Source organism: Herpailurus yagouaroundi, unplaced genomic scaffold (assembly GCF_014898765.1).
Source record: "Herpailurus yagouaroundi ecotype Mexico unplaced genomic scaffold, PumYag 191, whole genome shotgun sequence".
Lineage (NCBI taxonomy): Eukaryota > Metazoa > Chordata > Mammalia > Carnivora > Felidae > Herpailurus > Herpailurus yagouaroundi.
In genome coordinates, this window is record NW_024412422.1 from 2,762,338 (window position 1) to 2,887,975 (window position 125,638).

A 125,638-nucleotide genomic window follows, 5' to 3' on the forward strand; every position below is an offset into this window, starting at 1 on the left:
GTGGGGGAGGGGCTCCGCAGGTGTTGTGCGGAGCCCCTGTTAAAATATTTTGGAGAGAGAGAAGAGGCTCGGTGGGTAAGGCAGAAAGGTTTCATCCAAGGAGGCAGAAACTGGTGTACGGACCCATGGGCCAAGAACATTTTTAAGAGGTTACAAAAAAAATAACAATACGCAACAGGTGCCAGGTAGCCAGCGAAGCTTAAGATACTCACCCTCCAGCCCTTTATAAAGTTTGCAGACCCTGGGCTTTATTTGACACCTCGGGGCTCCAGAACAAAACTGGCGAATCTGAAGGCCCTCCCTGCCTCTTGGACACCTCAAGCCAAACCCTTGCCTTCTCCCGACCCAGACCTTGCCAGCAACCCCCCCCCCCACCACGCGGCTCTCACGCAGGGTAGGGTCGCTGTGTAGGTGCGAGGGCGCTGCTGGTCGAAGCTTTCCCGGAGTATAGCTGGCTCTCCGCTGGCGGCCAGATTGGTTCAGTGAAACTACAAGCCTCCTGGGCCCAGCCAAGCTCTGAAAGTGGGCGAAGGAGTCCCTCTTACATTTTACGTTGGTCAGACCTGGACCCCCCGAGAGCACTCCGGGAAGGATCTTCAGGATCCTTCAGGAACAAGGGTAATCCACATTCCAACTAGTGGGTAGAGTCTGTGCAAAAATACTCTCTCCAGGAACTTTTCCTCTCTGGCATTCTTTTTTATTTTTATTTTTTATCATTTTTTTTTCTAACATTACGTTACTTTATAGGAATTTATTTTCCCACCTGTCAATCCAAACCACCTTAAAAGGTGATTATCTGCTTCTTCCTGAAAACCCTTTTGGGTAGGGGGGGGGGGCCCCCACTCCCACCACCGCCCTGGCCAAAAGAAACATATTCTCAAAAAACATACCAAGTTCAATACGTTTTGCCAAATTAAATTTCATGTGGTGGCTCAATTTTTGTGTCAAAATAATCCTTTAGATTTGACGCTGACAGGCTTGGGTTGCTCTTTTAAGACCAGGTATGTGTGTGAGAACTGGATATTTTTAATTTTCAAAGTGTAGGAGGAGGATTAGGAATTTGAATGAGTCTTTGGCTTCCGGTTGCCCATTTGTCTTCAGAAGCATGGCTCGCCTTTCAGCGTCTACACAGACCAGGGCCCAGGTCCCCATTATCAGAGCAAAATGAAGCCCTCTTGATTTAATGGCTACCACTCTGGCCTGGAGGAAAGGATCAAAGCTTTTCTCCCAGACCCGGAGGAGCAAGAACACCCCGCCAGGCTTGGGGGCACCCTGGCAAAGACAGGCTCATGCTGGCCCCTGGCAGAGGAAGTTTGTGCCACACGACATGCCGTGTCTTGACCGATGCCCCGTCTCGTCTTCCTTGCTGATGGCGAGAATCCTGAACATGGGTGGCACAAGTTAGAGGCGGGGTCTCTGCTGTGAAAGTCATTGGTTTTGGTGACCACCCTCTTCGGAGAACACCCTTGCTGAAACAGAGAGCAAAAGTTTTCTAAGTCAGCTTGATGATCTCCCTGAGCCTTGAACCGCTTTTCACGTACTGTCTCGGCTCTCTCTCTTTTACTTTAATTCCTGTGGCATGCCAGAAGTTAGACTCAGCTTCCCCAGATGTTCATCTTGCATTGATTCGGGGCGGGGAGGATCTTCTTGTGAAGCTTTAAGTATTCGGGGGAAACTGGTCACGGAGAGAGAAACCACAGGACCCCCTGGTCATGATCTGACAATGCCGATTTCAGTTTCTTGGCCGGGTAGCGACTGCAGGGCCTTGGAGCGATGTCCATCACCGCGTGAACTTGAGAACAAAGTTGCCCACTCTTGGCATTCCCTGCTGCTTTGATCTCACGGTGTGGGGGCCCATGCCGAGCTCTGGGTGCCCAACAGCAGGCTCCTGGGTCGTGGGTAGCGGTACCCTGTCCGTCATGCATGAGATCGCTCACTAGCTGCTCACAGAGGGCTGCACTGTGCCAGCCTCTTCTGTTCCCCACCCCCCACACCTCTCGCCAAAAACCATTCCAGCCCCTTCTAGAGCCTTTTCCCTCCCGGATAAGCCCAGAGGATGCCACAGAATTAACCTCTTCAGGACAGCCCTGGACTTAGGCACCCCTGTCTCTCCACACCGGCCAGATCCCAGAAGGTTCATGACTCGCCCTGCTCCCCTGGGACCATTTCTCCCCAGTGAGAAGAAATGCTACATCGTCAAGGTCATAGAAGTAACCTTACCCAAGGTGTCTGAAGAGAGACGTGCCCTCTGTTGACAGGAAATGCCCGGTGCTGGAATACATTTCACCCAGCGCTCCTCTGGCTTGCCACCTGGCGGGGCTTCCCGCAGACACAGCAAGGACAGGAGCACTAGGCAGGCTAAGGAGTTTGTGACACAGCATGGTGCAGGTTCACCTGCTCTGCTCCCACCCCGCAGGTTCTTGCCGATGCTGCATGCCAAACACAGGTAGTTGATCGACCCCCACGCTCAGCTACTTGGTCTTACTGTGTGCGTTCCGTAACTGAATCCCCGTGTGTAGGAGTTCACGCCGCATCGATAGATCTACAGCTGACTCACATCATCCTGTGGGCCACTTCTGTCCCACCCACATCCACACCGTGTCCCCCGAGTCCACAGCGGACCACCTTGACCCATCTGGAGTGGGGCTGTGCGGCGGTCCCCACAGCAGACCTGGACGTGACCACCTTTTGTCTTGTAGCCGGTGCCCTGGCCTCAGTCAGTCTCTTAAATAGGAGTCTTTATAACCAGCCCTCCAGCCCTCCGCGGTCCTTTGTGTTGGCCATGCCACACAAGAAGGTGGCTGCTTCCTCCCCCCTCTTCCGACACTGTAATTGTTGTTTTACAATTGAGTGCCTTAATAATAGTTTACGAATACTGTGTATTTATGGGAAACTGTTAAGCTCTCACCTGTGATTGGACCTTTGCCTTGTCGGTGGTGGTTGGCGTGCGGGCGGAGCTCGCCCTGCCCCACGCATGCGCTCATCTGCTGCGCGGTCGTGCGTGGGGTGGGGGTGGGGGGACCTGCAGGTGTCCAAGAGCATCAGGGGTTCCTGCAGGGGAGGCAGGCGCTGGCTCACGCCGCGCCCCACAGTTGCAAGGAAAGCACGGAATTTGGTTTGCTAGCCAGCTGGGGGGTGGCATCCCGCCCCATCACATGATTGTACTCTTGTCTCATAGAGATCTCTTACCACCGAGGCCACCCTGTCTCCCCCCCACCCCGTGCCGGTGTCCTGAGCTGTCTGCAACAAAACGCAGGTGCAGGCACCACCCCCTGCAAAATCAGGAACTCTACAAGATAAGTTCTTTGGTTTTTAGAAGCTGCCAGTGGGTTCCAGCGTGTTGCGTTACGGTATCGATGATTTTTTTTTTTTATTATATTGTTTTTCTTCTTGTTTTTTTATATATATATATTTAAAAGGCAGTATCTTTTGTACTGTGAATTTGCAGTAGAAGATGCATAACGCACTTTTTCTTCTGTTGGTGCGTACTGTAATAGTTCGTGTGCTTCTCGTGATGAGAATAAACTTTTTCTTTATACGTGTTTGATGACCTATGAACTTGTGCAAAAGGAAACTGCTTCTTCAATCCTTGCCAAGACAGACATAGCTCCGTCATCCCGACAGCCAGTCTTTACTGAGCACCTACTGTGCGCTAAGCCCTGTACAAAAAACCCAGACACGTTAGACCGAAGAAAGAACCAAGGGCAGAAATGTGAGCTCCTCCAGGAATTGTCTGGTTTTCCTCCTGGTTTTGTCAGTGAGGAAGAACAGGCCCACTTGCGGGTGGTCATGGGACTTGGACGCTGGCTGGTGTCTCTTCTTGCACAAGCAGAAGACAGCTAACTAGCGTGTGCTCCTCAGACCCACCTAAGCTATGCCAGCCACACGTCACAGGGGAGGGGACTTGTGGAGGCTAATTATCGCTAGCGACCGAGGCAGGAATCCCAGGGAACTTCAGTTGCTACACACAACAGAGGCTTATCTCACGCCCAGGTCACAATCCATGGCAGGTCAGGACCTTTGGGTGGCTCTCCAGCCTTGGTGACTCATGAAGCTGAGCTACTTGGCGTTTTAAACCCTGTGCTATCTCGGTGTTCTTTGCTTCTGGCTGTGCAGTCAGGGGAAAGAGCATGGGGACTCTCATTCTTCACGGCCTTTGGACGCAATACGTCACACGTCCAGACCGCCGGGAGGTGTGCGGGCACACGTGCTTGGCGGGCAGCACCGTCTGCCACAGGGACCTTGGCGCGACCACTGAATTCCAGTGCCTGTGGATCCGCGAAATACTTCGTTGAGTTCACCCCGGCTTGCTGGGTCTGTCACCTGGACTCCCAGAAGACAGATGGATAAACCAGAATGCAAGCTGATTACTTTAGAACAAGAATTATTAGCCGTCAAGCAGGTCAGATTACTCTCCCTTGCCAATTAGCACATTGAGTCCTCTAGGCGAATCTACATTTGAAGCCAAACTATGGTCAGGAATTGCTTCTTGAGTATGAAATCAAAGCAGAAGTTTTGGGGAGGTGGTTCTAATGGGCCACACCAGGAAGCTGCGGGGCAGTCCTTTCTGTAAGATGTTTTTGAAATCAAACCACCGAGGGTCATGGTTCAGGACAGTCTTCGTTGGCAAGGCTGGGGACACCTCATAAATTCTCTTCAGGCTCCAAATATGAATCAGAGCCCAGGGATCGGGCCCAGCACTCTGTATGTTCCCAATGGATTCCCTGGGAATTCTAAAGGCCAAGTTCAAACACCATCAAAATAAGAATGTGACACAGTGGAGCAGGCTTCCACTTAGCTGGTTACAATCACATTCCATGCATGCTTTCTAGAGACAACACCCACATCCCTCTAACAGAATGCGGGGGTGTTGCCAAAACCCACCAGATACTCATTTACCCAGGGCCCTAGCAGAATGTTCCTACAATTGGCTGTCCTTACCCCGATTTCACCCTCAAGAGTAACAGTCCTGAGGTGGAGCGAGATCCCAGATCACGCCTCCAGCCGGGCCCCCCCCCCGCCGCCCCCCAGTTTGTACAACCAGCCCCCCCCCGCCGTTAGTTTTGCACACGAGGATGCTCCTGCCTGTTTGTGTTTACGCCCGGAGAAGCCCCTCTTGGCAAGATGCTTGGAGGGGGCTCCAGAAGGCAGAGCTTGGAGAACAGCATTTCAGAAGGCAGTGGGAGGGGAAGCCCTTCCTAAAGACGTCTCCTGCCTAGGAAAGACCAGCCACGCACCCTGCGCCCCAGCGGTAGGGAGCAGATTCTACTGGTCCTTCTGTGTACCCAGCACTTCACGGAAGGAGTCCCACTGAGTCCCATTGAGTCCTTCAGACAGTCGATGTTACCCGCAGTTTACGCGTGAAGAGACAGGCCTGCAGAGTGTAAGTGATTGGCCCGTGGTCACATGTGGAAAGCGGTGAAGCCAGTCAGTACTGCTTCTTCCCCACCTAAAACCTTGCCAAGCAAGCTGAAGCTGCATTCTTGATCTCCCTATAGGTGTCAGCAAGAAAGCACAGGAGTCAGAAATGAAGCCTCCCTCCCGCCCCTGGGAAACCTGACCTACGTCCAGCTCCAAAGGCTATTTGGACAACATAAGGTGTGTGTCTCTTGCCCAAGTCGTATCCACCATTTTTGGTGGGTTGTTTTTTTTTGTTGTTGTTTTTTTGCCTTTAAAGGGAAACTGCTCCTGCATCCTGAAGTATATCTATAAAGGGTCCCATTTCAGCTTGAAAGTCCTCTTGTTGTACACGGTTCCAGCAGATAAAATGTTGGTGTTGGCACAAGCAGCCTCCGGGCACAGAAAAGGATGCAGGGGGCCCTGGTGCTAAGAGACACGTTCTCCTGCAGGTGGTATGCTGGAGGTGGTGAGCTCCCTCTAGTTTTGAAATCGGATATCAATGGGTTAAGAACAATGTTACCTACCTCATGGAGCCGGTGATTTGAGAGTTAGCCGATAATGTACGGAACCCCCTTTTGCCTGGCATGCCGTCCACGCCGAATCGACGGTGGCCGTTATTGTTGGTACTGGGCAGGAGGGACGGAGGGGAGGGAGGCAGGAAGGAAGTAATGTACACCGAGCACCTACTACTGACAAGCGGTGGTCCGCACAGCAGATATGAGCCCGTTTTACAAATGACGGTTGGAAGCTCAGAGGGTTAGGGAGTATGGGTCAGAGCCCCACAGCCAGAAAGGGACAGAGGTCCAGGGTGTCTGACTCCAAATTCATCTACTTTCTACCCCACCACCCTCTCCCCAAAGATAATAGCCCACCGTGTACTTAGTGGAATGCTTAGCATGGCAGGTGCTCAATAAATACCTCATGATTGTGAACGAGTGAGCAAATGAATGAAACACGCTGTGACAGTGAACCCTAGTTTCATTCACCAAGGCCTAGAAAGTTTGGGGACACCCATGCCTGCCTAAACCAAGTTCCTCCGGGGCAAGGGCAGTGTCTGTCACCACCTGGACCCCAGCAAGGGCTTGGCACATTTGACTGAAACTTAGGTCAATACGGGGCATTAGCTATGACTCTAAGAATCCTGAGTTGTTCAGAGTCCAAAAGAATCTGAAAGGTCACCCAAGCCAGGTCCCTTTATCACATCCATCCATTCTTGCATTCTTCCCCCATTCTCAGCTCCCCTGCCATGTGTCATGCCCTGGGGACAAAGAGAAGGCCATCTGTTTCATCCCCGGGGGGTCCTGACAGAAAACCCTCTTGCAAAAGACAAGAAGGAAATATACCACCTGCTAACGGAAATGGGAGTTGGACAGGTAGGATTCAAGGTTTATGTTTTTTCCTCCTTTTACCTATTTTCCAACATCTGTGCAGCAAGCAGGGTTGTGTTACTTTTATTAAAAAAGTGGGGGGGGCGTCTGGCTGGCTCAGTCAGAAAGCATGGGACTCTTGATCTCAGGGTTGCGAATTGGAGCCCCATTTGGGGGTACAGAGATTACTTAAATAAATACAAACTTTTACAAAAATAAATAAATAAAGTTAAAAAGGGAAACATAAAGAGCTAATGAAAGGATGCTTTTGTGTTGAGCTACAATTCGCAGGACAAGCTCCCAGGCTCCTGGTTCCAGGGGACCGGGCTAGGCATTTTGCGGGGGAAGGTCTTTGGGCCCCTCTGATGAGCTAGCACCGCCCGGGAATGGACAGGGAGATCCCGGATGGCAGTGCCTCACTACCCTGGTCTGTGAGCTTCTCCAGGCTGCTCAGACCCACCCTCTGAGTATCTGGCGTGGCAGGGCAGCGTCCAGGGCTGGCTTCATGGTCGGCGGCACAGGACTCTGCACTTAACAAGGGCATCGCGATTGGCCTAAGTCTCCGCTATCGCTCTTCTGAAATCCCCGTAATTCCTCGACAAAGGCCGGGCCTTTCCATGTTGCGTTGGGCCCTGCAAATCATGTAGCCAGCCCCGGCAGGATCCCCCTTCCAACCAAGGGCTTCGGAACAAGGCAGGCCGGGGTCCCGGCACGAGCTCCCTGACTCACCTATGCTGTGACCTGGAGCAAGTGACTTCACCTCCCTGGGACTCACGTTTCTTAAGACGAAGAACAAAAATAACCTCATAGTGATGTGATAAAAGGTGAGCACAAAGTACGTGCCCCCGAATCGTACTGTAATTTGTTACATAAAGTACTTACCACGGGCCCGACACAGAGTAATCCTCCAGCGGGGAGGACGCTGGTCTCCGGCCAGACGCCCACAGATCAGACGCCGCTGATGGACGGCTCTCCTCCCCACCCTGCTTCCTGTGCACGGCTCTGGAGGGCAGAGCGGGTAGGTACTCGGCTGGGATGCGCACACATACGCTCCGCCTCCCCCTGCCCTGACCCCTCGGAGGAACCTGCCTCTGCCTCTCTCCAGATACAAACACCGTCCGTCCCCCCACCCCGACCCGGACCCGCGTGGTTCTTCACAACAAGCCTCCGGGGAAGGGAACGGCGTGGGCGGCCCGTGAGCGTGGGCTGGTCCCTGCCGGGATCCAGAGGTACATCCTGTTCTGGCGTTGCCATGGCACAGCCGAACATCTGCCACAACAAACGGCTGTGGTCGGCGGCTGGCAGTGGGGCCGGGGCCGGGCAAGGGAGGCTGAGGCTGAGAGCGCGTGAGACCGAGAAGGACTCGAGCCGGACAGCGATCTGGGAAACCTCCCCGGCACCCCCGCCACCTCCCCGCGACACGTGCACGCGCAGGCGCGCACACGCATGCGCACACTGTGTCTAGGCGGCTTCCAGGGACTCGGCCCCGTAGGGAAGAAGAATTCCCGATTCCCGATTTTCTTCCTGGAGATCCTGGGAGAAGATCGCTGGCCAGCGCGAAGCCTTAGCAGGGCTTCCCCTCCTCTCCTCACCCCCCCTCCCCCCCCCCCCCCGCCCCCCGACTGCCCCGAATTCTCATCCTGGTCTAGCTCGCTCACAGCCGGGCTCCCAGATCTGCCCTAGGCCCCATCCCGCTCCTAAAATGGAATTTGCTTTCCTGGTTGTTATTGTTGTTTTTCCTGATTAGAAAGTAAAACACAGTCATTGTATCAAAATCACATGATGTCCACAGCGACAATAGCTGCGCTCCTGGTGCATGAGCCAGCGGCTGAGCCACATACCTCTCATTAAAAATACGCATGCATAAAAGGCCCGTGGTACTTGCTATACATGCATTTGTCAAAAAAAGAAAACCAAAAAAACAAAAAAAAACAAAAAAAAAACCTGTTAAAATCTGATCCCGAACGTCCAGCTGGGAATGCAGGTATTAACACATTTTCTACAGGAAGAAAACAGAAGCTCAGGTAGGTGACCTGCCCGAGGTCACTAGTGAGTGTCTGATCTGGAGTTGAATCCAGGTTATACCAACACTAGAGAGCTTTAAGCCCAGAATCTTCCACCACCCCCACCACCCCCGCCCTTTGCTGCTTCTCTTAGTTTCTTGAACACCTCCTCAGGTCCACTCCTTTTTTCAGGCCACACGCCCCCAGTGCTGACCTCATTCCTGCTGGAAGCCCCAGAGGTCCAGCTGAGGTCATGGTTCTGGTCCTAGACTTATGAAGGCCACACCCTGTCTGGGGCCTTTGGGCCCTCCCCTGTTTGCCTGTGTTCCTGCCCTCCAAGAGCTTGAGCACTCTCCCCGGGCCTGCCCAGGGCCCAGACTTCAGCGGTACCACACCTCTTCCCTCTGCCCACTTTCTCCGCCCTGCAGTGGCAGCTAGGTTGAGATCATAACGTTAGTTATAACAGGTGACAAGTCTTGAGCCACACCAGACAAGGTGGTTTTGTCATCACCATTGTTCAGGTGAAGAGACTCAGAAGTTGAATGATTTACCCGGGTAGCCCAGCCAGAAGGGAGACAGACTTCCAGAACCACCTCTTCCAGGAAGCCATCCCTAACAGCAGCCGGCCCTCCACTCCCCACCCCCCACTCCCTACCCCCACCCGCATCTGGAAGAGAGAAGTATTTAGTCGGAGTACCCCACTGGCCTGTGCAAGACTGTAAGCCCCTTAGGTTGGGTGCTGAGTCAGGTTTATTGTGGCTCACGCTGGGTCTGACATAATAGGCACTCAATAACTATTTGTTCGATGAACGGATAAATAAATAAATGACGAATGATGGGGCTCACCTCTTCCCCTCTGGGGCCATTAGAGGTTCGGGGGAGGCCGGTAGATCTCGTTGAATCTTTCCTCTGCTGCTTCCTGGCCGTGTGACGTTGGCCCAATTACCTAACCTCTCTGAGCCTCCGTTTTCCTCTCTGTAAAATAGGGTTACAGTCTGTGGGGAGGAGTGGAGATGACCTACACTGACTGCACAGGGTAGGTGTTCAGTAAACAACACTGCAGAGAGACAATTCAGGTTCAAAGTCAGGCGGTGAGGGTTCCAAATCTGAGCTCCAATACCGACTGGCCGCGTGGCCTCGGACAGCTCACTTTCCTTCTCAGGCCGCGTTTTCCAGATCTGTCACTTGGGGATAATAACAGCACCAATCAGTTGGTGTGGTTGGGATTAAATGAGCATCCACATAGTAAGTCCCCCATAAACATGGGCTTCCGTGATTTGGGGTGAGTTCTCCCACTTTTTCTACTCTACCCCAGGGCCTTGCTCCATACCAGGCACATGGTGGGCGCTGAGATTGCTGAAGGAACTGAATCTCATTTCTGTGGCTGTTTGGCTGTGGGCCCAGAGAGCCGAAGCAGTTCCCAGAACGCCCTCCCCACCCGGAGCCGGCTCTCGGGTGTTTTTCCACTTCACTTCCCGACTAAATGGGGATGGAGCCAAGGCCCTGTCTCAGCCTTTGTGCTGAGCCCAGTGGAGGTGGGATGGCAGCTCCTCCCGGCTAGCCTCTCCCTGCAGAGGCTGGAAAGGAGGTAGGGAAGGTTGGAGTGGCAGTGGAAGCCCCTCCAGAGTTAGGCCTGCACCCCAAGAGGTTGAAGCTAGTCAAACAGGAGAGCAGGGTTCAAGCCGAGCACCACTACTCCTAGCTGTGTACCTGTGGACATGTCACCCCACCTCTCTGAGCCTCACTTCCTGCACATTGGACTGTCAGTAACACTAGTGCCCTCAAAGGATTGTTGGGAAGCAGGTGAAGGGTGAAGCATATAGTAAGTGCTCTATAAATGTACCTGTGGAGCATACAGTAAGTGCTCTATAAAGGCACTCGCAGATGGGGCCACAGTTTTTACAGGATAGCTCCTGTCTCCAAAGACGGGGAAACTGAGGCCCAGAGAGGGCCAGTGACTTGTCCAAGGTCACAGAGCGTGTATCTTGCTGGGTCCAGCTGTAGCCTTAGCCATTCTCCCTGCTCAGCCCCAAAACAATCAGCAGGGCCTGGCTTCTGGGTAGACAAGGCAGGGGTCTCCCTAAGGCTGAGAGAGTGGGTGGGAGGGGTTGGAAGAGAGCAGTAGAAACAGCCCCTTTGCTGAGGTCCTTGTTTTCTCATAGGGAGGTGAAGGGGAAACACGAGGTCAGCAGCCTCTGGGCTTGGGGTGTTATTAGAAGTTCCCAAAGTGCAAGAAGGAAGGGCCCCTGTCACTCATGTCCCCACCCCTGTGGGTCCAGAAGCCTCCCAGGGGTGGCAACAGGGTGTCCGGATGGTTTCTGCAGCCCCAGGAGGCAGGGAGGGGGTCTCTCTAGGCCAGGTTGGGGACTATGGGCAGCGCTGCCTTCTACAGCCCCGCCCACAGGATGCTCCCCTGCCCGCCTGCCCGGTCCCCTCCCAGGGACCCCAGGGACCACTCTCTTCCTCCTTCTACCTGGCCCACGATACACAGTCTGGAGGAGACCACGCGTGGCCCGGCGCCTCCTGAGTCCTCCGGCCTCCAGTGCAAGCATCCCAGCTGCGGGCCCTGCGTGCCTGCGGGCCTCCGGGTGCACCGTGTCTAGTGGGGTGAGGGGCGTGGCTGAAGGCCAAGGCAAAGAGCAGGTGCACTGAATACAATCAGGTCCCACAGGCAGGGTTTGAGACAGGCTTGGCGGTCTACACCAGATCACCCAGCTCACCTCAGCATCCCTGTGGGCCTGGCTGTGTCTTGTTTATCCCCGCTCGAGAGACAAGGAATTGAAATGGTAGTGATTCAGCCTCTCCTAATCTCACAAAGGCTCCATCCGGGCCAGCAGGACCTGGTCTCGCCTGCAGGCATCCAATTCCTCTCGGCTCTGACTCCAAGGCTCCATTCTTCACACTTCTCCTCCTTTGGGGATTAAAGAAAAAAAAAAAAAAAAAAGACAAAACAAACAAACGAACAAAAACCAACCATGAAGTGATTTAAAAAAAAAGAAATCAAAACCCCCACCGTTCTCAAGTGCAAGTAATTTAGGCAGAGAAAAGGAGCACGGGGTGCTGGTCACGTTCCTGTGGTGTTTCCAAATTTACAGCCCAAGTATCTTGCCGTCATCCCGTTCCCAAATGCGGTACCTTGTGAATCTGCGGTAGTGTGATCCTGACAGCCATTTACTATGCTTTTCTCGTGTGCCGTATACCTTGCTAAGCGTTTAAGCGGGATCTCGTGGGGCACCTGGGTGGCTCAGTCGGTTGAGCGTCTGACTTCAGCTCAGGTCATGATCAAGTGGTCCGTGAGTTCGAGCCCCAAATCGGGCTCTGGGCTGATGGCTCAGAGCCTGGAGCCTGCTTCCCATTCTGTGTCTCCCTCTCTCTCTGCCCCTCCCCCGTTCATGCTCTGTCTCTCTCTGTCTCAAAAATAAATAAACGTTAAAAAATTAAAAAAAATAAATAAATGGGATCTCGTTCGACCTCATGGCAACCATGAGAGGTAGGCCCCACAATGCTCTCCTTTTTGCGGTGAGGAAATGGAGGTACAGAGAGGCAGGGGGGCCTGCCCAAGGCCACACAGCATGTCCTCGGCAGAGATGGAAATCAAAAAGGGGTCTGCTCACTGCCAAAGCCTCATCTGCCAAACTGCTTCGATGGCGCTAACATGATAACAGGAAGTCTTGCTCGTTTTCTCCATCTCCTCTGGCTTGACTGAGGCGGAGGAAGGGTTAGCATCCAATTCTCTCACCCCACCAGCGTCTTCTCCCTGAGGGATGTGACTGTCCCAGGCCCTGGGAAAGGACTTGGTTTCAGCTGCAGGGGGCCGCCGCAATCTGGCGACAAGAAAAAACTGTATTTGCATCTTTGAAAAGCTTGAGTCCTGGGAGCCTCAGGGAAAGAGGGACAGATGGGGCCATAGATTTCTTCCAGAAATGGTCTCATTTTCTTTGCAATCCCTGGATGGCTAATGTATTGAGGGTCAAGAAGAATGACTGGTCATTTCTCACTGAGCTGGTGGAGGGCAAGGGGGCAGGGGACAAACGTCTGTTTCTAATTAGCAGGAAATGGTAATATCTCTGCGGCCCTTCCTTATCCTGGGTGCTCCAGAAGATTCTCAGTGTCCCAATCAGTGTAGGTGGATGAAAACCAGTCCCTGACGCCTAGCTGGACCATTTACTACCCAGAATCAAACCCTGTAGGCAGCCGCTAAACCTCCGGTTTGAAACTAGCCTGGTGAAAGCGTATCTCAGCCATGCAGGCACTCAGTCACCAAAATGCTCAGCGTCAATTTTCTGGGAGTGTCGTGGAGAGAGCAGCCCAGCAGGAAGGATTTATACGTGAAGAGCCAGCTCCCTTCCCTCGTCGGTTCCACTTTTGGGCGCCCTGAGCCACAATCTGCTACCTATCCTACGCAATCCGACGCCCACCCACAGAAATCACCAGGGCTCAGAGTCTGATGATGTCTTAATGATGTCTTCCCAGATCTTTCTCTCGGCACATGCACACAGATCATCGTGATTCCATTGTGTGGCTTCTCAAAAGAAGGACGCATAGGTTGTTTCCAATTTCTTCCCGTTGAACAACGTTGCGGTGAACACCTTTATGCCTAATGCGTTTGTAGCACCTGCCATCCTTCCTTAGACCCGATTCTCAGAAACGGTAGCCTATCTCCAACGGGGGCCCCAGCAATCCACGCTTGCTCATAGTCACGTCTTTAGGAAGCTGATTCCATATCGAATCAGGGCTGGCCTGCATAGGCATAAATGACAGTGTGTGACTTTCAAAGCTCAGTCATAAACGGCATTGCAGCCTCTGCCGTGGGCTCTTGAATGTCTCAGTCTGGGGAAGCCGGCTGCCATGTCATGAGGACCCTCAAACAGCCAGGGAAGATGCCCACCTGACGAGAAACTGAGGCCTCCCGCCAACGGCCACACCAGCTTGTTAGCCATGTGGGCGAACCAACTTGGAAGCAGGGGTGGGGTCTCAGTGAAGACTTCCACGGACCGCAGTCCCGACTTTCATCTGCCTGCAGCCTTCTTTTTTTTTTTTTTTTTTTTAAATTTTTTTCTTTTCAACGTTTATTTATTTTTGGGACAGAGAGAGACAGAGCATGAACGGGGGAGGGGCAGAGAGAGAGGGAGACACAGAATCGGAAACAGGCTCCAGGCTCTGAGCCATCAGCCCAGAGCCCGACGCGGGGCTTGAACTCACGGACTGCGAGATCGTGACCTGGCTGAAGTCGGACGCTTAACCGACTGCGCCACCCAGGCGCCCCTGCCTGCAGCCTTCTAAGGAGCCCTCCCCCCGAGCCACACAGTGAGGCGGCTCCCAAATTGTCAACCCGCAAGAGATGATAAATGATTTTGTTGTGTTGAGCTAATACATTTCGGGTGATTTGTGTTACAGCCGCGGATAATTCATAGACTGGGCTGAAGACCAGACCACTTTCAAGACTCCTCATGGAGTCAGGAGTCATTCTTTCTTTCCTTTTCATTCTGCCAGATTGTCAGCTCTTACACTGACTTGCAACTAACTGGTCTGATGATCTCAAGTGGCTTCCTGATAGGAGTTCCTATCAGTTCTGGGGATGCAGAGCTTTGGAAAGCCCCATATGTGAGCAACAAGCCCTCCGCACGCTGTTCCCACATGAAGATTGATTTTTGATTTGTGGCCGTGTGCACTTCAGGGAGAGATGTTCCCGGCTTGTGTCTGTGCCCAGTTAAGCCATCTAATAGCCCAAGCCAGGCAGCAGAGAAAGCCAATCCTGTTATAAGTTAACTGCCCCCTTTCTTTCTCTGGATTCTCAAAAACTTTTTAAGGAGTGTAAGCAAAAACATCTGGCTCACGGAAGACTATGTCATCAGAGGCCATGCAACCAGCATGAGGGTTATGGTGAGGAAGCCAAGCTTCCACTTGCTTGGCTCACGTCCTCCAAAGATCTCCCACTCGCTGCACAGACCCAGGGAAGCTGCATGGGTGGTTGGAGAGACCCTGAGGGTTCCATTCATTTAATCATTAATATGTTCAGTGAATATTTATTTAGCACCCCAGACACTGTTGAGCATATTCTAAGGAGTGGAAATAATGGTCTTTGTGCTTGAGGTCATTCAGAGTGGGTCAGTCGGTTAAGCATCCGACTCTTGGTTTCGGCTCAGGCCATGATCTCACGGTTTGAGTTTGAGCCCCGCATCGAGCTCTGTGCTAACGGCATCAAGGCTGCTTGAGATTCTCTCTTCTCTCTCTGCCCCTCCCCCAGTCCCCTGCTTGTGCTCACGTTCTCTCAAAATAAATAAATAAACGTAAAAAAAAAAAAAAGTAAAGAAAAACAAACCATTGCAATGCAGTGTGATCAATGCAAAGGTCTTTACAGGGGTGTGGATTTCTGAGGAACCGGCCTGCGATCCATTTGTGTAATAGAACCTTAAAGAGAACCCTGAAAGAGCAAGTTCTCCTTGGACTTCGGGGCAGGAACTCTGGCTGCAGAGGCGGGACTCTGTGTGATGGGCAGGTGATCCCGGAAGTTCCAGGAGCAGTGGAGCTGTGATTAAGGGTCTGGTCTGTCGGACCAGAGTCCAGACTTCGGCTCCACCGTTGACATAGCCAAGTGAAATTAATCAATGCAGTCCCCTCTTGGAGCCTCAGTGTCCTCATCTGTAAAATACCGTCAATGATGACAGCTGGTCTGCACTGACTGCCAGCGATGTGTCGGACCTTGTTTTAAGTACTTTACCTTCGTTTTAACTCTCTGAGTCTTCACATCAGCCCCGCGAAGTAGGTGCTATTATCATATCCCCATCTTACAGATGGGCAAGGTGTGGCACAGGGAAGTTAGGTCACTCTCTAGTCAGTGGCTGAGACAGATTTTAATTTTTTTTTTAATGTTTATTTATTTGAGAGAGAGAGAGAGAGAGAGAGAGAGACAGAGCGCAAGCTGGGGAGGGACAGAGAAAGTGGGAGACACAAAATCCGAAGCCGGCTCCAGGCTCTGAGCTGTCAGCACAGAGCCCAACATGGGGCTGGAACCCACGAACCACAAGATCATGACCTGAGCTGAAGTTGGATGCTTAACAGACTGAGAGCCACCAGGCCCCCTGAGATGGGTTTTAAACCCAGGCAGTCAGGGTCCTTGGCCAGTGCTCTGAACTTTTTCACTCTGCGGCTTTATATCCCCATGACATGGTCTGGGGGAAGATAAAATTAGACGTAGACCCAAGGTCTACAATATATATGTGATGTGCTCGGTAAAGGAGGCTGCTGGTATTTTTTGCTATTTTTTGCAAGTCGGTCTTCTCCAAGGAAGGTGTTTTCTCATTCACGCGTGTTTCAGAAGGGTCATACATACCCCCTTCCCTCGCTGGCTGTCAGATATACAGGGTAGGACACAGGGGAGACTGGTGAACATGTGAGGGCCCCCCAGTGAATGTTGAGTTCTCCAAGAGCATGTATCCTCTAATTCGTTGTGTGGGTCTCCCTGTCGTGCTCTGAGCTGGACATATCTCCACAGAGCTGCTCAGAGGACAGTTACAGGTCCACCAGGCTACTGAAGCCAATTCCAGGTCTCCCAGCAGGCCACTGAGCAGAGGCAGTGAATACAGCCCTCACCTCGTCAGCCGTCTGATTAATCAGTGGCCCTGCTTTAGGGAGTTGGAGATGGCAGAAGGGGCCTCACAGAAGGAGAGTGAGCCTTGGCTCCATGGCCTTGGGCAAGCTTCTGTGAACTTCCATTTCCTTGTCTAGAAAATGGGAGGATAAGGGCTTTGTATCAGTTACCTACTGCTGTGTAACAAACCACTCCAAAGTGTTAGCGGCTTGAAGCAACATGCATTATTTCGCTCATGACTGGGGGGCTAACTTGGCTGTGGGTTTGCTCTTACAGCTGTAGCCGGATGGAAGGTTGATCATGGCTGGATGGTCTAGGATGTCCTCACTCGTATGTCTGGAGGTTGGTGGCTGCTGGCCGGGGTGACGGGATGTGTCTGGGTCATGCAACTGTCATCATCCAGCAGGCTAACTTCGTCTTCCTGGGCTTTTCACATGGTGGCTGGGATCCAAGTAGAGCAAGAGAGGGTAAGCTCCACACACAAACAGTTCACAGGTCTTTGCATGTGTCATGTTTGCTCATGTCCCATTGGCCAAAGCCAGTCCCAAGGTCAAGGCCTGAGTCAGCGTGGAGAGCAACTCCACGGGGCCTGGCTAGGGGAAGGAGGAGAGGTTATAATCATTTTTACAATCTCACCTCAGCATCCCTGGCGGGGATATTGGGAAGAACGAATGAGAAATGATACGGTTCTCAGTAGTAATGAACTTAACAGAAATCACTTATTGGCGTCCAGTTAGGGGCTCCAAACAAACGGAGTGAATAATCCTCACTTTCCAGGTGAGGGAACTGTTGTTCGAAGACATGGATAACTTGCCTAGCATCACACAGCTAATTCTTGAAACAGCTGGACTCTGAACCCAGGGCTGTCTGATTCCAAAGCTCACGTTCATAGCCATCCCTCCTGCTGGTTTCCCAGCACACGTATTTCAGTTCGAATATGAATAGGGACTAATAGAGGCCCCTCTCTGGGTTGCAAACCCGGTTTCTCCTGCCCTGCCTTGAAGGTCTGGCCTCATCTGAAAGAAGCCAGCCGACTACTGCTTGTTGTCTGTAGTAGTCTGGGACCGGGGTGCAGTTGAGTGTGGCGCAAAGCAGAAACCGGAGAGCATTTGCTGGAATAAAAGATACTGCCACGTCTTCCCATCCTAAGAACTTGCGAATGCATGCAGACCCAGAGACAGAGAGAAAGAGAGAGAGAGCCACTTTGGTCCCCACGTTGCAAACAATACCTTCCTGCCACCAAGTTTTGGTGTACAAAGCATCTGTGTCTTAGAGGGGTGTTCTCCCGTTGGAACTCTCCTCTGGGAAAAGCCATTTTCTCACCTCTCCAGAAAAGGAGGTGGCACTTCCTTGGGGAGAGAACAGATGATCTTATTATACCCAGCTTTTCTGCTGGGAAAGGCAACGGCTGGTGGGGGCTATGGTCAAAACCTGTAAAGGAAAAAGGGAACATATTCCAAACCACCGGAGAGGAGCTCATGTGCCCACCCACCCCCACCCCCCCGCAAGGGTCCAAGCCTGGTGTGACTTATCCTGGTGTGTTCAGGCATTTCTGACTCTCCAGGAGAGCATCATGTCTCTGAGGTCCCAAGTGTAGCCCCGAAGCTGGAGAGTAGGAACACGTGGGCCCGTTCGACTGGTTTCTTTGCTTTTGCTTACCTCTGAAAGCTTCCGTCATAAACAAACAAGGGTAACTCAGCAATTTGGAAAGACAGGCTGGGGAGGGGAGAATGCAGACTCTGAAGTCAGAGACATGCAAGATGGAGCCATACCATTTCAAGTTGCTTCCCCTCCTGAAGCCTCAGTTTCCTCTTCTGTAAAATGGGCATGGCGATAGGCCCTTTCTCCTAGGATTGCTGTGATGATTGAATGAGATCTTTCCTGTGAAACCCCTGGCCCAGTAAGACTTAGTAAAACTCCGTATGTCTGAGCCCCGGTTTCTCAGCCTTGCTACCGATGACATCTGAGACCTAATACTTCTTTTGTCATCGGTGAGATGGAGGCCGCCTTGTACATTGTTCTTAGCAGCATCCCTGGCCTCTACTCCCTAGATGCCGGTTGCACTGTCCTAGTCATGACAGCCAAAAATGTCTCCAGACATTGTCCAATGTCCCCTTGGCGGCAGAGATGGGAAGTATGATTGCCCTCAGTTGAGAAAACATTGGTCTAAGCCTTTATCGTTGTTATTAATTAACAAATTAACAATAATTTCCTTTTCACGTGAGGCTGAGGCATCTGATTTGTGAGGGGAGCAAAAGCCAAGTTAGACTTTGGAAGCTGTTGCTCACACTGCTGTAGATGGTACAGGCAACTGGAAAGCTTATGGTCTCAACGAGATTTACTTGCCTGGGTGAGCGAGTAGTCTTTGTACCGAGGTTCGTATTTGAATTTTGAAAAACCTTCACAGGTGCCTGGGGGTCTTGACAGGACACCTTGAATTTATAGAACTCCTTCACCCTCTTCAAAGAGGGGACATTTCAAAATTTCCAACCGTTGAATGCCCCTTGCAGAAAAGTGAGAAAACACAGAACAGGAAATAGGAAAAGGAAACTCACTCATAACTCGAATCCTGTCACTCAGAGATAACTTGTATTATTGTGTGCGTGTGTGTTTATAGAAATGGGACATAGAATTGGGCAACCAATCTTCTTCCACTAAATTCTTTTCTATTTCCTGCTTAAAAACCTGTGGCTCCCAGTGGACTGAGAAGAGTCAGGCTTCACAAGGGGGAAAGGCTGAAGCCATAGTCCATAGTTTGTGGCAAACCCGTCCTTTGCAGGTGTTACTTGGGCATGTGGGGGCTGGAGACCACAGACCTCATGCAGGAGGAGAGCAGAGGTTGGATTCTGGGAAGTCACATTTGCCTCTAGGATGAGGCACAGACACTTTTGGCCGCTGTTCATTCTTTCCAGTGCCTGACCTCAGTCTGTCTTTCTGGCCACATCCCTCACCTATAGTGTTCGCTCCAATTACTACACTGGAATGCGTTTGCCCATCCACTCTTCTTGTTTTCATCAAGGGTTGTTTCCATCCCAAACAGCAACAAATGTCCTTACGCACTGCAACTGATCCTCATTATTGTGGACTCTGTACTTGCAAATTCAACTACTTGTTACGATTTATTTGCAGCCCCTGCTTTTGTAGTCATTCGGGGGCATGTGCACACAGCAGAGAAAATGTTACTCATCCCAGCTGAGATGGAAGAAGGCAATGCTCTGCCTTATTTTAGCTCTCCTAATGTAAAAAAAAAAAGTGTCCTTTCACCGTATATTTAGCATTTGTGTGCATTTGGTCATGATTGGCTATTTAAAGTGGCCCCCAACTGTAGTGCTAATGTGTGGTCTGAGATTGGGAAGTGCAAGGAGGCGGCGATGTGCCTTAGGGAGAAAATGCATGCGTTAGATAAGCTTTGTTCAGGCCTGAGTTATAGTGCTATTGGCTGTAAGTTCAATGTTAATGAATCAACTATATAAATATACATTAATTAACAACGTATATATTAAACAAGGTGTCTTATTATCTTTTTAAATTATATATATATATTTGTAATGTTTATTTATTATTTTTGAGACACAGAGAGAGAGAGACAGATCGCAAGTGGGGGAGGGGCAGAGAGAGGGAGAAGCAGGCTCCAGGCTCTGAGCTGTCAGCGTAGAGCCCGCCGAGGGGCTCAAACTCACGGACCACGAGATTGTGACCTGAGCTGAAGTCAGACGCTTAACTGACTGAGCCGCGGAATAAGCCCCATTTTGTTATTATTATTATTTTTTTTTAATTTTTTTTTCAACGTTTTTTATTTATTTTTGGGACAGAGAGAGACAGAGCATGAATGGGGGAGGGGCAGAGAGAGAGGGAGACACAGAATCGGAAACAGGCTCCAGGCTCCGAGCCATCAGCCCAGAGCCCGACGCGGGGCTCGAACTCACGGACCGCGAGATCGTGACCTGGCTGAAGTCGGACGCTTAACCGACTGCGCCACCCAGGCGCCCCTGTTATTATTATTTTTTAAAGTCATCTCTATGCCCAGTGTGGAGCTTGAATTTACAACTCTGAGATCAGGAGTCACATGCTCTACCAACTGAGACAGCCAGGTGTCCCTAAAAAAAGGTGTCTTTAAACAGAAACACACATAAAACAAGGTTATATGGTCACTGGTTGATGAAAGTGTTGTGACCGGAAGCCTGTTGGAACCGAACCCTGTATTTCCCCTAGGTGCAAGGATTTGGTATTCGATGTTTGTGGTGACTTCATTATAGGATAGAACAACAGTGAAAAATGAGAATTAACTGTATCTTTGCATGTAACCATGATTATTGCCTCAGGATAAATTTCTGAGAATGGAATTATGAGCTAACATAGAATAGCCCTTCTTAGTTCTTTTGAGGTTGTATCAGTCACCTCCTATTACGTAACAAACCTCAGTTTCCTCTGTAAAATGGAGATTTACAAAAAAACACATTATTTTTCATCAGCTTAGAGTGAAGATTCCTTGAGTTAGAATCTGGCAAATTGGTAACACTGGGCCTGGTGAGCAGTGAGTACCAGTCCTGTTATAATATTTATTTGTAGTAAGCATCTGTGGCAGGTGCTCTTACAAACAGAATCTCAGGTCAGCATCATTTTTCCCCATTGAAGAGATAAAGGACCCGAGACGTCGAGAAGGTGGCATGGTTCACCCAAAATCACAGAACGAGGACCGGTGGCAGGGCCAATCATGACACCAGGGTTTCTACCATCATCAGCTCAGTCCATCACGGCCATCAGGCATGGACTCAGCCCCCAGCATGTGCTGGGCCCTGAGCCAAGTGCGCGACATGCGTTTTCTCGTGTATGTTCCCACGTCGCGAGGTGGTGTCAGAGGAGGCTGAGTAGGGGGTGGAGTAGGGACTTTCATCCCCACTGGGTAGTCAATGAAGACTTCGCCCATTGGTGTCAGTGGAGACCACAGGAGAAGTCTGGATTTCTACCCCCACTGAGGAAATGATGTGTTCATCTCTCTCCTCTAGGGTGGCATCAGAGGAAGCATAATAGAGAGTCAGGACTTTACCACTGTCTGATACAGTCCTAAATGTATGTAGAGGGAATCTTTAAGACAGTTATATGATAAACAAAGGAGACATAAAGGGAAATGAGTTTGCTAGACTTTACTTGAACTGGTGAAATGACACCAGTAGACTGTGAACATGATATAGGCTTAGCCTATCTATAATGTAATACTTAGAGCCACCACTCAAAAAGCTGTACAAAGAGATACACTCAAAACCACTAGAGATAAATCAAAGTGGAATTCTAAAAAATGTTCAAGGAACCCACGAGAAAGCAGGAAACAGAGAACAAGACAAATGAAAAGTAGAACAAGCATAAATCACAAAACAATAGGTCAGATCAAGCTTTAACAAATCAACAATTACTTTAAATGTAAAGGGTCTAAATACACTAATTAAAAGATAGAGATTGGGAGAGTGGATCAAAACTCACTTCAAATATGTCAATATAAACAGGTTGAAAGTACAACGATGGAAAAAAAAGATATATTATGGAAGCATTAATCAAAAGAATTCAAGAGTGGCCATGTTAATATTAGATAAAGTATATTTCGGAGCAAAGAAAACTACCAGGCAGAGAGGAACATTTATAATGATAAAAAGGCAATCCACCAAGAAGACCTAATAATCCTACATGTGTATACAGCAAACATCAGAGCTGCAGAATATATGAAGCAAAAAACAAAACTGAAAGGAGAAATGGACAAATCCATTCTTGTAGTTTAATATTTCAACACTCCTTTTTCAACAACCGAAAGAACAACTTGACAAAAAAAATTGGTATTTTTTGGTCAATAGCAAGGACGCTATTAACCAACAGGATCTGATTGACATTTGTAGAACACTCTGTTGAACAACAGCATACACATTCTTTTCTTTTCTTTTTTTTTTTTTTTAACGTTTTATTTTTATTTTTGAGACAGAGAGAGGCAGAGCATGAACGGGGGAGGGTCAGAGAGCGAGGGAGACACAGAATCGGAAGCAGGCTCCAGGCTCTGGGCCATCATCAGCCCAGAGCCCGACACGGGGCTCGAACTCACGGACCGTGAGATCGTGACCTGAGCTGAAGTCGGACGCTTAACCGACTGAGCCACCCAGGCGCCCCCACATTCTTTTCAAGTACCCGCTGAACATATACCAACATAGGCTATATCCTGGGCCATTAAAAAGGAACTTCAACAAATTTAAAACAGTTAAAGAAATCGTACAATGTGTTCTCTGACCATGAGGAAATCAAATTAGAAAAGAATAGCAGAGACATAACAGGATAATCTCCAAACACTTTGAAACTAAACAACACACTTATAAATAATTCATGAGTCAAAGAGACAGTCTCCAGGGACATTTAAACATACATTGAACTGAATGAAAACAACAATGCAAATATCAAAATGTGTGTCACACAAGCTAAAGCAGTACTGAGACAGAAATATATAGTATTATATATTATATAGGATTAGCTAAAGTCTCACAGCAGTAATCTAAGCTCCCACATCAAGCACCTAGAACAGGAAGTGCAAAATAAATCCAAAGCAAGAAGAAGGAAGGAAATAATAAAGGGCACAAATCAATTAAACTGAAAACAGAAAGACAATAGCGAAAATCAACGAAACAAAGAGCAGTTCTTTGGAAGAATAGGTAAAAGTGACAAATCTCTAAGAATGATCGAGAAAACAAGACAAAAAGAAGACACAACTAACCAGTATCAGGATGAAACAGGAACTATCGCTACAAACCCTGCGGACATCAAAAGATAAGAACATTCTACAAACAACTCTATACACATACATCTGACCACTTAGAGGAAATGGGCCAATATCTTAAAAAGCACAAACTATCTTAAGTCACTCAATAGGGAACAATTTGAAGAACAATATAACTATTAAGGAAGGTGAATTTGTAATTTAACAGCTCCCCCTCAGAAAAAGTCTCTAGATCCATACGGTTTCACTAGAAAAGCCTAGCAAACATTTAAAGAATTAATAGCAATCTACACAATCTCTTTCAGAAAATAGAAGAGAAGGAAACACATCCCACCTCATTTAATTAAGGCAGTGTTATTCTGATATCAAAATCAGGCAGAGAGTACCAAAAAAAAAAAAAAACTATAGACCCATATCCCTCATTAGTTTAGAAACAAACATACTTAACAATGCATTAGCAAAGAGAATTCAGCAACATATAAAAAGAATTATACACCATGACCGAGTGGAATTTATTCCAGGCTTATAAGTCTGGCTCAATATTCAAAAATCAACCAGTCTAACTTCCTTTATTAATAGGCTAAACCAAAAAAATCATATGGGCATATCATTTGATGTAGAAAAATATTTGACAATATTCAACAGCTATTCATGATTAAAACTCTTTTAAAAAATAAGAATAAAGGGGAAACTTTCACAACTTGATAAAGAGTATAGCTAACCTCATAGTTAATGATGAAAGACTGAATGCTTCCCCCCTAAAGTCAAGAAAAAGGCATGGATGTTTGCTCTCACTATTTACTCAACATAGTACTGGAGGTTCTAGCCAGTGCAATAAGGCAAGAAAAGGGAACAAAAGGCATACAGATCAGAAAGGAAGAAATAAAACTATCCTTATTTATGCATAACATGATTGTCTACATAGAAAATTCCAAGAAATCTAAAAAATACCTCCTGGAACTAATCAGTGAGTTCAAGAAGTTTGCAAGAGGCATGCCTGGGTGGCTCGATTGAGCATCTGACTCTTGATCTCAGGCCAGGTCATGATCCCAGGGTCGTGGGATTGAGCCCTGCATTGGGCTCTGCATGGAACCTACTTAAGATGCTCTCTCTCTTTCCCTCTACCCCTCCCCCCACTCACAGCCCCCCCCCCCCAAACATAAGAAAAATAAATTTTTAAAAATTAAAAAGAGAAGGTTGCAGGATGCAAGTTAAACATACAAACAAATTAATTATATTTCAATATACTTCCGAGGAACTCACAAACACTGAAATTTAAAAATACAACGCTATTTACAATTAAAAAAAATTACTTAGGTGTGAATCTCAAAAAACATGTATAGGGGGGCGCCTGGGTGGCTCAGTCGGTTAAGCGACCAACTTCAGCTCAGGTCACAATCTCGCGGTCCGTGAGTTCGAGCCCCGCATCGGGCTCTGGGATGCTGGCTCAGAGCCTGGAGCCTGCTTCCAATTCTGTGTCTCCCTCTCTCTCTGCCCCTTCCCCGTTCATGCTCTGTCTCTCTCTGTCTCAAAAATAAATAAACGTTAAAAAAATTAAAAAACCATGTATAGGGCTTATATACTGAAGCAGACAACACAATGAAAGAAATCAAATAAGCAGACATATGATGTTATGGATTAGAAAACAGCACAATAAAGCTACTGTCACTTCTCCCCAAACTGATATACAGGTTTAACACAATTCCTATAAAACCTCAGGAAGACGTTTTTGCAGATACAAACAAGATTATTCTAAAATTTATGTGGAAAGGCAATGAAGTTAGAATAACTAAAACATTTCTTAAAAAGGGAAAAAAGTGGACAGAAACAGTATACCCAATTTCATGATTTATTATATAACTTCAGTAATCATGACTGTGTGTTAATGGCAGAAGATAGATAAATAGATCAATGCAAGAAATAGAGAACCCATAAATAGACCCACATAAATATGCCCGATGGATATCTAAAAAAGGTGCAAAATTAAAAGTCAATGGAGGAAAGATAGCAATTCCAAAAAATGATACTAGAGCAATTGTACAATTGTTGGCAAAAAAAAAAAAAAAAAAAAAAAAAATTAACCGCCGGGCGCTGGGTGGTTCAGTTGGTTAAGCAGGTTAAGCATGAGACTCTTGATTTCAGCTCAGGTCATGATCTTGCAGTCTCGAGATCAAGCCCCACATTGGGCTCTGCACTGACAGTGCAGAGGCTGCTTGGGATTCTTTCTCTCCCTGTCTCTTTGCCCCTCCCCTGTGTGCTCTACCTCTCTCTCTCTCTCTCTCTCAATAAATAAACATTGACACACACACCCCCAAATTAACCTCAACCTAGTCTCAAACTTTATACAAAAATTAATTCAACAAAGGGACTCCTGGTTGACTCAGTTGAAAGAGCATGTGATTCTTGATCTTGAGGCTGTGAGTTCCAACCCCACGTTGGGTATAGAGATTACTAAAAAAAAAAAAAAAAAAAAAAAAAAGATAAACTTAAACAATAGTGCAATATGGATCACAGACTTCTTAGATTTAATAACAAAAGCATAATCTAAAAAAGAAAAATTGATGTGCCTGGTGGCTCAGCCGGTTAAGCATCTGACTCTTGATTTCAACTCAGGTCATGATCTCATGGTTGTTAGATCGAGCCCCACCTTGGGCTCCAAGCTAAGCAAGGAGCTTGCTTCAGATTCTCTCTCTCCCTCTTCCTCTGCCTCTCCCCTGCTCACATTCTCTCTGTCTCTCTCAAAATAAATAAATATTTTTTTAAAAGGAAAACCGACAAATTGAATAAAATTAAAAACATTCTCTTTGTGAGAGACTACATTAAGAGGATGAAAAACCACTACATAACAGGAGATACTTTTGGAAACCACATAGCCGACAGAGGACTAGTACGTAGAATATATAAAGAACTCTCAAACTCAAAAATCAAAACGACAAATGGTTTAATAAAAAAAAATGGGCAGAAGACATGAAGAGATGGCAAATAACCATAGGAAAAGATTTCACCATGATTAGCCATCAGAGAAATGCAAATTAAAACCACAATAAGATATCACTATTTACCTATCAGAATGGCTAAAAAATAATAATGACAACACCAAATGCTGGTGAAGATGCAGAGAAACTGGATCACTTATGACTTACTGGTTGATAGGGATGTAAATGGTACAGTTACACTGGTGAATAGTTTCACAGTTTCTTAAAATACTAAACATACAATTACCATATGACCTAACCATTGTACTATGGGGAAATTATTTGTTAAGAGAAAAATAAAAATGTATGTTCACACATAAATCTGTACGTGAATGTTTATAATGTTTATAGCAGCTTTTAAAAAATATATATAATAAACCACTCCAGACTGGAAACAACTCTTCAAGGGCTGAATAGTTAAACTGTAGTACATCCATGCCATGGAATACCATTCAGCAATAATAAAGAACAAACTATTCACACATGCAACAACCTGGGTACATCTCCAGAAATTTAAACTGAGTGATAAAAAGCCAATCCCATGGGGCGCCTGGGTGGCTCAGTCGACTGAGTGTCCGACTTTGGCTCAGGTCACGATCTCACAGTTCATGAGTTTGAGTCCCACTCATGCTCTCTCTCTAAAAAATAAAAAAGCAAACATTAAAAAAAAAAAGCCAATCCCAAAGAGTTGCATTCTATATCGTTTTGTTTGTCATTCTTGAAATGGCAGAATTCGAGAAATTGAGAACAGATGAGTGGTTGCCAGGAGTTAAGGGGGGCTGGGTAGGAGGGAAGTGGGTGTGGCTCTGAACAGGCAACGAGATTTTGTGGTTTTGGAAGTGTTCTGTATCTTGACTGTATCAATGTCAACATCTGGGTTGTTATATTGTACTATCATTTTGCAAAATGTTACCATTGGGGGAACCAAGATAAAGGGTTCATATGATCTCTTTGTATTGTTTCTTACACCTGCATGTGAATCTACAATGATCTCAAAATGAAAAATTTAATTAAAGGGCACCTGGGTGGTTCAGCATCTGATTCTTAGTTTTGGCTCAGGTCATGATCTCACGGTTTCTAGGACAGAGCCCTGCCTTGGGCTGACAGTTCCGAGCCTGCTTGGGATTCTCTCTCTCCCTCTCTCTCTCCCCCTCCCTCACTCACGCTCTTTCTCTCTCAAAATAAATAAATAAACATTTTAAAAATTTTTATTAAAAAAAAAGGCAATCCTTCTGTGGCTGCTCAATCATTTCCAACTCCTCATTTGCAGAAAGAAGCACTCAGAGCGGTGAGGATCAAGATTTATCAATGTGGTGTGAATTTTAATATTCTCTGAGCTTTGTCCTCTTCTGTCACTCAATTAGGGGTTTTGCCTGCTGAGATTACTCCAGGGGTTTTCAGTCTCATTTATTTAATATTATTATTATTTGTTAATGCTTCCACAGGGCTAATTCACTCAGCTTCCAGGTTGCCCTGGCAACCCAAGACGAATGTCCCCATTGGATACAAAGAGAAACCAGAAAAACCATGTGCTAAGGAGCCTCCAAATGTAGGTTTTAACAATCCTTTCTTCTTCATACATGAGCTGGCCCCTGTGTCATGTAGGATTTGGAATCACTCTTATTTTTCCTGATCATTAAGTTCCCTTTCATCTAGCACGTGTCTCAGGTCACTTTAAAGATCACTGGCGGGGCGCCTGGGTGGCTTGGTCGGTTAAGCGTCCGACTTCGGCTCAGGTCATGATCTCGCGGTCCGTGAGTTCGAGCCCCGCGTCGGGCTCTGTGCAGACAGCTCGGAGCCTGGAGCCTGTTTTAGATTCTGTGTCTCCCTCTCTCTCTGCCCCTCCCCTGTTCATGCTCTGTCTCTCTCTGTCTCAAAAATAAATAAACGTTAAAAAAAAATTTTTTTTTTTTTAAATAAAGATCACTGGCTTTGAGAACTGGAGAAGACTCTAAAATCCAGCATCTTGGGCACCTGGGTGGCTCAGTCGGTTAAGCGACTGACTCTTGATTCCGGCTCAGGTCACGATCTCACAGTTGGTGGGATTGAGGCCGGTGTTGGGCGCAGAGCTTCCTTGAGATTCTCTCTCTGCTTTTCTCTCTCTCTCTCTCTCTGCCCCTCCCCCACTCTCAAAGTACATAAATAAGCATTAAAAAATAAAATAAAATCCAGCATCTCACCCGGATCCGGGTCCCTTCATGTAAGGGCCGGCTTGGGCAGAGCCAAGATTTCCTTCAGGGTCACAAAGGGACTGCTATGGTTTCTAGAACAGGGATGGGGCAGTTTTCTCCCAGGAAAGGGTTATGCAATTTTCCTGCTGTTTCTGGGAGTAGGAACTCTCACCTGACCACATTCAGAGCAGGTGTGGGGTGGGGTGGTAAAGTGACCTTGCTTCTGGCCTTGTTTCTTGTGCAAGAATCACCTCTCCCAACCCAGCGATAAAACCAGGAACTGAAACAGTCACCTGGAAGGGGAAGGTCTGGAGATCTTTCTTTCTCATTGTATTCCATGGTTGTTCTATGGTGTTATCATCTGGGGGGAATTGGTGTCGTGGGAGATTTTACTTCTAATTTAATCATTTAAAGACCCGGGATAAGTGAATCAACAAGTTTTAAACAACTGCTGTATGACAGGCAACTGTACTGGATGCTTTGCCATACCTTAATGCATTGAATCTGAACTCCTGAAATCTTCAAATCCCCTCCCTGAAGTAAGCATTTGGATGTGCCCCACTGAATAAAGAGAGTAAGACTCAGAGAAGGAAAATGACTTGCCCAAGGTCACACAACTGGTGAGTAGAGGAGTTTGAACGTAAGGCCAAGTCTGCCAGGATCTAAAGTCCCTGTTTTCTCTGTTCCTTCATGCAGCCATAGAGGCAGTTGAGTGTAAGGGCTAACTGGCAAAGGGTGCAAATTCTGCCTTTAGGGGGTCGTGCGTTCTATCATTAACTCTGCCTGGCTCAAGCTGTGTGATCTGGGGCAATTCATTTAACTTTTTTTAAAGTTTATTAGTTTATTTTAGGGGGGGGCAGGGGAGGGGCAGAGAGAGAGAATTCCAAGCAGGCTCTGCACTGTCAGCACAGAGCCCGACGTGGGGTTCGAACTCAGGAACCGTGACATCATGACCTGAGCTGAAATCACGAGTCGGTTGCTCAAATGACTGACCCATCCAGGCGCCCCACTTCTTATTTTCTTCACCTCTATTGATGAGGATTAAGAATTGTTTTTTGTAGCCATAGGATTGTTGGGGGGGGGGATTTCAGGGGATTTTGTGTTCAACGCACTCAGATAGTCCCTGGCACATAGAAGCGATGGAAAATGTTGGCGATAATCTGTTCCCCAAGAGTAAGCCAGCTTGTTTCCTGGTTCCTTCTCAGAGCACTGCATCAACCTTCATTTCCCCTAAGCCACTCAGAGCTCTGCTGCTATCAATGCCCTTGCTTCATTAAAAATAGGAATCCTAATAATAGCCAAGTGTTTTTGTGCATCACCAAATGCCTGGCATTGCGCTAGGTGCTCTGCTATCATCATCTCTCATTTTGACGAAGTGGCCAAGTCTTGCTGTGGAAGGGATGCTCAGTCCCTCCTGTTAGTGGCTGCTTGAAGGCAAAATGAAACTCACCCCTCCACTTTGTTGAGGCACAGCAGTAGCGGCAACAGGTACCATTTGTGGAGGGCTCATCACAAGTTAGGCGCCCTACCTAATGTATTACTAAGCTCAAGGAATCCTTCCAGGGAGTGACTTCTACAGTCCCTACTTTACTGCTAAAGAAACTGAGGCCTAGAGAGGGTAAGTAAGTTGCGGTTCCAGCTCTTTTGGTTCAAGGTGGACCATGATTTACATAACACACATTTCTGAGGCCAATGCCTAAAATGAAAAATCCCTCCCTGCGAATTGCAAAGATGCCTTGCTTTGTTGATTCAGTTCCCCAAATCTTGGTATTTCAGAGCTTGGTATTTCAGAATGGGACTCTATTAACAGGACAGCTTCACGCGAAAGATCAGGAAATTTTGGCCTGAAGAGGCGAAGGGAACTGACCTAGGACACGTCGTCTGAACAGCAGCCAAGATGAGACTCGAATCCACTGCCCTTTGGCCTGGCTGGCCCAGTTATTAAGCAAACGGGTGAGGGGCTTTGGCCAGGAAAAAGAAGGGAAGGACCTTGTATCTTTTATTTCCTTATCTGCAAAATGGGATCAAGATGGGACCTCCTTGAGTAGTGGTGTGGCCCAGTCCAGGGACAGCCACCCTGTGCTAGGAATGCGACAATGGAAAGTGCAGGGCGGGCCTGAGCGCAGGCAGTCCCCAGAAGTGGAAGTGGGAGGGGGCGATGGCAGCAAGGACAGAACTTCGGAAGCCGGAGGCGCGAGTTCGAGAATTCGGGGCGGGGCTTAGAGGTTTACGGGTTTAGATAGGCAGTGGGCGGGGCCCGTGGGATGCTGAGACTAGGGTGGCTGGCCCGTGGGTGGGGCTTTCTAGAAGCGGGGCGCGGTTTCGTGGGGCCGCCGGGCCAGTTCGGCGGCTACGAGAGGGTAGGCGGGGTTAGGGAGCCCGGAGGCCGGCTAAGGGTTTGGTTAGGGCAGTGGGCGGGGCTCAGAGGAGCTGATGTTCCGGTTTGGAGAGGCTCTGGGAACCTTTGAGGAGCTGGAAGATGTGGCCCCGCAGAGCCAAGCGGGTCAGTGGGCGGAGCTCTAAGAATGCGGCTCCCCGTTTTGAGGAGCAGTGGGCGTGGCCCTCCGGCTAGTTGACTAGTGGGCGGTGCGTGTGCTTCGGCACCACCTTCCCCGCAGCCCACCCGCATCCCTCGGCGCGACCAGAGGGGGCGCTAAGGAGAGTGGGGCGTGGAACGAGGGGTGGGAAGTGGGCTTCCCCTCCCGGAAGTGGGCGTGGCGCTCGACAGCCTGAGGACCCTCTGGTTGGGCGCGGCGCGGCGCGGGGGCGGGGCCTGCGTGCGGCGGCGGTGGCGGCGGTGGCTGCCCGCGCCCCTCCCCCGCGAGGCGCTCAGTGCCAGGCGGGAGGCGGCAGCGGTTGGAGGCTACGCCGGGCTTTGCAGCGGGGACTTCGGCGGCGGCGGCGGCGCCTCAGGCACTTCGGCCCTGGTGAGCAGCGCGCGCCGGGCGGGGCCGCTCGGGAGCGAGCCGGCGGGCCGACTGGCCCTCTCAGCATGTGCCGGCGCCGGCTGACAGGAGCCGGCGGGGCGTGGAGCAGGGCCCGGTGGAGGGGAGTGGGCTGTGGTGGGCGCGCGGGGCGCGGATCCTTGGGCCGGGGCTACCCCGGCCGGTGTGTCTCGGGTTGCAGCCGGGGCTGCTGGCCGAGGTTCGGGACCGAACCCCTTGGCCTGGGGAGAGAGAACTGGGATCCCTTTGGGAGGCGGCTGCCCAGGGGAGGCTTTCAGGGCTCCAGACCCTTCCCGGCCGGGTGAGGAGCCGCGGGCTGAGGGGGGACGGGGCTGCCCGAGGAAGGATTTGAAGGGGCTGGGGACTCGCCTGGCTGGGTGGGGCCTGGGGTGGGGAGGGGCTGCTCGGGGCCAGGGCGCCCAGCCGGGGGGCCCCCGGGCCTGGGGGCGGGGTTTGAGCCGCCCTGGGGAGCCAGTGGGTGGGGGGTTGGCCGGGGCCGGGCTCACGTGGGGCCGGGGCAAGCTGGGGCCCTGCGTGGGAGGGGTAGAGGGCGGCGGTCTGGCCCGAGGACTGCTGGCGGTGGGTGCGAGCCCAGCGCCGGGCCCTGAAGCTCTAGCTCCGGGGTCGGGAAGGGCGGGGCACGGCTGGAGCTGGAGTAACGTGGGTGGGGGGCGGCTTGGGAAGCGGACGAGCCGGGCGGTGGGAGCGGCGGGCTGGGAGGGCTGGGACTGGCGGGGGGTGGGGGGTGTTGGTCTCGAGGAAGAACGGAGCTGGCACGCTGCTTGCAGGGTCGGGGGCCAGGAGCGTCTGGGTGAACTGGGTGATTCCGAGATGTGCTCCCCCAATAGCGGAGCAGCTGGCGAGGGACGCAGTCAAAAGGAGCGAGGTGCAGGTGGGGCTCCGCTGCGCCTAAATGACTGGGGATGAGGTCAGATGTTGAGGGTGGAAATGCAGGAACCCAGCTCTCCCGCCTGTCCGCACGGGCGCGTACACACCAGCTCTCCGTCTCCCAAATGATTTGAATGTGTTGGGGGAAGTGGCAGGCTGCAAGGGAGCGCCGAGAAGAAAGGGGCTTCCTCTTGGAGGGAGGCGCTGGCCCTGCGGTCCTTTTTTGGGAGCGTTCAAAGGGTTTTGTTTTTTTTTTTTTTTTTTTTTTTTTTTTTTTTTGATCGCTGGAAAAGGAAACGTAGGCTTTACGGCATCATGGTTTAGAATCACATCCTATATTTGGCCTTAATGTAGGCTGCCCTTGTTTTGTGGTGTCCAAAGTACTTCCTCTACATGTTGGAAACGTGGGATTCAGTGTGAGAAGCAAATTGCAAGTTGTTCGTCTCCCCCAGGATAGGAAGATACAAAGGCCTTTCTTTCCTGTTAGACATTTAAACAATTGAATATAGTGCGAGGTTTTAAACTGGTACTGGGTGGTGAATGTCTTTAGTTTCGGTAATAGTTATCACAAAATATTAGGCCCTCTTACCGCAGCCTTCCTGCCTGGGATTACGTTCTAAAACAGTACTTGTAGGGCTCTTAGTCACTCCATATAATAATGCATTTCATTGTCCTTATCTGGCAGAACTCTCTCCTGACACCAGGGCCTGCTAGAATAGACAAAAACATGATTAAGTATAAGCAGTTGCTTTGTACCGTCTGTTCATTTGTGAAGGCAAATAGATATCTATTTATATATCTTCACTTTCTGCATTCTCTGTAAAACTGAAGAAATGGGAAAAATCTGTTTTGGACTTGATTCTGTGTATTTCAGAAAACTAACTTTAGGAAACTAATTTTCTTTTCGGAGTGGAGGTACATTTCAGAGACGCGGTGTTTGGGTGTGAAGTCTACTAGTAGTAACCCTGGGGTCTGAGAGGTTGCATAAATATGTGGAGGCTGGGGATGAAATAAAACTGGGAATTATGTTGTAAATTAGGCCTGATGTTCAGTGTTTTGTGATAGGTGATAGTCTTGTGTACTGAGGATTGAACAAAGATTGGTATAAAAGTCGGGTACACACCTTTTTGACAAATCCAGAAGGTGCCTTTTCCCTATTTGTTTTTTATTATTTGTGGAAGGTACATTAGAGCCTGATGAATTTCTTTTTAATTTTTTAAAATTTTTTAAACTTTTTTTTTTAACGTTTATTTATTTTTGAGACAGAGAGAGACAGAGCATGAGCAGGGGAGGGGCAGAGAGAGAGAGGGAGACAGAGAATCCAAAGCAGGCTCTAGGCTCCGAGCTGTCAGCACAGAGCCCGACGCGGGGCTAGAACTCACGGACCGTGAGATCATGACCTGAGCTGAAGTTGGACACTTAACCGACGGAGCCACCCAGGTGTCCCAAGCCTGATGAATGTTAATAGACACGTACTGGTGAGCTATCACTGCACATAGTATTGAATGTGCGTGGTCATCTGTTACTTTGCAGATCGTGCTAATCAGCATTTATGTCTATTAATTTACATATGGTTTAGAATTAGGTTCAGGGTGACAAATAGTAGTTTTTAAACACTTTATTTTTTTTGATTTACATTTTATGCTTAATGCACCTGTCACTTTTGGGATCCACTTCAACCATGAGGAGGAGAGTCACTCCAGTGCTTGTGAAATGGAATGTTCAAAAGGATAAATGATAAGTTCTCAGTTATGTGACTGGGAATGTGGAGATTCAGTTCTTTATAATGGCAGATTGTTTCTTAATGCTTTGATTTGTCACAAACTGGTACTTTAGAAACAGATATTGTTACCTGGGCTGTTTTACCTTTGACTTTTTCAGAGGTGAAACAATAATAAATTGCGGTGCCTCTTGCATATTCAGGGTACAAATACATGTTCGTTTTTCATTTGGTGACTTCCCTATGTTATCCTGTTTCTGAGTTAAAAAAACTTTTCTGACACTTCTCTGTCTTTTTCAACTTAAGATGCCTTTTCTGTATTAAAACATGGAAATCGTCATGAATATTTCAGTATGACCTAGTACCAAGAATCTTAAGTAATAGAATCTCTCTGGGTTTTCTTTGCCCTAGTTTGGATCCTTTAAAATGAGTGAGCAAGATTCTATACTCCTTTTTGAGAGCTTGTTTGTATTTTAATAGTGCATAACAGGATCTTTTTTGCTTTATAACTGCTTTTTGAGGTAGAAGTCACATACTGTACAATTCACCTGTCTAAAGTGTACAGTTCAGTGGTTTTTATTATATTCACCCACAATTTTAGAACGTATCCATCAGTCCAGAAAGAAACTCCAGACTTATTAGTGGTCTTCCAACCCCCCCATTCTCATCCCTCCCCTGCCCTACGCAACCGCTAGTCTACTTTCTGTCACTATGAATTTGCCTGTTTTGGACATTTCATGTAAATTTCATATAAATCATTCCATACTGGTCTTTTGTGTCTATCTTTTTAAATCATAATGTTCTCAACATTTGTGTTGTAGCCTGTATCAGTACTTTATTCTTTTCTTAATGGTCGAATAATATTCTGTTGTATGGATATACCGTGTTTTGTTGATCCATTCATCTGTTGATGGACATTTGGGTGTTTTCCCCTTTTTGGTCATTATGAATAATACTGCCGTATGAACATTCCTGTACAAGTTTCTGTGTGGACATGTTTTCATTTCTCTTGAGAATTGCTGGGTCATACTGGTTACTCTGTGTTGAACTATGAGAGGAACTGCCAGACGCTGTTTTCCAAAGCAGCTGCATCATTTTACAATTCCACCAGCAGTGTATAAAGTTTTCAGTTTCTCCACATCCTTGTCACATTAGCTGTTCTCTTACTTTTTGACTCTAGCCATCCTAGTGGGTGTGAAGCAGTATCTCATCGTAGTTTTGATTTGCATTTTCTGATGGCTAAGGATGTCCTTCATCTCCTGAAGTCATCAGCAGACAATTGTATATTTTCTTTGGAGAAATCTCTGTTCAGATGTTTTTCTTATTTTTAAATTGGGTTCTGTTTTTATTGTTATGAGTTATTTATATATTTTAGATTATATAGTGCCTTATCAGATGTATGATGAGCAAAATGTTTCTCCAATTCCGTGAGTTGCCTTTTCACTTTCCTTGATGGTGTCCTTTGAAGCACAACATTTTGGTAACATTCAATTTATGCATAATTGAGTCAGAATTGATAATGGAGTTAAAAATTGTTTAGACCCCAAATCACCTCATCATCAGTATCTTGGTTGTATAAATTAAAAGCCAAATGTGAAAGAGTCAGGGAAAGATTGAATTAGTTCTAGATCAGAAAGGGTTCATCAGGAACATGTCATTCCCCTGCGGAAATCCTCCGGTGGCTTCCTACCTCCTCGTCTGTGGTTCAAGTTCAGGCTTCTTCGTGGGGTTGTGGATCAAGGTGTCTCCGATTTCAGCCTGCCTCGTCTCTCATTACTCTCCTACCTGTGTTTTCATCGTTGCTGCCACTTCCCCAAACATCCCAGCCTTCAGATCTTCTCGCGACGAGCTCATTGCTGCGCACCCCCCATTCCTTCCATCTGCTGAGTCCCAGTTGTCCTTTGGGAGCCTCCTTCCTCATCCCTGCAGGCAGACATTGTCCTTGTCTTCGTGCATCCTCCATCCATCACTACTGTCTGCTGCCCCAAGGAGCTGGACCTGAACTCGAGCTTCCTGTCTGAGAGGCGCCTTCCATAGAAGGCAGGATGTGAGAGAGAAGTTCACTTGCAAGGCAGACTGGGTTCCCTTGCTCACCGCTTGGTCTCGAGTGCCTGTTGGGTTGTTTGCTGAATGGAGGGTGATTGAAGTTAATTGGAAAGATCTCGAGGTCAGCGCACGTCTCGGATTATTATACACGTCTTTGTGGCCTGGGCTGAAGTAACGCGGAGTGATTCCCCTCTGCCTTTCTGTTACCCAAGTCCAGCTGTTGCCAAAAAATTGCTCAGACGTAAAACCAAGCGTTTGAAGCATTTGTCCAAGGGCAGAACATCCTCGCAGGTTCTCTCCCCTTGATGACCAGCGGTGACTGGTGCACAGCCTTCTCAGTAGGACAGATGGCCAGGGAACATTTTTAGTTTGGTAGGACTTACCACGCCAAATGGAGGCCAGCCCTGCTGGTGTGGAGTCGGTCAGTACTGGAACTACCTCTGTGTATACCCGATAACGGGTGTAGACTGGGTTTTCAGGGCACACGCTTTCTTGCTTTTCATTCTTTTTTCCCCTGCTCTCTTCTCTCAGAGCATCTGACTCAGGTAGTAGTCTTTAGTTATATTTTGTGTTCTTATGTTCATTTTTAATACTTTCATTGAGAATACTCCACTTAGCATCTTAAGAATTAGGAGAAACCAGGGGCGCCTGGGTGGCTCAGTCGGTTAAGCATCCGACTTTGGCTCAGGTCATGATCTCAGGGTTTGTGAGTTCGAGCCCCGCGTCGGGCTCTCTGCTGTCAGCACAGAGCCTGCTTTGCATCCTCTGTCTCCCTCTCTCTCTCTGCCCACCCCCCGCCTCAAAAATAAATAAACATTAAAAAAAATTAGGAGAAACCAGTCGGCTTTTTGGGGAACGTTTCTTTTGTGTGCGTGTTCTATTGAAGTGGTTGGCTTATGGTAAGGGAGTAAAGAAAAGAAAAATTTCTTCGTCTCACTGGGCTCTCGTCTCTCCCTTATATAGTTGAGCTGCCACAGAGTTTTGTATACAAAGAAACTGAGGAATTGAAAGGTGCAGGCCTTTAGAGCTGGACCGAGCTGGGTTTCACCCTTGGCTCCACTTTTGAATAGCTGTGACTGCCAATCACCTCACCTCCCTGGGCCTGTTTCCTCTTCTGTGGTGTGGAGATGCTAATGGTGCCTTGTTGGGTCATCAAGTAGACAGTGAATAAGTTTGTGTTCCCTCCGTCTTCACTCTTCATGTCTGTTAATGAATGGAACTGGGGAGAATCAAGTAGAGTAAGTTTAATACATTTCATTTCTGATACTAAGCTATTAATGTATGAATTCCTACTCCCACCTCAGCATTTTAGACTTCAAATCAAAGTTGAATTACTGAAGAGGGAAAAAAAGTCTAATTTTAGGGCAGGAAGGTAATATTAAAGATAAGGCAGGTTTTGTTTTGTTTTGTTTTTGCCTTCTGTCTGAATTGGAAATGTCTATTAGACAAGATTCTCTTACTCAGGCCTCCCTTGTATTCAGTCTCTGTCAATTTTGAGGAAGGTGGTTTAGTTCCTGGAAAAGACTGATCTTTTTAGGGTTTGGAAGGAGACCGTGCTCCGGTGCTTGAGATAGATGGTCATCTGGTTATGATGTGAATGGCAGCATTGTGATAAACTGTAACATTCTGTGTGGGAAAAGAGCCTCAGTAGTTTCATGGGATGCTAAATGGGGCTTGTCATTTGAATCTCACATTAATAACGAAAAGAGTTCCTCCTGTTTGCCACAGTAAAGAGAAATTAAATCAGATCAATACAAAGGTCAGGGTGAGAGAAACTGTGGTACAAAGGGAGGTAGGAAGGCTTATATTTTGTATGGCTAAAGATAATACTTTCGCAAATATATGTCCTCCCCCTTTAGGGTCATGAAATCGCCTTACATTTACTTTTTAAAAATGATAAAAACGGATCATACATAGACCAGTATCTTACCACCTTTTTAAGAATATATCATTTTGGGGGCATTTGGGAGATTATTTCTCAAGTCCAGAGGCCCTTATTCTGGACTGCACACGAGGATCAGCTGTATACCTTTATGAATACAGCTGCCTGGGCTTGTCCTCCCTGGTGACTCTGAATCACAGCCAGAGTGGAAAGTACCTTACTGGTCTATTCCACATCTTACAGATGAGGGGATTGTGGTCAGGAGCATGAGCGATACGCCCATGATCAGGCACTTAACGGTCCCTTCCCACCTCCCCCAGCTGTCTTCCACCTCTTTCCATGTGTAGTGTGAATTCATTTGTAGAGTTGGTGGTGTTGATTTATAGTGTTGTGTGAAAAAAAAATTTTTTTTTTAGACGCTGTGAACCTGGTGTGCCTTCTTCTCTTTTTAGTCCTTGACTGAATGCACCAGTTCCCTCTTGACTTTCCACCACGGTCTCTTGCCAGATCTACTCACAGAGGTTGTACTTCTCCAGTTTATCACCGCTGTCAGTGTTTGTACCAATGTTTGTGTGTTTTCTCATGTCTTTAGATTGCACATGAAGCTTGGTCCAGATTTTTCAGGTTTTTTAAGATGCGTTTTCGGGGAACTTAAAAATACACTGAATCTCTTGGATAAGCCTTTGTTAGATTTGATTTTCCTAGTTTTACTGTAAAAAAAAAAATCCCTTTTTACTTCTTCAATCTTCTAATCTGACCATTAGTAAGCAGTAGTTGTAAGTATCGCAAAAGTTTCAAAGGCCAATTAACATTGCAGAGATGCCTTTGCTTTGTGTCTTGCCAGAATAATCGGCACTACTAGGCCACGTGTAGATGAAGATGCTAATTTTGAGAGGGGCAACACGCACCCGGTACTGGAACTACACAGATTGTAACAGGCAGCGTGAAAACTCTTCGGGACTAGCGGTTGACCACAGCTTCACAGTGCGGTCATTCTGTCTCCACAGAACCGAGACATTCTGGGAATCTGGGCACCTGGCGGTTTGGTGCAAGAGCCTTGTTTGCCCCATTGTGGAATCAGATGTGTGTCCCCATATTCTGACAACTGCTGAGGTCTTTATCCTGAATGAACAAAGCTGTCATTTTTCAGTTTCATGAAAGGCCATAAACACACGTGGGAAAGTAGCGTAGGGGGAGTGAAGCCTTTGAGAGGGTATTTTCCACTCTGGATATTTTAGGGGTTCTTGAAAATAATTCACAAGCACCCCCTCCTTAGCACAAATGTTTAATCACTATTGTTTGCTTACTGCACATGAAAGATACTTAAATTCCTTTTCATTATGGTCAAGCATTCTTTTCTGGTTAAAGATTCTAATTCCTTCCATTCTTAGGAACTTAAAGAATTGAGGCTGACTTATTAATATAAAAACTCAAATGCTGCCTGAGTGGTGACTGAGACACACATGTAAACTTGAGTTATCATCTCCCTTAAGCAGAAGGGTTTATTGGGAGACTCATCACTTTACAAGCTAGATGGCGAATTAATTCTGCGGTTAGTGGTGTCTTTAGCTTAACGTTGTCATCCTAGTTTTTCTTGGCAAGCCAGAGTGCAGCCTCAGCCAACAAGTGCTGGCCATAGCTCTTTGGGGTGGTATTTAATAAGATGCTTGTTGTCTGTTTTAGAAATAGAGTAACCTTAGACTTCCTTATTTGAGCCACTGCTTACAGTGCTACTATAGGAAAAGGTAAGTTGGAAGGTTTTTTGTTTTTGTTTTTGTTTTTAATACCTTGAGACTTTCAGTTTGTTCTTATGCAGTGCAGAGATATCTTGCATGCGCTGGGCTGAATTACATTGTCAAGTGGAACAAATAATGCATATTACCTGCAAAGGATAGTTGTGAACCGCACGGTTTTCTAAAACTGTGGAGAGCCCAGCTGCAGTTTCTGTTTTGTAGGCGCTGTATACATTCAGTCCTCAACCCAGAACTGGATTGTGTTCCAAAGTTGAACTCAGTTATTTGGAACTCAGATGGCATGGCATTTTGGTATGGAGTCAGTATTATAAGTGGTGGGTAAGTTTCCAGCCTAGACTGAAGAATTCTGTTTAATTCATAGCACAGGGTTTTCAACTCTTTTTGTTTTTTGTTTTGTTTTTTTTTTAAAGTTTAATTGTTAGAGAGAGAGAGAGAGACAGAAAGAGAGGGAGAGAGGGAGAATCCCAGGCAGGCTCCACACTGTCAACGCAGAGCCCGATGTGGGGCTCAGACTCACGAACCATGAGATCATGACCTGAGCCCAAATCAAGAGTCAGATGCTTTAACTGACTGAGCCACCCAGGCGCCCCAGGGTTTTAAACTCTTAATGGTGATAGTGGAATCCTAGATCTTGGGAGCTGGGAGTCATGTGAAAAAGAAGGAAGGAGCCATGTTCTTCCCCCACCAGCCTGTGTTGACATCTAGTGGCCTCTTGCCCCAGCAGTCCTCTGTGTGCTTCATCCATCTTTCTTAATTTGAAACTTCTCCCCTGTTTAAGCTGATCTCCTTTAAGCAGTAGTAAAGCAAATGATTCAAATGCATTTTCACTAATGTGTTCCTGGGTGGCCACAGTTACAACTAGACTACCACTGTTGATCAGTGCCAGGGTGACAAAGGGCTTTCATTATATTATTTTTCTCACATCCCTCAACCCTTTCCGGGGTACAGTACTAATATTTTTAAAAAGGAGATTCCTTGTGATAAATCATCTCTCTGAAATTGTGGCATTCGGTCAGCGTAACAAGGTTTGGAGGGGAAAGTTGAACTGATGCATGTGGGATCAGGCATGGCCCGTGTAGAGGCTGGCCCCGGTACCTGCAATCAGGAAGAAGCCCTGCCCGCTTTTGAAAGGTTCTTCCTGTTACCTCTAAAACAGTCAATCTGGTGAGTTTTGTGTTTTTTTAGCTTTTCGTGCCCCCCCTTCCCGAAATACTCGTGATCCCCCCCCCCTTTTTTTTTTTTTTTTCCATTTGGAACCACTCTTGAAAGGGTCTTAGGTTTTAGCACTGACTTGGTTGCTTTGACCTTTGAAAAGGGGATCAGGGCAGGGTAATGGCTGTAAATTGGATTGGCTTATACTGGCTAGAGCTAGGCATTGATCTCTCTATATTTCCATTTCCTTGTAAACTTTTTAAAAGTAGTCTCTATGCTTAATGTGCAGCTCAAACTCACAAGCCCGAGATGAGGAGTTGCATGCTTTACTGACAGAGCCAGCCAGGCACCCCTTGAGTGTATAATTCTTAATACCGAATTCTGTGTGGGGACTGAGCTCTCCGGGAGTTGAGAGGGCAAGATATTGGAGGGTCAGTATCTATGGGACACAGGGTTCAGGTCCTGCCCGAGGGTGTGCAAAATAGCACTTGGCTGGTTTGGAACAGGTGTAAGAGAGGAGGAATAGTGTAAGGTAGATAGAGAAGATGGCCTGGATTGTGGGAAGTCATAATAGAGTATACTTTTATACAGCACATTTAGGTAAAATGCAAATAGAGTTTAGATGGGGAGTTACAAAGGTAGATGAAAATATAATTTGTGGGTGTCACTAATGTTAATGTTTCTCTACTACTGTGAATTGTATTTTGGGTTAAATGGATATAAATTTAAAAATAAATATCTGGGGGCACCTGGATGGCTCAGTTGGTTAGGCGTCCGACTTCAGCTCAGGTCATGATCTCACAGTCCGTGAGTTCGAGCCCCATGTCAGGCTCTGTGCTGACAGCTCAGAGTCTGGAGCCTGCTTCGGATTCTGTGTCTCCCTCTCTCTCTGCCCCTCCCCTGCTTGTGCTCTGTCTCTCTGTGTCTCAAAAAATAAGTAAAAACATTAAATAAATAAGTAAAAATAAATATCCGTGTGGAATTATTAATTTTCAGTTTGTGAAAGTGAACACTAATACCACCATATTCCATGTTCCTTGAAGGCAGAGAACGTCTTACATTTTCTGTGCCTCCCTTTCCCAGGATGTTGCCTGAGACACAGTAGGTGCTCAATAAATGTTAGTTGAATAATTGAGTTTCAGTTTTATGTGATACACTTGTGATAGAGATTTTCAGTCTTCCTTTCCATTTTACTAGAAGATGAAAGTAATGAAGGAGACGTTTTCTTTTGCTTTTTTTAATGTTTATTTTTGAGAGAGAGAGAGTGAGCACAAGTGGAGGAGGGACAAGGAGAGAGGGGGAAAGAGGATCTGAAGTGAGCTCTGCGCTGACAGCAGCATGCCTGATGTGGAGCCCCAACTCATGAACCCAACATCATGACCTGAGCCAAAGTCAAGACATTCAACCCACCAAGCCACCCAGGCGTCCTGATGGGGATGTTTTCTATGGTGTAGAAGGATTGCTGATTGTAAACATTTGTTTATTAAATTATCTTATAATCTAACCCTATAATTTTTATTATAAATACTGTAAGCAGTACGTGGTGTATATGTACACATTTAATTATTGAAACGTGTTTTATTTGTAAAGCACATTTTGGAGTTATTTATTTAAAGCATGAATTCTGATGAAAAAGAAGAGTTACATTACCTATGGGTACACCATTGCAAATTTACCCTAGTTCTTGAATAAGTTGAAAATATTGGTAGCATGGGGTTTTTAGGTCTTTGTTTTGTAGTCTGGTTAGCAACTTTGACTTTAGAAACAATTGAAGTAACATCAGAGTGGAAGTATGCTTTCATTTTGTGAGTTTTTGTCAAAATACATATGAGAAGAACCATTATTTGTATCAAGATGAAGATTTAAAGTTAAGGTAGCCATGGAAAAAAAACCGAGTTTGTCTTTCCTGTCGTTCTTCTCTTAAGTTTCTTAACCTTCAACATGTTGACTGACTGTCGAGTGCCCACGGTGGCCCCTGAGGGGCCTCCAGGCCAGCCCCAGAGAAATCACCTGATGCATCTAAGCTCATTTCAGTGGCTCCTGGAGCTCCAAGGTTTTAATACGTTTGGATTCATTTGACTTGAGAAATTGACAAGAAATGGCCAAATTAAAATCGGGCAAATTGTATACCATTCCAACTGTTGAATCATTTGGGGGTTCATTGGTGCAGTATTAAAATTTCAAAAACTATAGGTTTTGGTTTATATCATATTAGTGATGAGCGATCACAAAAAACATTGTAATTGTGATAACAGATCATAAGAATTGTTTCGTAGGGACCCCTGGCTGGCTCAGTCAGTAGAGCATGGGACTCTTGTTCTCGTGGTCATGAGTTCAAGCCCCACAGTGGTCATAGAGAAAAAAAAAAGAATTGTTTTGTAATTGTTTTTGCGTGTGGTATATGTGTGTATTTCTGGCAGTTTTTAGAGGTTACTAAATTATAAATGTAGTTTTTCTGCTTGTCTGTTTGCTATAAATGCAGTCTTTTAAGAGAGTATTAAGGATGGGAAGCCCCTTGATCTTTCTGCTAGTTTCCTAATCACAGTGCTTTAAAGAGGATTCTTCGTACTTTCTTTTAAGGCATATAAAATTTGTCTTTTAGTTATAGTCTAATTTAACATAAAAAATGGACTGTGATTTTCTTTTCAAGTCTTCATACAGTTTGGAAGGAAGGTAGATTTTGGCGGGGAGGGGTTGTGTTAGTTTTGTTAACCAAGGCTACTAAAAGCTATGGAATATTCACTCCCAAAATACTTAGCTGAACTATTTCTTCCCTAAAGAGGGCCTTATTTGTTTTTCTCACTTCCCTGGAGGTTTTTTCATTTTGTTGGTGAAATGGAATGTATGATGTTTTTACCTGAAGAATGGAGACCTTCGGAAGGTAGTGGGTGGTGGCAAAGTAGTTATTTGTAGTAACTATATTTTAACTATATTTTCCCCAGTGGATTTTCAGTCTTTAGTTTCTTGTATTGTGTTGTAGATACTGATATGCTGTGGGAGTCTTTGCCCCTGCTCCTTTTGAAGAGAGGTGTGCTGATAAGGAAGTAATTTGTAATTTTTTAAAGTTTATTTATTTTGACAGAGGGGGCAGGGGAAGGGCAGAGAGAGAAGGAGACAAGAGAATCCTAAGCAGGCTCCTCACTGTCAGCACCGAGACTGATGTGGGGCTCGAACCCACAAACCACAAGATCATGACTGGAGCCGAAATCAAAAGTCAGACGCTTAACCAGCTGAGCCACCCAGGTACCCCAGTAGTTTGTATTTTTTTACCAAAAAGGATCAGACAAAATGTTTTGCCCTGAGGTGTAGTAAGATTTTAAGAGGTATACTTTCCTATTTCTATAGGATGTCTGAACATTCTGGAGACAGGGAGATTTAGATTTAAAGAGTGTTAGTTGTTAGTTTAATTTTGAAATTGTGTGCTCAGTATGTTTACCTTCAAGCTCTGGGCACGTCTGTGGATGGAGTACCTTAATTTTAAACCCATGAATCCAGTTATCAGTCTGAAAAGGTACAATAAGTGATTGAAATTTTTTCTCTACTTTTTTTTCTCTTTTCAAATACACTACTTGTAAAGAGAAGGCTCTTTGGAGTTACTAGTAAGAGGTGGTTCTTTGCCCTGGTTGTTGACTCCTTCTGTCCTTCTGTGCGCACTGCATCCCAGTATTTGCCATAGCAGCACATTAATGTCAGTGGGAATATTTGATTATGATGTGTCCTCCTCCAGCAGATTGTGAGCTGCATGAGAGCTCGGGCCAGGCCTCCATCCTTGCTCACCACCACGTCTGCCGTGTCTGTCATGATGCCAAGCACATGACAAAGCTCAATAAATATTTGTGGAATAAATGAATGATGAACGACTAGGACTAGAGACCTGCTCAGCATTCACAGTTGAGGGTACGCGTTGTACGTATACCCCTGTGAGTTGTAAAAACTAATTGAGTTCTCAGTGAATTGTGTGCCTTTTATCGGGGGCGTGTGGACTGGATCCCAGTGAAACAAGTGCTTCGTATTGACTTGTAGGCTTCAGGTTAAAATAGGACCATAGAATAATAACTTATTTTACTTGTCCATTTTATAGATGAAGAAACCAGCAACCGTAGGACCAGAAATGATTTAGTGGCTAAGTGACTGTGTCAGGATAAACTCGCATCTTGCATCTAAGCCACAGTTTTCCTACTCTACCTCACTGTTCCCTTGAAACATTCGTCAGGTGTGTATGTTTAGTCACAGCCCAGGGTACAGGGCATTAAAAAGGGAAGACTGAAATTCTTCAGTGGGAGGTGATTACTTTGTTTTTGACATTGGTAGTTTCTCCTGTGACTCTAGCCTTTTGAGGGTCTTCATAAAAATGCCTTTAAAAAACCCTCAAAAGATCTGGGAGTCCGGTAATTTCATTTCCTGGTACAAGTATATTGGCAAAGAATTATTAACATTTCATTCCAAGAATAACACCATCTGACTAAGTGGTGGAAACAGACTTAGTGAGTTTGAACAGTCATACACAGTGTGCTTTTTAGCAGTTGTTAATAAGAGAAGTAGGTCATTGGTATAGAAAGACTATTTGGAAACACATTCATCATTAATTTTTAAGTGGGATTGCTGGGTCAGTCACGTCTGTAAAAGTTCTGTAGTTGATACGAAGACTCTTGGGATTAATTTGGCTCTTTGATGAGAAGAGGCAGAGTTCATCTTCTGAGACTAGTCTCTTGGGGTGCAGTCCCCAAGTCGGATCCACAGTGTTCTCTGGGCAGGTAGAGCCTCTGTGATGGAGATTTCTTACACAATTCTTTTCCAAAGCTCCGGGGATGGGTAGAGGTGGTTGTGTTTCTGAAGATTTGGCGATAAGCAGCAAATTGGAAGAATGTGAGGGATAGTAAACATGTCATGCTTGCATATTATTGTAGGAAAAATCTGCTCTTATTCTGATAGTGCAATAAAAAAATATATTTCTGTCATTGAAGAGTGAGAGATGACCTCTAAAACCTCACAATCTCATGTTTTAGTAACTGTAAAATTTCTGTCATGTATGTCATTATTGTTATATTTTAAGCGAGTTACAGGCCCTGTTAGGGCATCTTTTAGTTGATAAAGGGTCTCTTTAATACAAATGTGAGAGAATTTGAAGATTTTCATATTTTTTGCATTTAGGATCTTTATATGTTGCTATTTTGCTGTTCATATGCTGATTTCTTTCTTTTTTTTATTTTTATTTTTAAATGTTTATTTACTTTTGAGAGAGACACAGAGTGTGAGTAGGGGAGGAGCAGAGAAAGAGGGAGACACAGAATCCGAAGCAGGCTCCAGGCTCCGAGCTGTCAGCACAGAGCCCCACGCGGGGCTTGAACTCATGAGCTGTGAGATCATGGCCTGAGCCGAAGTCGGACGCCCAACCGACTGAGCCACCCAGGAGCCCCCATATGCTGATTTCATTGCTTTTATTACATTTTGGCTTTAGGAGGTGTAGTTGACGTAAAATCATAAGATATTTGAAATGTGTATTGTGGTGATTTGATTTATGTTCTGTAGCTCATTTCATATCTTGTCCGACTTCATTTTTAGCAGTCGTTTTCATAGTTTCCCGTTCTAGTCCAAATCATCAGTGAGCCTTTAAGTCACCATCCGTTGTCCTCAGCTTTTCTCTATAACAAGTTCTTAAATTGGTACAAAATTGCGAAATGTAAAAGTAAGAATTGTTTTCTTAGAAAGCTTTAAAAAATATAAACCGATTCGTTATTCCTCACCTTTCAGAAATTGTCCTTGATATATAGATTTCTGGCTTTTTATGCATGTCCTTTCGTGCTGTTCTCTTGGACAATTGAGTACATAGTCCTCTGGCACTAAGCCTAAGGGTTTTCAGTCAGAAGTAAAGATTTGCCTCCTTTGGCATACTTAATGCTCTCTTTGGTTTCTCTGTATTTGGATGTTTACAGCCAGTTTCTATATTTTATAAAATGTGAGCAAAATGTAATTTCATGTTTAAAAATTGCACAAACAGGCCTAGTGGAACCCTGAACTGCTGAGGCAACAGCCCAGTGAGAGCGCTGAGTGGCATTACAGGCTGACGTGGGAAAGCCAAATTGTATGTATGAGGGGGAGTTTATCATTGAAAAAGTATGAAAGTTCAGGGGACGGAAAGTTGAACTGCCCTGTACTTTGTGGTGCAAGGTCATTGTGTCTTTCCAGAAGTCTTATCTTTGGACAAGTCACATAATGTTTCCGCACTGAAAATGAAGGGCCTGGAATTGATGAGCTTTGGAACCTTTTCCACTCCCGGCTTCTGTGAGGACTGAGCCTGGATGCTTCTTGGTGGATCTTACTTGTGGGGTGTTTTTTATTTGTTTGTTTGTTTGTTTTGGTTGTTGTTGTTGTTCCTGGAAACATTTAAAAACTAAAATGATAATGGGTTATTGGATCAAAACAAAGTGCCTTTGTAATTGATGCCTGATTACTTGGCATTTTGCCTATGACCTGGATGGATAACGATGATGGGATAGAACTATTTGGGAGGCTGTAATGAGGATGAATTTTCCTGCTTTGTTCTTACTGTTCTCCATGTCATGACAGATTGAACCAACATCAAGGCTGTTCCATGCTTGCAGTCAGTTGTCATAAATGGTCAGCAGTTTTTCTAGAAAAAAACCATTCTTTTCCAGCACCTCATTGTCATTAGTGGAGTCCAGATCTCTTTTAGCCATAGCTGCTGTGTGTGAGGTCTGTTGTGCTTTGTAAGAAACGTTGCATGTGGTCCTAGAATTTCTTCCTTGTTAAAACAGCTTCTATTAAAGGAGGCAAATTACATATATTTTTTCCTTGGAGCGTGTCACATATGAATCTGTTAATTAAGGGACTGGATGCAATGAGAATTATTTGTTGGATGAATTCGAATGTCACTTGTAGATTTTGTTTTAAGAAAATTCAAAAGAGCTGAGCCATCTCCTATCCAGAATTGATGAATGTTGAATTTTTGTATTTAATCAGAGCACCTCCCATATTTGCTTTGGGTGTCTGCTCTCTTTAAATGTGTATTTTACGTAGGCTTACATGTTCCATTTCCAGCTTCTTAAAAGCAATTTTAACTGTTGGTATTGCCATTTAAATAGCTGGTTTTCAGACATTTGTTTCCTCATCCGCTGTCTCACTTGGCATTTTCTATTAAATAATGCATCCTATTTCTCCCACATTAAAAAGTGCCTGCCATAAAAGCAACAACTTAGAGGGAACATGTTCTTTCCCTGTTGGGACATTCTGGAGTCTTCCTGTGGTTGCTGCTGGCTAGGGAACATTTTGTGAGCCCTTGAGTAATTGATGCTCTGGAACAGTCTCAGCAAATGTGCTGGGCAGGATTTTGCTACTAGTAGGGGTTTTCCTGTATGTGTTCCTAGCAGGATGTGTTTCCTTTTATATGAACCGTAGAAATACATCTGCTGGAATCTTTAAACAGATAACTTCTCAATAAACAGGAAAATGTCAAAATTGTGGTCATTTTTTTATGAGATTGATGGAAGTAGACAGAGAATAGAGAAAATGTAGTAACATTTACTCAGGTGTTTTGAGTGTATTTTATTTGGTACCATTACAGTATAAACACCCTGTCTTGTCTACATTTTTTCCTCCTCACATCCAACACATTTCTTGTATGACCTATGAAATAAATTTTCTATGTATAACCTGGCAGCACCATAAGACTTCTTACACTCTCCTCGAGGTTGGGGATTATCAACTGACCGTAAGATGGAAGTTTTATTCTGAGAGTGATTTTTAGCAAACTTTCCTCTGACAACTTATCTGGGGTGCCTGGCTGGCTCATTTGGTAGAGCATGTGACTCTTGATCTTGGAATTGTGAGTTCACACCCCACATTGGGTATAGAGATTACGTAAAAATAAAATCTTTAAAAAATAAAATAAGCCCTTAACCCATAGAGATAGACCTTATTTTTAACAGCTTGTTCTTGGTTAAGATGATCACCCAACATGTGAAGAAAATTTTAATTGTTTTTTTGTTTCCGTAGATGAACTGTTAGGTATTGTGAATGTCAGTAGTCAGCTTTTAGATTTTTATTTGAAGCGAAAACAGAAGTATATTATCTACTGTTTAGAAATCTTTGTGGAAATATAAATTTGTGCAGCCATTATGGAAAGCAAATGGAATGTAAATCTGTGCATCCATTATGGAGGTTCCTCAAAAAATTAAAAGTAGAATTACCTTATGGCCTGGCAATTCCACTCCTGGGTATTTATCCAAAGGAAATGAAATCTTTATCTTGAAAAGGTATATATGCACTCCCACGTTCATTGTAGCATTATTTACAATAGCCAAGATTTGGAAACAATCTAAGTGTGCAATCAACAGATGAATCGATAAAGAAAATGTGGTACGTGTGTATGTATTGCATATGTATAGATATAAATGTATATGTATGTATATAGAATACATATGTTAGAATATTATTCAGCCATAAAAAAGAAGGAAATTATACCATCTGTGGCAACATGGATGGATCTAGAGGGCATTATGCTAAGTGAAATAAGTCAGACAAAGACAAGTACTGCATGATATCACTTACGTTTTTTAAAAAAGCCAAAGCAGAACTCATAGAAACAGAACAGTGATTGCCAGAAGTGGGGGGAGTGAGGTGGATGAAATGTGTGAAGGCGATCAAAAGGTACAGACTTTGAATGTTCAGATACATAAGTCTTGGGGCTGTAATTTACAGCATGGTGACCACAGAAAAGGTAAAGAACTTTAAAAAAATAAATTTATTATGATAGTCTCTGGACAGTCAAGACCTAACTCTTAATCCTTTTTTCTGGCGTTCAGTATTACCTGGGGATTTGGGCAGAGGAGATGACTCCCCATGTTTCTAAAGTAGAGTTTCAGCTAAACCCCAGAGAGGACATTTCATAGTTGAGCCTATGCTCTCAACCTGTTCTCACATTATCTTTCAAGGACCTCAGTTTTTTTTTATAATGAAAACCATCTTAGGATAGTCCCAGTCTTACTAGAAATATGGGTAGAATGATAAACTTTCATATTATAAAGCCTTAGATAAGGTTTGTAATTTTACACTTGGTGGAAATTAAAAACCACGTTGCTTTTTCTCACATCTAAAGTCAATTTATTTTGAAATTTGTGAACAGTTCTTTGATTTGCTTAATGAATGACTTATTGCTACATCTTCTCCACTGCTGTGACAGTCCTACAATTACAAAGAAAGAGCCCTACGCATTTTTAAGAATTTGTACTCGAGAGACCTAATGAACAGGTGACTTCTCCAGGGGCCAACTCTGACAAGACATTTAAAATTATACCTAGTATTTCTTTGGACTTTGTGTCTGTTGTATTAGTTCAGGATTTTTCATTTACTCTTTTTACTATAATTGAGCATTAGATTTCTTTATAAAGTACCTTAGTACTGGGGGACACTTCAGTTCTATAATTTGGGACAAGATTATTAAAAGAACTAAGGTTGGATAATACATTTCAATTTGGAAATTTATGGCTGAGCACGTAAAAAAAAAAAAACAAGAACAGTCAAACACTAATGCCATTTCATCATGCAAGCAGCTTCTCTTGAGAGGAGGGTTTTTCTATTTGAGATAGATCATATTTTTTCCTTTAAGGGGAAAATTGAAGTGTAGTAAATACCATGCTGAGGTAGGAGAACATAAATTTTGTGAAGGGTCCTTGATAACTGATGCTAGTTCTCTTATGTGAAAATTATACTCTTGGCCCGTAATCAGTAGGGAATTGATTTGGATCTTTTCAGGTAGAGAAACCTATTAGGGAGCTCTTAAATAATAATTGCTGACATTCATTGGATAGTGCTTACTATGCTTCAGATTCTGTACTAGGTACTTTGCAGACATTTTAAAAAACCGGTTTGTTGAAATATACTGTTGACCCTTGAACAACATGGAGGTTAGGGAAACTGACCCCCTGTGCAGTCAAAACTCACAGTAACTTTCGGGGCATCCAGGTGGCTCAGTCTGTTAAGCGTCCGACTCTTGATTTCAGCTCAGGTCATGATCTCACAGTTCGTGAGATCGAGCCCCGCATCGGGCTCTGTGAGCCTGCTTGGGATTCTCTCTTTCCCTTTCCCTCTCCCCCTCCCCCACTCATATCTTCTCCCCCCCCCCAAATAAATAAACTTAAAAATCTGTACATGACTTTTGACTCCCCCAAAACTTTACTAACAGCCTACTGTTGACTGAGAGCTATACCGATAACATATACAGTGGATTAGCACATATTTTGTATTACATGTATTATATACTGTATTCTTATAATAGAGTGAGCTAGAGAAAAGAAAGTGTTAAGAAAAATTTAAGGAAGAGAAAATACATTTACGGTCCTGTACAGTGTTTATTGAAAAACATCTGCAAGTGGACCTGTACAGTTTGAACCCATGTTGTTCAGGGGTCACCTGTAATTCACACACCATACAGTTCACCCATTTAGAGCATACAGCTCAATGGTTTTTAGAAAACATATTTACAAATATGTGCAACTATCACCACAGTCAATTTTAGAACATTTTCATCGCCTCAGAATGAAACCCTATACTTGTTAACTGTAACCTTTTATTCTCCTGTTGTCCGCCCCCCCCCCCCCCATTCCCCAGCAATCACTGATTTACTTTCTATAGCTGTAAATTTGCCTATTCTGGACTTTCATGTGAATGGAATCATAATATGTAGACTTTTATGATTGGCCTTTTTTACTCAGCATAATATTTTCAAGGTTCATCCAAGTTGTAGCGTGTATTACTACTTCATTCCTTTTTATTGCCAAATAATATTTCATTGTATGAGTATATCACATTTTGTTTTCCCATTCGTCTGATGGATATGCAACCAGTGGGTGGTTTCCACCCTTTGGCTGTTGTGAAATAAGCTGCTAAGAACATTCATGTACAAATATTTGTTTGAATACTTCTTTTTAATTCTTCGGGGTGTATTTCTAGGAGTGGATTTCTGGGTCATATGGTCACTGTTTAATCATTTCAAGAACTGCCAGACTGCTTTCCAGAACAACAGCACCATCTTATATTCCTGCTAGCAGTGTATGAGTGTTCTGACTTCTCTGCATCCTTGTCAACATCAACACTTCATCCTTGTCAAGTTATTCTCTGACTTTTTGATTCTAGCCATCTTAGTGGGCATGAAGTGGTATTTCTTCGTGGTTTTGATTTACGTTTCCCCAGTGACTAATGATGTCCAGCATCTTTTCATGTGCTTACTGGACATTTGTGTACCTTCTTTGGAAAAATATCTATTCAAGTTATTTGCCCCCTTTTAAATTGGATTATGTGTCTTACTGAATTGTAGGAATTCTTTATATATTCTAGATACAGAGGCCTTATCAGATACATGATTTGCAAAAATCTCCCATTCTGATGGGTTGTCTCTTTCCTTTCTTGATGGTATCTTTTGAAGCCAAAGGTTTTTAATTTTGATAAGATCCAGTTTATCTACTTTTTATTTTGTTGCTTGTACTTTTGGTGGTGTCATGTCTAAGAATCCCTTGTCAGATCCAAGGTCATGAAGATTTACTTCTATGTTTCTTTCTAAGAGTTTCATAGTTTTAATTCTCTTATGGGTTATATCTTTACCCATTTTGAGTTAGTTATTTTATATAGTGTGGGTTAGGGTCAGGCTTCTTTTGTATGTGGCTATCCAGTGGTCCCAGCACCTTTCATTAAAAAGGCAATTTTTCCCCCATTGAATGATTTTGGCACTCTCGTTGAAAATCATTTGACCAAAGATGTATGAATTTATTTCTAGACTTTGAATTTTGTTCCATTGATCTGTATGTTCATCCTTGTCTTGATTTTCATTGCTTTGTAGTAAGTTTTGCAATAAAAAAATACGATCTTCCTAATTTCGTTCTTCTTTTTCAAGGTGGTTTTGTTTTTGGGGGGTTTCCTTTGCAGTTCCATATGAATTTTGGAATCTGTTTATTAATTTCTATGAAGTCAGCTAAGATTCTGAAAGGGATTGCTGTAAACTTGTAGATCAGCTTGGGGAGTATTGCTGTCTTTTTTTTTTTTTTTTTTAAGGACGCTCCATACCCACTGTGGGGCTTGAAGTAACGACCCTGAGATCCAGTGTCACATGCTCTACCAGTTGAGCCAGCCAGGTGCCCCAGAATATTGCTATCTTAATGTTAAACCTTCTGATCCATCAACACTGGATATCTTTCCATTTAATTGTGGTCTTCTTTAATTTCTTTCAGCAGTGTCTTGTAGTTTTCAGTGTACAAGTCTTTCTTTCACCTTCTTGGTTGGGTTTATTCCCAAGTTTTGTATTCTTTTAATACTACTGTGAATGGAATTGTGTTCTTAATTTCATTTTCAGATGGTTTATCAAGAGTTATATAGGGGCGCCTGGGTGGCTCAGTCGGTTAAGCAGCCAACTTCGGCTCAAGTCATGATCTCGCGGTCCGTGAGTTTGAGCCCCGCGTTGGGCTCTGTGCTGACAAGCTCAGAGCCTGGAGCCTGTTTCAGATTCTCTGTCTCCCTCTGACCCTCCCCCGTTCATGCTCTGTCTCTCTCTGTCTCAAAAATAAACGTTAAAAAGAAAAAAAAGTTATATAGAAATACAATTGATTTTTGTGTATTGATCTCTTATCCTGCAACCTTGCTGAACTTATTAATTCTCATAGTTTTTTAGTGGATTTCTTAGGGTTGTAAGATCATGTCATCTATGTTCAGAGATAGTTTGACTTCTTCCTTTTCAGTTTGAATGCCTTTTCTTTCTTTTTCTTGTCTAATTGCCCTGGCTAGAACCTGTAGCACATTGCTGAATAAAAATGGCAAGAGCAGACATCCTTATCTGCTTCTCGATCTTGGAGATCAAGAGAGAAAGCCTCTTTCATCATTGAGGATTGTGCTAGCTGTGGGGTTTCTGTTTTGTTTTAATCAGTTTGAGGAAGTTTCCTTGTATTCCTAGTTTCTTGAGTGTTTTTATCATGAAAGTGTTGGATTTTGTCAAGTACTTTATCTGCGTGAGATGATTGTACAAGTTTTGTTTTTATTCGATTGATATATGTTACCCTAATTGATTTTCAGATGTTGACCTGACTTTGCACTCCTGGGACAAGTCCCACTTGGTCATGGTGTATAATCCTTTTTATAGGTTGCTAGATTTGGTCTGCTAGTATTTTGGTGAGGATTTTTGTGTCTCTATTCATAAGACATATTGGTGTAGTTTTCTTGTGATGTCTTTGATTTTGGTATTAGAGTAATACCGGCCTCTTAAAATTAGTTTGGAAGTGTTTCCTCCTCTTCTGTTATTTGGAAGAATTTGTGAAGAATTGGTGTTAATTCTTTAGATGTTTGATAGGCTTTGGCGGTGAAATCATCTATCTGGACCTGGGTTTGTCAGATGTTGTTTTTAACTCTTACAAGTACCAATTCCTTCGGTGTATAGAAGAGGAAGCTGAAGCTCAGAAAGGCAAATTAAGTAATTTGCTAGTAAGTGGGAAAACTGGGATCTTAATCCAAATTACTTTATGTCAAGTTCTAGGATGATAACAATAGCTGACATTTATTGCATAATTAGTTAGGTGTCTCTAACCATACGAGGTGCTTTAACGTGGTAATCTTCTGCTACAGTCCCAACACCCAGTGCCCATTTAGTAATAACTTCAGTTTTATGTATCTCATACCCATTTTCACATAGAGAATCTGCCACCTAAGGAGATTCAGTGACTTGCCCTACTGAACCTGGGCCAGAAAGTAAATGGTACAGCTGTGCTTCTCACTCACAAGGCTGTCTGACTCTGGGGCCTGCCGTCGTAATTGCTTCCCTCTGTTGTGTGCAGCAAAAGCAGCTGTGCCACATGTGGACAGCTGAGCCCACATCAGGTCGGACCTTGGATCTGAATGGGTGCACACTACCCTTCAGGTTCCACTTGAACATGCGGGGCTCAGTCAGCACTGTGCCGTGAAGCGCGGTCTTTTCTCACTGCTCTGCTATGTAGCCAGCGCTCTGCTCTGTTCTGACTTCACGTGGTTAGGATGAAAATAAGTTGTCACTACGTGTAATACAGAAATGACTTTTAAGGGTATTTTAGTATGTCAGTCACCCAGCAGAGTCGCATAATATTTTTCAACAAGGATATCCAAAGCACTTTATGTGCTTATATAATATTCATATTGTTAGTGAGATTAGATGGTATCTAGCCTATTTGAGTAAATAGTTTTTAACTTAAAAAACGTCTCTTTTTTAAGTTAAAGGCCTTGAGGAAGGCCTCAAACGTCCATTCACATTTCAAAAGAGGCACAAAAAGCTGACCTGATGCCTTGTGTGGGTGGCGGGGCTGGTTGAGTGGTGGAACTCACGGAGGGAGGTTAGATTTGGTCTCCTGCAGAGCAGAGTGGGTGGCGTCTGGGCCTGGGAGTCCCCGGAACAAGGGCTGGAGGCTCCACTCCACAGAACCAGGTTGTCGGTCGTACCGCTCACACTGTGCTCACACCTGTGCTGGGCGTTGTTGTGTCCAGGGCCCGAAGCCTGGCTTCTGCCGAGGCTGGTGTGGGGCAGTCCCCTGGTAGTGCAGCGCTGGAGGAGGGTGTCTAGCTGCTCTTAATTTTAGACTTTCAGTCAACTTTTTCCACAGCCGTATCCCACATCCCTATCTTTAGAGGCGTACAAGTTTTCTTCTGAGTGCTCTGCGTTTTCACAGTGGGCCTTGGCGGGCATCGTTTTGGTGAGATTCTCCCGCTGAGGCACTCAGCTGAGTAGAGAACATTCATGCTTAAGTCCATTACACATGCATGATAGCTTTCTGTCTTCCTAGATTTCACTGTCACATTTTTTTTTTTAAGATTTTTTTTTTTTTTTTTAGGGGCTCCTGGGTGGCTCAGTGGGTTAAGTGTCTGACTGCTGATTTCAGCTCAGGTCATGGTCTCATGGTTCATGGGACTGAGCGCTGTGTCAGGCTCTGTGCTGGCATCGTAGAGCCTGCTTGGGATTCTCTCTCTCCCTCTCTCTCTCTCTGCTCCTCCCCCCATATACATGCTCTCTCTCTCAAAATAAATAAATGAACTTTAAAAAAATAATTTTTAACGTTTATTTATTTTTCTGGCAGAAAGAGAGCACAAGCGGCGGGGGAGGGGCAGAGAGAGAAGGAGACAGAATATGAAGCAGGCTCCAGGCTCTGAGCTGTCAGCACAGAGCCCGACGCGGGGCTCGAACTCACAGATCACAAGATCATGACCTGAGCCAAAGTCGGACGCTTAACCGACTGAGCCCCCTAGGCGCCCTAAGATTTATTTTTTTTAAGTAATCTCTATACCCACCACGGGGCTAGAATTTTCACAACCCTGAGATCAAGAGTCGCATGCTGCACCGAATGAGCCAGCCAGGTGCCTCCACGTTTGCTTTTTTGTAGGCTTTCCCGTGTCCTTTTTCTTGCCTTTGGTGTTTACACCTACTTTTATTCCTTTACAGCATTTTATTAGGATTTCAGGAAGGAGTGGAGATAAATGCAATTTGTATTTCTTTTGTAAATTACCTCTTCATGTCCTTTGTAAATTTTTCTGTTGGGGTTTTCATGTTCTGAATTTGTAAAAACTTTATATGTATATGAACGATACCTCTTTGACATATGGTAACGGGTACAGTCCTTTCTTTTCTGTAAACTTACTTTCAAAACACTTGCTGGAAGATAGTGGGGAAGATTCCAGCTTTTGCTAACTTATACAGATGGTTGTATAGGGAAGTGGATCCTGAGACCAGCTGGCTGTACCTTGACTTTTGTATGGATGTGATTTTCTTGTGGTTTTCACCACCTCATAGAAGCTGTCTTATCTATTCATGCTTGAGAACTACTCATACTGTTTCACAAATGACAGACTCTGGCCAAGTGGAAGCGAATAAGTTGCCATCTCCTCTACCAAATACTCTAAATATATGGTCCTGGTCGTCAGCTGGAAAGGTCTGGCAACAGCTGGGCTGAGGAACACGGGTGCTCAGCTGCCTGCCAAGTGTTTGTTGCCTCAGCCCAGCCACATGCCCTAGGCTTGGAAAGAGTCCACTTTTGCACATGCCTTGGAAGGGTAGAAGGAGTCTCTGGCAAATATAAATGATCTCCCTCTGCATTTAGCAGTGGGCCCAGAGCCATGAGGAAGGGAGTTGTCAGAGGGAAGGAATTAGCAACAGCCCACCATGTGTCCCATTTGGCACGAGTGGACAGGTGTTAACCTTCCTCTGTGCATAGCAGTCAGGAGTACTGGTTTTCAGCTGACTTGTCAGGTTTGACCATGTTCCATTTCCTTTTATGTTTTCTGCAGGCTCCTTCTATCCTAGCCAATAGGAACAGAATGTCTTGCATTAGCAAGACAGGAAAATTATATTGGGTGCAGTCTAGGAAACTTTGATCAGGTGAGGCCTGGTGATAAAGCAGCTTTCAGTGCACATGTCTCTGGGACACCTGATGGAATTTGGAGTCCGAAGTGACCCTTGAGGAAGCCCAGAAACACCAGCTCAGTGTCACTTCCCCTTTCCCAGGTCCCCTGGTTACTTGGGAAATGGCTGTGGTGAAATGGCTATGGTGAAATGACGTGAAAACCCAACCTGGTTTTGTTTCTCCTCCCTGAATTATTCTTTTCCTCTGGCTCCTACTGCCATGATCGTCTCAGATCTTTCTCAGGCCTGGTTTACTGCCTGTAGCTTCTCCTCGTCTAATATGCTACTGCCATCCTAAATAGCACTTTCATTACACTACTTTATATTTAAATCTTTGCTTCTCTTTTCTAAGACCTGGCTTTTGACCCATCTGCTGTGTTAGTCACAGTCCTGTTGGCACTTGGCACCAGGAGTTCTGTTGTAAGTTGCTCTGATTATTATTCCTACATTGGAAGGCTCTTGAAGACCAGGATGGTTGCTTACGTCTCTTGAATTTGCCACCACACATAGCTGGTCTTGTAGAAACACTCGTAAGCAGGCACGGCTCTCAGCGGAGTGCTGGTGTCTGGGGAAAATGCTCAAAATCTGAAAAATTACCTTGGCAGACTGAGGAAAAAACCACAGCGTCATAACTTTTGGAGGTTTTTCTTTAGCTTCAAATTCACCACATAACTTCACTCTGGAGTTTCCTTTTCTATAAATGGGGAGGGTTGGAGTGAATTATCTTTCAATTCCCACCCAACCCTGAAAGGCTAATTTTCCTTCGTTCTTTGCCTTGATCTTTGTCCTGAAATTAAAACTGATGAGCTGTTTCTGGATCTTGAATTAGGAATTTTTCATTTCTTTGTAGTTCTTTCCCTGACGCATTTTGCAGTTTTCTCTGGGTATGTGCTGCTGAAGGAAATTCGTATTTGCCATTTGGCTACTTTTTAGGAGAGCAGACAAAATGCCATATCATTCTGATTTCTTTCTTCCTTTCTTTCGTTCGCTTTTTTTTTTTTCTCGGAGTTTCTCATTTGTAAAAATAAAGCTTTCAGGTAGGTGCATAATTTTAACATAATTTTTGCTCTTCTACAGACACAATGAGGCGAGTGGTACGACAGAGCAAGTTTCGGCATGTATTTGGACAAGCGGTGAAAAATGACCAGTGTTACGATGACATCCGGGTTTCTCGAGTGACCTGGGATAGTTCCTTTTGCGCTGTCAATCCCCGATTTGTTGCCATAATCATAGAAGCGAGTGGGGGCGGGGCGTTCCTTGTGCTCCCTCTGCACAAGGTAAGTAATCTGACTTTCCATTCTCTGAGACACCCTCTGGTAATCTCGATTTATTCTGTCATAGATTGACTTTGGGGATTGATAGTTCACTAAGACTTGTGTGCTTGCGGAGACCGTTAGGCTCCAATGTAATTGACACTCAGTTCCACACTTTACTGATCCCATCAGTTTTTTCTAACAGAGAATCATTAAACAGAATGGTGAACTCTGTTCTGGGTGTGGCTGCTGTGGATAAGAGATTATAATGATGCTGTGAGCATGGGCAGGCACAGGCATCTTATGATTTTGTTAATAATCCTCTTCTCACGGGAGTTTTTCTCAAAAGTGCAGTTTTTAAGAGGAGCAGAAATTTGTAAGTTAATCTTCCTCCTCCTCCTCCTCCGGTGTAGTGAGTGATCAGTTTTGAGACTTTTTGGTGTTTTGAATGATAAGTGGAATGAGAGCTTAAGAAAATGTCCCCAAACAGTGCAGGTTTCAAGTCTGGACAAGACTGAGTTTTAGCATAGAATCTAAGCAGTGCAAATAAGTGGTAGAAATAAAGGGTCTTTACTGAAAGCTGTTACGTGTAACCTTCAACCTTACCCCACTTCCTGGTCTCCTGACTTTCTCCTTCCAGAGAGCCTTCTCCCATATGGGGAGGAGGTAGGAGATTTGGGAATTTCTGACTGTTCTTGAATATTATAGATGAAACTCAGTACTACTTTAACAGGAAATCACAGCATTGCAGATAAGGAGGGAGGGGGTGCTGAGAGAGAGAGAGAGAGCTTGCAAAGCGTCATTTTGTAGTTGGCTTCTAGGAGGAAAATAAGTTTGATGAGTCCTGAGCTCTAGTGATAAGGGCTCAGTACTGGTGAGGACGCAGGTGTTGGGTCATGTTACAGCTCTTTCCACTCTGCTGAGAACATTGGGTCCCCCTGACTCTCAGCCATGCATATTAGGGGTACATCTCATAATGGACCATGTGATTCTGAAAGTGGTTACAGTAAAGTGAATTGCTGTTAAAGTATCGTTTCCCATTACATTTTGGTGTTTTTTCATTGGGAAAACTCTCACTGGGAAAATTTCCAATTCTCCTGTACTTTATTTTCTCTCAGATGCTCATGACTGACTCATTTTAACACCTGATTTTTACTTCAGTGGCCCGATTGATGCGATAGTCCACAATGGGACCATCTCACTACAGAAATAGGAGAGGGATGCGTTTTGGAAACAAATTTGTTAAGTGTTTTCCAAATGTACCTTCCTTATTGGCAGAGCTGGTGATTATATTTTAAAGGAGAATCTTTTCATTAAGTTGAAATTTAATTTTCTACTTGAATACTTTTCTTTCTGTGGAGAAAATGGCTGTTTTGTGGCAAATAATACATTACAGTATTATAACTGCTTACCCGATTCCAGAGTGGGAGTTTGAATTTACGGTCAGTCGCGTGTGGCGGGTTTGACAGTGGCCAGATGACAGGACACCTCAGCTTGTCAGCCGAGATCCAGCAGTACCGGACCACCGCCATCTGTTTGGGAGTTTGCGTTTTTATCCCCCTTTTATAGACTGAGGGATACGTTTGGGTTGGTTTTTTTCTTTCAAAGAAATGGAAGAAGCTAATTGAGAAGCCCGAAATAACTTTTGAATGGCTAATCTTTGTCCGAGTTGAGACAGTTCTCTTCAAGTTCACCCACAAAAGGCTCTGTGAGTCCGTCTTTACTTGTACAAACCATGGGAAACTTTGAGCTTCATTAATACCACTTAAGGGAGACCTGCCTGTGGTTCCTAAGCTAACTAGATCTTAGGATTTGGTTTTCACTTGCATTGGTATTTTGTTCCTTTCCCAGTTTTGTAGGAATTAAGATAGAATAAGTTACCATGTTTGGAAGAAGTGTTAGTTTTTGGAGGAGCCTCAAGGATCTTTTTCCCAGACAAATATACGGTCTGGGTGGCTCTGCTCCTCAAAGATTAATTTGTTTTGGAGGAGGTGACAGCCTGGCCATTGGAAATGAGGTCAGTACTTGGGAGTTACTGACTTTTGTAATCGATGGGTTCACATGTACCATGTGGGATTTTTGTGTCCTAAAGTGTCTGTATTTAGCCCTTAGAGTCGCTGTGGCATAGAGGGAGAGCGCGGGTCTGGGAACTGGGGAGCCGGGTGGTTCAGTCCCGGCTCTACTGCAGACTTATACTGGGACACGGATATGTCACTGTCCTTCCTGCAGTTTCAGTGTCTTGACAACTTTGAGATAGTTTTATAACGAGGTGCTGCTTTTGTTTAAAGCAAAGAAAAACCAAATTCTCACATATAATACAAAATGATACCCGAAATCAAGATTGCAGGCAGCGATGCTCTGGGTGTGTGCTGGGCTCCAGTGCGTGCTGATAGTCTGGAATTACTCTAAACGTGAACTGTAGGAGACGGGCATGGTTTTTAATGACCATCTCAGAGACTTCTAGTAATGTCCATCCCTCCCCTTCTTTCTGACTATAGACAGGCAGGTTGGTTTTGGTGATGCTTTGGGGCTTTCTGTGCATGTTAATATTGAATATGCACGTATCGATCTTCAGATGTATTGTGACTCTTTCAGGAAGGCTCCTGTTAAAAAACACGGCCTTCCATGAATTTCTCTTCAAAGCCGGTTAGTGTCAGCAGTAAATAGGGCTTATTATTGCTACTTCGTGAGGCTTGTGGTTAGATTCTGGGAAAATCCTGATCTCTGTCTTGCGGGACTTAAAATGGAAAGAGTAGCGGAGACAAAGACAGTAAAACACATACATAGCAAGAGGCAAACTTAGGAATGAATGTATATTTATTTTAAGTGTATGGTTTCTGAGGTTTTTGTTAAGAAGGTTGTATTAGGGAGAGTGGGATCGTAGGAGGTCACTGCTAGAGGACTACAGAAAGTACTCAGCCCTGAGGTGGAGTGATTTCGATTAGCATGCATGGTTCACGATCTCTTTTGTAATATTCCTCTCAAGCTGTGGCATGCCGTGCTGTCATGACTTGCAAGGTGTGGCTTAATACATTTTCTTAGGATTTGGTCTTTCAGAGGATGAATAATAGCAGTCTTGCAGAACAGAAGTTGGCTTTGTGGTTTTGACTGTAGGGATGCACCCCCCCCCCCCCCCGCTCGGTTACACAAGCTGCCTTGTATCAAGAGCATACAGGTTTCAGCTCCCCGTGTGCTGTATCACGTGGGCATGAACAAGCCTCTGCTGTTGTGGGGCAGCCGCACTGGTGATGCGGGATGGGGCATTCCCATCCCTGTCGTGAGCTGTGGTGGCTCAAAACACCGGTGTTTGTGGGACGGTACGTGTGTGTGTGTGCACCTACACACTGAAACTTCAAATCACAGTGAATCTAAATCCTGACTTAAAACAAGGGTGGGGGGGGGGGAGCTGTTAGATTAATATGCACTTGATCTCTTAACGTTCACTTAAGTGGAGGATGCAAATTGGAGGGCTCCTATCTCCCCTAATTGCTTTCTCCCTTCCTCCCTGGACCCTTCCGACTTGGGGTTTTTGGGGTGGTGGCTAATTTCATCCTTCCGGTAATTGCCTCTAAGGAAGTTGAGCTCTGGGCCATGGTGGGCTGGGTGTGGGGCCAGGCCTCTGTTAACCTTTTGGGTCACTGTCTCCTCTCCTGGTTCTCTGGAATAGCTGTGCGGTACCTTCTTACACACAGTGATGTTTCTCCCATTTGTTGTAGGAACTGTGTGTGGGGATATTTGCGACATTGCTTTATTTGTCTCTGAGCTATCTTTTCAACTCCTTTTGTAGTCTTTATCAACTAGGGTTGTGTGAAAGAATTCAGTCCAACAGAAAATAATTTCAGTAAATATTTTCTTGGTTCTCTCAAGGATGGGACATGCTATGCCTTCTAGATGCATACGAGAGAAATTAATTCATCACATACACGTGTTGCCTTAGAGCATCAGGACTTAATTTTCTCACAGAGCCTGGGTTGACAAGGGTTGCTTTAGAGTGTTTTTCTTTCATAACGATTGAGGAAGAAATCTTGATTCATTTTGGTCAGTATCCTAAGTACCTCTTCTCACTGTCTAGTATGCAACTCAAGTGTTCTCTCTGACTCAGAGTCAGGGGAAGGTCTCCTCTGGGTTCCCTTAGCTGCTTGTCTGTGCCACTAGTACCACAGCCTGCACCGTCACATTGTACTAGAATTATTTTCTTAGCCACCTCACAGATAAGAGGAGGATGATTATAATTACAGCCTCTTGATCTCTTTGACAGTCACTTGGATGGAGGATGCAAACTGGATGGCTGTTTGTACAGTAGCCCTTGGTAGAGGTTCTCCAGAATCTGGCCTTAATCCATTGTGGTGGACCTACAGGATGTCCTCCAGTCATTCTGCCCTCGTATTCGTGGTGTCCTGTGGCCCCCCACCAACTCCACCCCCCCCCCCACACACACACAGTAAATAGGGCTGAACGTGTAACCACTGGGATATGGTAGAATTGATGGCATGTGACTTCTGAGACTAGGTCATGAAAACTTACTGGCTTCCACTTTGTCCCTTTGGGAAGCACCATGTTTCGAGGACACTTAAACAGTTCTCTGGAGGGGTCATGGGACCTCCTACCCGTAGTCCGCACCAGCTGACCAACCATGTGAGTGAGTGGTCTTGGAAGTGGAATGTGCAGCCCTGACTGACATACTGACTCATGAGAACTCTGAACCAGAACCACTCAAATAAGGTGCTTTGGGACTCCTAACCCTCAAACTATAAGAGAATAAATGTTGACTGTTTTAAATAGCTAGGTTTCAGGGTAACTTACTAAGCAGTGGTTGATAACTAATACATGTATTCTTCAAATATAGCGGAGCACTTGACTTATAATGTTAGGTCACACAATGTGTGAATAAATGAGTTACTAGTAGCGACCTAAAAGGCCTTTTGGTAGTTTTAGGCACTCTTTCCACATATTTATGGAGATACGTAGATAGATTCAGGTATATAACATTCTTAAATAAATCTTAAATGAATAATTGAGGGATTCTGTACAGTGTCAAGAGAAAATTATATGGCAAGATTTGGTTATCCTGTGTTCCACGATATTATCGTATAACCTAAAAAATGTGTTGGAACGTCATAGTCACTGTCCTGTGTGTAACTTCAAATTATGTTATTGGTTTTGGGGAAGAGTCAGGAATGTTAACATCGATGGTGGGACTGAAGGTGATTTTTATTTTTTACTTTATAATTACCTGTATTTTTTCAAAATATTTTACAATGAACTTATTATAGGTAAAGGTTATTTCTAAAAGTATTACCAGTAATACTATCAGAACATATATGAAGAGTTCATTGTTCTTTAAGCTTGAGTGAAGTCTAAAGCAGTACCTTTTTTTTTTTGCTTTTTTAAAGGCTCTTTTTATTTATTTTTTAAAAATGTTTATTTTATTATTATTATTTTTTTACATATGAAATTTATTGTCAAATTGGTTTCCATACAACACCCAGTGCTCATCCCAACAGGTGCCCTCCTCAATACCCATCACCCACCCTCCCCTCCCTCCCACCCCCATCAACCCTCAGTTTGTTTTCAGTTTTTAAGAGTCTCTTTAAAGCAGTATCTTAAAAAAATCTTATTTATTCGTCCACCTATTCATACTCAGTCCTTAGATGTTTGAGTACCTGCTCAACGCCAGGACCTTTGCTGGGCTCTTGCTCTTAAAAAGCTTTGGTAATGGTTGACCTTGATCTCTCCAGTGGGGAGCTTTGTGTGCACATAAAGTTGTCTGACACAGTGATGAGAGATGAGTTCCAGCTGAGGCTCCTAAATCAAGGAAGACATCACAGAGAAGGTTCTACTGGAATTCAGGTTTCTCCTGTGTGTAGGAGCCAGGGATGAAACAGAAGAGGAGCCCAGCCAATTCGCTAAACTGATGAGTTTGAAGAGGTGCTCTGTTCCCAGAAGGACAGAGAATGAGGTGGGAGCCACATTCTCCCTCAAATTCCTGGATCTTGGGGAGTGGAGGTGGGTGTTTGGTGAAACTGGTGAAATGGGATGGTCCATCAGAGGGATTAAGAGGAGGTGACAGGTAGCTTTTTGGCAGAAACACCAATTCTTTCATTCTTTTTGTCTGTCACTTCCAGTGTAAATAGTGCAAAATTGGTGTTTTCCTTAATCATCATATGGACAAGAACCAGAAAATAAGCAGCACCGTTCTCCATTTTAGGATTGTCATAACTGGATCAACACAGCATCGTTCCTGTTTCTTCCTCAGGAGAAGGCAGTGACGTCATGTCTTATTCATAAAAATGAGACTCGGGTGTGACATCAGAATGTGCTTGGAGGGTCCCCTTCATACATGGTGTCTTAGTTTTTGCACTGGTTAAGGTGGCTTTCATCCCTGTGTTCTGCAGTTGCGGAAATCAAAACTCAGACTGAGTGATTGCCCAGAGCTGTGGGGTCTTTCGTGGATTAGAACCTGGGTCTCTGAGTCTTTATTTGATTGGTACATGTATATCGTGTATATTTTTGGTGAACGTTTTCCCACACTGAGTGCGAAAGATTGTTTTTGTTTTTGTTTTGATACAGAAACTGTGGTCTAATTGATACTTAATCCTTTGCATTCTTTCTCTGGGGTTAGAAGGCTTAATAACAAAACGCTTGCTCGTCAGGGCTTTGGTTCTGTCAGTTCAGAGAATTGTCTTAGGGTTTGGAAAATACTGGGTCTGTACCGTGCCTCGAGGACACGGCCACAGCGAGGAGATCTCGCAGCACTTCACATTACTGAGGGTGTCCTTTAAGCGCCAGGCACCGTGCTGATAAGTGCCTTCTTTCACGGGCTAGTTCCAAAGGGATGCCAGTCTCCTGATGGTGCTTTTCTCCATGACCCCCAGTCACTGCCAGCACCTGCTGGATTTGCATTGGCTGCGTCTCCCCCTTACTGTACACGGCTGACAGGCAATTTCCATTCCCACAAATAACAGTGATCCGTTTTGGACAAGGGTAGCGACGCCAGTAGCCCTTTGTACAGATGTGGACGTTTGGCACATGGTAGCTTTGGTGTCACGGGCAGGGAATAATTTTATTCAGTGCTAGTATCCTGATGTGTCATGGGATGCCCATTCACGCCTCCTGAAATAGACGCTGTCTGATGCCCTGAGCACCTTAAAACTGTCGATTGTATGGGCCTTGAAAGGCTGGGAGGCAGGGGTGGGGGGAGGAGGATGCAGGGGAAGGGCACCAGGTGCAGAACAATGACTTCCAAATTATGTCACGAGCCGCCAGCCACACGAGCACTGTACGGCCTCATTACCACATGAAGTGCCACAGAAGGGCCCTTTCATTTTCTCCCAGTGACTGTTTGCCACAGTCTTGCTATAGGGGCTCATGGCGGGGGGATACACTGCTCACCCCCAGTTAACAACGGAGCACAGAATCCTGGCAGAAGGAACCTCACAATGTACCCCGGGGCTATTTTTGATTACAGTGAGTGGCTGTGACTCAGAGTGTGCCCTGGCAGATGACGGCTTCCCCCCTCCCCTCCCCTCCCCATCCTCCTCCCCTGGAGATGAGCAGGCAGCCCGTCCTTTGTACGTTTCCTTGGCCGGCTTCTCCTGCCGCTGCAGTTCACTGATCTGTCCACAGCAGCCGGCCCGCAGGCCTGACAGGGCTCTGACAGTGGTTTTTACCATATATGGCCATCAGAGCTCTGGGGCTGTCAGCCGGCCAGGATAATTTCCTTCCTTTGCTTTGATTGGCTGCTTGGTGGCTCACAGAATGGTGGGATCTGGGAGTGTGTGGTGAAGGGAAGCCACTGAGTCAAGTGCAAAGAACATTTAACTCTTTGCTGGTTTTTTGGAGCGTGAATCTGGGCTGAGCACACGGGCCAGTGCTGCCTGCAGAAGCCCTCGGTGTCCAAACGTTATAACCTAAGTCTGGCGAAGAGGCAAAGAAAAGGTTTCTGAACTCAGATTACTCTGAAATAGACCCAGGGTTTAGTGGACAAACATCTGCAGTCCTGATTTGTCCAGAAGCCTCCTTATAACCATGTGCAGCAAATTTCCTGCTGCCGAGGTGAATATCTGTGCTCGTTAGGGGTGGGACCTGAGTTGAGTCCAGGGGAGGCTGACCTGGGAGGGGTGAGTGATGGAGCACGTGTTGGCTCTCTTAGAGGAACGGTGACTTGGGTTTCTTTTCTGGCTGAGCTTTGTAAGTCATGAGTAAATGATACAGTCTGCTGAATTGGGTCTGTCCTCCTGTCCTGCGTGTTTGTAACTGCTGCAAGGTGTGAACTGCCTCTGCCATGGAACCCAAGGCATTTACCTTAAAAAAAAAAACCCAAAAAACAACTTAAAACACTATTTTTCTGGTTTTCATCCCTACTTACTTCAGGGAGGGTGGATTTTTATTCTGAAGCTTGTATGTAAACCCGTGCAGAGCTGGGATCGAAAGGGGTGGTAGCTCTGGAACGCCTCGTCATTCACAGAGGGTCCTGGGGGAGACTCCTCCAGTGTCATTTGCTTAGTACAAGCAAGCGATTACTCTGCTTTCTGGTTTGATACTGAATGGTTTAATTTCCTTGATTTGCAGTTATATCAATAGTTATTTTGCTTTTCACCTTCTGCTTTCAAGCTGAATTTTATTTTGACTAGATTCCACCTCATCTGGGGTTCCTAGTTTTTTGTTTGTTCTCAGACCAGAAGTGTTTGGAATTACGTGTCTGTAGTGATGAAGTTTTCACTTTACAGATTTTTTGTTAGGAAATACAGTGTCTATTCCCGATTACATATTTGGGTGCAGTTGAGTAAGGAGACGTTCACTTCCACTGTTTTTGCTTTCTGATAATGAAATCAATAGTTTTACAGTAACTTCCCTCAGATTCTTAATGAGGACTTTTAAAATGGTCTATGCAGTATTAGACCCAGGTTTTAAAGAGGGCCCGTGATAACCAAAATAATCTGTTTGGCATTTTCTCTCGGACCCGTGAAGACTGTTGTTTTTCACTCACAGGCAGGTGAGGCCTCTGCAGAAGCGCCCTGCCTCTCCCTGGCAGCTCGAGTGTCTGGCTTACTTTCCAGGACTGGGTAACCCAATCTGTGTGTTTTATTCCAGGGCACCTCCGCTTACCCTCAAGGTTGGTGTTTTTGGTTCTCTTAAAGTAAAACCTCCTCCGAATGTACTACTCCTGGGTCAGGAGCTATTCCTCTTGGTGACCAGCTTGTCCACAAGTCAGATATCGTGTGCCTCAGGCTTTCCAGTCTGCCGTGGAAGTCCCTGTCTCATCACCTGGGGAGAGGCCTCCCCAGCTATCTTCGTGTGAGGCAGCAGGGCCTGAAGAGATTTCAGCAGAGCGTGTATCTACGTAAAGAATACTGATACCAGAGAAAGGTAGTTGAAAAACCAGAAAGCCCACTTTAATAGACATCCTTTTTGGACTCCTTTGAACTCCACACGGTGTGTCTGGAGCCCTTCTGCCTGGCGGAAAACTTTTCCTTAGCTTCTGAGCATTTGCTTGACTTCCCGTCCTCCTTAGGGAGTTGGGGAGTTCTCAATGTGTCCCTCCAAGGCCAGCAAGGAGTTATTGTCAGTGCCTTACAAAAAAGATCCTCAAATGTATGGACGGAATGACAAAGTTATTGAACTTTGGGCATATAAAGTGATTTTGATTAACATTTTTTCCTAAAATAAAAACTTATGTGAAGATAAAGTAGGGACAGACAGTTTGCAAAATCTTTGTCTCTTGTTCCTTGATTCAGGATAGGGTAGTGGTTGTGTTAGACCCTCACATCCGAGGGTAGAATAGCCCGTCTGGATAATAAGCACAGATTATAATGATGGGTCATGAAGCGGCTGGATAAAATGACTGTAGGTCCGAAGCTGGAAAGGCGCTGGGAAGCTGCCGTGCCGGACCAGCCAAGAGGGATGGTGTGGACTGTTCTCAGAAGCCAGCACCCTGGAACAGTGTGGGTGTCTGCATTGCTGAATGCCAGGACGTCAGCTGGAAAGACGTCGTATGCAGAAGGAGCGTCTTACGGGGGAATGCTTGATTTGACTGATAAAATTAACGTGTCACTTTTTTAAAATTTATTATTATTTTTTTTTAACCTTTATTTATTTTTGAGCTAGAGACAGAGCATGAACGGGGGAGGGTCAGAGAGAGAGAGGGAGACACAGAATCTGAAACAGGCTCCAGGCTCTAAGCTGTCAGCACAGAGCCCGACGCGGGGCTCAAACTCACTGACCGCAAGATCATGACCTGAGCCGAAGTCGGACGCCTAACTGACTGAGCCACCCAGGCGCCCCAACACGTCACTTTTTAACACCGTGGGAGTTTATTAACTTTTTGGAAACCTGTGTTATCATGAGAATGAGCCTGCTGGGCAAAGTGCTGGGTAGCTGTACCGAATGGTAACATTTTGAAAGAGCCATCCATTAGATGCTCCCAGAGCGAGCAAGCTAATGTGTGGATTGAAAATGGTTATCATGTGAGGGGTCGTTGTTACATCAAGAAACAGTTATTCCGAATGATCTTTTATAGAATGCAGAGGTCATGTTGGCAGCTTCCTACTGTTGACTTTGGAGTTTGGGAGGGTGAAAATGTCTGCTGGTTCATCTGAGCTATACCATTAGCTCCTTTTATTTATTTATTTATTTATTTATTTATTTATTTATTTATTATTTATGAACTAGAGAGAGAGCGGGGAAGGGACGGACAGAGAGAGACAGAAGATCTGAAGCAGTCTCTGCGCTGTCAGCACGGAGCCCTACGTGGGGCTCAAACTCATGAACTGTGAGATCATGACCTGAGCCAAAGTCGGACACTTCACGGACTGAGCCACCATTAGCTCCTTTAAAGACACATCCCAGAGTGGAGCTCCTTTATAGGAACAAATATGCAAGAGGACTACTGTACATATTTATCTGTAGATATTTAGAGCGTTTTGGTTGCTCAGTACTGCCCTCAGCATGTAGGATGAGTTCACTTCTTAAGTATGGATTCCTTTGTGTGTGTATGTTTTAAAGTTTTTATGTATTTCTTTTGAGAGAGAGGGGCAGAGCGAGAGAGAGAAACCCCAAGCAGGCTCCGTGCTGTCAGTGCAGAGCCCAACATGCACGGCTCAGTCCCACAACTGTGAGATCATAACCTGAGCTGAAATCGTTGGATTCATAACTGACCCGAGGCACCCAAGTGCCCCAGTAGGTGTTCCTTTTTGACATGAGGTGTGAGAAGTAAGGTGCACTGGTAGATGTAGGTGGGACAGTTACGGTTTCCCATTGAAATGGATGGGAAATGTCTTGAACAACCGGGACTATCATGTCATAAGAGTTACACTGCATTTTGTATGTATACCTCAGGAGGAATGTGTTTGCAAAGTTATTTAAAATTACAAGTGTTCCTTCTTAGAGCAGTTAGAGAATACATTTACTGGTGCTTAAATTTTGATTTCACTTTCCCCTCTCCAAACATGCCTGTTGGAGGAAAGTGTTGCCTAACTTTGGGTTTAGTTGAAGCATCAGTTTTCCAGGAGCTCTTTTGAGTTTTGTGGCTGCTTTGAAATTTTTGAGAACTTTCCCCAAACCCAGAGTAAATGATAATGCTGGTGTCTAGGTGGTTTTCTGCCACGATGCGGATTGGTGGCTGGAACATGTCAAAGCCATCAGCCTCAGCTCGGGCCAGCCACATGGAAATTGTGCTGTCACACCTCTGCCTTGTGCCAGCTGTACACGCACTTTGGAGGCTGAATTTTCCCTGGGGCTCATGTTGCTGGGCCCCGGGCAGGCCAAAGGATCTTTCAGATAATGATAGTGCATAACTCGGTGCCCTGACCTAGTCCACTAGTATTCCCCAAGTGTGTGAACGAGGCTCGGGGCCAGAGCCTTTGGTAACCTGGGTCATTTTTTGCCCCTTGAGTTGACTTGCTGGCAATTCCCACCACTTGGAGTTTTAGCTAGAGAGGTGTACATAGAGTTCTCTCATGGCAAGTGGCTGGGACTAGTAAGTAATCAATGAATTTGTACACATTATTTAAAGCAGGGAGTCTAAAGAGTGACAGACTATTCTCAGCTAAACTTTCAATTCCATGCTAGAAAAGTGGGAATATTCTAGATGATGCAGCTGAGGTGTGACACATCCTTAATGAGACAGTGACCTGATTTGTTAGTAAATGAAATTACTCTCTATAGGAGCCTTGGAAAATTGATAGGTAGTTCTTAAAATAAACCACCATTTAGTTAAAAAAAAAGGGGGGGGGGCTGGCATTAAATTCTTGTAACTCTTCTTTCCAGCCTCTGCATTTATTTACATTTGCTGCTTAGAAGCTCAGGTGAGCCATGTTGCCAGCCTGACTTACAGTGGGTGTCTCTTTTGAATGGCCCCCCACACGCCAGCAATTAGACATGGATGCCTCGGTTCGTTGACTGGATGACGAATGAGGATGCGTCATGGGTAGGAATGAGAAATACATTCTCATTAAATGCTAGTGCAAAATGTTTCTCAGAACGGTGTGTCCACATCTTTATCGTATACGGCCAGTGTTGTATGGTTTCTTTCAGTTTCCTTGTACCGAGCTCTCAGCAGTCTATAAGTGCCCAGCTCTGCCCTTTTAATAACATATACTTATAGGGTAAAATATGTTGTGCTTTTCTCTTAATTGATTTTATTATGGGTAAGAAGATACTCAAGTGTAAGCCCTTGAAATCGTGATCGCTGACCCTTGATTGATTTGCGTACATCCTGTATGTAAAACGATTAGGGCACATTTATTTTTTTCAAAATTTTTTCAAAAATTTTTTTTCTTTTTAGAAAGAGAGCGCAGGCTCCATGCCCAGCAAGTAGTCAAAGTGGGGCTCAAGCTGAGCCCCTGAGATCATGACCTGAGCCGAAATCAAGAGTTGGACACTGCAGGGGCGTCTGGGTGGCGCAGTCGGTTAAGCGTCCGGCTTCAGCCAGGTCACGATCTCGCGGACCGTGAGTTTGAGCCCCGCGTCGGGCTCTGGGCTGATGGCTCAGAGCCTGGAGCCTGTTTCCGATTCTGTGTCTCCCTCTCTCTCTGCCCCTCCCCCGTTCATGCTCTGTCTCTCTCTGTCCCAAAAATAAATAAAAACGTTGAAAAAAAAAATTAAAAAAAAAAAAAGAGTTGGACAGTGCACCAACTGAGCCATCCAGGTGCCCCAAGTGTGCCATTAAGATGCCAGTTCTTCTCACACTTTCTTCCTTTTTTGTTCCTTTATCACTATCAGACATGTAGTCGATGGCCTTTTTGTTCTGCTGCAATATGATGCCACTTTCCCTGTTTTATTTGTTGTAAGGCTTTGTGATGGTGTTTACAACCAGAGGAAACAGCTGGTGGCAGGATATCATTTTTATGAGCTCTATTTCTGATGACCAGCTGCCAATAGTTTTAACATTACTGTTGTGCCTTTTTCACAACCCTTGGCCTAGTGGGAATTTTCCTGCCCTATGGAAATCTAGTACGGATGGATCATCACTGATGCTTTAGGTCTGTGCTGCTTCACTCCATTTCTTTATTTAGAAAATGGGGACAGTAAAGAAGCTATGTCATGAAGCAGCTTGGTGAGAATGAAGACAGAAAGGTCTTCGTACGGTTCCTACCATGTAACATAAGCATTCTGAAAGGGTTCGCAAGTTTTCTTCTTATTTGGCTTTGATGGGAAGAAGGGCAGTTGGTAGCAGTTGCCCTTTCACTGGGCTTCAAGTTCCTGCAAAAACATTCGGCTCTTTAATACTTTGATGCTCTGGACTTGTCCGCACTGAGCTGAGAGTGGAAGAGAGGCTTACTACTTACTATTCTCAAATGTCTGACTTGACTGAACGGTATCTTTAAGCCACGATTGTGTAATTTTAACCTAAAAAAAAAAGTCATTTAGTAAGTTTCACAGTATAATTAAGAACAACTTGTATTAGAAAAAATTATTTGATGTCCTTGGAAGCTCAGAGTTTAGTAACTGTACTTTGCCATCAAAGATGCCAGACGTGGTTTGCTGGGCAGAGCCTAAGAATGCAAAGATAAAACAATTCAGATACAAAAACTTTTTTCCCCAGGGAGTAAAGTTTTTTTCTTTTTTAAATTATTTTTTAAGATAGGAGACAAAATACTAGGACACTCATGTACTCACCCACAAGATTAAACAGATGTTAATATTTTACCATGTTTGTTTCCTACCTCCCATTTTTTAAAAAACAATAAAGCATAACAGATGTAACTAAAATACCATTCCCCTTTTTTCCACTTCTCCTTCACCAGAGGTAATCATTTCCTCGAAGTTGGTATGTATTCTATTTGTGTACTTTTACTACATGTGTATGTGTCTGTACATAGACTGATTTTTGTGTGTGTTAAACTTTTGTGTAAGTGGTATTTATTTCCATACCAAGGACAGTTAAATTGCTTCTGCTTTTTTCACCATTCCCAGTGATGCTGCGGTTAATATCCTTTCTGTGCAAATACGGGAACCTTTCTTTCCCACAGACCACCTCAAATGGTATTGCTCAGGGGTGGGCAGCTTCACCTCTACCTGTTTCCAGATTGCTCTCAAAAAGAATCGGAGCAGGAGCCTTCGGTGAACGGTTGTTTGGCATTCCTCTTTCCTGACATCCTTGCCAACACTTGTAATTAGGCTTCTAAATTGTTGCCAGTTTTAATAGGTATAAGATGTTACCATAGCATTTTAATTTCTAGTTCACTGAGTGAGACCAAGTATCTTTTCATACATCTGTATGGGCTTTTGAAGTTTACTTCTCCGTGAATTCAGTGCTCCTGTGCTCCTGTCGTTTGCCATCATTCTGTTAGGTTGTTTGTTGACTTTGTTGGATATGGATGTTGCATATGTATTGTCTCTGTCTGCAACTTGTCTGCACTCTGCTTATGTTTTTTTGTTGTTCTTGAGGGGAGTTCGCAACGGTGTTTGTCATGTAGGCTTCAGTATCTCTTTGTCATACCGTCCTTTGTCATCAGGGTGGTACAGTCCTTAAGTGAGGGGTTGAGCGGTACTGCTCTTTTCTGTTCTCTGGGAAGTTTTGTCTAAGCCGATCTCTTCCTTGAGTGTGTGGTAAAGCTCTCCTGTAAAACCACGTGGGCCTAGTGGCCTTTGGTATTACGTGACTAGGTTCATGGGGAGGTAGGTAGTATGTGGACTTTTGTTACTGGTCTTTTATGGCTATTGGTCTATTCAGGTTTTTTATTTATTGACAATTTTTTGATATGTTTTTTTCTAGGAGATTGCCTCTTTCATTTGGTGTTTTAAAATTTATTATCAGATGTTATTCCTAGTATTTTCATATTATGTGAATTTACACCATATTTGTAAGTTATGTCCCTTGTTAAATTGCTGATATTTGTGCTTTCTCTTCTTTCTTAATCTATCCTATTGTGTTGATGTGGCTTATTATTTATTTTCTTTTTTGTTAATTTCTTTTCATAATTTTACATTCTTTGGGTGTGCTCTATATAAAAATACGGCAACCTTTTCATGTGCTTATTATCAGCTCCTTAATTTTCAGACTTTCTGTATATGTGCATTTAAAGCTAATTGATTTACCGTTAAGATCTGTTTTAGCCCTCTCCCACAAGTTAAGAAACGTCATGTATTTATTGATCAGTTTTAACATTTCTATCGGCCATTATGACTTTCTATGTGAATTATTTAGTAAATTTAAAAAATTTTCAGATGCCTTAGGGATTTTTGGTTCATATTTTTTCTATTAATTTTTAATTGCATTGCATTGTACTCTGAACATGCACTATGAGGTATTGATTTCTTGGTATTTTGTGAGATTTGCTTTGTGGTATCCTAATTGGTCATTTAAAAAAGGTAATGTTTAATGTGTGCTTGAAAAAAAATGTTCATTTTTAAATATTGGCTCCAAGGCTGGATATATCCATTAGATAAATCTTGTTACTTTTTTTCCCCCAGTGTTTATTTGGTTTTGAGAGAGAGAGAGACAGACAGACACAGAATCCGAAGCAGGCTCCAGGTTCCGAGCTGTCAGCACAGAGCCCAACGCAGGGCTCTAACCCATGAACCGTGAGATCGTGACCTGAGCTAAAGTTAGAGGCTTAACCGACTGAGCCACCCAGGAGCCCCAAAGCCTATGACTTTTGTTAAAGTCTTCTATATTCATACTAATTTTTGTCTGTTTCCTTGAGAGTGAGTCTTTGTTAAAATCTCTTAAGATTATGGCCTTGTCATTTTCTCTTCATAGTTCTCTCAGCTTTTGCTATAAATATTTTGAATTTGTGCAGTTAGAGGAATTAGACTTCCTAGTGCCTGTAGCATCCCAGTGAATTGTTTCAATATTATACAGTGACATTAATCTTTAATAGTGCATTCTACCTTAAAGTCTGTCCTCACTCAGCTATTTGGCATATATTTTTACGGCCTTCCCCTGCTTTAATTACTTTTTAGTTTTCTTGTTTTTTGTTTATTTTAGAGAGAGAGAGAGAGCATGAGCGGGGGAGAGGGGTGGATGGGGGGGAGGAGAGAATCCCAAGCAGGCTCCATGTGCAGTGCAGAGCCCGACTTGGGGCTCGGTCCCACAACCCTGGGAATCATGTCCTGAGCCGAAATCAAGAGTTGGACACTCTGAGCCACCCAGGCACCCCTACCTTTTTATTTTTTAACTTAGTTCCTTTATTACTTTTAAAATATGTCTTGTAGCTGGTTGTAATCAAATCTGAGACATGCTGTCTTTTAGCCGGTGGGTTCAAGATGTTGATACTACAATTACATATTACGTATATCACAGTATTACTGTAAAATGAACACCTGCGAGTCCACCGCCACCTGCATGAGAAATAGAGTATTACAGGGAGTAGTAGCTTCCGGGCTGGGTCACTCACACGGTTTTTGTGAGGATGCAGTACGGAAAATAGGGAAAACAACCTGGCTGGAGGCCTCAGCAGCAGTTGCTTCTTTAAGGAGAGATGGGATCAGGGATATGACAGAGTGGATTCCAGCAGTTGTTGAATTTGGGGTGACGTTTATTGAGCCCTGCAGGTGCTGGGAAAGTACTTTACCTGGATTATCTTCAATTTGTCTTCACATCGGCTCGTATAGAAGGAATCATGACATTCTCAGTTTACAGATGAGGAGATGAGGTGGAGAGGTGAAGTCATTTTGGCCAGGGCATCAGAGCTGGAACCTGACAGAGTCGTGACGCCAGCCCAGGCAGTCTGCTTCTCAGCCATCTGTGCTTTGCTGCCTGTACATGACCCGTGTGGCCCTCCTTATAACACCCAGGTTCTGTGTTCATTGGCACTTTCTTTTAGGATTCCTTTTCTGGCGATGCAATTCCACAGGTCCAAACTGGGTTTAATTCGATTTACAAGAGAAAACGAGCATGTGAAAAAACCTAGGCTTTAGGTCTGTGGACAGGGCCATCTTCACACCTCAATTTAGAATTGCTTCTTTTCTCGGCAGAGAACCTTTCTGTGCCTGGGTGGCTCAGTCGGTTAAGCATCTGGCTCATGGTGCGTGAGATCATGCACTGCGTCAGGCTCTGTGCCGACAGCATGTAGCCTGCTTGAGATTCTCTCTCCCTCTCTGTCTCTCTGCCCCTCCCCCCACACTCTTGAACTGTCCTTCTCTCTAAAAATAAATAAGCTTAAAAGAGAAGAAAGAAAACCTCCCTGAAGACTGTGATCCCCACAGGCCTGGCGGAATGCCCTTCTTCTGTGTTCCTGCCACGTGTGCTTGTCCTGTGGCGCATGTCTTCTGCTGCACCGTATTTGGTGGTTGACACGGCCTCTTCGTCCCGCCAGGACAGGGCTGCCGTGTTTACTTCTCTGTCTCTAATACTCAGCACAGCGTCTGGGCCCCATGAGAGTTCATAAGTGACACATGTTTGTCCTTCTTAATGATAGAGTAAATTAATGTATTAAACTAGAAGAACTAGTAATAAAAGTAGTTTTATATTGAGTATTTACTATATTCCAGGCACCATACAGGCTTACCTCATTTATTGCACTTCACGGATACTCTTTTTTCCCAAACCAGGTTTGTGGCGATCCCCCATCGAGGAAGTCTGTCGATGCCATTTTCCCAACAGCATTTGCTCACTTTGTGCCTCTATTACATTTTGTTCGTTCTTGGAATATTTCAGACTTTTTCATTGCTGTTACATTTATGGTTTATATGTGATCAGTGATCATGACTCAGTGAAAGCTCACATGATGGCTAGCATTCTTCAGCAATAAAGTACTTCCTAATTAAGGTTTATGCATTGTGTTTTTTTAGACATCATGCTGTCGCACAGTTAATAGACTACCGTATGGTATAAATACAACTTTTGTGTACACAGTAAAATTGAAAACTTCATTTGACTCACTTTAATTGCACTAATATGTACCAGAGCCTGCCATATCTCTGAGGTATATCTGAAATTAAATTTTTTACATACCATATACAGATAGTTGTAATACCAAGTTATGATTTACCTAAAAACTTTATTTCATTTAATCCTACGGTAATCCTGGGAGATGAGCATTATTGTCACTCCTTTCACAGATGATGGGCTGAAGCTCAGATTACGTGACTTGCCTAAGGCCAGCCACTGTTTGAACAGTAGAGCCTGGATTTGAACCCATATCTGTCTGACTCTCAGTACTGTGGTCTTTGTGTTTAGCATAATTGCTTCTCGGAACATTTCCACAGTTGAGTCACAGTGGAGAAATCACAGAATTCCTTGATCTTGAAAATTTTCTGGGAAGCCTTGCCCCAGTGTTGTACTGACTTGTCTTAACAGGAGAATAACACAACAACAAAATAGGTTCAGTTTTGCTTGGCCATGATTCCTTGTTGTACGCTCGCTTTTAGAGCATACAGGACCATGGATTGCACCAACATGTTTAAAAAAGGAAATAGCTTTTGTGTACCTGTTACAATAGCATTTATCTTGGTCAACACAAAATTGGCTTGATAAGCCAGATTGACTTTTAGATTCAGATGTGTCACGTAAGTATATCGTGATGGTTACTTATGATCAGCATTGAAAAATGTTTTTTTAATGTTTGTTTACGTTGAGAGAGAGAGAGCATCCACGAGTGAGGGAGGGGCAGAGAGAGAATCCCAGGCAGACTCCACGCTGTGCATGGAGCCTGATGTGGGGCTTGATTGCACCAACCATGAGATCATGACCCGAGCCGAAATCAAGAGTTGGACACTTAACCAACTGAACCACCCAGGCGCCCCTGAATATTGTATTCTCAATGAGACGTGGACTAGATAATGGGTGAGATCTAAGCTAGTGTTAATGAGTTGGTCTGGCTGACTCTTCTGTTGATCAAAGACAGTAAAGAGACTGAGACAGTCTTATACAGATTGAGCCCCTAAGCATTAGCTAAAGCTTTTCTTTTTATTACCCTAACTTTGTGTGCTCACAGTGCCATTCATTTCCAGAACTAGTGATTTGTATATTCAAGGGTATTAGCTGATTTTACTAAGAGTTGTATTTAACATTTTGAGTAACACCAAGTTTTGTTTTTTTTTTTTTTTTAACAGTAAAGACACACCTATAATTTACAAATCGTATTTTGGTGAAAAGATTTAGCATTCTCGTTCACTATGTCTGCTAATGCAGTTGATTAAATAAAAATCTTTGTGGTTCTAGAAATTTGGATTCTTGTAATTTGGTGGCATGTCCTTGGCAGTAGCTATTTCTGAACATAAAACTTGACAGTTCTGACTAGTTGACATTGACCGTGATATATAGATACTTGAGAGTTTGGGGTGGAGGTAATAAAGGAAAAATGATTCTGAGCAAACCTACAAACTCTGTGGTGTTGGTGTTACACAGTACGTTTGTTTCTCTCTTCTTTCAGACTGGTCGAATTGACAAATCCTACCCTACAGTATGTGGCCACACGGGACCGGTGCTCGACATAGACTGGTGCCCGCACAACGATCAGGTCATTGCCAGCGGTTCAGAGGACTGCACGGTTATGGTAAGCTCCCAGGGGGTGGCATGCACACAGGCCAGTGAGACCTACCTACGACTTTCAAAAAGCATGTGTGTGCAGAGGCTTGAAAAGCAGAAAGTCATAGCAGTTTTGATTGTCCATTGGATTATACCATGATTTAGTGAGATGAAAGGACAACTGTAGCCAAGCCTTTTATAAGCCCTTCTATCAAAGAGGTTGTACTGTATTGTTTTTCTTCTTCTTTTGTATGAGCGTGCATGTGGACGTGCTTATTGGCTGTTGTCACGTCTGCTCCATGGGAAGATTTTGAGGACAGTAAAATGACCTTGCAGTAATTCTGTGAATGCCACTGGACCACATAACTCCTCTCCCTCCCCCAAAAGGAAAGAAACTACCAACATGAATGGAAACTTTATAGTGAAATAAGATGCCAAAGGTTATACGTATAAAATGGGATATATCACATATATTGGGAAATTGAAAAGTTTTGCAATAAGTAAAGTGCTTATTTTCAAGCTAACGTCAGAAGGTGTGTTCTGTCTAGTTTGACCCTGGTTAAGAAATTCCTTCTTATTCAGGTAGACAAACAATATGAAAGAATTTTAAAGTAAGTTCTTTACATTCCCCCATTTAGATTCCAAAAGCAGATTATGTGTGAAACCAGGCTTTGGGATGCTTTTTAATGTCAAGCGTCTTGTTCTTGATTATGTTCTTCTTAGCCTTGAAATGTAATTGTGGGTTTGGATCAGTTTTTAATCCTAGCCCCAAATATGTTGAAAGGTTAACATAGGCACAGATGGGGAGTAATGCATTAAGAGCTGAGCTAAGTGAAGGCCGTGCCTGCGTCAGTTACAGGCGCTCTCACGCATGTCAGGTGCAGAGCTTGGAGACCACTCTTATTTCCCTCTTCATTTTCTGTGGACCGAGCCAGACTTAGAAACCGTGTTTGGAAGGCTTTTTTATTAATTAAAATTATTTGACATAAACAAATTAATGCCTGAACTGTGTCATTTAAACATTTACTCATTTTTCCTCATGGACTTTTGGCTGAGGAGAGCTCCTCCTGTGGTGTCCTAATTTTGGCAGCCAAATCATATTAAGGAAATATGTTAAAAGGAACTGTTCTGCTTAGCGTGCCTTGCTAAATTGATCATTTTCATGGCTGCAGACACATTTTACTAAAGGAAAGGAACATTGTTTAGACCCTTGATGCCCAAATCTTAAACTGAGAGTATTAACTTCTCTTGAAGAAGCAAGTTTGATTCATCTGAAAAATAAAACAAAAACAAAACAAAAACGCTTTTTATTATAAAACACGCTAAATAAACAGGTAAGGGAGTTCAGTTAGGTGAATCCCGTGTAACCACTGCCCAGGTCAGGAAATAGAACTTTGCCAGCCTTCTCAGACTCTCCCTGTGCCCCTTCCCTGTCATAAACACCCCCCCCACCTCCCTCCCTCCAAAAGTATCCGCTACTCCCCCTCGTCATTCTCCATGGTTTTAATCACCCAAACGTGTATTTCTAGACGCTGTAGCTCAGTCTTGCCACTTTAAAGAACTTGGTACATCTTTTGTAACCTCTTGGCTCCTCTTCCATCGTTTTCTTGTCCTTGACAATGAATCTGATGAAGAAGCCCGACCTTTGACCTGCATCTTTCAACTTCGTTTCTGATGATTGCACATGCATGGTGCATTTCAACATATTCCTCTGTCCTCTAAATTCCCTATAAATTGGCAGCTGGATCCTGAAGTGTGATCACGTTCAGGCTCGATCCCCTTGGCAAGATGATAGCTAGTGTTACGTTCTTTGATCAAGAGGCCCGTGATACCAGGATGATTCGTGCAGCTGTTGATGTTCAGCACCCAGATCCAGCAGATCCTTAGGGGTCGCAAAATGGTGATATTAAATTGTGTTACTTTGTTTTCAATTTTTAGCAGGTAAAAATTGTAAGGGGATGCCCCCTCTTATCTACTATTTGGCCAGTAGTACTGTTCATATAGGAAAGTAGGACAGATGCTTGAATCTCTCCTTTTGTTTACTCAGTTTTCAAGATAATGAATTGGTTCTCTCTCTTCCTCAGAAGACGACCAGTTAGGGTTTTTCCCCCTTTCATGTCATTTTGAATTCATGGATTGGAACATCTTTCGTGGGTTTTGATTCATTACAATTCTTACCTCAAAGCCCAGGTCATCCACTCTTTGTTAATAGGAACTTGTTCAAGGTTCCTGAGTCCTTTGACATACCCTGGTTGTTTTTGATAGCTTCCCTGGTATTTGGTATGGTAAGGCGCTCCGTGCTCATCTTGGACATCTCTTCACCTACACTTCATATCAGTCATTTCTCTCCGAAGCTCTGGATTCTTTCTTTTTTTCTTTTCTTTTTTCTTTTTTTTTTAATTTTTAATGTTTATTTTTGAGAGAGAGACAGACAGACAGACAGACAGACATAGCATGAGCGGGGGAGGAGCAGAGAGAGAGAAGGAGACACAGATTTGAAGCAGGCTCCAGGCTCCGAGCTGTCAGCACAGAGCCCGACGCGGGGCTCGAACCCACGAACCGGGAGATCATGACCTGAGCTGAAGTCGGACGCTTAACCTAATGAACCACCCAGGTGCCCTGCTCTGGTTTCTTTTAATGGAAAATAGAATTTCTCGATCACAGTCTGGGTGCTAGGAATGGTCATTGTTACCATGGTGATCACTTTTTAATTAATTAATTAATTTATTTTTTCAACATTTATTTATTTTTGGGACAGAGAGAGACAGAGCATGAACGGGGGAGGGGCAGAGAGAGAGGGAGACACAGAATCGGAAACAGGCTCCAGGCTCCGAGCCATCAGCCCAGAGCCCGACGCGGGGCTCGAACTCACGGACCACGACCATGGTGATCACTTTTTAAAGACTTGGCAGTAAATGGGGCTAGAATATACATATATATTTAAAGATAAGATACCATGTGACCTCACTTTAATATTCCCTGTTAAAATTCTGGACTATATAGTTTTAATCTAACCTTCACTATTGCATCTCCACCTTCTTGCATACTGAGAATCCGGGGTCTGAAGGGCTCAGGGGTGAATTAGACTGCCCTGATCTGTCCCATGTCTCATGCTTTATTACTATTACATACAACAGATTCAAAGCAAAAATACTGTTGTGACCACCATAAATCAGTTTATGATTACTGAAAATAGTTTCCACAACTTTTTTTTTTAATGTTTATTTATTTTGAGAGAGAGAAGGAGAGAAAATCCTCCAAGTAGAGGAGGGGCAGAGAGAGAGGGAGAGAGAGAATCCCAAGCAGGAGCCCCGGAAAGCTACAACTTTTTAATCTGCGCTATTTCTGTTCTCCCTCTTTAAAAATGATGTACTGATGGGGGCGCCTGGGCGGCTCAGTCGGTTAAACGTCCAGCTTTGGCCCAGGTCATCATCTCACGGTTCACGGGTTCGAGCCCCGCATCAGGCTCTGTGCTGACAGCTCAGAGCCTGGAGCCTGCTTCGGGTTCTGTGTCTCCCTCTCTCTCTGCCCCTCCCCTGCTCACACTCTGTCTCTCAAAAATAAATAAACATTAAATTTGTTTTTAAAAAAATGATGTACTGATGTACTCTGGGGGTGCTTGGGTGGCTTAGTTGGTTGAGTGTCCTTTGGCTCAGGCCATGATCTCATGGTTGTGGGACTGAGCCCCACAAGAGGCTCTGCTGAGCATGGAACCTGCTTAAGATTCTCCCCCTCCCTCTCCCTCTCCTTCTCTCCCAGCTTGCACGAACTCCACTCTTGCTGTCTCTAAAATAAAAATAAATAAATAAAAAATCAAATGAGGTGCTCTGTAATTCCAAGATCACATAGCCATTATATTTAACAGCCTCTCCTTAGTTCTGTAGGCATCCGTATTTAGTGCTCTCCATAGGTCCTTATGTTGACGTCTTTCTAGTCACTTAGACCATCTGAAGCTCCTTCCCAGGTAGATTCTAGACCTCAGTACACTAGAACCCAACCAGAGAGTGCTCGCCTCTGGACAGGCCCCACACTGAGGAGAAATTCTCAAGAATGGAATCAAAAGAAAAGGCTCATGGGAACAATATTTTCTAAGTTCTTCTACATAGATAATGGCTGGTCTGTGATCTTTACAAATTTGAAGGTGAGTTTTTCTGGATATAAAATCTTTGGTTCACAGTCTTTACTCAAGTATGTAAATATATTATTCCATTTTTTTTTTTTTTGTCATAAAGTGTTGTTGTCAAAAGAAATCAGATAATCTAATTCTTTCTCCCTTGTAAACCATATATTCTTTTTGCCTAGATGTTCATAAGATTTTTTTTCTTAGAACATAGTAATCTATGGGGCTGGCTGGCTCAGTCAGTTAAGCAAGCATGCGATTTCAGCTCAGGTTGTAATCTCACGGTTCGTGGGTTCGAGCCCTGTGTTGGACTCTGTGCTGACAGCTCAGAGCCTGAAGCCTGCTTCGGATTCTGTGTCTCCTCCCTCTGCCCCTCCCCTGCTGATGCTCTGCTCTCTCTCAAAAATAAATAAACATTTAAAAAAACCTTTTTTAATATAATAGTAATCTTGCTAGAATATTGTTGGTTATTCTGAGTTGGCATTCCATGGTTTGTGGTATGTTTTTGGGTTTGGTTTGGCTTTGTTTTTTGAAGAGAGAGCTGGAGCATGTGCCCACGAGCTGGGGGCGGGGGGAGGTAGGGTGGTGAGAGGGGAGGAGAGAGAGAGAAGAAAATCCCAAGCAGGCTTCACACCCAGTGTGGAGCCTGACTTGAGGCCCAATCCCATGATCCTGGGATTATGACCTGAGCCAAAATCAAGAGTTGGATGCTCAACTAACTGTGAGCCACCCAGGCGCCCTATGGTACGTTCTTTCAGTATAAGGTTTCAGGTCTTTTTCCCCCTCCCAGGAATGTTTTCTTCAGTTACAGTCTTTGTATTTGTTGTTTTCCTGCCTTGGTTTTCTTCTTCAGGGACTCCTGTTAATCCATATGCTTTGTCTTCTTTACCTGTCTCCAGTATTGTTTAGTTTTTCTCCCAACCTTATTTCTAATTTTGAAAAAATTTTGCTACCTTACTTTTGAGTTTTTCAAGTTCTGATTTATGTGTCCTGGATTTTATTTTGTTTTGAAATAGTATGTGATGGTTTTTACCTCATTTTGAGCATACCTTCTTAGCATTCTTTCTTTAATTTTTTTTTTTAATTTTTAGTGTTTATTTTTTTTTTTGAGAGGCAGAACATGCGCAGGGGAGGGGCAGAGAGAGAGGGAGACACAGAAGCAGAAGCAGGCTCCAGGCTCTGAGTTGTCAGCATAGATCCCAGCCAGGCTCGAAATCACAAACTGTGAGATGATGACCTGAGCCGAAGTCGGCCGCTCAACCGACTGAGCCACCCTGGTGCCTCCTTTCTTAGCATTCTTTTATTGTTTATAGGAATGCTATTCTATGCCTTATTCTCTTTGTTTCTTATAGTAATTTGGGGGGCCTTGGCTTTTTTTTCCTTTTAAATTTCTTATGTTTATTTTTGAGAGAGAGAGACAGAGAGAGAGAGAGAGAGAGAGAGAGAGAGAGAAAACATGAGGAGGGGAGGGGCAGAGAAAGAGGGAGACAGAATCTGAAGCAGGCTCCAGGCTCTGAGCTATCAGCACAGAGCCTGATGCAGGGCTCAAACCCACGAACCGCAAGATCATGACCTGAGCCAAAGTCGGCCGCTTAACCGACTGAGCCACCCAGGCGCCCCTTATTTTCATGTGCATTTAGAGTCATTCGGAGGTGGCTTAGTGCACATAGCCAACCTAACTTCACAGAGCTCCCCCCGTCTGTCCTTTCCAGGGGGCGTTCAGAATCATGGTGGCTTGCTTTCTTAGATTTCCTAGCCTGCCTTTCTTTGTTTTTGTCATTCCTTTGCCCCTCTGACTTCTGTCTTTCTCAGATTTGTTTCCATTCCTTGGAATTTCTCACTGTGGGGCCTGTCTCAGAAAGGAGCCCTTTCTGGTTGACCTGTGGAGTACGGGGTCTGGACTGAAGTCTAGATTGCTCCAGCCCCTTCAGACCTTTGTGTTCAGGTCCCCGTCCTCACCTGCTATTGGAGAGGACAAAAACCTTCCCAGTTTCCATTGCTAGTGTCATAGGGGCCTACTGGTGTCAGGTCTGTGAAGCCCCCCATTGCTGCCCCATGACTTTTCCACACAGAGACCGATAGATAATACACAGGTCACGTGGCTATTGGTGGTTTCCTCCTCCCGCTTGCATTTGGGGATTATCACCTAGTTCTGGGTTTTTGTTTTGTTATCTGCTTGCTCTGTGTTTTTATGGAGAGATTTGGGAAGATCCCAAAACTGTGCTTGCCGCTAACACCACCATCCTTCCAGAATTTTCTTTGTTGCCCTTTTATTGGTATTGCCAGACTAAACATTTTGTAAATTGAGTCATGCTTTGAGGTAAATCCTCCCCCTAGTTTATTTTTTTAAGCTCTTAAGAATGGCACTGATATTTTAATCGTTTAAGGTCCCCCAAATAATTTGTTTTTATTATTGGGGCAATTACAAGAAGCTTTTGTAGCTTAGCAGTTGAAATGAAATTTTGAAGAAATAGTTGATTGTCTCCTATCCCACCTCTTAATACCTCATTTTCCACTTTGCTCTCCTAAAGGTAAAAGAACACTGTATGATAGATCAGACAGTTTCAAACAAAACCATTTTAACATTTTATGTTTACTTTATATTTTAAGCAATCTCTGTGCCCAACACGGAGCTGGGACTCAACAACCTGAAATGAAGAGTCGCATACTTACTGATTGAGCCAGCCAAGCGCTCCAACACCATTTTTTTTTTTTTTAAACAGAAAAGCTTTCTTTAGTTTCCCAAGCCTAGGCTGTTGGTGGTAACCCAGAGCTACAAATAGTAGATAGTGTAACAAAGCCTCATTATAGCAGGGGAAGAATACTGAGAAAAGCTCAAGATGGAGAATTGGGAGCATGTGTATAGGCCACTTAAATGCTCTCAGCCTCAGTTGCCTTACACGTAAAATAACAACAACAATAACAACACCAACGAGGAAGCTATGAATACATAGTGAGTTACTATTTTTTACAGTGTAGCTATAGCAGATTCATAGCAATGAGAATATCTTTAGTAAATATTCAGTAAAAAAAAAAAAAAGTACAATAGAACCACTTTGTCAAATGAACTGTAAAAGAATTAGGTTAATTTTTAAAACTGCTTTTTGTATTGGGGCTTCTGGGTGGCTCAGTCGGTTAAGCATCTGACTTCAGCTCAGGTCATGATGTCACAGTTTGTGGATTTGGGCCCCGCATCGGGCTCTGTGCTGACAGCTCAGAGCCTGGGGCCTGTTTCGGATTCTGTGTCTCCCCTTCTCTCTGCCCCTCCCCTGATCACACTCTGTCTCTCTCTCAAAAAATAAACGTTAAAAAATATTTAGAACCTCCCCCCCCTCCCCGCTTTTTGTATTAATAGTCTAATTCCACTGAGCAGTTAGGCACTGATTTGTTAATGTGGCAAAAGCATTGATTCAATGACAGTGATGTCCCTTTGATCGCAGGTTTAGGAAAAGGAATGCCAGGCTGATGGCACATTCCTTCATGTTTTACAGATGGCTTCTTTAAGCAGCCCCAAAAGCGAATTATATTGGCATAGTTTACCTTTCTTGTACTACTTTTTGAAGCTGTGTTTTACACCGGCAAAAAGGAATTCTACAAATCCTCCTCCCAGAAATTAGACTGTGCTCCTAGGTTTTCCAGACTTTTCATACCGTGAGTTCTTTTCTCCAACAGTGTGTTCTCACGGAGAGTTTTAAAGATTGTGGCTGCTGAGTATTTTACTTGGGAAGAGTTTAGCTCTAAGAAAATATTACTGCTTTCCATAGCACAAAGAGCAGCCAAGTTAAGTTTAGTGAATGATCTCGATTCAGTGCTGTTGCTTATCTGCTGGGTAGTAATCAAACACAAATGCAAAAAATGGCTGATTCACCCAGTGGGTTGCATAATTGTTTTTTCCAGAGTCAGGGAGAGGGAAAGATCTTGTGGAGTATTTGTCTTATTTGTGTCTAGCCCATCCCAAATGAAGTTTAAGTGGACATTTTTCCCTTCTCCCAAATCAATTTTACACTTGGGTGGAAATCAGCAAAGATAAACTCCCTGTTTTATACGTTGTTGCTTCTGTTATAAATTTTCCTAATACAGTTTTTGCCTTGAAATAAAAATGGAAGCGATATTGTAGTTGGTAATGAGAGTGAATTCCTCAAGATTTCTGACCCCTTGGTCATTCGGCAGATGGTATCTGGGCCATTTGCTAGTGGGTATTGTAACCTGGGCAGATCAGAGCCCAGCTCTCAGTTCTTGATTTTGCCAAAACTAATGTTGTTCTTAACGTCATGGTTCACTGAGGCACATCCTGACTTCTTACATGCTGCCCCATGGGTATTGGATAGGCAGCCTCTGTCGGGGATCCTGCCACTGCTGTAGAATCTGCGAGCCTCCTCCCGTCTCCTCTCATCTCTTTTCTTCATTTTCTCTTTGGAATTGGTTTCCTTCGCATTTAAAAATATAGCCTTTTGGGGGGATAGCCCTTTTTATGGCTGTAGCCCTAGTGCCTAGACCAGTAGCAAGTTCAGAATGGGGGATTGAAATAGGGAAGAGGTGTCTGGAAACGCTTCCCGTAACGTTTAAATTTTGCACTGTTTGAGATTTAACAAAACCATCAAACAAATTGCACTTTAAAATTACTCCTTGAGAGAAACCCACGTTTCATTTTCATCACTTTTTCTTTTTCTCTTTCTTTTAAGATTTTAAATAATCCCCACACTCAACGTGGGGCTTGAGCCCACAGCCCTGAGATCGAGTCGTACGCTCCACTGATTGAGTCAGCCAGGCACCCCATTCATCACTTTTTTCTTATTGGAGCTGTTCTCTTGAGCTGTCCTTTTTCCATTTTCAGAATTCCACATGTTGAAAAGGATTCCAGTGATACATTAGTTCCTGAACATGCACTTAAAAGTTGTTTGTTTTTGTTTTTTTTTTTTTCCAGAACCACAATGCGTTTTTACTGATTGATTCACTTTTTCATGTGGAAGCCCTTGGGACTGATTATGGTTTTTTTTCCCCCCAGAACGAAACATTGCCATAGCAATGTCCAGTCCAAATAGAAAATCTCAGGAATACACAGTATTATTTGAAAAACAAAACAAAGCAAAAAAATCAAGTGGAGGAAAGAGATAGCTTGTCCCTGCCGTGCTGAAATGCTCAGTCTGGGCACAGCAGAGAGAGGGTGGTTGACTCCTGTTTTCCTCTCTGCTCACTGACGTGTTTTTGAAAAAGCTGATTGGTTTTGGAGTACTAGCTTTAGCCACGGTAACAGATGCTAATAGACCTGCATAGAGATCAGAGCTGTTCTCATTTGTGCTAATTGGCCTAAGCACGTATTAGAGCTTTCGCACATAATACCTTGGATGTAAATTAGAAAGTGCTGAATTAATTTGAAGACAAGGTTCTTGAAGGAAATCCTGGTGTTCACATCCTGAAAATATATGCAGGGGTCATAGTAACGGCAAGAAAAATAACCACGAACATACAATAAGCATTTTTTTGGTCAAGCCCTGTTTCATAAGTCCTTATGTGCAATGATTATATTTAATCATTATAACAGCACGGTAAGGCAAGAGTATGTCCCATTTTAAAGCTTAGGAAAACACCAGTCCAGGCAGTAACTGGTCTGTCGAAGGTCACCCTTTTTGCACTGTTTCACATTAGGGGAATGCTTTGGGTATGCAAGGTGGTTTAGCTCGTTTCATGCTTCCAGTAATGCCTATAAGCGGATCCTGGCCCCGTATCAAGCAAGGAAATTGAAGCTTCCAGAAGTGAAACCCCTTCTTAATGCTAACACAGCCAATTAGCGTCCCAGCTGTGACAGGAGCCGGGCCGGTGTCCTTTCTCCGCACCAGCCCGCGTCCCACATTACACACGAGAAGACTAAACATGTACCGAGCGGGCCTTCTGCTTTGTTGTCCCTGCCCTGCCGGTGGTGAGACCTCTTCAGTCCGGACTGGAAGGCCACTGCTTGGAAGCTGCGGACAACCCTAAAAAGGGCAGAGAGCCATGTAAGGACAGCCTGTGAGTAGGGCTAGTGGGCACCAGCCAGGGGGGCGTGCTCGCTTGATGGAGAAAGGCTCACGGGTCTCCAGCTCTTTCCCGCAGCCCGCAGTGCGCGACGCCACCACCTTTACTTACCAGCGGAGGCAAGGGTTCCGTCGTCTCCTCATTTTAGTTGCATAGACTTTTCCGGCCACTGTCTCCTCCCGCTGTAAATCCTCATGCCTGTGTTACCCCTCCCTTCTTTCCTCTGAGTCCTGGTCGCTACGAGAGGTCATTCCCTCAGAGGGCCTTCCTGAACGTACCATCTGGGGAGAGCAAGAAAGCAACCTCACGACGCCTGCATTTTCGCTCAGCACGTGGCTTACGGCAGCATAGCGTTGCTTCCATACACCGCGTGGTTTCCTGGTGCACAAGACAAGTGCCAGCAGCGGCTGACACTCGCAAAGAGCCTGCCTCACGACAGGCATCGCTCTAAACACTTTAGGTTCATATCACCACATTTGTCCTCCAGACAGCCCTGATGAAAGCAGATTCATTGTTATTCCCATTTTAGAGGTGAGGAAAACTTAAGGCCCAGCAAGTGTAGGCGCAGGTCTCCAAGGTTATGCAGGTGATACCAGGCAGAATCAGGAATTGAACAATCTGTTCTAGTTCTGGGGCCCACGTTCTTAAGCATTGCATTGTTCTGTCTCTGCATTTGGGGGGCACAGGTTGTATGCCAGGCACTGTTCCGGGGCTTATGAACTCATTTCATCCTCACAGCAGCCCTAGAAAGTTTGCCCAGGACCGTCAGTGTAAGTGGCCCAGGCAGGGTTTGGACCAGGGTCTATTTGGCTCTGGAGCCCATGCTCCAAGCCCCCACATCACACCAGTTATGTTTGATTTTTGGTCTCCTAGAAGTCTCTGCTTTCTGTTAGACTGTACACCCCTTGAGAGCAGGGCCCGTGCGTGGTCACCCTTTTTCCCCCTTGCCTGGTAATGAGCCTGCCTTATCGTGGCTACTCAAGAGATGTGTTGTGTGAATGAGCGACCAAGGTGGTAAAGTGGGTTAGGAACCATTGAATCTTCTAAAGGTGAAATTAAAAAAGGAATAGTTTCCTCATTTTACAAATTATATAAGTGTTTTGCCCCATCATTAAAATTTCCTTGCCATCCAAGGAAAACCTGAACGAGAGAGAAGCTAGAGACAGGAGAAGGTAAAGTCCCATCGTGGGCCCCGCTTCCACCTTCGTGTTTAAGATTGGTAAATGCTGGCTCTAAACAAAGCCTTCCGTCAGTCCATGCCCCATTCGGGATTTAGAGAACACACTATTTAATTGTGGTCAGAGCGGGGTACAGAGGTGTCGCAGACCTTGCAAGAAAACCAGCAGCCCGTGGTTGTGGTGCCATCTGGAGACGGCAGGTGGTATTGCCACTCTTCCGATTCTAAGCCCGGGTCGGACTTCATCTTGGAGAATGCATTTCCTGATGAGTCACTAAAGTCCCATTTCGTAATTGTTTCTCTGACTTCATGCTTTGATCAAATCAGCAGTTGTTTTCTGTTCCTTATGTTAAAAAACGACAACAACAAAACACAAGACCTGCTCTGCATTCAGATAGCTAAGTTCAATTTGGAGCTGTTTTACCAATCATAAACCTTTGATTATAAAGTAATGTGTATGGGATGAAAGCAACCTATAGTGCTGGGGGTGTTCAGCAGATACCCACATTCTCCGGGGGAGGGGGCCATGGCTCAGGTCTGTTTGGTGGAGAAGAGGGGCAAGGTAGGTTTTCCTTCTGCTTTCTGTGCTCGTTCACAACTGCACTGTTGACAATTTGCTGAATGGTGAGGGTTCAGGGGAAATTAGGTGACATCCTCAACTCAGGCCCTCAAAAGGCCAGGTTTATTTTGCCGTGATTGGCGTAAGGGGTTGTAGTTAGCCTGGGCAGAATTTAGCCGTAAGAATGAACGATCACTTAATTCATGCCTTTTTCCCATTCTTCAGGATGGCAAACTTTTTCTTCTAATTTTTTGCGGGACAGCAGAACTGAGCTGAACCTTAAACACCCATCTAATCCAGATCTTTGCCTTCCGCTAAGCAGTTGAAAACAGACATTGTTTGTCTCCTCCTTAAAAATCCCCAACAAAGGAAAATTCTGTTTCTCACTTGTTCCACTGTTGAGCATGATTTTTCACTGGCAAGTTCTAAATTTTTCGTGAACTAGTTCCTTAAAATCTTTTTTGGTGGTGAATTTACTTATTTGAATACATTAATACGTATTTAATATTGTAATATTTTAATATATTTTAAATATACAAACAATTTAAAATATGTTAACATATTTAATGTGTTTTACTCTCTGTATGTAAAAAGATAATTACTTTAAACTTGAACCTTTTCACAAACTTAAGTATTACTTAATGTCTGGTTTTCTACAGGATTCTTGGTGCTGTTCGGCTTAGTTGGTACTCGGTTCTTCATAGAGGGTTTCTCTTAATCTTTTAAAACTCATGTCTTCCTCTGTCGTAGTGTCTTATTATCCCTTCCGTCTGATGTTCTTCCCATCCCCGACCCCCTCTACCATGCAGGCACATCCCCATTTAAGATATGGTGAATATCCTGTGTGTCTTCACCAGTCAGAAGCATTTTTTAAACTGCTTCATTGAGCTACAGCTCACATACAGTTCACCCATCTAAAGTGTACAATTCAGTGGTCTCGATTTATTCACAGATACGTACAACCATCCCCAGAGACCATTTGCGAACATTTTTCATCACCCCAGAAGGAAACCGTGTACCCATTCACTATCACTGTCCCGAAGTCCCCGGCGCTAAGCAGCCACTAATCAACTTTCTGTCTCTGTGTATCTTTCTGTCCCGGACATTTCATATACACAGAATCCTACAATATGTGGACCTAGGTTTTTTTTTACTTCGCGTAATATTTTTGAGCTTCATCCATATTGTAGCATGAATCAGTACTTAATTCCTTTTTGTGGACAAGTAATACTCCATTGTATATAGATCTATCATATTTTGTTTATCCATTTCTCAGTTGCCGGGCATTTGGGCTGTTTCCACATTTTGGCCTTTATGAGTAATGTTGCTGTGAACATTCACATACGAGTTTTTGTGTAGACATATATTTTCATTGCTCTTGGGTTACCTTAGGAGTGATGTTGCTAAGCCATATAAACTCTCGTGTTTAATCACTTGAGAGCTGTCAGACTCGTTTCCAAAGCGGCTGCACCATTTTATATCCCCACCAGCAGTGTGTGGGGGCCCTGACTGTCCCACATCCTCGTCGGTACTCGGTATCTGCCTTTTGATTATAGCCGCCCGTGGGCTTGAACTGATGCTTTATTGTGGTTTAGATTTCCGTTTCCCTAATGACTAAATAATACTGAGCGTGTTTTCATGTGCCTTAAAACTAGTTGTATATCTTTCTTGAAGAAATGTCCAGATTCTTTGCCCATTTTAAAAATTGGGTTATTTTACTTTTATTGTTGATTTGTAAGAGTTCTTTATAGCTTTTCTTTCCATGTCCTTCGAAACACAAAGCTTTAAATTTCCACGAGGCCAAATTTATCTTTTGTTTCTTTGTAAGGTTTTTCTGTAGTAGATGTTACAGAACTATTACGTGTGTTTTTATTTTCCAAACGTAAAACTAGAGAAATCATGATGTTTTAAACGCTGCACCATCCCAAGAGCTCTGGTGGGTGGCGTCTCTCCCCTCAAAACCCGTGGGCTCCACGAGGGCTCATCACCCCAGTGCTGCCTCTCATGGGGCCCTCGGTCGTTCTCCCTCTTTCTTTGAAGTATTTCTATATGCTTCTAGTCAGAGAGTTTTGAATTTAACAGAGAATTTAGAATAAAATGTCAACTACTGTTAAATAAAAGTGGGGACGCAGCATTTTGGAGGCCTGGTGGATGTTCTGATCTTTAATATCGCACTCCATTTTAAAAACAGCTGCATAGAGTCGACGTGCAGTATTCCGCCTTTCGTCCAAAGACCAGTGTGTGTTCTGTGTATGCAGAGCACGTCTGCAGACCGGATGGTCAAGGGAGGGTGATCGTGAAAGGTCCTACCTCACGTGGATCCTCTCGCTTCCTTTCCCGACAGGTGTGGCAGATCCCAGAAAACGGACTCACCCTTTCCCTCACCGAACCTGTGGTGATTTTAGAGGGCCACTCGAAGAGAGTTGGCATCGTGGCCTGGCATCCGACTGCCCGCAACGTCCTTCTTAGCGCAGGTGGGAGCCGAGCAGTGGGGGAGGGGGCAGTAGCCAGTGCGTTTTGATGTGTGCTCCGCAGCTTTGAAGCAGCTCATTAGGAATCCACGCTGAGGTGCTGAGATGCAGCGGTTCTCTAGCCTGCCTGCACACCTGTGTGCGTGTGTGTGTGTGTGTGTGTGTGTGTGTGTGTGTGTGTGTGAAGGCTGCATTGGCAGTCTGACTCAAGACTTCTTGCTTAGAGAAATAAACAGATACGTGCTTACCTATAAATCCAGCAGATGCACGGCTCCTGCTGGGGCCCTTCATGGACCACAGTTTTAGTTATTCTTTTTATTTTATTATTTATTATTATTATTTTTTAATGTTTATTTATTTTTGAGACAGAGAGAGACAGAGCATGAATGGGAGAGAGAGAGGGAAACACAGAATCTGAAGCAGGCTCCAGGCTCTGAGCTGTCAGCACAGAGCCCGACGCGGGGCTCGAACTCCTGGACCGTGAGATCATGACCTGAGCCGACGTCGGACGCTTAACCGACTGAGCCACCCAGGCGCCCCTTAGTTTTTCTTGATAGAGCAGGAGGATCCCTGGTGGGAGCCCTGGGTGCCAGCCCTGATGTTGTTGCCAACTTTGGGGTGGTCCTATGAGGCAAATATCCTCCTTCCTTTAAAAAGATACTTTCATTTTTCTCCTTATACAAGTAGTACATGTATGTTATAGAAAATATACAGAAACAAAAGGAGAAAATAAAAATCAGTTGTACTCCTGCCACCCGCCCAGAGGGAACATCATTACCATGTCCATGTTTCGCTCCACAAGGTACTTTTTTGCACATACCTGAGTGATGTCTCCCGCAAAGATAGGTTCAGACACTTTACTTGTGACTTGCTTTTTGCACTTAGTGGTATGCTGTAGTCCTCTCCATGTGCCATTGAATGTTCTTCCTCTGATATATTTTTTTAAATGTTTATTTATTAATTTTGAGAAAGGGCAAGTATCAGTGGGGGAGGGACAGAAAAGGGAGAGAGAGAGAGAATCCCTAGCAGGCACAGAAGTGGACGTGGGGCTTGATCTCACGAACCGTGAGATCCTGACCTGAACCAAAATCCAGAGTCCAGTGCTCAGCTGACTGAGCTACCCAGGCTCCCCCTTTCCTATCATATTTTTAACGACCTCAGTGATAGTCCGTTGTCTAGACATCTTCATTTATGTAATCAGTCCCCTATTTCTGGACATGGAGGTTTTGGCTTGTGTTTTTACGCTGCTGGACAGCACTACAGTGAACCCCCGAACCAAGATCTAGCGTTCTTGGTTTGCCACTTGAGTGGTTTCCACGTTTTACCCTGCAGGAATCTCTTCTTTGTCTCCAGTTTGAGATTTTGTCTTTTATAGAAGCCATACAAAGGTCACAAGGGAGCGTCATGGGATGACGGAAAAGTTCTATATTTTGATTGTGATGGTGGCCACACATATGAATATATACACTTGTCAAAATTTAGCACATGTATACTAAAAATGAGGGCGTTGGATTGTATGTAAATCATACTTCCATAAAATTGACTTACAAAAAAAGAAATGCTAATGTGAATGGTAGAATTTTTAAAATCTTTCCCCTCACCAGTACAAAGGAAGGGGGCAGTTGAGTTTTTAACTGGGAATACAGGGTGTTTATAATATAATAAATTTAAAAAATACCACGTGTACCTGTTGAAACCAAGGACTCCTTTTCAAAACAGATGCTGCTTAGAAGTCTCTCCTTTTTTAAGTCACAAGTGACTATACCTGGGAACTCTCCTCATATTCACCTCAGTCCAGTAAGGAGAAAAAACAGTTGTAAAGATGGAAGTCAATCATGGAAAATTTCCTGCTGCCCTTCTCATTGAGGTCAAATATAGGGTACTGTCAGCAGACTCTCCCCATTCTGCCTTTTACAAGCAGAGGAGAATGGCTAATTGCTGTGTTGTGCATATTTTAAGACTACGTGATCTATCCATGGTGGCTGAAGTTACCTGTTTGCCTGTGGTGTGCAAGACAGAGGAGAGTCAAGTCTCATCCTAGGGTTTAGCTCCAGCTTTACTGTCGTACAAGTTTGTTTCCAGTCTTCTACTTCTGGCCCTTAGACAGCTTGGGTGCCTGGATATCAGTGGCTAATTTTTCTGAGGTGCTTGTAAAGTTGGCTTATTGGCAAGAATTTATCTTCAGGATATCCATCCCTTATTTACTTCGTCCTTGAACTAATGTCCTGGAAGCAACAAATGGTGCCACTTATTACAGGGTCCTTGGGGCAGATGCTTGAAGGAATGTGGAATTGATGAACAGAGGGGTGTGGCTGAGCCAGCATTGTGGCCTCTTTGGGGATCAGCTTCCAGATCCACATGCCTACTTGATTATAGTTTGGGCTTCTCAGATCAGCCCAGCCTTGACCTATTTTTCTCCCCTTTTACAGATAAAGATATGTTGTGAGCACATGGTTAGGTCATCCTTCAACGTGAGGCCATGTTTTACAGCATCGTTGATTTGAATAACGTGCTGTGTCACATTTTTGTTGAGTACTCTAGACAGTCATTTAAACTCTTCATTTTTATTTCCTCCGGAAAAGAAAGAAGTCGTATTCATTCTGATGTTGGTTTTACTAGAAAAGGAAACACACGATCACTCGGGGTCCATCAGCCCATTAGCTCTTAAAAAACATAGGATTCTGTTTTCTTAGAGTTCTTTGTTTGGTTGTTACTTTTTGTGTCTTTCATGTGAAACCAAATGGAGCAAACCATGTTTTTCCTTTAATACATTTCTTTTATATACATGTGTTTTTTCTTTGTCACTTTAGTTTTTAATTAGCGGCCAATAAAGTAGGGCCTCCCGGGGCGCCTGGGCAGCTCAGTCGGTTGAGCATCTGACTTTGGCTCAGGTCATGATCTCGAGGTCTGTGAGTTCAGGCCCCGCATCGGGCTCTGTGCTGACAGCTCAGAGCCTGGAGCCTCCTTCAGATTCTGTGTCTCCTTCTCTCTCTGCCCCCACTCCCCACCACTCTCTGGCTGTCTCTCTCTGTCTCTCTCTCTCTGTCTCTCTCTCTCTCTCTCTCAAAAATAAACATTAAAAAAAATAAAAGTAAAATAAAGTAGGGCCTCCCCGCGATCAACATCTTCCTGTGTCTGTGTCTCCCTGCTGTATTCCTAGTTTTCATAAGCGCGCTGCTGTATGGGTGTTTCTCATCTCTGAGGAGCATGGTTTTGTTTGCTTTCAGGCTGTGACAATGCCATCATCATCTGGAATGTGGGGACGGGGGAAGCCCTCATAAACCTGGACGATATGCACTCGGACATGATTTACAATGTAAGCTGGAACCGGAACGGCAGTCTGATCTGCACAGCTTCCAAAGACAAGAAAGTGAGAGTGATCGATCCTAGGAAGCAAGAGATTGTTGCTGTGAGTATGCGAAGGGCACAGCCGCCCGTGTTTGTCACACTTGGGCGAGGGCGAGCTTTGCTTGTTAAGGCAGGCGGCAGAGGCCTCGCGCCCGCTCCGTGGAGCCTAACTGCAGACGCCGGACCGTGAATCTGCACAGGCTTCTGCAGGCTTCTTCCTCCCGGTCACACTTCAGAGTTGTGTATCCCACAATTTACACAAGCCGTACCTCTCCCTTGGTGACCATTTTCCACAAAGAAACAAAGTTTTTATCGGTTCACTAGAATCCTTGAGAATTTACCAGTCTAGATCAGCTAACCCAGATAGTTCACTGCGTTTCTGGCTTAGCACTGAGTATTGATTGCTTCATTGATCCCCGCCCCTTCCTGCAACCATTGTCAGACCACGTTACAGAGACGCCACGGGTATCTTATCAGCTCGGTGTCTTAGTTTCTTCCACCCAGACTAGGCCTCAACAGGTCACCTGTCATGACAGAAGACTTTGGGACTTGAGCTGGGGTTGAAGCTGTAGGTGCTGGACCCCAGAACGTCCTGCGTCTCCCCTTCTCTGGGATGTGCTGGTCCTTTGGCAGTATTACTTCTTAAGTTGGGTGACAGCCACAGCTCGTGCTTGTCGAGCACTGGGGACTTGCCTGGCCCTGTGCAAAGTGCTTTCTCCACTAGAACCTTTCAGGGCTCACTACGAGTGCACTCTCAAGGAACAAATGAATAAAGGAAGGGGTTCACTGAACTAGACTTCGCTGTGTCCTGCGAAATTGGTGGAAACCATAGGGTATACCCAATCTTCAGGTTATCCCCTGGAGAAACAGACATCTGGTAGAGTCCTTTCATGTGTTTTATTTTTGCAGTGTGGACTTGGGTTGGCAGCAGGGCATGGTGGAAAGAGTGAGGCTTTTGAGTCAACTCCTGGCAGTCTGCTTGCTCACTAGCTGAGGGACCTTGGCCAACTTACATAGTGTCTCTTTGTTTCCTCATTTTGGGAGGAGCAGTGGTTAATTCTCTCTCTCTCTCTCTCTCTCTCTCTCTCTCTCTCTCTCTCTCACACACACACACACACACACACACACACACACACACGCCTGGCAATCAGGATGAATGGCATGGCGGCATGGGTTGGATTCCGCGTATAAGCCCCCACTCCGCCTTTCTTTCTCGCAGTTTGAATATAATGTGCCTCTTGCTCTTTGCCTCCCAGGAGAAGGAGAAAGCGCACGAAGGAGCAAGACCCATGAGAGCCATCTTTCTGGCTGACGGGAATGTCTTCACCACTGGTTTCAGCCGCATGAGTGAGCGGCAGCTGGCTCTCTGGAATCCGGTATGTCCCTTCCCAGCCTTCCCACTGGCTTATTACCCTGAGCTTTCTCTTTCTGAGCAGGTCTTTGGAGGGGGGTAAGTAGATTATAGGATTCTTAGTGTAGTTTTCTGAACTCTTGTCTGTCTGAAATTGGATGTGACATGCTCATCCTCACTAGAGACTTATTGCTAAACGTATTACTAAAATGCATCCTTGACACTCCAGAGTAGTCTGTGTTGGCTGTATTTTTTACAAAGAATGCACGAAGAAACGGTGTTTTGGACTTGGGAACCAAGTTCTGAGCTTTATTTTATAAAGAATATGACCGAATGTTGAAATCAGAACAGTCATGCTTAGGAAAACATTAATAGCATAAGTGAAAAATAAACCGTATATATGGTACAATCTCAGTGCACGCGCGCGCGCGTGTGTGTGTGTGTGTGTAAGGAAGCAGACCAAAATGGCAATTGTTTCTGCCACCCACTGGATTGTGGGATTGTGGGATTGTGGAATATGGGATGATTATTACAGTGTTTCTGTAACTTTAAAGAGCACGTATTTATGTTAAGAAAAAAAAATGTTAAAACATTTTTCATGTTTATTTTTGAGAGAAAGTGTGAGTGGGGGAGGGGCAGAAAGAGAGACAGACAGACAGAATCCGAAGCAGGCCTCCAAGCTCTGAGCTGTCAGCACAGAGCCCGATGCGGGGCTTGAACCCACAAACCACGAGATCATGACCTGAGCCGAAGTTGGACGCTCAACCTACTGAGCCACCCATGTGCCCCAGAAAAATTTCTTTTAAAACAGAAAATAGTCACAAAAGAGAACTGTCTCCTCTTTGTCATAGAATCACAGATGTGTGCGTTGATTAGGTTGTCAAATGGGCACAATTTTCAGTGGGTTGGATACCATTTAGTATCCCTTTGGTATTTACATGTATGAATATTATATATGTGCATCGTTCAGACTTGCATTATTCTAGGAAATGGCTCACTTAATAAAATAATGATTCATCTTGTAAAAATATGGGTGAATATACAAGTATATAGATAGATACAGATATTTGTATTTTCTTCCCAGAAAAATATGCAGGAACCAATCGCTCTTCATGAAATGGACACTAGCAATGGGGTGTTGCTGCCCTTCTATGACCCTGACACCAGTATCATTTACTTATGTGGAAAGGTAAACAGTCATTTTAATGTTTTATATTCAGTTTAATCTTGTAAGAGGAGAAGTTTATCCTTCAGAGATTTAGTTGCTGGGCAATGCATTGTATCATATTAATAGTCTAATTTAGATGATTTGTGTATGTGTCTTAAACTAAAATAAGGACGGATGTGTGTTTTGGTGTGTTTTAGGTCTTGAGCCTAGACCCTTTGAGCCTGTCATTTGTGTGGTGATAGCACACCATGTTTAGGCCTCCTGAGTACGCATCCCTGAGGACAGCAGGGATGGGGCTCGGGTGTTGGGGTGAACACTGGCAGGAATGTCTTCCCTTGGGCACTCTAGTGAGAGAAAGAGGACACCCTGGTGTCTCTTCACCTCTGGTGCTGTGTGGTTGAGGATTTTAGATCCTCTCTAATGGTATCAGGAACAAGTAGCCAGTTTGCCGCATCTGATGCTGAAATCCATTGGGTAGCCCTAGAGTGGCATTAGGTGTTTATTACCACGTGCCATGGACCTGTAAAGAGAATAGCGCTTTTTGGATAGGAGCTTTTAAAGGCCTCAGAGACTCTCCAGGGGGTTCTTGTTCCTGGAGTTCAGCATTAGGGCCCTGGGCTTGAAAGTATGTGGCCTGACTAAAGTGTCAGGAGGTGACAGTTCTTATAGGAAGACCCCACACTGAAATCAAAAAGCGTACCTCCTGCCTTATCTCCACCTAACTACAGTGTTTGCTAGCTTTATTATTTTTTTTTATTTTTATTTTTAGTGGGCAGTAACCTTAATGTTCCTTAGTCTTTTGTAGATTCAATTTTTCTTAGACTAGCTGAAATAAATGAATTAATAAAATTGAAGCTGTTGCTGTAGTTCCCCCAAACCTGTGTAGATAGCCCCTTGCTGAGTAAAGCCAGACATGTTTCGGTTCTCATAGTTGACTGAGCTCTGCTTCACGTTGTCCTACCATCAGCTGCTTCAAACCCGGGATCTTGTCTGTTTCCTTGAGAGTCATTTTCAGATGTTCACAGCTGCCATAGACTGCATCAAAACCAGTAACGGGAGCGATTACCCAGATGTTAGCAACACTAGGTGGAAAGTTATTTTCCGTACACAGGAAACAGTCTGTGTTTAGCTTGTTTACCATCACTTTAGATATTTACGTTATCGAAACAAGTGGAAATCATGAGAACTGAGACACTTGGAAGGGCACGATCGCATATACACACACATTTCCCCTCCAGCAGGCAGCATTGCCTTTGCCGCTCAAGGTGGCATCACTGTGGGACAGCTAGTTCTGCTTAGAGACACTCGCGTACGCTTCCGACCTCCAAAACTATCTGACCTTTCTAAGAAAAATTATCCTAGAATTTGGTACATTGCAACAAGACAGCGCTGTCTTCTGAAGTTAAGGAATACTCATGTTTTAGTGAGTTTCTTCATTATGAATGAAGAATTATTATGAATCGTGAGTTAATTATTAATTAAGGATGATTAAAAACTCTTTGCTCTTAATATTTCATTCTCCTACAAATCTTACTTTTTATTATTGCTTGATTGTCCGGGGTTGGCGCCCTCAGGTCTGCAAAGGACACCGTTCTGTGCCAGTCTTTGCCCTCTCCGTGGTCCTCCTAGACTTTGTCTGTCTTTTGAAGTTGAAATGCGATGCAGTTGCTGGGCCGGAGGCCTTAACATTTTTGCCCTGACTCTGACTTGGCGTCCGGGCTCAGTGGAGAGCCTCCAGTAGGAGGCGGAGGAGACCATTTAAAAGACATGCTAGCATTTGATGAGTGATGGCTTTGCCAGGAAGGGCAACCATCAGATCCTCTCCCTCTGGAGAGGAAGCGAAGGTTGGCCACTGAGGCCAAGTCCCAGTCAGTGCTGGGTTGACAGGGGAGAGAGACACCGCCTCATCCAGCTGCTTCAGGTAACGTTCAATGCGAAGTTTTCTCTGATTTCTTGTAGGGTGACAGCAGTATCCGCTATTTTGAGATCACAGATGAATCCCCGTATGTCCACTACCTCAACACATTCAGCAGCAAGGAGCCTCAGAGAGGGATGGGCTACATGCCCAAGAGGGGACTTGACGTTAACAAATGTGAGATCGCCAGGTAAAGAGCCGGTACCGGAAGATACGCAGGTTGTTTGTGCCCCGCGTGTTACACCAGAGCGATACAGCTGCCGGTAATGCCCTAGGGCCGCAGTCTTGTCTCCCCTCCATTGCACTGCGGAATTGGTTTCTCATTTCCTGTCCACACTGAGGAACACAGAGTTTTAGAGCAGGAAAGAACTTGCAAAATCGTGTCATGGAACCGAGCTTCAGACTGTGTGGCCCGAAGCACCAGTGACGTGGCTCAGCCAAGGCGCACTGCACATGTACTGACCTAGCGAAGCCTCCATCTCTCGTCTTCAGGCTGAGGCTGTGGCCAGTGTCCGCTGGGAGGCAAGCGGGGGCGAGCCTGCCCCTGAGGTGGACCGAATAGATGGTTTTCCTGCCCGCCGTGGGGACAAACATGTTCCAAACTGGATCGTGGACCTCACGGACCCTAGATTAGAGAAGGCAGAGACCAGTAGCTGGGTGTTGGGTTAGCTTGATTTAGGAAATGCAACTATGTTATAGAATTCCTGCCTGTCTATACCACTAGGGATTTTTAAAAAATTTTGTATTGCATAATGCCAGTGGTCTTCCCAAAGGGTAGGCTTTTTTCTCCTCCTAGTCAACAGGAGATACTCTGTGAGACTCACGAATGACTGGCCGTTTAAAAACTTTTTTCTTGGGGCGCCTGGGTGGCGCAGTCGGTTAAGCGTCCGACTTCAGCCAGGTCCCGATCTCGCGGTCCGGGAGTTCGAGCCCCGCGTCAGGCTCTGGGCTGATGGCTCGGAGCCTGGAGCCCGTTTCCGATTCTGTGTCTCCCTCTCTCTCTGCCCCTCCCCCGTTCAAGCTCTGTCTCTCTCTGTCCCAAAAATAAATAAACGTTGAAAAAAAAATTTTTTTTTTAACTTTTTTCTTAAGCTTTATTTATTTATTTTGGATAGAGAGGGGTAGGGGGAGATAGAAAGCCAACGCACAGGAGCAGGGGAGGGGCAGAGAGAGAGGGAGACAGAATCCCGAGCAGGCTCCATGCTGTCAGCACAGAACCTGACGCAGGGCTCGAACCCACAAACCGTGAGATCATGACCCGAGCCGAAACCGAGTCGGGCGCTCAACCGACGGAGCCACCCGGGTGCCCCATGAATAACTGACCGTTTTGAGCAACAGGATGACTAGCGCCACGCTATTGGGCCGGTGACCGTTCCGCACATTTGTACAACACTACATTTCTATGGACATCTGCCTACCTCTGTTGTTTTGGTCATACAGTTAAATAACGAGCACATCTTTTAAGTTAATTACTATAAGTTTCATTTTTTAAATTTTTTTTTTCAACGTTTATTTATTTTTGGGACAGAGAGAGACAGAGCATGAACGGGCGAGGGGCAGAGAGAGGGAGACACAGAATCGGAAACAGGCTCCAGGCTCTGAGCCATCAGCCCAGAGCCCGACGCGGGGCTCGAACTCACGGACCGCGAGATCGTGACCTGGCTGAAGTCGGATGCTTAACCGACTGCACCACCCAGGCGCCCCTATAAGTTTCATTTTTAAATATACTTAATTCTCTATAGCTGGAGTAGTGAAAGAAAGATAATTCAAAATTATAGTTTAAACCAAACTCATCAAAATGTGGTTCAAAATAGATTGAATCCAAACTTGAGAGTGCTTCTGGTACTTGGGAAAGCATTTATTTTACTGTCATCTAAAAGTCAAAACCCTGTAAGCATAATCATTCAGGATACCTCCTACTTATTAAATGTTTACTGAGCATTTATTAATACATTGAGTACTTGAGCTGGACTCAAACCCAGGCCAGTTTGGTTGGTTTTTGTTTTTGTTTTTGTTTTTTTACCACTCTGCTGACTGCAGAGGTTTTGTGCTTTATGTTCCTGGTCTTTCCACATTTTGGATAATTTGAAATTTTTCTTGAGTGTCAAATATGATGCAGTTTGCATAGATGCCAAAATTGTAATCCTAGGATTATCTTCTTTTCCTTTTTTTTTTTTTTTTTAATTTTATTTTTAACGTTTATTCATCTTTGAGAGACAGAGAGAGACAGAACATGAGTGAGGGAGGGATAGAGACAGGGAGACACAGAATCCGAAGCAGGCTCCAGGCTCCAAGCTGTCAGCACAGAGCCTGACGCGGGGCTTGAACTTACGAACTGCGAGATCATGACCTGAGCCAAAGTCATACACTCAACCAACTGAGCCACCCAGGCGCCTATCTTCTTTTCCTTTTTAAAAATCCTATTTATGCCAACAAATGTTCAGCCACTTCTAGTTGGCAGAAGACCTGGCATCCAAATCGTGGATGCTAATCTCATGTCAGGTGTTTGTTCTCTCCTGTCTGTTGACTTGGTCATTGTTCCAGAAGTGAATCATCGGCGGTGGTGGCATTTCCACCACGGCTGCTCAGCCCTGAAGATGGGGGTTTGACTGTCCCAGCAGCATAGACCTCAACTCCTGGTTCCTGTTTCTAGTCCACCATTTCCTAGCATAGCTCCTCTTGGCTTCTGTTTTCTCATCTGGAAAATGGGAACACAGATTGTACCTGCTCCCCAGGGTGGATCAGCCGCGGTGATAGGCAGAGCATGTCGTATCCCATACAGGAGAGTAATTGTTATGAAGCCTGTGACTTGGCCTCTTATTTCACTTAATACAACTTTGCCTTTATTTCCCCCTTGAAGATTCTTCAAACTTCATGAGAGAAAGTGTGAGCCTATTATCATGACTGTTCCAAGGAAAGTAAGTACCCAGTTTCTTAGGCAAATTTGTGTTTCAAAGACTTTCACATGTCAGGTCTTTCTTCTTCTTTAACTGAGGGTTTTCCCAAACTGTCTCTTGTAGTCGGACCTTTTCCAGGATGACCTGTATCCTGACACAGCAGGGCCCGAAGCGGCGCTGGAGGCAGAGGAGTGGTTTGAGGGGAAGAATGCAGATCCAGTCCTCATCTCCTTAAAGCATGGATACATTCCTGGCAAAAACCGGGATCTCAAAGTGGTCAAGAAGAACATTCTGGACAGCAAGCCCACTGCAAATAAGAAGTGTGACCTGATCAACATCCCCAAGAAAACCCCGGACACAGCCAGTGTGGTAAGGACCCCCTGAGGTTGAGGGGTGCGGTGCGCTTGGCTGGCTCAGGGCTTTCTTTCAGTGAATGAAAACATGACTATTTCTAAGAACCTCCTTGGCCACATAACATTTTTGAGTTTGGCTCCATTAGCTGTTTTTGGGGTTTTTGTTTTCGTTTTTTTGTAATGACCACGAGAGAAGTCAGTCTACGACCATTTTTAAGAGAGTGCACAGGAGCTGCTTGGGTGTTTTCTTAAGTGTGTCTCCCCAGACCATTCACGTCCATCTTTGATTGGGGTGGAAATAAAGCAAGAGAGCGTGGGGCCACAGATGCCGAGAAGAGGGCGTCCTGGGAGGGGAAGAGAGTGGTGCGAGGGTCCAGATGTTGCTGAGTGTTCCAGAGACACAGGCGTGTGGCGACGAGTGCAACTTAGCGAAGATGATCTTGGACCTCTTGGCAAGAACCATCTGAGTGGAGCGGTGGGAGCCGAAGCCTGACATTGGGGGCCCGCACGGCCACTGGGGATGCTGCTGCTAGGAGAGCAGGGTCTAGCCAGGGAGGCGGCGGCCAGGGGACTTGGCGGGCGTGGAATGGGATCCCAGGGGCCAGAGGGAGGTCGGTGAACTGTCAGTGAGAAGGTAAGTGGAACGAAGAGGCCAAGCGCCCGGAGGAGCTGGCACCTTGGCCATAACTAGGGAAGCCACGTCAGATGCCGTGGACTGCAGGGTTTCCAACAGGATCCATTCCACGTGGGAGAGGCTGAGGCCTCTTTAGAAGAGTTAGCAAGCAGGGCAAGGGCTTTAGCTCCTAAGAAGGGCCCTCCTCGGGTGATGGCAGGGGCTCGGCAGCCTCCAGAAGGTCACGTAGACATTACTCCTGATGGTATTGCACCGGGTGGCCAGGCTGTGGCGCAGCCGTGAAGGGACCGGTCCCTTCCCACAGTTTCTGTCCTGAGACTGAGTCCGGGTAAGTGCACGGGCATGAGGAGCAGCGCTGCAAGACTGTGGCTCTGCTGTGGGGCGGCAGGTGGGCTGACCAGCAGCCGGGACTCTCCTATGGCTCAACTTGGTGGCGGTGCCTGGCCACATCCAAAGTGGAAAATGAGACTGCGCAACCTATACATTCTCAACTGTGGTGAACTTCGTTGAGTGCATTTTAGTCAACCTCTTACCCTCTCCCCCCTTTTTGGTTTTCTTAGCAAAATGAAGCCAAGCTGGATGAGATTTTAAAAGAGATCAAATCTATAAAAGATACAATCTGCAATCAAGACGAGCGCATTTCCAAGTTAGAACAGCAGATGGCGAAGATCGCCGCCTGAAGGTCCACCCCCCACCCCCAAAATGGGAGCAGGAACTCTTCGTGGTAGCCGGTTGTGGGCGTGGTCCCAGGGAGGGCGGAAGGGAGGCACTGCCATTTGGGGACCTTCCGTGTCAGCGGCCCGTGTCAACCAGCCATGGGCCGCATTCCAGTCAGAACTCAATTCGTCTCCCAAATTTGCAGAAACAAAATGCGATTTAAAAGCTGAGCTTTTTATCAGAAAGCTTTTTTGATGTTTTAAGTGTTACGTGACTTGTCGAACTTTTAAAAGACAAAAGTGCTACTTTTAAAATCCCAGATATTCTGAATTTTAGAAAACCGACCAATTCTGATTCAGTGTTGTGCCCAAGTACCTTTTTTCTTTTTTTTTTTTATAAACAGGGACCAATGCCACATTGCTTTTTATATTTCTTTTTTTTTTTTTAACGTTGCCAAAACCAAAAGTAGCTCCCCTGCCCGCCGCCCTTGTATTTTGCTACTTTGCAGTATTTGTGTGTGTGGTTTTTTTTTTTTCCTCCTTAATTTGAAAGGGACAGCACTGTGTATGTTTATAAACTAAATGAAGATAAGATATTATTTTGTATACACGTTCATCCGAGAACAATCAGAGCAGTAGCCTCATGGTGCTGGCTCGTTTGCAGCACAAAACCCAGTCATCCTCATGACTGTACAGAAGGAAGACTTGAAAAATCACGTGGGTTCACATCACCACCCCTCTCCTTTCACGGAGTCTTCTGATCAAAAAAGCTCCTATTGTATCGTCTCTTTTCTTTCCTTTCTCTTTTCTAGAAACTGGGTGGTTGTACCAGAATGGAATTTCACTTCTTGGTTATCCTGTGCTTCAGATGATTATAATCTAACCTAAACTAGCGTGTGTTTCCGCAGTTTTGTTATACACGTAGAATCTATTGCATTGATCACTTTAAACGTTATAGTTCAGGTTTCGGTCAATACTTGACAAGGGTGCCTGGGACAGGAGGCCACAGAAGCCACTGTGGAGTGTTCCTTCTTGCCCATTTCAGCAGCCTGTCTTGCTCCTGAGTGCAGTAGGGGACTGTAGGCCGAGCGAACCTGCAGCGGGGAGTGTGCCCCCACGGGACCCTCTGCTCTCCCAGCACATCGCATGCCGACCCTGTGCTGTGCTGGAGGCAGAAATGGCTCTCTCTGCACCCCAGAGCCCCTGCCCTCCCCTCTGTGTCACAGATGCACACCTCTCTCAGGGCTCCCCCAGATAGTCCTTCTGTTTTTCCTGCCTCGGCCCTCTCCACAGTCAGCTGAGATGAAGGCCAGAGGGTGCTATTGACTATTGAGACTGAGAACAGTCTAGAATGAAGCAAGACCAGGAGCACGGGCCTCTGCTGTAGCTTTAATGTGTACGAACTTGTCCCTTTGCACCCTCCACACAAACCAGCCTGCTCTGCCCCTCCAGCTCACACAGAGGCTGTGTCAAAGCACAGAGGTTCCCCCGGATTCAGGGGCCAGCGACTGAGCTCTGAATACCTGTTCCATTCCTAGGTTAGCTAGAACTTGTCCATTTCCATGTTCTCATTTTGCATGCTTGAGGAACAAGATTTAAAGAATCTCTGGGAAAGACTGAGTGTCTGTGGTCGAACATGAAACGTGGAGTGCCATTGGGACCGCCCGGGGGCTCTTGCGCATGCTCCCGCCTGTGTGGGGACGAACTGGCCGGGAGCATCTGTAACAGGGAGCCAGGATGGAGGCGGAGTGTGGCAACACTGGGTTGGAACGCGCAGTCGAGCTGGGGCTAATGTCTGCGTAGGAAAGGTACCGTGTTTTTACCCAGAATTGGGATCACTGTCTCCACAGTTTCAGGGCATCTGAATGTTTGGTGTGGTTTTGTGTGTGTATGTGTGTGTTTAATATTGGAGTGGATAATGAGATGTAAAGAAAACAATAATTACAGTGACTTCTAGTCAAACCTGTACATGTTTCTTTATCGACGTAATCTGCTGAGGACCTTCATTTTTTAAATTGAGAAGTGTTTTAAGGTTCTGACAAGTAAACAAAATTGTTGATAGTGGTGGAACACCATAGGGAACGTGGTTCAAAGAGAAGACAGAGGGCAAGGAGAAATTACCCTGATTTTAGTGATTTTAGCTTATGACTTATTTAATGAACGAATGCCCAGCCAGGCTCAGAGTCGGCGCCTGAAGCTTTGTGGATTATTTTTCCTGTTTTGTCTTTTTTTTTTTTTTTTTTCCTTCTTCTTTTCAAAGCCGTGCTATCCCAGAGGAAAACCAGTGAATTGCTCCTAGATCGGCTCTTATAGAGCGGCCATAGTATTCTGTCAAAACACTTGCTTCCATTTTCAAAGATAAAAAAGTCATTGATTACAAAACGGTGTCCGTGTTTATTTCGCACCTTCGGCTGTCTTTGGGGCAGCGCACAGCTCCTCTGACTCCGTGGAACTGGCCGGGCGACCGTCTCCTCTCTGAGGGTGAGTACAGGGGAAGTGTGGGTGAGCCACTCAGCCCCGGCAAAGCGGGGACGTCGAGTGGGGTAGAGCGGAGAGCGTGCTGCCTGCCAGACCCCCACGGGCCTGCGTGTTTGAATCCTGCCTCCGGCCTTTACCGGAGGGGGGATCTGGGGCACATCTCCTAATCTCAAGGCATCCCTTTTCCTGCTTTGAAGGAGGGACGCAGGCTTCCGCGTGGTTTGGAAGGGAGCTACCTGGGACCGGCCACACGAAGAGCCCTCGCCGAGTGGCTGCCCCTTTCTCTTGTTTCCCTGGCGGCGCTTTTGGAAGCGTGCTCTTCGGTGGAGTACGGTCCTCTCGGCTTAGCTGTGACTTTTATTCCAGTGGGAGGTTTTCAGGGTCCTTTGAATCTCATGGCCTTTGGCAGCTTCCCTTTTTACACCAGGATATCGTCTCAGGACATTTCAGTGATTTTAGCAAAGAGTTGCCCACCGTTTGGGTTTTCCAGAGGTTTGTAAACATGATGAATAATTGGCGTGAAGATGGCCCCCCGCCCCCAATACATTCTCCTAAAGTTGCTGCGGTCGGTGAGAACAGCAGCCAGGTTCGTGGTCAGCTCGTGTGGCTGCAGGAAGCAGCGACGACGGATGCTGTCTGTGCCCCTTGGTGCCCACGGTCAGGGGGCAGACGCGTGCTGGGAGGTGTTTACGACCGACGTTCTCTCGTTTTGGCTGCCTTGCCTCTTGGTCAGAGACCTAAAGGTTACCATGTCCGCCCCAGACGTCCAGCCAGGCCCCATCAAGGGAGAACTTCCGTTTTTTGAAAGGCTACTTCCCTTGCTGGTCTCGGCGTTGTGTGTCCAGAAAAGCTTTTTCTTGGCTCTTAAGAATCTGTTAACTCTAAGTGGCCCTTCTCTTGTGCTAGCACATTAGAACGTCCCGAAGCCGTCACTGGACTCGACCGTGAGTCGTGGCCACGGACACGCACATTTTCCTGCAAGACTGAAGGGGGTATTTGCACATTGGTGCAACCTTTCCGGAGGGCGGTGTGACAAAGTCCGTCTGGAGTCTTGAATGTCCTTACCTTTTGGCCCAGGGTCTTCACCTCTGGGAATTGTGCCCCAAGGAAACTGGTAGAAGAACTCTTCAGGAACGAGAAGAGGGAAGATTAGTCTAGCAGGGCTAGTTAACTTTAACCACCCAGGACCGATTGCTCTCCACAAGCCCTCTTGAGGCCGTATGCATATACAGTGTGTATTTACGTGTAGAATAAACCCAAGTTTTCTTGTTTCTATGTGGAGGTACCAGCGGTGGGTAGTTTTGACTTAATTAGATTTTCCTGAATTTTATGTCTCACACAAATGTCTTTACTCCCAGACAGAAGTCATTAAAAGTAGGGGTGCCTGGGTGGCCAATTGATTAAGTGTCCGACTTCAGCTCAGGTCATGATCTTGCTGTTTGTGAGTTCAAGCCCCACGTCGGGCTCTGTGCTGATGGGTCAGAGCCTGGAGCCTGTTCTGGATTCTGTGTCTCCCCCCCCAACTCTCTGCCCCTCCCCAACTCATGCTCAGTCTCTCCCTCTCAAAAATAAACATTAAAAAAAAAAATTCAAGGGGTGCCTGGCTGGCTCAGTCGGTGAAGCGTCCGGCTTCGGCTCAGGTCATGATCTCACGGTTCGTGGGTTCGAGCCCCACGTCGGGCTCTGCGCTGACAGCTCAGAGCCTGGAACCAGCTTTGGATTGTGTCTCCTCCTCTCTCTGCCCCTCCCCTGCTTGCACTCTGTCTCTTGTGTCAAAAATAAACATTAAGACATAAAAAACAAGTTATTAAAATTAATGTGTGGGCTGCCGGGGTGGCTCAGTCAGTTAAGTGTCCAGCTCTTGACTTCGGCTCAGGTCATGATCTCATGATTTGTGAGATTGAGCCCCACCCCCACCCTGTCAGCTCTGTGCTGACCGCGCAGAGCCTTCTTGGGATTCTCTCTCTCCCTTGCTGTCTGCCCTTCCCCCACTTGCACGCAAGCGCTCTCTCTCTCTCAAAATAAACTTTAAAAAAAAATTTTTTTTAATGTATGAGTGATGAATTTGTAATCCGTGGAAACAGGGATCCTAAACATCCTAAATCAACAGGGGTGGGGGGTGAGGCAGGAAATGATGGCGTGCCATAACCAGTTCTGGAGGCAGGGACTCCTCAGAGCCACCCGACGATACCAGTGTATATTCGTGATAGAGTCCGTAGTTAAACGGAAGGAAACTTTATTTTCAAGTTTAGAAGAAAAAATAAGCCCTTTTCCACCCAGACTTCTGTCTGGGGGGAAATGTTTTAAATCACAAAGGAAAAGATAACGTTGGCTCTGTTAAAATTACATAAGACTTCAATATGTCAACAAAAAAATGAAGGTCATGGAACCTGGGAAATACATTTTCAACCAGTAAGATATGAAGTATATTTCGATCTAATGTATCCAATATATTTCGTGTAATATGCTTGATCTCCGATCCAGCCGCTGTCTCTGCGAAGGGGGTGATCTGTGCTGATGCGCCCGTAGCATTCCTTCCTGGCCCCTAGGAATGGAGTCTTTGATAAAGCAAGTGGTTTATCAGAACCGGGGGTGGAAGGACAGACAGTGCTAGGAGTCACTAGGCACAGTGAGCTTTGTTCCCCCAATCGCAAGTTTCTGGAAAAGGTGGGACAGAGACGAAGGGACAGACTGCTCCAGATCCAGTGGTCCTCGAGGGTCAGGTGGCCACTAAGTTGGTTAGGTCGGTGGAAATGTGGAGGAGGGTGAGTTTAGACAAGCTGCTGAAATCTTTGCAATTCAGTGTAGTTTTCCTTTATTGTGTGGGAACGCAGCCAGGTAAGACAACTGATTTTAAGAGCCAGGGCTAGTACACGGGGTGGATTTGAACTGGAAAGTTCAAATCCACTGCAGCTTGCTCGACTCGGGAGCTTGGGAAGGAAGATCTCTTCTGTTACCAAAACCACTGGGTGCCTCGTTCTTTGTTTTAAATGGAGAGGCTTCCTCACACGGGTCTCAAAGACTGAATATTTTTGGAAAGGATGACGTGGGGGTCTGCAGCAGCGCTGGAGAGAAATGACTCAGACAGAAGCCCAGCGGGCAGGCTGCCGGTGTCAGGAAGGCTCCGGGTTGAGGGTCCAGCAGTCATCGGGGTGTTGCAGAGGCTCACGTGGTGCCTGTGCCGTGAGCTGCCGGCTGGTTCAGGTGATGCCGATAGATCACAGTGGCAAGGGGACCCTGCACAGGACGCCGGGGGGGGGGCCCTGAGGGGCTGCAGAAGCTGAGAGGGTGGGTTTCCAGACTTGCTGAGCCTCACTTCCCCTGGGGGCCCCTCTGGTCCCCGGCAGCAGGCCCCGCCTTCCTCACAGACCTGCTGTCTTCTCATTACTTACAAACCGCGCCCCCCCCCGTCCCCCGTCCCCCGCCCCCGCCGCCAACTAGACGTGGTTCTGTTTGTCTTGACGTTCACTGGGCGAATACTTACTTTTCCAGTGAGGGTGTAAAGGTCCAGAGGAAATTGTAGTTGAGCAAATGACCAAGTGGTCCAGCTGTTCGGTGTTCGGACCACAGCTCGGTGCCCTGAGGGTCAAGACCTCAACCATCAGTATTTGAGCAACAAAATCCAAGCTGTTGGGCTGTGCGGAGATAGGTCTGAGAACTGGGAAGTTGCCCCATAAATAACAGGAAGTTGTTGCAGGTTCATTTCCTCGCCGAGATGATACTTGGGTCACAGAAGATAGAAAAGGAGCCTCACGGTTAAGAAACTGCTGGGCTGCTTCTGGCCACACTCAACTACACGCGTCCCCCAAGACAGTAAAGTGAGTTCTTGGCACCCTGGCCGCTTTCCACAAGGGGCAGTGGATTCAAGTGCCATAGAAAATGCAAGGTGGAGAATCCCATGTAGGCATCTGTGCACCTGCCAGAAACTTCCCGTTGTAGAGAGACCAGACCATTGTAGGAACAGCCTCGTAACTGGTTCCTCTAACACCACCCACCTGTTCCCTTTTTTGTTTCCAGAGTGATGTTTTCTAAAACAGAATCTGTCAAGATCTCTGAGGGGGACGCAAGTGGTTCCCCTTGTCTCTAGGATGAAGTCATGCTCTTCAGCGTCGTCTATGAGAGCTCCCTTGACTTGCCCCCTGCCTCCCACCCCACCTGATTCCTGTCTCCTCTCGTATCCCATACACGTTCCGCCAGCTACTCGTGTTGGCTGTAGCTTTAGAATACGTCCGTATTCCAGCTGCTTCTCACACTGCCACTGTTAACCCGCTAGTCCATGGCCCTGTCATCCCTGATGTGGACCGAGCTTCTGCGTTAGGGTTCTCGAGAGAGAACCAATAGGATGTGTACATATACAGAAAGAAAAAGGTTCATGATAAGGAACTGGCTCACATTTTGAAGGCTGACGAGTCCCAAGGTCTCCTGTCAGCAAACTGGAGACCCAGGAGGCCTGATATTTCCATTTGAGTCCAAAGGCAACAAAAAATCATTGCCCAAAGGTAGTCGGGCAAGGGGATCTCCCTTACTCTCCTTGTCTGGTCTATCCAGGCCTTCACCTGATTGGGTGATGCCCACCCACACGGTGGAGGGCAGTCTGCTTTCCTCAACCTGGAGATTCACATGTTAATATCTGGAAACCCCTTACAGATACACCCAGAATATTTGACCAAATAATCTAGGTACCCCCATTGGCCCAGTGAAATGAACATAAACTGTCAGAGCTTCTAAACCAAGCTTCCTGTTCCCTGCTTTGATAAGTCTGTCTTCCACACAGTGGCCAGAATAACCTTTTAAGGTATTTGGCAGATGAGGACAAAGTAAGGTCCACAGACCAAATCCAACCCTCTGGAAGTTTCTGTGATAGCCCACAAGGGAAAAATGGTCTTTACATTTTTAAATGATCGCGGGGGGGGGGGGGACTTTAGAAAAGAATAGTGGCAGGTAAAAGGCATATGAAACTCACGTTGTAATGTCCATAAAGTTCATGGGAACACAGCCGCGCCCATTTGTTTAAGCCACATCTAACGGCTGCTTTTGCCTTACACCCTCGGAATTTAGTTGCAGCCGGAGACTGGCTACAAACCCTAAAATGTTTACCATCCGCCCCACTAAGAAAAAGCTTGCTGATCCCCGTATTTATGGAGTCAAAACCCTCCATGGCTTCTCCTCTCGGAACAAAAGCTGAGATCCCCACATTTGGCTGGCCCCGTCGCCTCCCCGACCTCCTCTGATGATGCCCCCTGGTTTTCAGGAGACCCCCTGCCTTTGAGCTTCCCACATACCGCTCTCTCCAGACCACCCATCCTCCCCCCACCCCAGTGTCTGCAAGGCTCACCACTGCTCTCCCTCCCCTGCCCCCCTCCCCATAACACCTTATTTCCACGAAGACCTAGCACCTTTGGTGGAGACTCGGATCGGATCAGATCGGATCAGATCAGATCGTCTCCCCTGAAGCGAATGTAAACTCCCCCAGGACAGGAACACCTTTCGTTCACTGTTACCCTGGAATCTGGCATATTGTATTAAGAAATATTTGCTCAATAAATGAATGAAACTAGGGACACGATATGGGGTGGGGGCATCTATCGGATTGTCCGCATGGCAGTACTTTGCTTCCAGGATATGACCCTCCCCTGAGCACCGCTGACCCCTGGCTGGGCCCAGGGGCGCCGGCCCCCCCCCCGCCGCCTTTGGAGCCACCTCCAGCGGTGCCAAATCCACGTTTCCCTTCACAGAGGCCTGGGATTTGGGGATGTGAGGGAGCAAGCAGTCAGAGCAGGTGTGTGCTGATGGACAAGGGGCTGCTGGGTCCCTTGAGTTCCCTAAATCCACGCATAAGATCCAGCTACATTTCTAACCTTAAGTGCCACCAGCTATCCCAGGAATCCTATTGCCATTGAAGCCAGTTAGGGAGGAGTTTGCAGCCAAGACTCCTTCCTCGTGGCGGTATTTCTCCATCATCAGAGCCCCGTGAGGCCTGAGTCCGGAGTTCTCCATCACTGTACCTCCCTGCCCCGTGCTTGGGGTGGGTGCCGGAGGCATTGATCCCTTCAGCGACTACTGTTGGAAAAAATCCCTGAGTTTGGAGCACATTTCTAGGCTTGATTACCCTCTGGCCTTCCGGGTCTGGGAACAGCCCCTGCGCTGACCACCCTCTGGCACCAAAGCTGACCCACTGAACCCTGGGGAACCCCTGTTCTTCTTCTCTCTGGAGGAACAGCTTCACTCTGCAGCCTTTCATCCCGGAGCTGCCCAGAGTGACAGCCAGAATCCAGGGCTCCCCAAGGGTCTGCACTGCATCCCAGCTGCGGTGGGCCCCCCAAGTGGCCGTTTCCCTTTTAGATGGTTCAAATCGGCAAATCACAGCTGTGAGCCCTCCCTTCAATCAAAGAGGATGTGTGTGTTGGGGAAGTGGGGGGGGCGGGCAGGTAGTTGAGGGTGGCCCCCCCACGCCCCTGCCCCCGCCTTTCCTTAGAACAGCTCTGTTCTCTCTGAGATCTTTGCTCTCATTTGAACAAAGGATCCCATGACGGGTAATTTCCCGGTGCTGCCCAGAGAGGTCAGGCTGCACAGCCAGCTGGATGCTTCAGTAGGAAGCTGCAGGCTTTGTGGTCTGGTCTGGCCAACCTGGGCTCAAATCCGCCCGGGCCCCCTCCCTGAGCCTCAGCTTCCTAGGAGGCAGAAAGGCCACTTGAGAAGGCAGGCATGATTCTAGGAGAGCTGTGGCCCCACCTTGCCCGCGGTTTTCCCCATTTTCAGGGAAATGGGCATCTTTGGGGGACGGAGGGTGCCCACGGTGAGTTCCCAGCAAATTCCAAATGGCTTTTCGGATCTCGGCTATACCTGTCAAGTGCAGTCCGTGCCCATCCATGAAATTTCAGGATTCCACGAGTGTTTAATTTTTTTTTTTTTCCTCATTTTCCTCGCTAGCTGAGCGCATAGTTGACCAGCCTACACCTGGTAAATACCAGGTCGAAGCTAAGCGTTGCTGGCTTTGGTCACCTGCACCTCCCTCTGTGTCTCTAGAACTTAACCGTCGTCGCCGTGAACTTGTCACTAGTGTGCACGGTCCCCTCCCTGCTCCACTCCCCGCCCAGATAGAAGAGAGGAGCAAAGGGCAACCCGGATAGGCCACCGCGAAGCTGATGGGAAACACCATCACGTGGCGGCTACGAGCATTTTCACGCAGCGGCTAATGCAGGCAAAATTGCCCTTCGTGCACGGACAGCCGCTTAGGGGGCGTCCAAGACAGTGCCTGGCATGAAGAAGCACCTGATAAATGTTAGCCGTTGTTATGCTTATACGATGGGCACTGTGCTTGGCCCAGGAGGTGCGACAGTGGCCAAAAGAGGCCTGGGTTTCTTCTGGAGCTTTCCAGAGACAGAGAGATGTATCAAGTCACTACATGTGCGTTGGGGAGGGGCACAGTGTTGTGAGATCACAGAGTGGGGCCGGCGGTCAGGAAAGGCTTTTTCTGAGGAAATGGCACATGAACTGGGTCTGAATTGTGAGTAGGAGTTACTCAGGTGATGAGCGGTAAGGAATGCTCCAGGCAGAAGAAACTGTACGTGCAAAGGTCCTATGTCAGGAGGAAACATGAGAGGAACTAGAAGAAGGTGCTGGAACAAGGCGGCATGTGGATGAGATGAACTGGAGAGGAAGAGGGGGGGCAAGGTATTGTCTACTATGTCAGGGATTTAAGTCTTTATTCTAAAAGCAATGGGGAGCCATCGAATCCTGCACAGGCAGAGAGTTGTTCTTGAACTTGGAGCAAGGATTTTCCATTGAGGACTGGGGGCCTGAGACCTGTAGCCGCTCTGACGTTTTAAGATGGAGAGACTCAGGGAGTCAGAGACGAGGCGATTGGGCTCTGCCTACATCTGCAGCCCAATAAACATGAATAAACATTTAAAAAAATTAAAAATAAAATAAAATAAAATAAACATGCTCTTGGACTTTCACTGATTCCTTGCATTGTTTTGCACTAAGCATTCACGCCTCCATTTTCCAGATGAGACCGTTTTTCAGAGGGCTCAAGTGAATTGCCTAAAGCCACGCAGCAAGCCTAAAGGACCCGATTCTCATTCTCAGACCTGTGCTCTCCACCTGGCTATATTCAGTGACCCTGGATTGTGGCTTTTGGCCTGGCCACGAATCCGGAGGCCCCCAGAAGGCAAGGATAGCATCTGTCTTAGGTGCGTCTCATTCCAGTGCCTGGCACTTGTCAGGGCTCAATAAATGTGCCCTGCGCCGAGAAAGCCAGCAGCCTAGTCTTGAGGGGGACCCGTGTTTCATTCTGTCCATCCGTGGGGACCTGGTGGGTCACTTCTTATTCCAGTTTGGTTCTCCCCATAGCCAGTGTCTCCTCATTTCTCTAGGTCAGGGATCAGCCAGTGGGACAAGTCTGGCCCTCCACCTGATTTTGCAAAGAAAATTTTACTGGCTCACAGCCACGCCCATTCATTACATACGGACCGGCTCTTTCCATGTTTACCACCACAGAGTTGAATATTTGAGACAGATCCACAAAGCTGAAAAGATTTAGCCTCTGGCCCTTTACAGAAAAAGCCCCTTGCTCCTGCTCTAGGGAAAGGAGTTGCCCTCTGGGCGGGGCGGTTAGTCTATGATGTCTGAATGGGTTTCTAACCCCTTCTGGAGAATCCTTCAGAGTCAGGCTGAGGAGCATAAGAGGAAGTGACTTGACTGGCCCATTGCTGCAGCCAAGGGGCCTTAGGAAACCACGGTTGGTAGCTTCGAGAAACACAGGGCTGGGGCGTGGGAAGGGCCGTCCCCAGAATACCCCAGAAGGGTGGAGACAGACCAAGGCAGCAACTGTCTAGTCATTCTGAAATCTAGGGTGTCTATAAAGTCCTTGCCTTGCTTAAAATCTCTGTTTCTTGATAACAAGGTCAACATGTAGATTGTTATGTATATTTCTCTGTTTAAAAATATAGGGAAGGAAGGTTTATGGGCAAGAGGAGAGCCACCCATCGCTGGGCCAGTCAGAGATGAGCCCTGCATTTCTTTCAGTGCCTCTGCTGAGCACCCACCCTCTGCTGCGACTCTGCTCTTTATACACCTTCACCCCTGCTTTTCCACTAACGAGGCGTGAGCGCTTTGCACGGCGTGACTTTAACACCTGCCTCACGCTTCATCAGGGGGCAGGCTTCCGTGACTTTGGGACTGGTCTGCTTTTTCCCACCGTTTCTCTCACCTTAAGTATAATTGCTCCCGTCTTGGAAGGCATTTTTGGGGAGTGTTTTTCGGGGCCCCACTTGCAGGAGTGGAAACCCGCTCACTGTGAATGCTTGGATCTCACAGGTGTTAGGTGCCATGAGTTGTGGCTTTATGGGCTCCGCACAGACCGCGCGAGCTGGAGCGCTCTTAGCAATGTCTGTTCCTCTGCGAGGTCCGTTCAGCTGGGCGAGTCTTCCCTTGAAAGGGTTTGCCGGCCCCCGGTTATTCCCTTTTTACACAGAGCGCTTCAGCCAGCACAATCACAGGCCAGGCACCGAGACAGAGGGCTGGGCTTTCTTCCGGCTGCCCGGACCTGGGTCTGCCGCCGACGCTGTGTGACCTGGAGCGAGGCACGGCCTCGCTTTGAGCCTCAGTTTCCCCACCGCCAAAGACGGCTCTGGGCAGTACGTGAGCGGCTCTGCGCAGTACGTGAGCCGATACGATGCGCAGCGTCTGGCCTGTGGCAGAGGCCAAGGACCATGGTAAGCGTTTGTACTGCTCGGCTTTGCAGGTGAGGCAGCCGAGGCTGGAGGGAAGCGACTTGCCCAAGGTCACACAGGTCGTACGAGGCCAGTTATCCGCCCCGCTCCCCAGCCTTGCGAGTTGTCCCCTGTAGGGCCCTGCTCCCAGATGGTTTGCAAAGCTCACAGATGGCATAAAGGACCAGGTAGTTTCCTCTTCCCCAGGCTATGCCCGACCCTCCAGAGAAGCAGCGTGTGGCTGCATCCGGGAGGGGGAGGAAGGGATACATCTGGGGGGTGTGGGGGTCTGCATCTGCCCCCCCCGACCCTGCCCCCTCGGCCAGTCCTTCCACCCCAGCGCCGCGGGTGGGGGTAACAGCCTCTGATAGCCCATTCAGAGTTTAGCAAACGGCCGGCTCTCCTGGCCCCCTGGCCTGAAAGGGGCCAGGGACATACCCAGTTTTAAGCCTGAAAGTTCTGCATCCCCAGAACCCGGTCGGTCTCCGGCAGACCAGGAAGGGAGACCGCCCTCCCCTTGTCCTCTGCGTCTTCAGGACCTCACTGCTGGTGTCAGAACTGTGGATCTGGTAACGGATTCTGGTTCAGGAAGAGCTGGTCTGAGGGGTGGGGACCCAAGGCTGTTCCTAGAGGAGGGGCTGTCCTGTCTCTGACATGCTTGTGAACGCGGGCCAAAACATTGATCTGGAACTCCTATAACCTGAGAGTGGCCCCCAGCCCCGACGTGGGTCTGTTTCGAGCTTCTCAGTCCCTGTTCCTGAGGGCTGGCTACTTCCAAACCTGCTGGGGAAGGGTGGGAAGTTCTAACATTCTTACCTCCCCTTTTGGAGCCTCAGTTTCCCTGTCTCTGCAGACCGGGGGAGTTTTTGGTCCCTTCCAGGATGGAGGCCCCAGTGGTGAATACCCACTGGGTTTCCAGTTTCCATTAAAAATTTTTTTTTAATGTTTATTTATTTTTGAGAGAGAGAGAGGAAGACACAGAATGCGAAGCAGGCTCCAGGCTCCGAGCCGTCAGCCCTGAGCCTGACGCGGGGCTCGAACCCACGAACCGTGAGATCATGACCTGAGCCGAAGTTGGCCGCCCAACTCGCTGAGCCCCCCAGGCGCCCCCGGTTTCCATTTTAAAACTGCCTGTGTGTAAGGTAGGGTAAGAACCCCTGTCCACATACGTCCTGCATCCCACCTATACAAAGCCACAGGCCAGACCCCGGGAGATGATGCTTTCCTTCACTCCCTTGAGAGTTCTGTGCTCTCTTAGGTCTCCTGGCCATTGGCCACGCTGTGCTCTCTGCCTGGGATGCCCACCCAGCCCACCCCTACTTCTCATCCCTGCACCATTTCTTGGAAGACTCCCCTGACAGCCCCTCCCTTGGCCAGGGTGGTTTAGGGGCCCCTCCCTCGCTCACCGCAGGGTGACAATACTGTGTGTAATGGTCTGTTTACTGGTTCACCTGCTGGCTTCCCCACCAGACGAAGAGCTTCTGGAGCCAGAGCCCAGAACTGCTTGCTTTTGGACCTCCGAGCATGCAGCCTTGGTGTGCCAGACGTGGCCAAATGAGTGAGTCCGGATAGAGAAATAAAATAAGCATGTCTTGCCCTGATGGACTTTGCCATCTAGCTCCTCAGAGAAGTTACCGATTGGAGCTAAAAGGACCACCTGTGCATCTAGAGATGACTCTGGAAGGAATGACTGCATCGTATTTGCAAACCTCAGGAAGGTGTGTGTTCTGTGGTTTCTCCCACCCCGGCTCCCTTCTTGGACAGGAGTCTAGAACCATCCTTATTTGCGTCTGGTCACTGCCTTCCTTCCAGGGCAGGGTCGCCCCACCCCTACTCTCCATCACCATGGGGTCGCGCTGGGGCCTCCTCAACCAGCCCTCCCCAGAAATCTTCTAGAAGCTTCTTGATGTTTTCATACCTACCAGAACCCCAGAGTGCTCCCGGGCTCAGCAGGTCCCAGTCCGTCACCACCCACCCAGTCTCAATCAACGTTGTCACCAAAACTGTCACAAACAAGGGGGTGTGGGCCGTCACGTGGCCCTGTCTGAGTAACCACACTCTCGCTTCCTTCTTTCACACAGGCCGTTGAAGGTTGGCAGGGTCTGGGACCACAGCCCCGGGTGCCACAGCAGTGCCCTGGCAGTGTGGGCTCGGTCCCTGTCACTGAGGCAGAGAAGCGGCTTCTCCCCGGCTCACGAGGCAGCTGTCCCATGCTCTGCTGAGCAGGGTAAGTGCCAGCTCACAAAACCATAGGGAGTGGCTGGGGGGAGCTGTGGGACCGGCAGGCCTGGCCTGCCTGACACTGGAGGGCAGTCCCGGGGCAGGACCTGAGCTCTGAACCAGAGCCTGGGCTCGGGGTGAGGGGAGAGGGGCTCAGGATCGAGGTCGTGGCCTTATTCCACAGTCTCTTCCAGATCCTCAACTTCTATCCTAACCTTCCCATTGGGACTGCCAGCAGCTGCTGGCTCGGAGAGGGTGACATTTCTTAATAGAAAAAGTCCGAAAAATCAGGAGCATTTCTCTAAAAATCATGCTACCCCTCCTTTCATACAAGGCATGGGGAGGTGAAGGGAATTGCTCAGAGCAGAGCTGGGGTTAGGGCTGGGTGATTCCAGAAAGGGGGAGCAGGTGCAGGGCCTATCTGGAAGCTTCTGAGGCTCTGGATCCATAAAAATATTGTCTCCAAAGCTGCATTCTTTTTTTGTTTTTCCCTCACTTTATTTATTTATTTATCTACTTATTTACTTATTTATTTATTTATTTATCTATTTATTTATTTATTTATTTATTTATTTATTTATTTATTTATTTATTTATGTTTATTTATTTATTTGAGAGAGAGTGCAATCAGGGGAGGGGCAGAGATTGAGAATCCCAAGCAGGCTCCACATTGTCGACGCGGAGCCTGACGCAAGGTTCAGACTCACGAACCATGAGATCATGACCTGAGCCGAAATCAGGAGTCGGGGACTTAGCCAGCTGAGCCATCCAGGCGCCCCTCCAAAACTGTGTTCTTTGCACTTTCACTTGTTATGACGTTGGAAAAATTGTTGAAAAAATACGAAACAAAAAATACGAAAAAGTATGAAAATATTAGAATTAGGACGCTAATATTGCTAGCAAAAGAGAAAGTAATCATCAGAATTTGAATACTCTTAGGTATTTGTATTTGGGGTGCTTTCGGGGCGTAAAGGAGAGTGGTGGGGGGGTAGTACCTAAAGCTATGGCCCCCGACACACACACATACACACACATACACACACACATACACACACATACACACACACATACACACACATACACACACACACACACATACACACACACATACACACACATACACACACACATACACACACACATACACACACATACACACACACACATACACACACACATACACACACACACACATATACACACACACACACACACACACACACCATAGACAATGATCTAGGGCTCCAGGCGCCGGGAGTTCTCTTCCTTCCCTCCTGGACCCTCTCGTTTTCCTCTTCTCCCATCTCTGACTTCGAGTCCCCCGAGAGCAGGCCTCTCACTGGGCAAGGGGCTCAGGAGGTGACCCCCCCCTAGGCCCAGACACGTTGGTGGCTTCCTTTGGGGCTTGCCTGGCCACACCCAAAATGGTCTATGCCTTCCTCACCAGGCTAGGCCAGCAGCCAAGGGAGATTGAAACCCGGATAGCGGAAGGGACCGGGCTGTTGGGCTGAGCGCCTCTGGGGAAGCTCGGCCAGGCTGGAGCAGGGGCTTCGGAGGGCCCGGGGAATCGTCCAAGCATGCTGTGCCCCCTTTGTGCAGATGGGAAACCCTCAGAGGGGACAAACGGCTGCCCACGGTGGCCTGGCTGGGAGGTGGCCGGGCTTGGACGTACCGCGGCCCCGTCTGGCTGCAGGACCCTCGCGGAGCCCCCGGCGACCCCGGCCCTGGCTTCTCAGTCTCCTTTGCTGACCTTGAGCAAGAAGATGGTGGGGGTGGGGCGGGGCACGAGACTCAGGCGAGAAGGAGACAGCATGGCTGGAGCGTGTCTGTGCGTCTGTGTGCTTGTCCACCTGGCTGTCGACACAGGTCTTCAGCCAGCCATCAGTTGTTAAACTAAAACCAGGAGTAGGTCTCTTTGAATTCACGTGTGCAAAACAGCTTACCTCCTCTGGACCAGGCTAGCCAATTCAGGGTCCAAAAGGGGAAAGTTTGGTTTTTTGGTAGGTGGGCAAAACCCCAAAGTCTTCACCGTCACTGTGGCTCGTGTTCCTGCAAAGGCTACGGAACAGTAAACAGGTGTATCTGTGGTATTAAAATGCATGGGGGGGGGGGCGCCTGGGGGGCCCAGTCGGTTGGGCATCTGACTCCTGATCTCAGCTCAGGTCTTGATCTCAGGGTCGCGAGTTCAGATGCACTTAAGGAAAAAAAAATTTAAGGGGAAGAAAGTCTGAAAGGGCTCCTTGCTGGGGGCGGGGGAGATGCTGAGAAAAGGTGGGGAAGTGCAGGCACCGTGCGGGAAGCCCGAGGGCACATGTCCTGTGCACCTGCCTGCTGGTGGCCTCTGTCCCATTCACGCACCACCCCTGCAGCGGGCGTTTAATGACCCCCAGGAGGCCAGGCCTGTCGGTGCTGGGGACCCAGCGGAGACTGCCCTGCAAGAGCTTGTGATCTGGCGGAGGCAGTGGGGCAGCCACGGTGCCCGTGCCGATGGGCAGGTGTCACGGTGCCTGCTGAGCCCTGCGCATGTGGTGTGAACGGCGACATCTCTCCTGTCCCCTTGGAGTTTATGGGCCAGTGGGAATGGAGTTTTAGACAGTAAACATTTTATTTATTTTTTACTGTTTTATTTTTAATTTTTCTTAATGTTTATTTATTTTTGAGAGAGAGAGAGAGAGAGAGAGCATGAGTGGGGGAGGAGCAGAGAGCTTGGGAGACACAGAATCCGAAGCAGGCTCCAGGCTCCGAGCTGCCAGCACAGAGCCCGACGCGGGGCTCGAACCCACAAACAGCGAGATCATGACCTGAGCCGAAGTCGGAGACTTAATTGACTGAGCCACCCAGGCGCCCCTATTTATTTTTTAGAGAGAGAGAGAAAGAGAGAGAGAGCACGATGAGTAGGGGAGGGGCAGAGGGAGAGAGTGAAAGAATGTTAAACAGGCTCCGAGCCCAGTGTGGAGCCTGACGTGGGGCTCTTGATCTCGTGACCATGAGATCATGAGCTGAAATCAAGAGTCAGATGCTTAACCGACTGAGCCACCCAGGAGCCTCAAGTAAACAAACATTTTAAATGGTTTAAACAATGGGAATGACTATGCCTGAGCAATCCAGGATGGCTTCTTGGAGAAGGTGCCATTTGCTCAACTCTGGAGAATAGATGGGATTATTAATCCCTCACATGGGATTAATAGAGGAGGTTGTAGGGCCTGAGTGAGCTAGTAATTCACGAATAGCTCTCAAACCAGTGCCTGGAACCTTGTCTACACTTGACACATGTGCTTTGCAAACCAGGCACGGGCCAGGGCTTGCTGTGGAGACAGTTTTCTAGGGCTCCCCGTCCCAGCCCTCTCCGCCAAGATCAGAGGTAGGTATGTCAAAGCTATGCCTTTGGGGATATTTCCGATATTTCCGGGAGGTGGCCCTAAATGCAGAATGACGAGGACAACAGCTGGCCATTGTTGAGCACTTAATGTGTGCTAAACCCTCAGCCTGAGCCAGCTCACTTCAACCCACAACCACCCCACTCCGTGCTGTTGTCATTGTCTTCGTATTCCAGATGAGGAGCCTGTGGCTCAGAGAGGTGAGTTCGGTTGCCCAAGGTCACGCAGCTTGTAAGTGCCAGAGCTGGGACTGGATCTGGTTTGACTGGATCAGATCCTGAGCCGGGCCAGCCGGGCTGGGCCGGGGCCTATCCTGTCCGCCAGCCCTGAGAAATGCCCTGAGGTCTGAGGGGGAGGGCACCTGGGCCTCGGTTTGACCTACTTGTTGATCTGGAGCCTTCCCGTCTCTTGGTGGCTGTTTCACCCACACCCTGAGATGCTCAGTCTTTCACATCTTGAGGTTCCAAACTCTTGAGTGCTGGGATTCCCGGGATCCAAGATTCTGAATGCAAAGTCCCAAGCTTCTTACGGCGCCCTGGCGTCTTCCCCACACCTGGAGCAGGGTGTGGGCCCCCCGCCAGCAGCCTGCCCCTCTACAGCCTGGGTGGGGCTCGGGCAGAGCACCCTGGTTTTAGGGTGAAAGACAGGAAACGGGCCGTATCTGACCTACTCTGTTAGGCAAGCAGGAAGAGTGTGACAAGGGTGTGACAAGTCTGCCCCTCTCTCAGAGCCCCCCTCCTGTGGTGAGTGACCGTTTTCCTGCCTCTGGGGGGAGAAAGGTGGAAGGTGGAGGCTTCACCCCTCTGAGGAACGGACTTCGCTCTCCTGAGCCTTGCTGTCCTAATCTGTGTAATGGGATTCGCAAAGGCCAGTGCCAGGGTGGAGTGAGTAGGGTGATGAAATGGTCCAGCCGCGGTGGGGCCTTCTGGAATACCATCGTCCTTATATCACCATGCATTTAACTTGAAGTAAAGCACTTACTTGGGAGCACTGGCTTGGGAGCCAGACACAGCGCTCCTCTCCTCGCTACCTGCACGGCCCCCTCGGAGTCACAGGACCCCCAGGAGCCGGGATTTTTTTTTCCCTGTCAAATGGGCTGATGCCTGCCCAGCCACAGCCTGGCTCGCGGCTGTGATGTCCATGGTCCCTATCCCTTGAGGTCTGTGGGATGGCAGGCGGCAGGCTGGGGTGACCGGCCACCCCAGCTTGCCTGGGACTGAGGCCACAGGATGAGGGATAAGGGGATGATTTTCAGCACTAACATCAGGAATCCTGGACGAGGATGTTGGCCCTAATTAGACCTGGGCCGGGAGATGGGAGCTTTCCCGGTGTGCTCTGTCTCATCTCAACACACAGGGAGGCCTCTGCTCTCACGCTGGACACGAAGCCTCCCTCACTGCCCATGGCGGAGGTGGGGAGGCCGCCGTATCCGTACCTTCCCTGACTCTGAGATTTCTGTTTCCTCTGCCCCTCTGTGCACAGCCCCCAAGAGGCTCTCCCAGTGAAACACTCCCTGCTGGATGCCAGCTTCAGGGACCTTCCCTGCAGCATGCTATTAGATTCTCAGGACCATTCTTTGAAGCAAGGTCGCCCGTTTTACAGATTAGGACACTGAGGCTCAGAGAGGGTGGAACGAGGCTCAGGTGACACGGCTGCTGAGCGGTCTCTCCTCCACCCCAAGTTGCCTCTGCATGCAGGGGAGGTGGGGATGGGCGCAGGGAGAGGGCAGGGGAGGGCGAGAGCCTCCCCTCCTTGCAGGAACAGCGGGTGGGGCCTTTTTTTTTTTTTTTTTTTTTTTGTTCCTAGCCTCTCTGCTTCCAGGAAGTGGCTGAGAGCTCTGCCTTCCAGGAACCGAGAGCTGCCCGAGTGGGGGGTGAAGGGTACAAGTCTTCGTAATTTTGAAACACTATCCCAGCTGGTGGCTTCTTCCTAAAGTCCCCTACCCCGCCCCGCCCCAGGAAAGCAGGGCCAAGATCAGGCCCTGTCCTGTACCCCCAAGCAGGAGCTCCACCCTTGTGCAAAGAAACTGCCTCCTGAAGAGGGAGACAAAGAATGTGTGTGTGGGGGGGGGGGGATCCGTTTAGTAAGCACCTACTTGATGGGGTTTTGGAATGTTGGGAGTCTGGAACTGACAGCCAAGAAAGGTTTCTTGAAGACATCTTTGGTGCAAAAAGGTGATTTTGTTAAGGCTCGGGGCTAGGACCCGGGGGCAGGAAGAGCTGCCCTGGGGCTGTAAGCTCTGGGGTTGGGGGAGGTGAAGACAAAAGGGAAGCCTCCAGAAGGACTTTGATGTGCTAAAGAGGGCTCCTAAGATACCTGAGGCCTTGCGGTTGTCAAGCTAAGGTGGTTTTCCCTCTAGTGAGGCATTAACAGTAGGACGGCAGGGGGTTCCTGGAGAAACGGCTCTGTTCTGTTTTGCCTCAAGTATTCGTCAATGGGCTGCAGGTTACAAATACACTTAATCTTACCCGCCATTTCCTTCTTACCTTTGTTCCCCACATCGTTGTGGAGGGGAGGGTGATGTTGGGGCTCCAGGAAACTGAGTCTAGAGGTTTCTGGAGATTAGGCTATTGATAGATTGCCTTTTTCTTGTAATTTACCAAGACATTTGTAAAGGAGAGAGACTCAGGTCCTGCAAGACTGATCTCTATCAGCTAACCATTTGTTATCTTTCCTTTCCTTTGTTCTTGGGCAGCCAGGGGTGCCTGAGGACTATCGCACACATCCCGCCTAGGGAGGTGGTGTGTGTGCTAGCTTGTGCTTGGCCCTCAACTTGCCTTATGGCCCCTCATCCTAGTGGGAGCCTGGAACTTTTGAATCCATTCTCTTGTTGTATTCCTTTAACAGCTCGATGAGATAGATGTGGTTTCTTATCCCCATTTTGCAGATGAGAAAACTGAGGCTCAGCAATTCAAGGTCCTACAGCTTCTATGGGACAGAACTGAGACCGGAACATCTTTTT

General features: G+C 46.1%; 2 protein-coding genes and 1 long non-coding RNA gene across 5 annotated transcripts in view; all 3 read left to right on the top strand.

Annotated features, from left to right (window-relative positions):
* The first annotated feature begins 5,062 nt into the window (after window positions 1–5,062).
* On the top strand, window positions 5,063–9,606 carry LOC121010198 (uncharacterized). Its single transcript, XR_005781039.1, has 2 exons — window positions 5,063–5,598; window positions 6,637–9,606. It is a non-coding gene; the product is annotated as an uncharacterized LOC121010198 (long non-coding RNA).
* A 21,311-nt stretch (window positions 9,607–30,917) lies between these two features.
* Window positions 30,918–107,267, top strand: CORO1C (coronin 1C). Of its 2 annotated transcripts, XM_040443653.1 has the most exons (11): window positions 31,061–31,182; window positions 58,134–58,333; window positions 78,130–78,252; window positions 92,437–92,566; window positions 95,791–95,972; window positions 97,168–97,287; window positions 98,347–98,451; window positions 100,390–100,535; window positions 103,206–103,263; window positions 103,366–103,611; window positions 104,790–107,267. In XM_040443653.1, the coding sequence occupies exons 2-11, from the start codon at window positions 58,139–58,141 to the stop codon at window positions 104,907–104,909; spliced, it is 1,425 nt and encodes a 474-aa protein (XP_040299587.1). In that variant the 5' UTR covers window positions 31,061–31,182; window positions 58,134–58,138; the 3' UTR covers window positions 104,910–107,267. The 2 variants fall into 2 exon arrangements, with proteins under 2 accessions (XP_040299588.1, XP_040299587.1); XM_040443654.1 differs by lacking the exon at window positions 58,134–58,333 and having other exon boundaries at window positions 30,918–31,182.
* Window positions 107,268–118,568: 11,301 nt separating this feature from the next.
* Window positions 118,569–125,638, top strand: part of SELPLG (selectin P ligand) — a 13,227-nt gene continuing 6,157 nt past the window's right edge. The window contains exons 1-2 of one of the 2 annotated variants that reach the window (XM_040443652.1): window positions 118,569–118,797; window positions 119,161–119,306. In XM_040443652.1, coding sequence (XP_040299586.1) covers window positions 118,667–118,797; window positions 119,161–119,306 — 277 coding nt within the window. In that variant the 5' untranslated portion in view covers window positions 118,569–118,666. The remainder of the gene's footprint in view (window positions 118,798–119,160; window positions 119,307–125,638) is intronic. The other variant, XM_040443651.1, reaches the window with a different exon arrangement.

Excerpts from the sequence above, each read along its gene's own strand:
- CORO1C (XM_040443653.1), top strand. The coding sequence starts at position 58,139 with ATGAGGCGAGTGGTACGACAGAGCAAGTTTCGGCATGTATTTGGACAA. Across the intron at positions 95,973-97,167 it reads GGAAGCAAGAGATTGTTGCT|GAGAAGGAGAAAGCGCACGA; the intron begins GTGAGTATGCGA and ends TTTGCCTCCCAG. Across the intron at positions 98,452-100,389 it reads TCATTTACTTATGTGGAAAG|GGTGACAGCAGTATCCGCTA; the intron begins GTAAACAGTCAT and ends GATTTCTTGTAG.